Source organism: Triplophysa rosa, linkage group LG11 (assembly GCF_024868665.1).
Source record: "Triplophysa rosa linkage group LG11, Trosa_1v2, whole genome shotgun sequence".
Classification (NCBI taxonomy): Eukaryota; Metazoa; Chordata; class Actinopteri; order Cypriniformes; family Nemacheilidae; genus Triplophysa; species Triplophysa rosa.
Window position 1 is genome coordinate 9,663,413 of NC_079900.1, and position 115,699 is coordinate 9,779,111.

General features: G+C 40.4%; 1 protein-coding gene across 1 annotated transcript; it reads right to left on the bottom strand.

Moving 5' to 3' along the window:
* Window positions 1–204: 204 nt before the first annotated feature.
* Window positions 205–68,932, bottom strand: xylt1 (xylosyltransferase I). The gene is made up of 11 exons (XM_057346401.1): window positions 68,617–68,932; window positions 35,553–36,069; window positions 26,463–26,635; window positions 23,476–23,678; window positions 17,440–17,520; window positions 17,106–17,322; window positions 16,432–16,608; window positions 12,887–13,152; window positions 9,175–9,370; window positions 6,430–6,763; window positions 205–3,961 (listed from the first exon to the last, which is right to left on the bottom strand). The coding sequence occupies exons 1-11, from the start codon at window positions 68,881–68,883 to the stop codon at window positions 3,639–3,641; spliced, it is 2,754 nt and encodes a 917-aa protein (XP_057202384.1). The 5' UTR covers window positions 68,884–68,932; the 3' UTR covers window positions 205–3,638.
* Window positions 68,933–115,699: the final 46,767 nt, after the last annotated feature.

Below are 115,699 nucleotides of genomic sequence, written 5' to 3' on the forward strand. Positions count from 1 at the left end.
CACACACACACAACCATCCCTCCGGCACCACCAGCATTCCCTCCGAGCGTTGTATCAGGATTCAGGAAGTCTGCAACGGCACTGCCCACATAAACTGCTTTATCTACTGTCTGCTGATTTGTTCTCAGAGGTGGCTACCTTACCCACAGTTTGTGTGGTCTGATATTCAAGCACCTTTTCTGATGAAGAGAAATGAGATGACAAAGGAGTTCTTGTTTTATTCAAAAGTTCGGTATGAAGAAAAACAGAACCAAAACAACATTGATACACAAGGCATTTACAACAGCAGTTTTTTGGTTTGGTGGAGAAATCAAAGACAGAGATGACACGTTAGATGTTTACATACAGAAGGTTGGAAATCCTTTAGACAGGACAACACCTAAGGCACAGAGCCCCCCTTCAACTGGAGAGCTCAAGGGGTTTAAATAAATTGTGCAACAGTTGCTCAACAAAACATTCCAGCACAGAGAATGGCGATCTGGCACAAGATTCTCTGAAAGGCAAAAATGTTCATTAAGAGCTAAAACCACACACTCATCCCATCCCATCCCAGCACAGCCCTTTACAGACCCTCCGCATTTTCACATGAGAATGTCTACAGTGCCACTCAACACCACACCAAGACTTCACTCACTTCGACACCCTTTTAAACGTAAGATTATTTACAATACTTTGAGACATTGTCATTCCTACCAAAATAATGATTGTACATAAGAGATGTTTGACCGATGATATCATAAATATCTTTTCAATGTGAATGGTTGAACAGACACTTGACATTGTGAAAGGAGGAGGTATGTTCCTTTAATCTTGAGGTCAGATCCGCCCACTGCTGTGATTTTCTTAAAGGTGAAGTGTGTAACAAAAACGTCTTTGGGACGTCGACCTAAGAATGGCTTACTTATATCTGTCTCTGCATATTAAACTGAGAAAGGAGAAAATTATCGAGAAAACTACACACTTCACCTTTAAGTGTTGAATATTTCTCAAGGTATCATAAATTTCATTTATCCAAAGGCTAAATCTTACTTAAGCCGAAATCTCAAGACATAATAACTATATATAATTTCTCTCTTTTTTTAAGAATATCAAATCATTTGCACTTTCACACATGTACAGTACAGATGTAACACCACGTAGACAAGCATTAGACGCGCTTTTAAAAACTGTACTAACAACGCATTCCCATTTTACACTAGCCGGGAATGTATGGATGAAAAAAGCGCGTTATTGAAAATCTAAAGTCACAGTCTCCTTCGGATCACACGACCACATTTCACTCTCTGAAGACCAGATAACAATCTGAATGCATACAAAGTAATGACAAGGCCAGGCTTACAGTCCCCGAGGAGATCTGTCCCTTAAATGATAGAGTGCAACAAGCCACACTAGTTTCAATGTAAAAAAACATAAAAGGTCTGCAAAACGGAGAAATGTTAGTCCAATGCAAACTCCAGAGTCCAGCAAGCGTGCAATCTTCTCCGCTAAAAATACATCTGAACGACTAGCGTATCATTATTTTGGATGCGAGTTATCCGGACAGCCCAGTTTGGAAAATGTGACATCTAAATGGCATACGTGCAATGGAGAGCAGTTGAGGTCTCTTCCAGGCAACTTTTGGAAGCAATTCCGGTGACATTGTGTGGATGCTACCAACCGGTCCGGCTGATGACCTTTATGCGCTCGTTAAAAGATTTAAGCAACACATGGCAAAAGTACCAAACATTGGCTCATATAAAAAAGACCAGAATGAAATATTACAAGCAGCATGACCAAAAAGTTTTTGAGGTGATTTAAGATCATTCAACCAGTTAGTTTCCCAGTGAGCTCAGCGTTTTTGACATGGACAAGTGGATCTCAGGTGGTGGCGCGGAATGGGTGTTTTTACAGACGCCTGTACTAGTACCGCATCTCGTGTCTGTAGTTATATGGTTGGGATAATTGCCTTTGTAAATAAAGGCAGCTTGTTTACAAAAGGTATTGAACGAGCTGCAAAAAACAGCATATAGACATTAGTCATTGACTAAAAAAATATCTATTTCATTTATATAAACGCATGAATAAATAGCCATCTTACACCCCTCAGCTACCCAATACCTCTGTTTAAGCAAAAAACAACAAAAAAACGATACAATAAAAAAGTGGAGGAATTACTTTTTCCTCGGTGTGCCAGCACAGCTGGCACCTTCTACTTTAAGTTTGGGCAGCCTGAAGGGAACAGCACAGAGACAGAAGTCAGAGCTCCAGCACAGCTCACATGGGACAACGTCAGCAGTCTGCCACTTCACTCAGAGCACATGCTTCTCTAGACTCACTCTCTTACTTTAACAACTATGACAATGTGGCCCAGAACGCTACTTCTTAAAAGCTCAAAATTCATTCAAAACAAGTGTTTTTCAACCAATAACTTATTAAAAAGAAAAAAAATCGGACTTTTGCCTAGTTGACAGAATTCAGTCTATTGAGACTTGAGTCTGGAACGAGAAGTATTTCTCTTAAAACTACAGATTTCTGCAATGTTGCGTCGGTGACAGTTATATACAGTGGACCAAAAACATTTGGACACTTTTGTACAATAAGGTCACATTTAAAAATGCCATTTAAAGGATTGAAAACAAATTAATAAATCAAATGATGCTAGACCCTCAAAACAACCTAAAATATATGTTGCACAGTTGAACAGAGGAAAAGTTCACCCAAAAAGGAAAATTCTGTCTTCATTTACTCACCCTCGAGTTGTTCCAAATCTGTATACATTTCTTTGTTCTGTTGAACACAAAAGAAGATATTTTGAAGAATGTAGGAAAGCAAACTTTGGACTACCATTGTCATTTTTCCTACTATGGTAGTCAACGGTGAGGTTTGGTTACAAGCATTCGTCCAAATTTCTTTCTCTGTGTTCATCAGAACAAAGACATTTATACAAATTTGAAACAACTCAAGGGTGAGTAAATGAAGACAGAATTTTCATTTTTGGGTGAACTTTTCCTTTAAGATCTTTTTTGGTTGATGTATGAATTCATAGAGTCCTAGCAGAGTAAACACAGGTGTACCTTTTTATATTTATAGTTCATAATTTTACTACCAGAAACTGCTCAAATACTGTGTTTTCTGCCTTCTTTAAAATAAATGCCACTTGTTTTGATATTTTGTTGAAACAAATGCATGTTTTAGTGTGTCTTTAGTGCCCAAATTATATTTGGGGGCCATTTTGCAACCAGACATAAGGATTTTAATAAAGTATAAGTTGAAAAACACTGATCCTATAAATAAAAGTGTGTTTAAATATCAGGCTATACAAACATGTCTTTTGGTCTTACAACCAGTGTTCAAGTCCATTCTGTGCTTAATATTCTATTCCAGCATCCAGTCAACAAAGATTCAATCACAGTAATCAAAATAAATAAAGTAGAAAGATGACTGACAGCACTCACATCACTAGAGCACTCAAGAGTTTAAGATAACCAGCTGGCGCACATTTGAAATCTTTATAATAATCTTCCCAGCGTCCGCTTTCATGTGTATTTTGCATTTGAGAGCATAACAAGGCGGCATTCTGCTCCTGTTCACATCAGCGACACTGGAAAATAAATAAAAGATGACCTATAAAAGGGCAGTCCTCAGAGCAGCGAACGCTGCTACCTGATTCGCCCGTTGGCTCTGGGTGGGCCCAACTGAGATTTTGGGTCCGGGCTGAGAGAGCTCCATGCCATTTCCCTGCATGTCTGCATGACTGGACAGCCACTGAGGCCAATTGCACACACGTCCACAGCCGACCACACCTCGCCCACCAGGCTGTCCACCCAGCGCTCCAACTCAGGCCCCGTAAGACCAGCGTTGAGCTCCGCTGCCTCTACCTGGCCCAGATGGACCGGGATGTTCAGGATAGGGTTGAGGCCGTGGAAACTCTGCTCCATGTAGCTGTTCTTGGTGGGCCCGTTGTGCATTCTCAAAGCATCCTCTGTGAAACAAAAGAAAAAGAAGGTTGTTTTTCATAAAGATGCAAAAGGGTTTACTGCAAGCAAAGCAAAGTTTTATTATTACTGTATTCACAGATATACCGAAGCTTTTAGACAAAAATAGAAAACAGTGCCACTAATTTCATTTATTGATAAAAAAGATGACTCAAGCTCTATTTCGGACAGCTGAAGGTTTATATTGTATCTTAACATTTATAGCTTAATATAAAAGTCTCCAGAGAGTAGTTTAGAGAAAATAAAAAATATACAATCAGTTTCACAAAACTATCAAATCAGCATGAAAGTTTTATACTTTTTTGAATATTTAGGGATTATACTTTGCTTATACTACTCTTTGTTATCAAACATTTGACTGAGAATTAGATAGAAAGCAAATGGAAATCTCCTTGAAAGTACAGTACAGATGAGACTGCAGCTGTGCTCAGATCTGCTCTGACACCAAATTCTGCAATCAAAAGTCAATTTTAAGATGACCTCACACATTTCTTTCATCAAATTCTTTTAAGATCAAATGTTCTTGTCCATCCACTTAAAACTTGTGTGGGTCTGTTGGAGCTGTATTTAAAAAAAGATTATGCGATTATTAGCTTTTTTTAACCTCAAACATTATATACAGTAAGTTATAAAAGTTTCAATCAAAGTTTGCGTTTACATAATATCTGTCTGTGTACTGTGCATATTAATTTTGTATTTATAAATGCATACAAACACATACATGTATATATTCAAGAAAAATAGAAAATATAATTTAAATGTTTATATCTGCTAAATGACTAAAATGTAAATATATATATATATTAAATTATATATGTATATATGTAAATATATGTATGCAACAAATATATACATGAATGCGTACGTGTATGTGTTTATAAATACAAAATAAAAATGCACAGTACACAGACAGATATTATGTAAACGCTAACTGGATGCGATTAATCGTGATTTGTAGTTTAACAGCCCAAGTAAATGTTCATTTTCAAAAAAATGAATAGCATCTTTTTCATAAATGTGATTAAACAGAGGTAAACTCCAAATACCCATACAGGCTATCTGTTTCTGGTAACTAGGGTAGAGTAAACTAATGTCAATTATTTTTCATACATTTTAATGTATTTATTGTGACCACTGGCTAAGTAAAAAACCATGAACACCATTCAAGGTTTCAAAAGGTTTGATACTCCTATTGTACGTATATCAACAATGACATTACTGAGACACCTGAGACAAAGTTGAAATACAACTGGGAACTACAAAGTCTGTCCTCATTTATGAAAGAGCAACCTGTAAAAAACAATGTTCCTCTTGTTATATATGATCACACACACCACTCTACTGGCCGTGATGAAGGACGTGTTGGCCCTGGAGGTAAGCTGTGAATTCCTCAAGCTTCTCATACTTCCCTTCTATCAGCTTTTTCTGAGACCTCTCCTCCAGTCCCGATATTTCCATATCACGCTGTGGGCAGCCCGCCAAAAACGCGTGGACAGGCGAGCGCCATGCTTACAGTGAGTCGCCCGACCTGGGCCAAATAAACACACTCCATAAACTTTTATTAGCTCTGGGTGCAGAGGCACGGCGAGCAGAGGACTCGGAGCCTGCTGTAGACATTAATCATACCGTAGTCCGGTAAATCACTTGTTTTTATCACCGCCCACAAACACATGCACCGAGACGCAATCACAACCTCTCCCTCATTAGGAACGTTTTAGGATGTAGAGGACGGATGCACCACGCTTGAAGTAAAACGTTCAGTAATAGGCCAGAGATAGCAATCGCTGCCTCGTCTGTCTCGCACGATATTCATTGTGAGTTTATAGCAATGAAAGGTGACCTGGCCTGGTGTATTACTCATTTGTGACTGTGAGCTGGGACTATATATAGGCCCGGGCGCAGGACTCAACGTGAAGGGAGAAAGTGCCTTTGAAAGCAGGGAGGTGGGGGGGTGGGTGACCTGAAAGGTTGAAGCAGTTTAATACACAATGCAGCACCGTGTCAGACGATGCTCTGCAAACAGAGCATCCAAACACAAGAGCATTAGTCACTGTATCTGGAGGAAGAAGAGTTTCTCGCTCTGTTTTAGATGTATGAGCTGGCGAGAATTCCTGAAACAAAGCATGAGGAGCGTTGAACTGTATTTTCTCAAGTGATATACCGAGCTAAGACGGGCTTGTTCGGACGGCATGCATTTTCCTTTTTTTTGCCGCGGGACATGTCTGGAGAAGACCGCGCTCTTGGTCGTGGAAGCGATTTATATTTGTGATGTGAATTTAAAGTGCGCGTTGAACATGTTGAATGGGGAGTTGTTCGCCGTGTGTGGGTGAGGTTATTGTTTTGAGGCATAAATCTTGTTAAGTCAAATATTCAGTTAAAGCAAAATTGTTACAGATAAACATGTTGTAAATCAAAACCTGTTCTGTTTGTCCATATGCAAAGGTGTGACTCTGACCTTGGCGTATTGGCAGGTGTTTGTGGTGAGTAAGGGGGGTGATCAGGAAGCGTGTTTCTGCCACAGGGCTCCAGTGGTGAAGCACGCGTACGGTCCACATGCCCGGCCGCAGGGGCAGATTCAGTGGAGGCCTGTAGTGAGTGTACTCGGCGCTGGAGTCGATCAGGATGTCGTAGGTAGCAGCGATGACATTGGTGGGGTCAATCCACACCACGGTCACAGTGACATTTGACCCTTTACCCCACTTTTGCATTCCCACGGGCTCGTCCATGGGACCCATCAGATTCCCAAAGTTTCGGAATATCCTTTCTTTGGCATCCCAGTCTGTTCCGATCTGGACAGAGAAAAGAGAGAATGAAGAAGGATTTAGAGAGGCGTGAGATGTAAGAGTAAAACGTCTTCACTCTTAGTGAAGAACGTGGTAAATAAACCAGCTTTCCTGTGGCTCATTGGTTAGAGCATGGTGGATCCCAGGGGATTGAAAAAAGTCAGAAATAAAATGTATAGAACAATGCAATGTAAGTCGCTTTGGATAAAGGCGTCTGCCAAATGCATAAATGTAAATAAACAACATTGGTCCCCATTGACTTCCATTGTATAGACACAAAACAACTGAGACATTTCTTAAAATATCTTCTATTGTATTCCACAGAATAAAGAGTCATATACAGGTTTTGAATGACATGAGAGTGAATAAATAATGACATAATGTTTATTTCTGGGTAAACTATTCCTTTAAGGCTGGTGCACACTGCATGATTTTTGCATTATATTTGTTTCCTGATGGTACAATATGACTTTGGGTAAAGGCCCATACAAACTATATGACTTCAAATGTCTTTTATGTCAGACTCTGTGATATACATCTTAAGACTTCGGTCACGGTTGACAGCGCTGACTTGCCGATCAATCCCATGACGTTCTGTCATCCTCATTGACATGCAAAGCTGATATGGGACCACACAAAACAAAGCCCTTGCACCAATATTGGCAATGCACTGTTTGGGAAATGTTTGTCGTCTGCTATGTCTAACTAGTTATGATAGTATCACCGTAATATGAAGACAATGCTTCATAACAAAACTTTGTGTTGTATTTCACATAGACAAGATAGTATAAACATGTTTAACATGTTAAAACATGTCTGTCACACATAAACACAAATATCATCAGATTCGTCAGTCTGACTAGTTTTTATTAAGCAGGCATTGTAGGAACACTTATAATTCAGTAATCAGACTTCCAGATAATGTCCCATGCATGCCACACGCTATTAAAAGGCTGTTCATTTTGGCATACACACAAATAAATCTTTCACAATTCCCAAAATTTGTCCGAGACCTAAAACCATGGCCAAAACCACCTAGAGGCACAAATAAGGAAATCCAGCCGAATGAATTGCACAACAACCCATGGAAAAAATAAACACGTGGAACCAGTCGGGACTGTCAGTACCAGCTGAGGTGAGCGTAATTGCATCAAGTGATGAGCGGCGCTTGGTGTAATGTTTCAAACTCCAACAGTGAGGTCATCTGACTTGTTTTATGTCTTGGAGCGGCAGATGCCAGCACCCTGTGGCCACTCTCAGAAACTGAGCCCAGAACATGTGACCAATAACAGGAGTCTCTTTACGGCTGACCTATCCCATATCCCTGCCCGGCTGTGCAACTCAGTAAAACACAGCAAATCAATTTGATCGTTCTGTTGGGAAGATGCCTGAGACCCAGCTGGGGGTTGGTTAAAGCACTTTATAGTCCTGCTGTCTGCCTACAGGTGTCCCCCAAGGACGAATGCTTGGTGCTCCAAATCTTTTGAGAAATTATGTACAGACAGGGTCCAAAATGAACTTTCTGTCACATTTGCGGTAGAAACATAACTTTTTCTTTATGACAACTGGATTACTGGATTAAAATGGCCTAGTTAAATACAGCCCAGGTGACTATTTGAATGAATATTTCGCATCACTTGTCAGAAGAAAAAACTTCCAAAGGCATCCAAAAAAACTTCTGAAGGCCCTTTTTGTTCTATGGTGTCCGATTTGAACCATGCACCTCACTTACACTGGCAAAGACTAATGTTCGTAAGGTTAACAAGGTACAGTTCTTAAAAATACACAGAAAACTGACGTTACTGTTAACCAAACAGTCATTCCTATATATCCTGATCAAAGTCATTTAACCATGTCTAACTTGTGTCTAAAACCGAACACGTACCCTTGGTTCTCAACAGATAAACTGAGGGCAGTTCAGCGTGAAGTCATTATTTTATTCCCCATACTCGTGGCAGACAAATCACTGATTACGCCAAAGGGCAAGATGACAGGTATGGCGCTGCCTGACAGCTAAATCAATGAAGAACGTCTGAATTATTGGTTGTTTAACGGAGTATGTCAAGCACAATGTGCAGCAGTGTAGGATTGCCAATAATATTCTGAAGTCAATTTTCTTAGCATTGCATACATTCTCAAGGTATTGCGGGGACGTATATACTGACTGATATACTGTATATACTGATATAAGACATTTTAACTGCAGTGGGACAGCACAAAACAAGCAGCGTCTTCAAGATTTTTAGCCATGTAGCCTTAGTCATAAATAAAAATAAAATATGAAATCTGTAAAAAGAAATTGATAGAAGGGAGAAATCTGTTACATGGATTTAATCATAAAATGTGGTTAAAGTCACCAGCCTTCTGAAAGTCGACAGAATCGTGTGACAATCATACACATTTTGATGTCATCCTACCTCTGCAAACTGTAGTCGGTTAAAGGTATTGGGTGGATTTGTGAACTTGAAGAACTGTTTAGGCATGACCCACGTCTCCAGGGTTTCCAGTTTGCTGGTTGCCAGGTTGGTGGCATGATGCCTGACCAAGTATCCCTGGAACTCATCAGACAAGAAGTAGAGGTGGACAGACACAGGATGGCCCATAGCGAAATACCTACAGAGAGAAATAATTCTGACATCAGTCTAAATTTAAAACTTCCAATATTGACAAAATACCAAAAAAATAGGTGTTTACCAAATCAGTAAACACAAAATAGTTCGATTTCAGACAGGACATTAAAAACATAAAAATGTATACATTCAGAAATACTTAATTATTAAAAATAATTACAAAACATAATTTGTAATTATGTAAAATGTAAAACGTAATTTATAAAAGTAAATTAATAACAAGACTTCAATAGTTTCCAGTATTTCTCAACGAAGTAAACATTGTGCTTTGAAAGCAATTTTTATGTCAGTAAAAAATACGATGTAAAGGAGCTGTGAGTGGTTTCGTTTACTCTTGTCAAAACTGTTAGATGGTAAATTAATGAAATAATAAAGAACAGCAGGTATATTAGACATTTACAGACCAAATGCACAGATCGGATATGTTGATGCATATTTGTTTTTTGTCCCATCTGTTTACATTCATTGAAAATAAAATGACTGCAAACACAATAAAACCCTGCCAAGACTGTCTTTTTGACCAGCTAAATAAAGTATGTACTCTCTCTTTCTAATTCTTCAGAAAAACTGTTACTGTTGTGTTTTTAATATCGATTGTTGGTACTTCTCAACTCTATTCACAATCCTAACATTTGAGAGAATTCTTTGGAGTTTGTAAACACCAGAAGCCCTTGCACAACAACTCTTCAAACTTTCTCTGAACAACAAAGCCATCCTTTGGTATTCTGAGTTTTAGATTTTCTCTAGACGTGGGGTTGTGTGTAGGTGAGAGAAGCGTCGGGCTGTGAGACGCGGAGACAGACACACAGAAGGGCTAGCAGCGGGAGCTGATGGAGACGCGAGCGGCCGTGCGGAGCGGATGGCTGCTCTCGCTGTGATCCCCACGCAGAGCTCGCTCGCCCGCTCTCATCAGTATTCCAGGACAGACTGAAGGTGCTTCATTCTAGCACTACTTGCCTGACAAGCAGAACAGCAAATATTTACACCATGCGGCCACATCCCCCCCGCCCCCGTCGCTGCGGGAGGTGGGCGGCACGCGGGGACTAACAGAGCAGCTATTCAGCGGCCTTACTTCAGCCTCTCACTGCTGATGTCACAGGGGCTGCGAGAAACAGAACGCTGCCTCACTCACTCACACACCCCAACCCCCACATTCGAGCAACAACCGCCTCCTTGTGCCTCCTAAAGCGTTCCTCCCGCAGGGTCCTAGTACTGTGGCTCACTTGTCTGGAGGCACCAGTGCTCTCGTTCTACAGAGATGGCAGTGACCATTATTGCACTGATAAACATAAACAGTAGCCAGACTGGCAAACTCATCCTCTCTCGTCCCTCTCTCTCCTCTCTATCTCACAACTGACAGATGTTTGGGCAGCTGAGGAGCCTCAAATCTGCAGCGAGAGATCAAACACAGTCTTTTATTGGCTTTTCATTCAGATACTGTATGCTCATCTCAAATGAGCGTAAACTACTTAAGCTCTCTGAATATCCAGAATGCCAATACGCATACTGTTACAAACAAAACATAATTATGTAGGCTTGGTAAAGTTGTTGTACAAACTTGGATTAGTGTAAAAAACCTGTCAAACTACTCATACAGCTTTATAGCTTAGTCCACCAAACTTGGCACAAACCTTCAGACTCATCTAGTTGTATCTACTCAGACTGATCTAACTAAGAGTTTTTCTTGTACTGTAGCTGAAAATGTTAAGTATCCATCAATCTGTTTATCTTTCTGTCCATCTAAAAGTCTAGGAATCTATCATCTATGCATCTATGCCTCTATCCATCTATGCATCTATCCATTTAAGTTTAGGTATTCGTCTATGCATCTATGTATCTAACCACCTATGCGTCTATGCATCTATCATTTATGCATCTACCCATTTTTGCATTTATGTATCTGTCCATCTACCCATCAATGCGTCTATGCACCTACATATCTATGCATCAATGTATCTATGCATCTATTTATCCATCTATGCATCTACGCTTCAAAGCGTCTATTAGTAGTGAAACGGATCGTGGTTGATCCTTGATCCGTATGGATCGTGCTACATGCTTCAGGATGCATGTGACTGGCGGATTAACTGTAAATTTATTAATCATAGAGTAAATGACACACTTACTGTCTCTCCAGTATCTTGACAAGTACAATATAAAGGTGCATTCTTGAGTATATCTTAGCTTAAACCGCTGTGTACGGCTAGCTGTAAAGTTAAAGTAATGTTTTGTTTAGTCAAAACGCAAATGACGCGATCCAATGCGCCATAAGCGATCCACAAAAAAACTGAAGTGCGTGCTACTTTATGAATTTTGACACGCTGCCCACTCATAAATCAGTAATGCATTTGAGAAGACAAGAGAAAGTCTGCCGAGATAGCCCATGATCTCCACCTCACAACACCTGTCACATTTAAAATCTGATCTCTAGATATCCATTTGTCAGCTGTTTGCTCTGATTGCACATTTATATTTGCTACAGGCCTACATATTGTCATTTTTTAATATTGCATGCATACTGTATGACATAGCCTGGAAGATAAATAATAACTGTTTAGAAACAAGATTCTCTGTTAAATTAATCTGTTGATATCTTCCGGTTATTTTCACAACTTCATTTTTATCAAATTCTCTAAACTGCTCATATTATAATAATTAAACTATGATGAGCATTTACATTAGCTGATCCGAAAATGATCCGACCTGTGACCTAAAATCTGTAAAATGATCCAAACCGTGAGTTTTGTGATCCGTTGCTCCCCTAGCGTCTTATGTATTCATCTATGCATATTTCGATCTGTGCACCTATCCATCTATGTACCTACCCATCTTAGCAGATCTATGTATCTATCCGTCCATGCATCTACCCATCTTCGCATCTCTGTATCTATCCGTCCATGCATCTACCCGTCTTCGCATCTATGTATCCATGTATGCATTTACCCATCTATGTCTATGTATCTATGCAACTACTCCATCTAAGCGTCTATGTATCCATCTATGTATCTATCCATCTACCCATCTTAGCATCTTCCCGTCTATGTATCCATCTATGCATCTATATATCCATGTATCTACTCATCTAAGCGTCATACTCATATATACCCATCTATCCATCTACATATCTATCCATTTATGCATCCACCCATATATCCAGTTCTGGGAAATTGGATCAGAAATAATGATGACTCATCCTGCACTACATAGTCTTTCTACAACAAAATGCCACCTAGAATGACTCAGCACCACCTGCAATGATTAACACCACCTGCAATCAACTAGCAAACTCTGACGTAGCTAAAGCCTACTGACTATATGAATAAATTCATAAGCCCTTCAATATATCTCTTCCAAATGTCCTTTTTCAATCAAGAATGTCCAAACTGAAAAATAGCCTGTTCTTGTCAAGTTGTTTACTGGGATGTCATGTATTTATTTACTTAAAATTCTCCTCAAGCTCCCACAAACCCTCCAGAACTGAAGATACTATGGAACTGACCTGCAGCTGGTGTCACTGGGGTCTCCTTGTAATGAGCTGGCAGTTCGTGTCAGGCCCAATCGGGCGAAGGCGTGGTAGAGCGTGAGCTGCTTATCTGACAGGCTGTGAATACCATCAGGTTCTTCAAAAACATTTTCCCAGTAGGCTTTGAAACCCGGCGTGCCCTGGGGCATACTCCCAAACAGGAAGATATCCAGCTGGTTCACGATCTCTTGATTCACGCTGGCTTCAAACTTCCTCGCAAAGAACGTAGGCCTGGTGGTTTGCTGATGGAGACAAAGAAATAAAGACTGTGAATGTGCAGACAAAGAGACACTGATAGACAGACAGCCTGCTGAGACTGTGAAAAACAGGAAGAGAATGAGAGAGAGTGACGGGAGAGGAATGAGAAAATTGAAAAGCGTAGCACACCATTGCGTACGATGTGCTAGAAACTAAGCAAAAAAGTGAAGAGAAATTCTCGAGAGATAATTGACAGTAAAAATAAATATCAAAGTGGCGCTATCTCTTGCAGAATGTGTGGCTTGGCTTTTTATTCACTTCAGGCATCACATATCCGCCTCGCCTCCCCGCAGACTAACACAAGTAATACAAAACAGTTAAGACGCAGGATAACATCTGGGAGAAGAGAAAGCATCAAAAAAGCCTCATACTTGAAATAGTGTTGCGATGACAGCTGACGCCAAAAAGACATCTTTCGTGAGAAGATGGAAAAATCAAAACACCGGAACCTTCAAAGGAAGAGCTTCCAAAAACGAAAATCCACCATTTAGTCACCTTCATGTTGTTTTAAACCTGCACAACTTTCTTTCCAGGAATGCGAAAGGAGAAATTTGAAAGATTTGGTCCTTTGTTTCCATCTGGGACTGAGGCTCTCAAGCTTCAAAAATAACACAAAACACCATTAAAGTATAATAAATGATGTCCATTTGACTCGTGCAGTATATTTCAGTCATACGATAAGCTTGGTGTGAAGAACAGACTCAAATTTAAGTCATTATTCACTGATAGTCTTCAGCTCAGTGAACTGCTGCGACCGAATCATCGAGTCTGGGAGGATAAAGTGCAAAACTACTTTTAAAGACCCACTGCAATGCCTTGGAACGTGCAGCATTATTTGATGTGTTGATGTAATTTCAACTGAAGAGAGACTGCAGAGAGCGCGAGACATATCGAGTGGCCCCGCCCCCTTTTAAAACAACAAATAGCGCTTCGTTTATGGCACAGTCAGCCTGGCAAAGCTGCATTTAACAGCGTCATAGCCACAGTGGTGTAAAAGTCTATTGCAAAGATTAGGAAGATCAGTGATACCAGTGATGTGTCATTTGAAGCTTGTTATTTACGTTGATGAGTGACACTGACGTTTGTCTTCTCCTTTACTCATCAAGGCTGCGATGTCCGATCTCTTCCATATAGCCTTAACATTCAATATTCTGTGTAGACTTGAAACGGGTCAGATACGTTTGTTTACTCAGCGGATTTGCGCGTATGATCGGCGCATATGATCAACTCTGTGCTATCATGTGTCTGAACCGGAAGACACTCACGTGCAACCGCTCGTGTGACACTAACGCGAAATTAATACTTCAATGTTAATGTTTACACTTTCGGGATCATCCCCTATCTCCCATCTAGCGCACTATGCGTCATTAACTATGTAGGACATAATACATTTGCGAACAAGTGGCTTATATGAGGCGCCACTTCAGCAGCTCTCATAGTGAAGGGGGCGGGACTCTTCGGATTCTAAAGCAGATTTGATTGGACGAGAACTTTGACGAGAGGCTGAAGTGTAGCGTGATGTCATGGAATTTCCAGATTTGTTTGAGCGCACGTGCCAGACTGTCAGTTTTGAACGGTTATATCTTCTAAATGGGAATTTAGTCAGGAGCATATCAGTTTATTGATGTCCTTAAGGCTAACTTATTTTTAATAAAAGGAAAAAAACTTTCATTTGGATGTCAGTGGGGCTTTAAGATGCTTTTTTAACCTGAAAGCCATAGTCCCAATTCATTATAATTGCAACATTCTTCAAAATGTCTCCCTCCACACGAGAAACAAAATCGTAGGTTGGAACATGAAGAGTGGTGACCGAATGTTAGTTTTTTAGTAAACTCTTTAACCCAAATTCTCGCATTTTTTAACAAAAGTTGTAAAAGGCAAAAAAGCGTGAGAAAGACTAAAGAGATTTGGAAAAGCATGTCTAGAAAAGCTCTTTCAGGATCGCTGGGGCTCTGGCGGGTGAGGGGTGAGAAAAACTTGAATAAAATCTAAACTGTCATGAAACATTTCAAGCCTCCCTTCCTCTCCCATTGTACCGTTTCTTCAGAGCTGTCTGTGAGAAAGGAGCTATTGTCACCGGACAATTACTCAAAACTCACATCAATTGGTGTGCCTTCAGTGTGCTAAACACTTGCGGGCGCTTCCCACAGTACAGGGCTGAAATAGTTAACCGCTGTCTCTGTGAATGAACTGCATTATACAGAGTTGCGGCTGTAAACATTTAGCGATGCTCTAAATGTGGCAATAATTTCAAATTGCCGGGTTTTTTTTACCTAGTGCTTAGGTCTGTTTAGAACAGGAAGTGATATTTAAAAAATAAAAATTTGGACTGAGCCAAAATATCTTTTTTCGTACCATATCAGAATGTAGAAACGTCATTTAGGATGCACCACGGTCTCCTCAGCCATGAAACAGCGACGCATAAGTTGACTGATGTGGCACGTGGAGATGATGTCATGGTTTGGCACACGGGTGCACAGTAGGGAGTTTATGAGGAAACAACCTACCGAACAGACCGCTGCATCATTTATGCGAAACCCTACCACAAGCAACACGACGAAGGGAAAAAGTTGGGAGAGTGAAAACCAGAAAAGGCAAAAAAAAATGCGTTTCCTTGCAGCGGAATGGAAAAAATAAGGCACGGCCAGCTATGTGAAGGGGAGGAAAATCATTGGGCTGGGAATGACATGTTCAAAACTCATTTCATCCGAGCCTGTAGCTCCGTTTACAGTAGAGCGTGAGTCACCGGGGTCGGGCATGACTGCGCTAGGATTGACTTTATACTGCGGGCTAATGAGAGACTTCCAGACCAGAGGTGGAGCAACGGGAATGAAATTGGCTGCTGCGGTCAAGCTCCGTGCCCTTATTCTACTGTACTAGACACACAGCTTGGATCTTTTTGATGAGACCGCCTTGAAATTGATCCCTCATCGTTCTTTTTTTGCCGGGCCGAGTTAATCACAGATCCCCGTGTAAGCACGAGTGAGCGGGGCTTTTCTTTAGTTAAGTCTCATTGGATTTCTAATCACGATTGAAATCGCTACTGACTGGAGACTTTGTCTCACACAATTAGGTGTTTGTTTAAGGTAAATTAAAAGCCTATTGTGCTTAAACAGACTGAACAGGAAGTGACACGGGCCTCAGTCAGGCTTGAGGGTCAGCACTGTTTGTGAAACAGCTTTCGAGGAGCTTAACTAATGATTGGGTCCATTGAACTGTTCCTGTTACCGCTCATACTGATACAGGCTTCTGGAGATGCTCACCTGGAAACGAGGAAGATCAGAGGGCTTGAAGTCATTGGGGGAGCAGCCGCACCAGTCCACGATGTGCTTGTATTGACACTTGCAGCCCAGCTTTCTATTCCAGTTCGTGATTCGCAGGTTGTTGTCCACCATGCTCTCGCAATGCGGACTGTTCTCCAGAACCGTGTGGAAAAATGACTGCAGAGATAGAGAGAAAAGGAGAGGAAGATGATGAATAGAGGGGGAAGGGAAGAGGTGAAGAGAAATAAATGACTAAGAGGCTGAAACGGAATAATGACATCTGATAAAATGAAGATGGATGTCTAACAGAATGGCCCTGTCAGGAGGTCTGCTGTGTTAAATGTCTACATCAGTACAAAAAAGAGCCAATTGCCTTGTCGGGCCACAATATCCAATATCTCAGCTGTGAATAACTAGATCCAGACGGGAGGAAGAATCCAATTTCACCCCACTACAGCGGGGGAGAAAATCCCCTTCATTAAAACACAATACACAATGCAAATGAGCAAATGAAGCTATGCAAATTCATAAAGCTTTTCTGAAATCTATATCTACAAGATTTATCATAAGCTATTTGTGAGAAATAAAAATCCAATCCAGTGAACAGTGGAAGTAAATAAAAGATTTAAAAAAAGCACAACAGAAATAAATTGTTTTCAAGAAAACTGTCTCACCTCCGCAGGTAAGAGCGTGTACGCATAGAAACGCTTCATGTTGGTCACCAAATCATCTTGAGAGTTGATGACGTACTCCACGAACGTTCGGTTGAGCAGAAACCAATCAGATCCCCCATCCACGGAAATGCCTTCTGGAATTTTCCTGTCTCCAAGCCGCCACATATGGGTGTCACACTCGAAGAAAAGCCGATCCAAACCCTGTTTTCTGATGAATCTGTTGGCAACATTCGACAATGCAAATTACAAAGTTATTTTTATCACCATTCAAGTTACCTTCTGTTTGACTGTCACTCGCTTCCATCTAGCAGCAAAAACGCACGTCACCACTCACCGAGCGTTGTCTCTCCCGTGAGACTTGATGAAATTCATATCTCTGTATTTGGACAGGAAGGCCACCAGCTGATCATTGGTCCTGAGGAGAGATTGATAGAGCGTTAGAAGGCAGAAAACTGGCGAAAGACTAACAGAGAGTTAGTTTGCTAATGAGTCACAGCGTAAATGACTGCAGAGCACAGGGGATTCTGGGAGAGTCCAAGCACACACAGAGAGCCAGATTCACCCCCTAATGCCAGCTGCCCTCTTTCACCACCTGTCTCAATGCATTACCTAAACGTCTGTAGTCAATTTTCCTGGTTAAGAATTGCAAAGGTCATGGGTTTGAATCCTACGGTTTGGCTAACTCATGGTTCCACTGAATAAAAAATGACTGGATTAAAAAAGATCCATTTTTTTAGACCACTTCTGAAAAAATACATCTTGAAGATCATTAAAAGGCTGAAAATAGCAAGACAGCCCCTCAAAGAAAAGTAAATAAATGCTACCAACTTCCAAATGACATTCAATATGTTGAACGTGTCTGCATGTGATTTTTAACATATTAAACGCTCTGTCATCCCATTATTTCATTCCCATCTTTCTTGATGTCACCATCAGCCGCACATGTCAATCACACATCCACATTCATATGTATTTTACCTACAGCTCAAATTGTCATAAGACTACATGCTACTGCTGTGTGAATATGATCAACACCCATGAATTAGAACTCAATCCTAGAGTGTTGTCCCGTACCTTGATTTTCTGCCAAAAATCAGAATGGGAAACCCTGCGTGGCATTTGAAATGAAACCCTGCTCGAGCACACATACAGCTGCCAGTCACTCCCTGCGCCGGGTAAACTCAGACCTCGGGCTATTAGCAGTGGTGTATTCTGTAACTGAGACACCAGCGAGATTTGAAATCTGACTGGTGCAGCGCTGTCGGAATTGTGCAATAATAATGAGCATCAGTCAGAGTGAGAGAGAGAGAGAGAGCGGACGGAAAAAGAGAGTGGGTATATTCGGAGCAGCATTCCATCAAACTACTTGTACCACTTTAGTATGCATAGTTTGCAAGATATGCACATTTATTGTAGGAATGAAATACCCTAAATGACCTGCTACATTTGACGATATGTACAATACACTACCACAATGCATTGCATTGAGGGTATACTGTATCCCATGAAGCATTTCATCCAGCTTAATCCTCAAGGTCAACAGTGACAACCCAACTAGAAGATACTTTGTAATGATTTCTAATTTTTTTAATTAGGCTGGCAAAATTGTTATACAATTTTTACACAAATTTACATAATAATTTCATAAGACTGAGGTCATGTGACAATGCAGCATAAAATAAACAGTTTGTTATTGCATACAGTTCCACATACAAATTCAGTGTGTAGTACATATGAACAATCTCAAACAGTCATCATTATTGAGATCACAGACTGCAGTGCTGCTCCATTCCAGTAGGGGACACCACAGAGCACACTCATTATTTTTCTCCTTTTCTCTCTTCACGAAAAGGCCATAAAACAGCTGCACTGACTTGAAAACAGCACCAGAGAAAAAGAGCAAGATGGCACGGCTAAACGAATGAAAAAGCCTGCCGCTCCCGACAAAGCCGCTGTGTAACAGAGCCCCCCTGCCCCTGGCATCCAGGCTCCCCATAGAGGAGCTAGCTTTTTGTCCAGCCCTTTTCAAACTCATCCATGCAGAAGGATGGACATCAGGAGGGAATTAGAGGGGAAAATAAGCACCACATTCAGCCATCCACCAGCCACAGGTACCACAGATTCCTCCGCATCACAGTCACGACATGCGAACAATGCTTTTAAGCGCAGGGTCTTTAGGAAGGCCAAGAACTGTGACTCCCCCCATGTGACCTCTAACATGTGCTGTCATAGACAATTAAGCGATAATGAAAGCAGTAGTGAACCTTCGGTGTACAGACTGCTGCTCTACAACGGAAGTCAATCATGTGTGAGGATTCATCTCTGCCTCTCTCGCTCTGACTTCCTGTCTCACACTTTTTTTCTGACATACGCCATTGGTGGGAAGTGAAACATTCACTGTCAGGATGACAATGCATCTCATCTGTCTGGTCAAACTGAGATGATGTCTAATGGGCCTCAATTTGGCTCTGCCCTTTTCAACTGTCAGAAATGACACAAATGATGTTGTGCGCAAATAAATTAGAACGGCTAAAGTACCCTATCAAACAAGTTTGTTTATTTTACATTGTACTGTATATCATTTTGCGGTATTAACATAAAAGTATCAAAACAAAACATCATCAAGTAGCTTCCTCCCTTTAGTGAGACACCTAAGCATGTTTGTCAACGTTCAGGGGGCGATTGTGTTTATAATGTTATGAAGAAAACTTAAGCGAGAACGAGTAGAGAGAATCTCTGTTCCCTGTCACAATATCAGATTTTCACTACATGATTATAAAGGGCCAGAATAATTCATGGTCACAATATTAATCTCAATAGAGTACCGCAGAGATAACGTATTATTGTATGCAAAACCCGGCGAGTTAGCATTTTAGCACTTCCAGTTCCATCGCCCCAAAGTCAGTTTTTGGTTAAATACCTAAAATAAGGTCTGTGGTAAACAAAACCTCTAAATATTTTCACGTTTTACTCTATTACATAAAACACACCAGTTATAATCCGCTCGTGATTTTTAAAGCTTTATCGTGTCTTAAAACGGCGGTTGCTAACAAGTTGCTAAAAGCGACTACATCGGCAGGGACATTAAATGTCATAACGCATAAAAATCTCACAAATAATGCAACATGGACAAACCGTGGACGGAGATTCATTCACAGAGTGATTATACCAGGGAACATGTTTTTAATAAAGTTTGAAAGAGTTGTCGGAGGCTTGGTGGGAGTGATGTTGACATCGAGCTACCGTAGTGTAGTCTGTTTATAGCCTCATGTTAGCTTTTTACTTCTGGCGATTGTATTAAGGCTTCAAAAATAGCAAATATTGTGTTAATTTGTAAAGATTGCTTTCATTAACCTTTGTTAATCACAGAGCATATTTTTTGCGATCTTTCAAAAGTCTGTGTAAAAAATGCATAGGCTTTCAGTCGATGGAACCAGTGCGGCGCTAACTTCTGGGTTGGCCTACAAAAATACATAATCTATACATACTGAAATCAAATAATAATTTTACTTTGTCCTTTGGCTAATGAATCACATTTTAAATATGAGCGTGGGGAGGTGGCAATAGAGTTTGTACCCATTTTGGCTCATTTGGCTATATTTAATTTATATAGGTTTTGCATTGAATTCAGTACATTTGGATTAAACTCGTAGTAAACCTGTTTTGTACTGTGATTTATTACTTTAATCTATTATCAGCCCTAACATTGCATTTTCTGTTTTACAGCTTTAACAAAGTTAAATCCAAGTACCTCCTGGGAACCCAATGAGGTACATGTAACCCTGGTTGGAAAACACTCAATTTAGAGAAAAACAAGCTTAGGGCAACATAATATTAAAATTCACATCCTTACCTACTTTCTCAACAGATTTTCACCATTTATAAATCTGTGAGATCACAACACGCTTCCACTCTGCCGACCCAACAGATAGTGGACTGAGAAATAACTGTACATCACACCAACCAGAAAAGCCACATCAGACTCTTTAATAGACCTATTTGTTGTTTTAGAGAAATGGTGTTTCTGAACAGCATAATATAAATGATAGCAACTACATAACTGCACCATCCCACACACACACATAAACACCCTGACAGGCTACTTACAGCTCGCACCTGAACCCAACCGAACGCTAGAGATGAAAAGAATCATTTAATTTTTCTTTGATGTTCTGCTTTAAAAGGGCTTTAGCATACAGCTAACTCCCCTCTCCGGTCTGGAGGTGTGGTGTGCGACGGGGTGATATAGAGGCAGGATTAACCTTGAACGGCAGCGTGGGACAGGCCAGAATTCATCACACGCTCGTATCGATCGCTAACACCCTGATTTCTGAGGGCTGCAGAAAATGACATGGCCGTAATATTGATTGTAGCCGAGGGGAGGGGGAGAGGGTGAGCAGGGTTGCTCAATCTCTCATCCTGTGCTCAATATGCATCGAAGAGTTATGTGCATTAAAGACATTTATCATGATAATTTACATCTTCAGACGCAGTTCGGCTTAGGGATAGTATAACTACGCTGGAGTTTCATGTATTGAAATAATATCCTAAGCCCTTTTGAAGCAGCTTACCTGATTTTATCTGTATTTTCAAATTTTTTTACTGTTTTTGCAACTTGTTATTGACTTCAATTATTTATTTTTTGCTAGAATAATATTCTAAATATTTATACTAGTGCTGTCAATCGATTAAAAAAATGTATCCGATTAATCACGATTACACATAACATTAATATTTTTAAATAAACTTTTTCATTTCAATAATTTCACATTTAATCTCCAAATTAATGTAGAAACAACAGATTTCTTTAACAGCATCATTTTATAAATCATACATAAAATGTTAAAACTCTTTTATATTAGTACTGCAACTGATGTCTCCATCAAATTGATTATTTTTTCTTTATTTTAACATTAATTATAGCCGTTCAACATTAAAGTACAGTATAATTGAGAGCTATCATGTCTAACATGTAGGAAATATACAGAAATTGAATTAAGTTCTCAAACACTTTACACAAATTATAAATTAAATACAGAATTAAAGCTACAAAACACATTGATGTCCTCTTTTCTTTTGTTTTTGATTAACATTAATGACAGGAGTCACAGCAGCAGGTTTAAGAATGCGGCCCCTTTAAGAGCTGACGCTCAACGCAGATCTGACGCCTTTCTCATTTTCACAACTCTTTGCATTCATTTAAGATTTTATTTAACACGTTGAAGTCTGTGCATACGAAAATGCTAGACAAAACGGGCTTTCTGGTATAATTTTGTATATTTTTGTTCATTCAAGCACGAAAGAGAACTTAATACTGATGCGCTGTCTGACATAGATTCACTGACGCAGACTTTAGCCCGTGACTGTATACACCAGATGGGACCGCTGTCGCGTTGCGTTGTGCCGTGTCCCACAGCAAGAAACTGTCAAACACGTCCAAAGCAACCGTTTCAAATCACGCTTAAATGGTTTAAAGGCCTTTACATGAATAAGAGCGTGATTATATAATGTAAAGCTAGACGAATGACAAAATAAATGGATGCTGCGTTAATTGCGTTAAATAGTTAAACGTGTAATCTGAAAAAAATTAATCGCATGCGTTAATGCGTTAACGTTGATAGCCCTAATTTATACTCTTTAATACATTTGAATACATTTGATGTATTTCTATCTACATACACCGCCATGTTGTTTCTACAGTAGCCCTAAATGGAAAAACTGCTCTACAGAGCGCGTTTCATAAATACGTCATCTCCTTCAGCAAAGATGCAAAACCGTGACATCTTAGTCCTGTGTCAGCCACCCTAGTGCTTCGTAAGGGAGGGGGAAGAGTGAGTCGTTGGTTGCAATTTGCAACCTCACCACTAGATGCCACTAAACTTCATACACTGTACCTGCAAAACGAATCAATTACGTAATTTTTTTAACTCTTAAATTGCCTTAAATATAAACAACAAGCCTCCATCTAACTTCAGAGCCTCACCACATTCAATATCTCCACGTCCTTGTTTTGCTTCGTCAATATTAAACCGAATTAATTCTGTATAAACAAGAATGCAATCTTCACAAGACGCTTAAACGTAATCCCTTAACAGCTGATGAACCATCAAGCTTGTCGACACCCAATCAAACAGCCAATGGTGATCTCAATTACCCATAATCCCCTGCTAAACTAAATTGTGACATTGTTTGGAACTAATCTCCCAGCACCCCACAGCTAGATCCTAGTCAGGTGTTAACTCAATTGTTCTTTCTGCCGACCAATAAACCTGAATCGTTCCTTAGAGAAAGCAGACAAACCGAGCAACACAAACGACATCAGCAGTATAATCAATCATGAGCAGAGCAATGGGACACATTGATCATTTACCTGATTGGGTAATCGGCAGCGCTGAGGTTGATGAAAAAATCCCACGGCCAATCCCGCATGGCCAACAGGTCCTTCATGCCCTGCAGGTACATGGTGAGAAGGCTGGCCCCGCCCCATATCGTAGACATGCGCCATGATGTGACCCGGACGTTGGGGTACTGGTCGGCCAGAGCCACCATCTGCCTGTGCAGGTAGTTGGATCGCTATGGGGTGAAAATGACAGGATCTGGTTCATTTTAGGGATGTGCGCTACGACTAATTTGACAGTCGTTTAAACGAAAGTTTTGTAACCGTGTAGTTGACTAGTCTAAAACTAAGAATGGCCCAGAAGGCTGTACAAAAACTTTGTGTAGGACCTATATGTAATATGTTTAGACTAAAGAATGTAGGCTACTAATCAAACTGTTCATATCCAATATTTAATGTAGCTAAAACAGGCATACGTGTTCCACTTTCCTTCCGTTATGATCATTAATATTTCTGCATTTGCTGATGCGCCAACCCTGACTGGATCGTTTAGCGGTTGCAAGAAGTGACGCGATGAGTGTTTGTTTCGGCTGGTCTGTGCCTAGGCTTAAAATATGTAGCCTATACGACCTTATGAAATCCATTTAATTTTCTCCTTCAAGTCTGTTTTTTCTGAAAGTTCAATTAAATTTAAGTAATCAAATTAAATAAAATTTTAGTAAAAGTGTGTATTACACTGAAATCATGAAACTTAAAATAATTAACAACAATTAATTAAAAGCTTAAAAACGAATGTTTCATTATTTGTTTATTAAAATGATGCTGAATGAAAAAAAACACAGCTTTTTAAATTACGTCGCAATTTAAGTACAAGTTATAATTAGGGCATATAGCCTATCGACAAACAAGATAGCCTACATTATATCATGTTTATTATTTATTAAGCATAGCAATGTGTGTAAACAAAAAAGCGAATAGAAAGCAATAGACAAAAAGTACAGAACAAGCTACAGAACGCATTTGATCTCGCGCAGAGCGAATGAAAAAGCCGCTGATAAAGCAGACTGCCCATATTAGCTCATTTATAGAACATACAGTACATAGGCTAAACACTCGAGACCGCATGTGATTATGATGTTAATATTATTCTACATGTTCGTGTTGGGGAAATGCAAGCATTATGCTCGGATGAAAGTCGGCTCAATGTTTGTGAACAATAACTCTTTCTGAGGAATCTGCGCATACTCTGCAAGGACACACAGACAACAGTGCTAAGTGATCATGTTTATTCAAGCGCTTTATTTGTGATGAACATTATAATCAAAGACATTTCAAAGTTCTGTGAATCTAGAAGCTGAGACATTCTCATCTCAGTTTTATTGAGTGTGCTCAAGATGCAGTCACCGCATTTACAGCTCATTCTGCCATCAAATAACGTCAAACCATCTTTCATGCATTTTAAATATTAAAATATTGATATTTATTATTAAGTAATTGTTCATAACTGTATGTAGCTTTAGATCATTATCTACTTTTTCATTTTATGCCTGCATTCCGCGCTTCTGTCCGCGTTTTCTGAGTCGCGGCAATAAGAACCCAATACAGTATGGTTACGCATGGCTCCAGTGAAATTATTATTATGCCACTTTGATAATACATAGTTTGCGTAAAACCTACCCATTTTCCTTCTTCAAAACACCCCCACAACTCGTCTTTCATGTGGTCATTTCTGAGCGTGCTGCAATTGGCACAAAGGAAACGCATTCTAGATTTGACCTAAAATTTACACTGATACACTTTTAAAGACTATTAATAATTATTTTTTCAAACATATTGTTTTAGAATGTTATTTAAAATGTATTTAAACAAAACATTAAAATGAAAGTCATTTAAATTATAACATTTTGTGTAATTTTTTCGTAAAATCGACTGTTGTTTTCAGTGTCGACTAGTAGGAGCTGTCGATTAGTCTCGCACATCCCTAGTTAATTTGGTTAACTACTTTATCCAGGATCATTCAGTCAAACAAGATCAGCATTATTATGAGAGAAATAAAGTTTGACCATCGACTAAGGGGTACCTTGGTGGGGAACAGATAGAATTCAGTGGATGAAGACTTTTCAAACAGACAAGGTAACATGTAACATGTTTATGTAACGTGTAAGCACTTTGCTATGCATACTTCAGTCATGCATACTTGACCCAAAACCAAAGTCTCTCATGTTGTTAAACGATACTAGAGTTAAATTTTTTGGGTCAACTAGCCCTCTAATTTTTCTTGTGTTCTCGGTGTTACTCCACCCCACCTTTAACTCGTCTCTTTTCCTCTGGTCTTTACTTAATGGAGTCATAAAGCTTGTCTCTATGATGATGGACTGATTGAAAAGCGTCTCTTTATCCTGCTCTTTTGAAATTACAAGACAGCATACTCACCCCACTCATTCCTGCCATAAATTCAAGTGCCTCATTAAGTGTATTTTTGAATGTGTGTAATTAGGGTGGGGGGTGCAACGTTGTGTGTGTGTGTGTGTTTGTGTGTGAACAAACAGCCTTTCATGTTCACACTCTATCTCTTGCCAAACTGTGAGAATAAACGGTGTGAAAGACGCTGAAGTATAGCTCTGTAATAATCCTCCATTGGGCTTTTGAAACAGCTTATTGAATGAGTGTAGGGGTTTGGAGCCCACTATTTTCCCAGCATCCTCCTCTCTTTCCCTCTCCTCTCCACTCTTTCCTTTCCCATCCCCCCACAATTCCTTTTCAGCTGCCTGTGTACACTTTCTGTACATTTCCACATGTTTACATGTGAATTTATGGATGTCACATGAGAAATGCTGGATGGCTGAGAATAAAATATGAGAATTATATGCTCACTTAAGATGCTGTAAATTGTTTTTCACTTGTGCCTACAAACTATAATGGAAACACATTAAATAAATTCTTGAATGCTGCTTTGTTGAATGTAAATAATGTTATAGAAGGAAAGAAAGAAGAATAGTGTGTGTGTGTTGAAGACGTACCTGGTCCACATGGATGTAATAGAAATGGGATGTGTGATATATGGCCTTGAATAGCCGCTGCACTTGGCGAGAGGCCCGTCCATGCACCACTAATATGAAGGCTATCCGCACTGGTACTGCTGGAACTGTTTCCATAGAGTCTTCCTCCCACTGCACATTCATATTTACTTTGCCTGCGCACACACACATATCAGACACATTAGCCAAAATGGACTTGCCTAAATTAGCCACGTCTAGACATAAAACATATTTAGGCTATGGGGTCAGTTACACTCTCTCTAAGTACCTCACTAGACACTGACCCCTTCTCTTCTGAATCTCAGAAGGGTGCATTATAACTGCTTCCGTTTCAGAACATTGAAGAAGGCATGTCATGTAACCTTTTCAATATAGTTTTCCGTTTAATTTGGCAGAATTTAATTGCACACAAAACCTTCAAAGGCAACAACAGATGATACAAGATTTCATTTTGCCCTCCTAAATGTTTGAACGTATGGTCTGTTGCGTACTATTATTTGCATTAAGCATTTTTGTCTACTGTCCGTGACCCCATTAGAACAGACCGGCAACCCATTACTGGGTCACAACCCACCAGTTAAAGGTTAGTTGAGCCAAAAATAAAAATAAATCATCATTATTTATTCACCATCAGGTCGTTCAAATCGTGTATGACTTTCTGTCTGCTGTGGAAGGCCTAAGAAGATATTTTGCTATATTTTAGCTTTCCCGTAGCTCAGTGGTAAGAGCATGCCGTTATCAACGCCAAGGTCGTGGGTTCGATCCCAGGGGATTGCACATACTTAGAAACAAATGTATAGGATAATGCAATGTAAGTCGCTTTGGATAAAAGCGTCTGTCAAATGCATAAATGTAAATGGTTGTGTCTATTCAATAGAAGTCAATGGAGGCCAATGTTGTTTGGTAACAATCATTCTTCAAAATGTCTTCTTTTGTGTTCTGTAGTAGAAAAAAAGGCATAAGTTTGTAAATAATAAAATGCATTTTGGGTGAGCTATCCCTTTAAAAATTACAGGGCAAACAAACACACCGACAGTATCTTCATTGGTCTCAAATGAAACAGACAAACATTTGCAACACTTGAACTGCGCCGAGGGTATCTCTCTTCATCTGCGACACCGCAATGATCCACCACATGATCACCTTCTGGTCTATAAGTGTTTCACTGATACCATCGCAACAATGCCTGATATAAGACACGTCCCAGTTTTCCTTCAGACATACATTCAGTGCTCACAAATAGCTCGGAGGAGACCACAAGGGCTGAGCCACGGTCATTTGTGGCTTTCTAAAAATGCCCACAGAATAAATACGTGGTGGACTGCCTGCCTCTCTCTCTCTCCATGTCATAGTATAGCCTGCCACTTCTAAAGAAGGGCAAGCTGAATTACTCATTACAGGCTAGCAGGTTAATTTTAAAAGCTTGTATGAAATTACACTGAAGGCACTATGTTTTGGCTCAAGGCCATGCCGACTGAAGCCATGGGCCACGGAGGGGGTAATGACTATACTGTAATCTGAGAACCAGGTCTGTCGTTACGGTCCTAAACGGCACTGGTCTCCCAGACCTTTTCATAGAGCCTGGACAAGGACAGCTCCTGGCCCTCAGCTGACTCTGGTTGGGTGGAGGCAGGGCAAGGTCCTTTAATAAATGCAATTACAGCACGGTAGCCCTCATGTGTCCTCTGTGTTTACCAGGGGGATTAACCATTTCATCCTTGTGATTTCTTGGGTTCTTGATAAAATACTGGCTCTGGTATATTTATACACCACATACTCCTTCATGCCTAGGCCTACTCAGAATCTGCCCACAGAGAGCCACAAAAATCTCTGGAGGTTCTTCAGAATTCAAACAGATGTTTATTAAAGGGATAGTTCACCCAAAAATCATTTACTTACTTCATTCTTCTGCAGAACACAATTTATTTTTTAAGAACTTTGGTAACCAAAAAATATATATATTGGAGCCCACTGACTTTCATTATTATCTTGACTTTCATTACATCGCTCAATATGGTGTCTGGAGGAATAGAAAGCCGGCCTTTAAATCTAAACAACCAATCACAGGGCTAGAATGCACATTAGCTAAACCAGCCTGCAATACATTTTTAAGCTTAAAAGTGGGGATGCACCGATGTATCTGCCATCGATATTAATTGGCCAATTTTGGATTAATTTAACACCATCGGCATATCGGCAATGAAATGGCCGATACCGGTGGTTTATTAGTTAACTGCATGGAGGCAATCAGTTGCATGTCTGAATAATCCAACGTTTTTCTCTGAGCAAATTAATTAAATGGCAACAGCACAGACTTTATTTAAATTTATTAAAGAAATGTTCAATGTTAAGTAAAATATGAGTTAATGTTGTTAATAAAAGAAATATTGGATAGCAAAAATCACGTTTGAAGATTGTCTTATTGTATTTTTATCATAACTTGTCCCTTCTCTTAAAATGTTAAATGGATCCAATTCATTTTCAGTTAAATTAATTTAATGCAGAAAAAGCTAGCTAGTATTGTAAAGTACTATACAATTGACCAATATCGGTATCGGAATCGGACGATAGTTGTTTGTTAAAATCGGTATCAGCCAAAAAATCCTATCGGTGCATCCTTACTTAAATGGGTAAATAAAAATTTATAAAAATAAAAATTATTTCATTCTTTCATTACCCTCATGTCTATGCGGAACACAAAAGAAGATATTTTGGAGAACATTTGTAACCAAAAAACACTGACGTCTTTTGTGTTCCACAGAAGAAAGTGTCACATACAGTTCCCTTTCTGTCGGTCTCTCGACAGATGGGGTTCGTCCCTGAGAACCAATCGCTTCTGACTTCTTAGAAAAGGCCAATGAAATTGGCGAATGAAATTTGCATGCCGGACTCCGCCCCCAGATATCCGGGTATAAAAGGGAGACAGCGTGCCTCATTCATTCACCTTTTGTTCTTCGGAGCCTTCGCTCATGATCAACAGACTTCGCTACAAATAGCAACTACAAGACTGCCGGTTCTACGACGTGGTGCAGCGGACTGTCCCTTCCTGCGGCGACTTCCCCTGGGCATCTCTTGGTGGTTCCAGAAGTGTTAGAGTTTTTCCTATAAAAGAGCAAATTTCCCACTGTTCTCGTGGGTGCAACACACTCATCGAGGAGGGGGACGGACACGATGTCTGCTTCCAGTACACTGGGGCAGATGTTGTGGATACGTCCTGCCCGCACTGCGGGCGGTTGACGATTCAGACGTTGTGTCACGGGTGGCTGTGTTCCCACGGGACTCAGCCACCACCTCGTCTGCTTCCCGTTCTGTGACGGCAGGACTACGGCCCTGCCACCCACTACGGCGAGCAGCGAGGGTGATATGAGGATTACTGTGAGCGTTAATCCGTCAGCCACTGGCTCGCGGACCGTTCGCACCTCGTCTCGCTCGTCTGACCGTTCCCCATGAGATGGTCCCACCGTCTTGTTCCTCAACCACGTATCGGAAACGGTACGTGATCATGAGATGTCTGTTGCAGCATCGGAGGGTGACTTACTGGCATCAGACGCCGATGATTCCTTGAAGCTCCCTCCCTCAGGGTGGTCGAGCTCAGGAAGAAGCGGACGTCGAAATGTCAGCCATGCTTTCCCGGGCCGCCGGCATTGGGTTGCGGTGCACCGCACTGCCTCTCCCAACGCTCGCGGCTGGACACACGGTACCTCGGGATTGAGAGCGGCTCCAAGCCGCACTCGCCCCCAGTGCCGTGTTCCCCCGGAAGTGCATGAGGAACTTAGTATGACCTGGAACGCCCCCCTTCGGCGCGTACACGTCAACTAGTTCCATCGCCCTTTCTTCCCTCGATGGTGGAGCAGCTAGAGGATACGTCGCTGTCCCCCAGGGGCTCGACCTAGACTCCTGTCCAAAGCACGTAGGCTTTTCGGCATCTGAGGTGTCTAGAGCTTACTCTGCTGCAGGCCAAGCTGTCCCCTCTCTCCACGCTATGGCCATCCTGCAGGTCTATCAGGCCAATGCGCTGAGAGAGCTCCACGAGGGCAAGACCGACCCAGCGCTTATGCAGGAACTCCGCGCCGTCACCGACCTCGCTCTACGGGCGACCAAGGTGACCGCGCGGGCCCTGGGTCGGGCGATGTCCACACTTGTGGTCCAGGAGAGACACCTCTGGCTGGCTGCACAGATGAGTAACGCTGAGAAAGTCCGCTTTCTTGACGCACCCATCTCGCAAGGGGGGGCTGTTTGGTGATACGGTCGAGCCGCAGTTCTCGACAGTACAGGAGCAGACAGAGGATATCAAGTATATCCTCCCCAGCTGCGACTCGACCGGCCTCCGGCCGCCGAGATTCCATGCACCGTCTGCTTCCCAGCAGCCCTGGTCCTCTTCGAGACATCGAAGAGAAGACCACCACCCCGTCAGTAGCCACGGCGGAAGCCAAAGCGGCCCTCATGGGAAGACCCCAGGGAGATCGAGAATACCTTCGGGCCCGACCCCAGCCATTCCATCGCTGGTTGGTCGATCCGGGACGGTTCCTGCCCCGTCCCAACAGCCCACTTCTAAGAGTTTTCTCTCTCTCTGGGCGTTTATCACAGCCACTCTCTACACGACAGTGTTCGGCAACTCGACGTTGCGTCACGGCGAGACCCAACGTCGAGGATAATCAGCAGCCTAAGCACTGTCAATCGACGGTGCGTTGTGCCACATCATCGTCTGGGTATTATCACAGCCGCTCTCACCTTCTACACGACGGTGTTCGGCAACTCGACGTTGCGGCAAGACCCAATGTCGAGGATAATCATCAGCCTAAGCACTCTCATTCGATGGTGCATTGTGCTACATCATCGCCAGGCAGGTAAAACTGCAGAGCTGATCTCCTCTCCGGGGCCCCCCCACGGCGAGGGATCCACACTGCCAGCCATCGAACCACCCCCGGGAGGTCGATGAAGCAGAACGTACCCCTAGCCTCCCTGTCTCGGTCCCTGGGAGCCTGACAAGAGCTTCCCAAACGTCACAGTGACTACGGGACACGGTCCATCTCGGCTACGCGATCCAACTCCCCAGACGCCCGCCCAAGTTTCGAGGCATCCTCTCAACCTCAGTCAGAGGCAAGGATGCTCCCGTGCTTCGGGCCGAGGTCGCCACCCCTCTGGAGAGGAAGCGATCGTGCTCGTCCCTCTAGCCGAGATGTTCAACGGGTTTTACAGCCCGTACTTCATCGTCCCCAAAAAAGCGGGGGTCGCTAGATCTGCGTACCCTGAACAGGCACCTACTCAAGCTGCCGTTCAGGATGCTCACGCAGAAGCACATCCTGGCATCTATCAGATGTCAAGATGGATTCATGGCAATCGACCTGAAGGACGCTTACTCTCATGTCTTGATTCTCCCTCGTCATCGCCCGTTCCTACGGTTCGCTTTCGAGGGTCAGGCATATTAGTACAGAGTCCTCCCTTTCGGTCTGTCCCTGTCCCCACGAGTCTTCACGAAGATCGTGGAAGCCGCCCTCACTCCCCTCAGGGAGAGAGGTGTGCGGGTACTAAACTATCTCGACGACTGGCTCATTTGACACACTCGCGAGTTCTGTTATGTACACACAGGGACCTAGTGCTTCGGCATCTAGATCGATTGGGACCACAGGTCAACCGAGAAAAGAGCAAGCTCTCCCCTGTGCAGAGCATCTTCTTTTTTGGTATGGAACTCAACTCTGTCTCCTTTACAGTGCGACTGACTACAGAAAGCGCTCAGTCAGTGTTGAACTGCCTGGAATATTTCAAGCAGTCAGCGGTCCCCCTGAAATTCAGAGGCTCCTGGGCACATGGCATCCTCGGCGGTGGTGATACCCCTCGGGTTGATGCACATGAGTCTTCAATGACCTTTCTACGGATGGGGGTCCCTCTCGGGCAGGTCATGAGGCGTGTCGTGGTGGCCTTAAGGTACCTGTGAGGCCGAAGGCAGGGGCCTTCCCACCTTTCAAGTAAAGCTCTGGGACCCCCTACCTACCCACTGGTAGGTTACAATTTCATGGTAGCGCTCACGGCTGACACGCCCAGACCAGTCACCGTCGCTTCGCTAGAGATTGTGACAGGGCACAGTGTTGTGACCGACAGAAAGGGAACGTCTTGGTTACGGATGTAACGTCAGTTCCCTGATGGAGGGAACGAGACGTTGTGTCTAGGGCTGTCACGATTATTAAATAATCATCTCATCGCAATTGTTTGACCTCATCGCGATGGTTTCAGATCATCGCAATTATTGCACATCTCTATAGAAGACACTAGGGGGAGCTGTAGTGCATCTGCATATGTTATTGTATATATTGTAACTAAAGCATGGTAATACTTGTAAAATGTACCACCACAACACAATCACTAAAGCATATACCATCAAAATAACCTGCAGTACAATTTAATATTATTTCAGTGTGAAAACCGGCCTACCAAAATCTCATTAACATAGAATTAAACTTTTATTGTAGTCTTGCAAGTGAGGAAAAAAACAGACTAGAAGCTTTGCTATGACTGATAGTATTTTAATGGTGGCTTCAATTCACTCCTGATCAATTTACTTAATTTACAAGTATTTGGCGGTTGTATTATTGACAGGTAAAAGCCTAAACCTTAAGTACGATGTCCCAATTTTTTTATATGTATTTCCAAGAAAAAGAACACAGTCTTTATATTCAGAACAATATAGGTCGTTTCAAAGCTGAATAAAAAATGTATGAGAATTAAAAGTCAAAGCTCTAAAACAGACAATTAATCGTCATAATCGCAATGATTTATTAGACAATTAATCGTCAGCCAAATTTCATAATTGTGACAGCCCTAGTTGTGTCCTTCTTGCCACAACACGTGCTGCCCACTGCAGCAGTCGTGAGAGGTCTCAGGCTCCTCAGAACTAAGGTGAATGAATGAGGAACGCCGTCTCCCTTTTATACCCGGATATCCGGATGCAAATTTCATTCGCCAATTTCTTTGGCCTTTTCTAAGAAGTCGGAAGCGATTGGTTCTCAGTGACGAACCCCATCTGTCGGCTCGACACAACGTCTCGTTCCCTCCATCAGGGAACTGAGGTTACATCCATAACCAAGACGTTTTTAAATGACATGACAGTGAATAAATGACAGAATTCTTATTTTTGGGTGAACTATCCCTTTAACTTGCTCGACTAAAAACCCTTCATCCCAGTCCAACTGAATTCCAAATTTGCAATGTTATTGATTCAAAACATCTAAATGTTATCGAAAGGTAATGCTGACAACATCCTGTCTTTTTCCCAATTCAATTAAATTTGAGCTGTACTTGCCTGTTATCTTTCTCACCCAAAAAACAGCTGGCCATGGTGTTGCCAAACGAAATTACATGCCACACAGGGACTTTGTCTTTGTCTGTACTCTCAGCTCTGTTTAACACATTTTACCAAATTTAAAAACATTCCACACATTCCCTCCCACAATCAACTGAGGAAGGTGTGAAAAAACATCCCAGCACAGATTCCATATGGGTCTACTTATGACTGACAGCCCGCGCCACGTTTGTAACAAATTTTTCCAACAATGTTCACCAAAAACCTGCCGTTTACTTCAAATGTATGTTGCCACTGGCCGCCATGCTAATTGGCATCAATGTTGCAAACCGCTCACATGTTTGCCATCAAAGACGCCGTCTGTTACCATACCATGCAATTACAGCTTATAAATACATACAAACAGCATCCATGTGGCAGAGCTGCTCTACTGTACACGCTGGAAATAGAAGCGTCCCGCTCCACTAACACTCTCCGCATATCCCAGACTCATGTCTCTTTGGTGATGTCCCTGTCATATCTGTCAAAACCCATTCTGGTTTCCGGAAGCTTCTCCGGGCGGAGACTCTGCGCCCTGAGCAGATCTGTCACCGTTCTATTTGAGCGCCTCCAAAGGCCTGATTTGTGTGCAGGCGACTGAGCGCTGCATAATTGCGTGAATATGTTTTCTCTAGTCAGCTATGGGAGATTGAAAGGGAAAAAAGACACCGTACAGCAATTACATCCATCTAACCTCGTGCAGAAATCCAGAATCTCATTTCCAGCCTGTCTGCAATTGTAATTACAAGTGCTGTTAATGTCTGTTGTCAGACTCTTAATATGCTACTTCCATAAACTTATAAAGACAGGATGGCAATTAATTCAGGAAAACCATCATTATTTTCACCATTATTTATCTTTAATTCCAATAAATCTCCACTAACGTTCCCCGTAAAGTCAGCGCAGGTTAGGGACTACAGTATAATCGGCTGTGAGGCTGTTTCTGTACTAAAGTCAGATTTATCATTAATCTGTTTGGATTTTTTTATTTAGAAGAAGAAAGTCACTAAACGCTGTGACACATTGAATCATAGTGCTCATTTCTGATGCGAGTTCAATGCATTTCCTATCACAATCCTACCTATCCCCATAATTTCCAATCTAATTTCTATCAATATTAAAAAAGAGATTTTTTTAAATATGACACCGGTTTAATCTTCCTGGCTGAGCTGCCAACATGTGACCTGCATCAAAAACATGTCTGTTTTGGTTTGACTGCTTTAAATTCATGTATGCTAAAATTAAATGTAATTTTTCAATGACCGAACTACTGACAGACCTAATTTTCATAAATTTATATACTGAAGGCTCAATTGAACCTTGAATTGTGGTCAAATCTATAGAATTATAATTATGAAAAATATAATTCTAATTATTCATAAATTAAAAATTATAAATACAATTTTAGTTTCATTTTTTACATTTTGTTCAAAATATCATATTAATTTCGTAGTATTGTGTAGCGTTATATCAAATCGTGTATAGTTACACTCCAATCAAAAGAGGTGGCAAACTGGCCAAATATAAAACAATAAAAAAGAAATATCACCAGCTTATGTCATGTAATATACTGTATAACATTTAGAGTGACATGACACAACATTATTCATACAATGACACATTTTATACCACCTACTCCTACCACAATCAGATTTATTCTAATAGAAACGGCCCTCTTGAGGTTTCATGACATTGAGTTGACATCAAGCGTGCAGTGTAAAAAGAGTCTCACTCACCCTCTAAGGGGCAATAACGGGTGACCTTCTCAGGCATGAGTTGCCGTTCTTTGTGGCGGCAATAAACCTCAGCTATCTGCTGCCGGCACTCCTTGGTCTTGGCACGGGAAAGGGCGGAGATTGCCTCCTTGCCGCTGATCTCGCATTTGGGAGGCTGGTCGTACTTGATGTCCACGGTGGGCGCGGCTGATCTCTTAGCCTGCTGCAGGTTGTGCCGGTGCTGCTGGGATTGTTCTGGCTGGAGGGTGGGATTGGCTCTTCGATGAAGATCTGTCCGTGTCTGATTGTAGCTCCCCTTGTTATGTGCATACTGAATGACCTCATTGGAGTGTTTTCTTTGCTGGACATGGGCTTTCTCAAGCAGGCCTTGTTTGTGCTTGCTGGGCACGTGTCTCTGCGTCTGGGAACGCGCCCCAAAGTTGCTGTTGTCTATATTTTCAAAGTCTTTAGGAACGGAATTCTCGTTGTTGCTGTCCACGCGGACTTTCTCCTTGGGCCGGTGAGAGTAATAGCCATCCTAGAAGATGAAGACAAAACATTAGACGCTGCTGCTGAAACAATATCACACCTGTTCAGATAACAAAATGTGTAAACAGTAAAACACAATTTTTATTGTAGTCAAAAGTATCTTTCTTTGGAGTATACCACACCAAGCCTTGTCTGCTAGTCTTTATTTTGTAAATACAAATTTGTATTACTTTTTGCATTTATCACATGTCAATTCTGATAAAATACACTCTTGACAACAGCGTGCAATAGGTCGTGGCCGTGAGCCCTGATCTAATGTGGGCACACCAACAGACCTGCTATTTTCCCCATCTCATTCTGTCCCCCAATTACAGTACCAGTCTTGAAAGGACACGAAACAGCAGAGGAAAGAGAGAGAGCGAGACAGCAGAAACAGACACAAACAAACAAAAAAAAATCACAGCGAGGAAGTAAGAAGAGGCACTGAAGCAATTCTCATTTCCTCACCATTACGGTGCAATTTGTCTACAGCGCATTTATTGTAACTCGAGTGTATTATTTGCGAGGGAAAACTTGTGAGAGGGAAGACAAATCCCTCTCACATCACCGGCACATTGGCCCTCTGAAGGCACCCGTTTAGAGCTGACTCCACTCCCGTCTGCTGCGCCTCCTCCAGGAGCTTTCAGGAGGAAATTACAGGGCCCCAGATTAATAGCCTAGGCGACCACAGGAGGTAAGTTAGGATGCCGGGGAGAAGACTATCGATCGCTTGCAAAAATCTGTCATTTCCCAAGGTGCTCTGGTAGTCCTGCTCTGCACCGCTGAGCACCCCGGCAGACACAGACCTTCTCTCCCCCATCTCGAGGGGGGGAGGCTCCCTCGCTCTTGCAACATCCATCACTGGAAGGGTGGGAGTCACTCGCTCGTTTATCAAGCACACTTTTATCTGCCGCTTTTTCCGCCCATCAGATGGGGAAGAACATCAGGGGCCACACACACAATGCATACAGTCAAGGAATACTAAAAAAGGGTACTATACCATTGAGACTGTTATTTTACAATTTATTACCAATTACATTCACGTTTGATTTTACTGTGCATTGCTTTTTTTATACTAAGCTCGTGTATTTCTGTTATAATTTTACATTGCAGTGTGTATTGCTGTTCATGAAGTCTAAATTTATTTAAAGCCCCCCCTTGGGGTGAAAATGTTTTTAATGTTGTTTTATATGTTTATATGTGCTTTTAACACAAACCATGTGCAAATTTATCATTTTAAACCAATGCTGAGTATTTTCTCCATAACACCGCGTCCTAACCAAACACGATGCTGCGACACGCGATAAAAGCTATCTTTCCATGTTAACCAGAGGCTTTGTCCTAACCAGCCGCGACAGCGCTGCGCGACGAGCAACGGTTTCTATTTCTGCGACATCGTGGCTGACAGCTCCACCCACACAACGGTCTCATTCGATGTAAGTTCTGCACCTTATGAATATTAATCGCCAAACATGGTTGAGGACAGGCTATATACATTTGATTACATACTAGGGCTGTCACGATTATGAAATTTGATTGACGATTAATTGTCTAATAAATCATTGCGATTATGGCGATTAATTGTCTATTTTAGGGCTTTGGCGATTATGATGATTAATTGTCTGTTTTTGAGCTTTGACATTTAATTCTCATGCATTTTTGATTCAGCGATTGAAACAACCATATTGTTCTCTATACAAGACTATGTTTTTTTCTTGGAAATACATCGGAAAAAATTGGGTCATCATATATTTAAGGTTTAGGCTTTTACCTGTCAATAATACAACCACCAAATACTTGTAAATTGATCAGGTGTGAATTGAAGCCACCATTAAAATACTATCAGTCATAGAAAAGCTTCTAGTCTGTTTTTTTCTCACTTGCAAGACTACAATAAAATTTAACTTGTGTGTTAGTGAAATTTTGGTAGACTGGTTTTCAAACTGAGATTTGCTTAAATAATATCAAATTGTACTGCAGGTAATATGTTTTAGTTTTTTTTTTAAGTGATTGTGTTGTGGTGGTACATTTTACAAGTATTACCATGCTTAAGTAACAATATATACACTAAAATATGCAATATGCAGATGCACTACAGCTCCCCCTAGTGTCTTCTATAGAGATGTGCAATAATCGCGATGATCTGAAACCATCGCGATGAGGTCAAACAATCGCGATGAGACGATTATTTAATAATCGTGACAGCCCTATTACATACATATGTTTAGATTCTAAAATCATACCATAGCGTCCAGTGAGGCATCACTGAAGTCATGAGAACAGGACGCATCTCTCTTTGTGCACTCTTCAGCTGCAGCGTGCGAGGCTGCGTGGACAGGGAAAAACTGTTCTGATTGGATGTGTTTTGTGATTGATTGTTGCGTCCCGCCCCCTTTTTGCGTTCGGTATGGACAAACAAATTGCTTATCGCAGGAATTTCATCGCATCGATGCAGTGTAAAACTGCAGTTTACCAAAGACAGTTTAAAAAATGTGGTTTGAAACTGCCCCAGTTAATTACGTCATAAACCAGTAACCAATCATGTCATCAACTCATTTGATCCCCTGTGGATCAGCAGTTTGAAGCATAAATATGCAAAGATGGCACATAGATGTGGGCTGAAACGATTGCTGCACTGCTGTGTCAGCTCTCAGTTTCACTTTCAGTTTTCATTTTCAGCAGCGACGAACTGCCAAGTGCGATAGAATGGAGGCGGGGCTAATTTGCCTATTCATGTATCTGCATATCTGAGGTATAGAGTTACATTCAAGCTATTTTAAGACAGGAAAAATAATTTTCACAAGAAAAAACATTGAATATGTAATTTTGATGGTCAAAGATTAGTTTTAAGGGACAAAATTATCGACCACAGGGGGACTTTAAATAATTCAAGTATTTAATTTCTTAGAAAATATTTTTTAAGCAAATAAAAGGTTGCCTAAATGAATGGCTGCCTAACTAATTGCATTTAACATATTTAAATATAATGTTTTTATTATTTAATGTAATAATATCATTTAGCTGGTTATGGTTCAACTGACCCTTATCAGATGTGTTTCTTCATTTATAAGAGCTGCTAATAAAAACAGCCAGAAAGAGCACAACAGACGGAGCAGAACAGTGTGACCTGCCTATCTCTACCAAAGCAGATGAATCTTTAGTCATTTTCAAGAAATTGCACTTATTTCGGGTCCTTATTCTATTCTATTGGATTCTATTTGATTTATTAAAAAGCTATGGTACTGTGTTAAACAAACTGGGACCAGTTAAACAGCACTTAAAGGTCCAATGTGTATTTTTTGGAGGATCTATTGACAGAAATGCAATGTAATATACAATTACTATGTCTTCAAAGGTATATAAATAAAGACTTACATAATGAAGCGTTATGTTTTTAGAATGAGCTATTTCTATCTACATACACCGTGAGTCCCCTTACATGGAATTCGCCATGTTGTTTCTACAGTAGCTCTATACAGACAAACTGCTCTACAGAGCACGTGTCGTAAAAACGTTCTCTCCTTCGGCAAAGAAGCGGAAACCAGATGACATTTTAGGTAGCCACCGTAGTGCTTCGAAAGGAAGAGCAGTGGAGTGAGCTGTTGGTTGCAATTCCCAACTGCACTGCTAGATGCCGCTAAATTTCATAAGTGGTCCTTTAAACAATTTAGCTCTTTTTGTTGATTGGATGCTTTTATTGTTTTCCTTGTTTGTAAGTCGCTTTTGATAAAAGTGTCTGCTAAATGATTAAATGTAAAAACAGAATTTACAGGGGTCTAGAAAATCGGACCTAAAATGTGGTGCAATGGCCAAAAACATCTGTCTGGATTTGCGTGGTTGCAGAGGTCATGCTGGATGAATTTATAAACAAATTCTCCACCTCTGCATAAAAAACTGACAGAATCACCAACAAATATATGACTAAATTCCTTGTCCATCCCCATAAACCATGTTCTAGATATCACGTGTTCATCTTTCAGTCAGACAGGCAGAGATGTAAGAGAAGACTCAAAGAAAGAGCAGTGAGGAACAGTACAACACTGGAATGCAGCTTTGCTAGTTCTCCCGAAGCGTCGCATCAGAGACTGTTTGACAACTATAGTTATATGTAACCATACACCTTAATGGTTCAAATGAATAAGCGTTTGGGTGGGGAGTGCCCACATGAAACATAAAACCAAATAACACTCCCTTAATCTGGCCTAATTTTTTCTTTGTCTGCACAGTCTAGAATACATTGACTACTACATAGAAATAATAAAATGTACAAAAAAGGTCTGGATCCAAGCCGACATGTATCATGCAGTGGTAGAAACAGGAGCTCAGGACATGAGTGTGTCTGAACCAAATAACACAAGGAGGGAATGGAGTACTGTTAGTCAACTATTAGGGAAGTCATAAATACTTCAGCTCTGGATGTGTCATGGCTGCAGACATCAGGGAATATTACTTGACTGGGTCTGGAGGAGCATAAGGTTTATACAGGAAGAACAGTGTGGATCAGATGAGAAATGGATGTGTGGGCTGGTGCACGTATGAATATAGATGTAGAAAATGCTTGTGTGTTCAGTGGGTAATGTAGCGGAAACTGTAGTGACTCACGACGACGGGACAGAAACACAAACATCTGACCAAACATAACGATTCAATTTTTCGGATTAATAAATTAATAATAATAATTTAAAAAAGATAATTAAACAAACCTTAATAAGTGTGACAGTTGTTTTGTTTGATTGCTTCGTTCAGAAAAATAAATATGAAACAAATTATTTAATATTGAAAAGCTCAGTGCTTCAGAAATTTTAAGCATAAAGAAAACAATTAAATAAAATATAAAAACCTAATATAAATGAATACAATAAAAGATAAATAAATAACAACAATTAAAAAAAAATTACATTAAATGTTTTTAGATCATTTTTTAAATTGTAAAATGAGCCTGTCTAATCATTAGGCAGAAAGATAAGCACTAAACATCACTATCAGTGAATGTTTATACTATTTCTTTTTGTTTCTCCTAGCACAAGGTCGGCAAAGTTTGCATCACCCTGTGCTCCAGGGTTGCAGGGGTCACCTTTCTAAAGGCTGCCCTCTGCCTGACCTCTCCCCCTGGGTGGCTGAGCAGGGTCACTGCTGGATGACTCATGTAAATCTCCTACGGGATGGGGTGGGAGTGATGGTCACATACAGACTATACAGAAGATGAGCTTGTAAGCTGATTATGCTATGCAGGATGGGCACTGAAACCCAACTGTGACCTTTCCTACCACAGAGAGGAGCGCCATCAATCACTGGGACTGTCTACAGGCTACTCAATCAAACTGAACCGACACCAGTGATCCACATCCGAAACACGTTCACACAGACTGTGTATGCGTGTCTGAATCTTAATAAAAGCACAGTGTTGGCCGCTGAGTAAAGATCTAACTCTCAGAGAACCAAAGTACTAGACCTTTTGCTTAAAGCTGCAATTCGTAACTTTTGCCTCTCTATGGCCATCTCTGTTCGAAACATAAAATTGCAGGTTAGTTTAGGTACTTGTGTTACACGTGTTAGAGTCAAAATAACATTTCCCATGAAATCCGACCTGACAGCTCAAGTTGTAAGTAATCATAATAACCTTACCATTGTAAATCTGGCTAAAGCAATGGGCTAATGTCAACACTGATTGTTTATGTACTTGGTCAATAACCAGGGTTTTTCCTGCATAGAGAAATTGGAGGCGGCCGCCTCCGTCAAATGTCGTGCCGTCTCAGGCTCTCGCCAAAAATTATGTTGTGAGTCTTCACAAGAAATGCTGCGTGCAGTTAACACTGTCATTTGTAACTGCAGTTGCGACATTACGCCACAGTGGAGGCGCTGTTTCGTTATCAGCACACTGAGGCGATAAAAAGAGTTGCAGAACAAGAGCCAGCTTGCGTTTCACGGCTGTTTGTTTTGCATCCAAGTACGTTAAATTTCTTGAAATTTCTTAAATTAACATGACGTACATCATTGTAATGTCTTTAGCTGTGCAGTTGGATCGTTGAATCAGCGTATACTGTACACAGCGAGTTTGCCAGTATGAACGCACATTGCGTTCAGAACGACTCGCACATGACTCATTTGAACCGATTCATTTAAACTATTGAACTTTTCAGTCACTAGCGAATATAAGAGATCATTGAATCATTTAAAGTGAACCACAGAGAATGCAAGATGTGAATGAGCTTTGATCATTTTGAAAGACTGGTTAATTCAGTTGGCTATTGTGGGCTGAAAAGTTAGTTGAAAATGATAAAAATGCTGTATTTGATTAAAAAAACATTTCTGTTTGGTTGAATTAAAGTAATGTTTTATATAACTTAATAATTGTCATTTTTATCTAATTTTATTAGAACTTTTAATATGTCAAACTCAAAGTCACTTTGGTTAAGCCACTTAAAGGTACGGTAGGCCTACGTGTGTGTGTACAAGATCAGGATGGCACCACCTCCGCCTCATTTTGAGCCAGGAAAAACCCTGATAACTGTTTTGTTTTGTTTAATTTAACTAATAAAAGCATTAACAATAGACTTCATAGAATTAAAGTTATACATTTTTCCCCATAGTAACCCTTTCCGCCAACATAAACATACACAAAAACATTACCACAATAATATGGTAATAATAATAACGATTAAAAAATAAATAAAAATACAAAATGATAAATAAACTTGAAATAATGCATCCATTATTATTATTTAAATGAACAATATTATTGGAGGAAAAAAAATGGATTGCAGCTTTAATTGTGGCATACACATTGTATACACCTACTATTAAAAATACATATATAATCTTAAAAAAACCTTTAGTTTATCAGGTCTGGAGAATTGATGAATATTATGAGGGAAAACTGCATTACTTTTAAAGATTTTTAAAAGATATTCAAAGTAGTTTAATAGTACACTATTCTAAACACCCCCAAGATGTGTGGATCCTATATCACAGGGCTTCTGTACACTTGGCCTAAAACCTTTTAGCCATGGTATGTCCCAGGATTTTCTCCTTACTCCTAGGGGGATTTTTTCAATATGCTATTGTCACCTTGTGATCTCCTGCTGTAGGTGGAGGCCATGCTGAACTGCACTGAATTAAAATTGATCTGGATATTAGACAGATTGAGTGAAAATTGCCTCTGGGCTTTGATCACCTCTGAAACGGAACAGCTGCTCTTCACAATAAGTCAAATACTAAAGACAGACAGACAAAGAACAGAAAAAAAAGCTGCCTTTTCAAACAGCACAACCACAAAAGAAGTCATTCACTGTTATCAAACAAGACCCGCAGCCCTACACACATGCATGCAACCTGACATACAAAAACAAAAGCTGGCAGTGTTGTGCTCACATATCTAACAGATCGACTATATCTTATCGCTTTTTCAGTAAAGTGTGATCCAGCCTAATGAAGGGGATGGTCCTGTAGCCGTTCTCCTTTACATTTACATTTATGCATTTGGCAGACGCTTTTATCCAAAGCGACTTACATTGCATTGTACTATACATTTGTACTATACTATACAAATTCTCCTTGCGGCTCTGAGTGGGCTGCTGGGAAAATTGTGAAAAGTGCTTCCACGGGAGATGACAAATAAGCCCAGCTCTTCCCCCCGAGGCAGGGAAGAACAGGTACGCAGGAGAAACTCAGCAGACCATCAGAGCTACAACACCTTCTACACGGGCAGCGTGAGTCAATAGAGCTGCGGATGCACTGGAAAAAGAATGATACATTAGAGAAGATGGTTTATCTGAGGATGAAAGAGAGAAAACACAAGAGAATGGGAAAGATAAAGGAGGTGGAAAGAAATGAGAAATAATGTACTACTTTGGTTGAGTTAGGACAGTCAACTTGTGGATAAACCAAAAGACAACTGATAAGAATGGCATCATCTAACCCTACACCAGATTTGTTACAGATAAACTGCTTTAAAATGAAGAACCGAACCCACCATCAGTCCCTTACAAAGATATTAGTAGTACTGCAACTGATGTCTCCATTAAATTGATAATTTTTTTATTTATTTTAACCTTAATTATAGCCATTCAACAGTATAATTGAGAGCGATCATGTCTAACAGGTAGGAAATATACAGAAACTGAATGAAGTTCTCAAACACTTTAAAGCCTTTAATGCTAAATTATAAATTACATACAGAATTAAAGCTACAAAACACATTGATGTCCTCTTTTCTTTTAAATGACAGGAGTTTAAGAATGCGGCCCCTTTAAGAGCTGACGCTCAACGCAGATCTGACGCCTCTCTCATTTTCACAACTCTTTGCATTCGCAAGATTTTATTTAACACGTTGAAGTCTGTGCATACGAAAATGCTAGACAAAACGGGTTTTCTGGTATAATTTTGTGTATTTTTGTTCATTCAAGCACGAAAGAGAGCTTAATACGGGTGAGCTGTCTGACAGAGATTCACTGACGCAGACTTTAGCCCGTGACTGTATACACCAGACGGGACCGCTGTTGCGTTGCGCCGCGTCCCACAGCTAGAAGCTGTCTATCTACACCGAACGCGTCAAAGCAACTGTTTCAAATCGCGCTTAAATGGTTTAAAGGCCTTTACATAAGAGCGTGATTATATAATATAACGATAGACAAAGGATGACAAAACAAACGGATGCTGCGTTAATTGCGTTAAATATTTTTAACGTGTTAATCTGAAAAAATGTATCGCATGTGTTAACTCATTGACAGCCCTAATTTTTATAGTTATACAAAAAAGAAATAGTAGTTTAGGTAAAATTACAATGGTAGTCAAAAGGGACACAGAACAGTTTGTTTTCCAACAATCTTCAACAATGTTCAACACAACAAAGAAATTTCCAACGAATGGTATGCAATGGTGGCCAAGAATTGTTTGGTGACAAGCATTCTTCCAAATATCTTTCTCTGTATTCACCTGAAAAAAGAAATTTATACAGATTTGCAACAAGTTTTTTGGGTGAACTGTTCCTTTAAGGGTTACGGCAGCATGTGAAGGCTAATCAAAGCATTGCATCTTTAATACAGTAAAACTCCCTCTGCAGTTCCTGGTGTTTCTCAACAGGCACTAATTAGAAGTCAATTCAGGTATTTTGCACTAAACATAACCAAAAAGTCTCAGTTAAATCCATCCAAACATCTGACACACTTTCATGTTTCTGATGGATGGGGAACGTAACCAGCTTGAGCGCTTTGATAGTAGTAGCTACGAAGTACGAACACGAACTTCAAACTGTCATGGCTCTGCTTCCTTAGTCATGTTTTTCTTGGTCCTGTAGCAGAGCCATGACAAAGTCTTTGGTTATGTGTGGAGAGAAACATATTATTGTCCATTTGACAGTAATATACGTTCTCTCCAGTGTCTTGTCATTGGCCCCATTCCTCTTGTTTCCTCGTTATCTTTCCCTAAGTGTTTGATTACCCACACCTGCCCCGTGTCGTTATCCCTCGTTTGTCTTCCCTTTAAATACCCTCTTGTTTCTTTGTCTTGTGCTCGTGGATTGTATCGTGTGGATTATGTTTGTGCTCTCACCCATGTTCCTGGTCCTTGCCCTGTTCGTGTTTCGTGAGTTTTGTGTTTTATGATTTAAGACGTTTGGTCGTGTCCTTTAGTTTGGTTTAGTGTTCTTGTTTTCATTTTGCCCCCCTCGTGGGAAGTCTTTTATTTCAAGTTTGTTTCTTAGTTTAGTTCCTGTTTTATACCCCCTCGTGGGTTTTGTTTTGTGTGTTTTTGTAATAAATATTTTCTGTTAACCCCTTCACTGCCTGCCTGCGCTTGGGTTCTTCTCTTCGCCACGCCATTCGTGACAGAATCCACGAGCCAGAACTGAACCCAGCAGGCAGCATGTCCACCCAACGATCCCGCCAGACTCACCTCCTCTGCAGCCACCGTCAGGGAGATGACAATATCATGAACTATGTCGACCGCTTCCTAAAGGCTGCAGAGGAGGCAGTTTATACAGAGCAGGTGGTTTTTGGGGAGGCGGAACTCCGGTCCTGTTCAACGGTGGCCTCAGGGACCCTCTGTCGCGGGCGGAGATGAGGATGCTGAGACCACTGGACTTCGAGTGCACGGTGAGATATGCCATGAACCGCCCGGAGTCCAGGGTCTCAGCCCAACCCAATCCATCTCCCCTACCCGCGATCCCAGGATTCGCGTCATGGAGATCGGGGTCATCGGCATGGCCGCACCGTCCGCCTCTCCCCGGCAGCTCCTTCCTCCGCCCATCAGCATCCGTGGCCGGCGCAGACGAAGGGAGTCGTGGGACTCCCCTCCGACTCCTTCCGGTACGGAGCTAACCGGGCTCCCCATCGCTTCTCAGCAACCGGCCACACGTTCTGTGGGCCGGTCGAAGAAGAAGAAGCCGAGGAGGGGGGCACCACCCAGGCCGGTGGTCCAGCCGGCTCCAGTCCGGTGCAGCCGGCGTCCAGTCCGGTGCAGCCGGCGTCCAGTCCGGTGCAGCCGGCGTCAGTCCGGTGCAGCCGGCGATCCAGTCCGGTGCAGTCCAGTCTTGTGTCCAGTCCTGTGTCCAGTCTGTGTCCAGTCTTGTGTCAGTCTTGTGTCCAGTCTTGTCAGTCTGTGTCCAGCCGGGTCCAGTCCGTGTCCAGTCCTGTGTCCGTCCTGTGTCCAGTCCGGTCCAGCCGGGATCCAGTCCGGCTTCCAGCCGGCGTCAAGCCTGTCCAGCCGGCCTTCCAGCCGGCGTCAAGCCTGTCCAGCCGGCCTTCCAGCCGGCGTCAAGCCTGTCCAGCCGGCCTTCCAGCCGGCGTCAAGCCCTGTCCAGCCGGCCTTCCAGCCGGCGTCAAGCCCTGTCCAGCCGGCCTTCCAGCCGGCGTCAAGCCCTGTCCAGCCGGCCTTCCAGCCGGCGTCAAGCCCTGTCCAGCCGGCCTTCCAGCCGGCGTCAAGCCCTGTCCAGCCGGCCTTCCAGCCGGCGTCAAGCCCTGTCCAGCCGGCCTTCCAGCCGGCGTCAAGCCCTGTCCAGCCGGCCTTCCAGCCGGCGTCAAGCCCTGTCCAGCCGGCCTTCCAGCCGGCGTCAAGCCCTGTCCAGCCGGCCTTCCAGCCGGCGTCAAGCCCTGTCCAGCCGGCCTTCCAGCCGGCGTCAAGCCCTGTCCAGCCGGCTTCCAGCCGGCGTCAAGCCCTTCCAGCCGGTCCCTGGGAGACCCCCAGGGCAAAGACTGTTCCCCCCGGACTTTCCTAAGTCCCCCAGGACTCGCGCCCTCGAGCGCAGCCGGGGACTGGGACTTTCCCCCAACCCTTTTGGACTGCCTCCTATGGCTCTTGTTTTGGCCCCACCCCCCCTCCCATGTTTGTTATTTTTATGTCCCACCCAAGTCCTGTAGTCTTGTTGTCTGTCTCCCTTGTCATGTTCTATTTTTTTGTCTTTGTTGTCTGTCTGTCCGTTGTCTTGTCTGTCCGTCTACCCCTTGGTGAGCACCTGGAGGTGCTCATTAAAGGGGGGGCTTCTGTCATGGCTCTGCTTCCTTAGTCATGTTTTTCTTGGTCCTGTAGCAGAGCCATGACAAAGTCTTTGGTTATGTGTGGAGAGAAACATATTATTGTCCATTTGACAGTAATATACGTTCTCTCCAGTGTCTTGTCATTGGCCCCATTCCTCTTGTTTCCTCGTTATCTTTCCCTAAGTGTTTGATTACCCACACCTGCCCCGTGTCGTTATCCCTCGTTTGTCTTCCCTTTAAATACCCTCTTGTTTCTTTGTCTTGTGCTCGTGGATTGTACTGTGTGGATTATGTTTGTGCTCTCACCCATGTTCCTGGTCCTTGCCCTGTTCGTGTTTCGTGAGTTTTGTGTTTTATGATTTAAGACGTTTGGTCGTGTCCTTTAGTTTGGTTTAGTGTTCTTGTTTTCATTTTGCCCCCCTCGTGGGAAGTCTTTTATTTCAAGTTTGTTTCTTAGTTTAGTTCCTGTTTTATACCCCCTCGTGGGTTTTGTTTTGTGTGTTTTTGTAATAAATATTTTCTGTTAACCCCTTCACTGCCTGCCTGCGCTTGGGTTCTTCTCTCTCTTGCACGCCAGTCGTGACACAAACAACGTCTTTTCTGCATGACAACTTCAATGTTTCTGACGAACCCCTATTTGAAAGCATGCATAGTTTAAAACGTCTAGACAGATGGAGGCAATCATCAATCTTTGATCACTGACTGCCACAACACAATCGACCATTTGTAGATTTGTAGATTCGCAGATGGAGCACAAACCTAGCATAATACTAGATAAAGCAAAGTTGTCCTAGAACACCACACTGACCTACTTCCCACCATGCTTGTTATATTAACTCATCTAATTGACTAAATTAATTTATGTTTGGATGAACGATCCCTTTAATTGTATGTAAAAGCTTTACATCCACGTTTAACTGTGGTATGTTCTCACAGTCTTCACCATTAACAGACAATTCTAGCTAACCCGAGGGCACGAGCTTTAATTGTTGGGGCATTAACAGCAAGTGCCTCAAGCGTAAAGATTCACATCTAGTTTGCGATTTGCTGCTTTTCACAGCCGGTGGACTAAGCTCACAATCATCAACTCTGGATTCTCTGTGAGAGCTTCTCATAAGCCCCTGCTAAAGGCGCTTTGTGCTGTTTTTCCTATTGAACGGCCCTTGGCTCTCCGAGCACCTGTTGGCACAGGGCCTGATTGGCATCCTCCTCCTCCCTGTGACGCAACGGGCCCGCATCTCTCTCGGGTGCGAATGAGCAGACATTAAGCCTGGCTTATCCTGCTGCTTTAAGGTTTAAGACCTCGGCTTTTGTATCAAGTGGTCAACACTAATCCATTATAGTAGGGCTTTCTGGCAAAACACTCTATAGAGTTGGGGAGATTTGTGAGGTACTAACTAGTGAGAGTTGGCTTGTTTAAGAAGGTTACCTGTTACCAGCCCAGCATATAATCAATTTCTCATGTTTCGTTTGACTGTATGTGTCTACGGCTGTTCTTGTTGTTCTTCAGTGAAAACTGTTACGTCAAAATAAACAAACAACCACCTTTCTCTGGCATCTTTAATGAGGTAAAGCCTTGCAGGCAGAGTGTCTAAAGAGGCATACAAATGAGGCCGAGCAGCAATTAGAGATCCACAATGGGCTGCAGCCACACTCAGCTAAAGATTTTTTTTAATGAATGCTCAAGGTGCTTCTTGTGAAACAGATTGTTTGACATGCTGCGGGTCCATCGGCCCCCTCGCATACGAAGTGGTCTGGGACAAGGGCCCCACTGCCTTTACATAACCGCCCCTTTCATTCAGGAAACGTAGGAGAACTGCCACTTTGTGTGGGCAAGCGAACCGCCCGGTGTAAAAAGCATATCTGTGTAGGACGTCTTGTTTGAGCATCCGCTCGTTCATTTTGCTTGTGTAAGCATGCAGAAATCTAGCACGGTCTGAAATACCTTTCCGCAAACTGAGACTCGAACAACCCCACCCTGGCTGGGTTCCTTCAGTTCTCTCAGCCGCACGATCCACCAGCGGCGCTGGGTCTCGGGTTTATTTTGGGCTAATCTCTTCTTTAATTGCTAATAGCAAGGCATATGCATGGAACAAGCCCGATTTGGACATAATGACAGCAGGAAGGTCCAGGAATAAGAAGGCCCGGCGGTTTTCCAAGCCTGTTATTTGGGAGTAGCAGAGGAGGCATCAACCAAGATAGAACATACAGTAAGCTAAAACCTGAAGGCTGTCTGTGGTCCATGTGGAGGACTGAGAACATCAAAAAGACTCTGTGAAGCAGGATGAATCAAGCCACCGACTGGACTGGCAGAGCCCGTCTGGGGTCAGTCTCCCCGCCATGCTTTTACATCACATCACACCATGCTAATGCTATTGCTCCTAAACCGTACAGACGTGGAGCTCTGCTCTATCAATTTATATACATGTACGTCTCACCGTACCCCTAAACCGAACCCTCACACAAACCTTTCTGCACTTTTACATTTTCAAATAAACATCAAGTTTAATTTATAAGCTGTTTTTGGTTAAAAAAACTAAATTTGGTTAATTTATAACCAAAAAAATGTCCCCACAAGGTCAGTATGAATAGTAATAGGTAACCCAAGAAGCACTGGACCATTTATTGGCATACCATTCCATCTTTGCTATCTCTATTTCAAAGACTCTGGTCAACGGCACAACTCAGCAGGTCTCCATTTGATTTTTGGTAATGCATTAGCACGAGAACCCGCACTGAAAGAGCACTTTTCTGAATACAGCGTTCACACTGCATTCATTTACACAGTTAGTTAATGAATAAAATATATGCCAGTCGATAATCGCAGAGCAGCATTTTTCTTTTAATAGTTACTGATATGTTTAGAGAAAAACAGCATGTGGGAAACTACCTTGTGAATTCGAATTACTCAACAATAGCCATTTGATTACATAAATGCTTGTTTCCATATGATCAGTACCAACACACAATTTCCTAATTATCACTATATTAAGATGAACTTAAAAAAGAAAAGCCAACGGCAAACAAAAGCCACATTATAATTAAGTTTACGCAAAAAAGATCCCCATTTTTCTTCTCTGCAAAACGTCCCTAAATCTGAAAACATTTAAAAGACAATATAGACTAGATGTGTGAGGTGGGAAGCAGTTTAGACTCACACTGGCAGCACATGCACTACATCATTTATGGTCGATGTGTGTTGCAGAGTGTTTGTCGATAGAAGAAATCAATGTTGTGAACAGTGACGCAACAGTCATGTTCAAAATGAAATAAGGCAACTCAAATCTATGCCAATAGTCGAAACGTTTCGCTTCTGTTTATGACTCAGTACATTTGTTGTCCTCTCTGCTCCACTGCAGCTGCGATGCAAAACAAGCTGTTGGAATATTAATGCACCGCTTCTCCAAACAGACCACATAACACCTCCTCATCCAGTGCTGTTAGTCTCAAACAGAAACTCTCACGTTTTCTAAATAACTGCATTCTTTGTTGCTGGGTATGTAAGTCTTTTGTATTCACAAAGAGCAAACTTTTAGAGAAAATGCTCAGAGATCTATCTAGCGTGGCACAATTCCGTTATGCCCATGTCCAATTCTACAACATGCTGTTTTAATGCGACGTTCTGATTGGAATCCAAATAACAATATTATCCAAACCTAATATCTCACTTTTGCATTTAATCCAAGCCTGGATTTGCATTTGCTTCATCTCTTTGTGGTCTCAACAGTTTAATTCTCAGCATTCCCTCATGAGTGAATCTAACTAGTCAGGTCAACCAACGTCATATTCTTAGCTATATAGACTACCCGTCAAAAGTGTATAATCACTTGACTGAAATGTTGCTCAAGATCTTAACCATTTTATCCTAAGGTGTACGCCTAAATGTTAAACATAAATTTTGTAGACAGAAATACGCTTTAGGAATATTTGGCAACTACTTCAAATACTGTTTACGTCAACAAGCTGGTTGACAAAATGTCCAGAGATCATTTTTGCAAATTCTGAGCAAAAGATGCTAATATAACACAGCTTGTAATTTATTAGGGATTTTTTTGTCACAACATTATTCCTATCATAAATATAGATATAAGTAGATACAAGTAGTCCACCATTTTGGAACAGTCCACTGACGTCACTCACAGGTTGCCAAAGTGCCACAATCCTGCAGAGTTCCTGGCTGTAAAAACCATGTTCAGTTCCTGAAAAAATGGCATAACTTTTCGTCTTGTTGTATTGTGTTAGTTTAGCAAATCTAATGCCGGCTTTCTGTTGAGTATTCATGTATAGTCTTGCCCGGGTTGCCAGAACTGCGTAGCAAAATACAATGGCCAATTAAAATTTGCCTAATAAAATCTGTAAAATAAAAGTCTCTAGTTTATTAAAGTTAACAGAATTTAACTTCAATAAATGAAACAATCTAAGATTGACAGTTGAATGCCAAAATTCCTTCAGCTCTAACCCACAGAAAAAAAACTCACAGCAACGGTTAAAAGTAGTCCAATTCCAACATTACTTAGTTCTTCAACTACCATTCTCATACACTCTGATTTTATTTTTTCCCGAACTGTTTACACTGAACGCTTCAGTTTGACTGTACAAAAAGGAGGCAGAATAATGAGAGTCTGAGAAAAAATGCTGAGACGCAGGGAACTTGCTATCTTCAAGCCCATAATTTGAAACAATGATGAGACATGAAGTGGAGAACCCCACATCAAAGACTCAATGTGCCCATGCGCCTATTAAAACTTGAAAAGGCTCTCATAAAAGGAAGGAGAGGCCTCACAAAATTTGGAAGAAGAGATTAGAGCAACTCTTAACATGACAGTATGAGGGACTGCCAGGCCATGGAAAAAAGCCACATTTACTTGGCGTTTTTGGAGAGGGAGAGAGAGCTGTGAATACAGAGGTGACGAATGACTGTGAAGAATTCAAGCAGAAAATGGATTCTTAGATTGAGGCTAAGCCTAACCCTTCAGACCTCATATCAGGCCGTTCCTGAGCTCCTCTGACAGCACGTCCACATGCCAGAAACACGGCAGCGTCATATCAGGAATTTCAGGACCACAGTCTCAAACTTTTAGGTGGTCCACACTACCAAAAAGACTCAAATCATGTCTAACATAAACGTAATGTTAATGTCTAGTAGTGTGGTTGTTGTGAGTGTTACGTTTAGTGTAGTTATAAAAGAGAAGACCGAAAAGAACCTGAAAAAAACACCATGGAAGTCTATAACATGCATAATTAAAAATACTTCATTTTAAAACAAAGTTTTGTGTATGTATGTATGTAAGGGGGAAGAGTGGTCAGGTCACATCTATGTGCCCATAAAATGCCCTAATAAATATATTTAATTAAAGGAATAGTTCACCTTCAAAATGACTAATAAGTCCTCAATACGATACAAACAAACATGTTTGTGTGATGTTTCAATCCTCGATTTTACAGCACCTGAAGATGTGATTCAAGGTTGTGGTCTCTACGGCTAATGTTATCCCTTGTACACACAGATGTAGGACTTCCTTCTTTCCTGCGAGCTGTTATGAAGTATTGATTTCCTTTACAGTATGTGACTGTGGTCTGGGATGTGTGCTAGATATGCTTCCATTATACATCAATGTGGTGTTGAGGGAAAAGAAAAAAACACAACAACACCACAGTTTATGGATGAGCGTGGAGCACGGTGAATACAGACGCAATCCCTCAATAAACTTTTTGGCACGCATGAGGGATTTCCACCATGGACCTTATTGACGTACCAATTTTTTTCAATATGGAGCATGTTGGATTTAGAGATGGGCAGTACAGAGGAGCATGCGACCTCCATCACCATAAGATCTCTTTGGCTGTTGCCTTTCCTCTCGGCCAGAATCAGCATCCCTTTAGATCCTGTGGGATCAGTTAGCTCGGCGCTATTCATCAGACAACTAAATCCATCCCATTAGAAAGAGAAAAAGAACGGGGCGAGAGATATAGAGAGAGACAGAATTAGAGTGAGAGAGAGAAAGCACACCAGGGGGAAAAGAATGATTAGGGAACTTTGAGGCAGCCACAGATTTTAATTACATTAACTACACCGAGTTGGAGGGGAAATGTTTTAATACCTCCGTAAATGCCCTGAAACGCGTCATGGGCAGTTGTGATACAGTAAGGCACCAGGCCGCTCGCCCGCTGGCGGATTGGCACGATCCTTCCACGTCGCCTCTGTGTCGAAGAGCAATAACAGCGTGCTGAGGTGGGGAGAAGAAGATTAGCGATGAGCCTCGTACTCTGCGTGTCTTTTATGAGCTGTGCTGCTTTAATGTAATGGAGGCTGTAACCAACACTTAAGCTAAATCAACCTAAATAGAAACTTAAAAGGCAATGCGACTGAAAACTAATGTCGGAGAAAAAGGATGCAAAGATATGCAAATAACAGCTTTCGGGATAATTACGGTCATTTATTTGCCCCCTTCTATTGGCTCAAGGGTGGATTACAGAAGCAAAGCTCAAATCTCAGAGGCAGAGCTCTGGCAGGCTTTCAGTCTCCATTACTCACTGGTGTGTCTCAATTGTGAGCTCAAGATCATCTGGAAGGCTCTTGGAGTCTCAAAATCATCACTGCACATGTGTATAAGAATCTGCATGCTTTTTATCGATTTACTGATTGTTTAAGGATTTCTGTGGGAAAAAACAACTAGGCCTATAGACTTTACGTTCTTGATTCACCTAAAATGTATGAAAACAGCCACAAATGTTATTATTATATTAAAAATGAATTATTAAACATACAAGAGTAAAGCGCTACATTGTTAATATGGATATCATATCTCAGATAATTTGGTCATACAGAAAATACAGAAGACTGCAATGAAGTCAGAAATTTCAATATTTGAGCATATCTGAGCACATGGGGAAATGAGATCAACTGCTAAAATTCAAAAGGAAAAACTTGAAATTACTGTGGTCTGAGAATTAGGGGAATTATGCAAAAATCTCCATTTGCTCTCTCTTAAAATGGCCCAATTGAGATATTCATGACATACGATTTGTGTTTTCTTATAGCAACCTTTAACTCTAATTACAAAAATGTGACCCTGGACAACAAAACCAGTCTTATGGGTCAATTTTTCAAAATTGAGATTTTTACATAATCTGAAAGATGAATAAATAAGCTTTCTATTGATGTATGATTTGTTAGAATAGGACAATATCTGGCTGAGATACAACCGTTTAAAACTCTGGAATCTGAGAGTGCAAAAAAAATCTAAATATTGATAAAATCGCTTTTAAAGTTGTTAATCAGGGGCACTGTGGCAGGCCATCCACTCACAAAAATAAAGTTTTTATATATTTAAGGTAGGAAATTTACAAAATATCTTCATGGAACATGATCTTTGCTTAATATCCTAATGATTTTTGACATAAAAGAAAAATCGATAATTTTGACCCACACAATGTATTTTTGTCTTTTACTAAAAATGTTCCCCTGCTACTTAAAGGTACAGTGCGGGATGTTTTGCATGATCTATTAACAGAAATTCAATATAACATACAAAACTGTGTCTTTAGATGTGTATAAAAACCTTACGTAATGAAAAGTTATGTTTTTATTACCTTAGAATAAACCATCTACATAGGGAGCGGGCCTATCTACATCGAATTTGTTATGTTGCGCAGCCATGTTTTGTACAGTAAGCTCTAATGGACAAACAGCTCTACAGAGCGCGTTTCGTACATGTTGGTCTTCGTGTGTGTTTTTAGACGCAGCTTGCGTCATCACTGAGTTGAAGACGCACAAAGTAGTAAGTCGTAGTACGGAGAGGAGGAGGAGGAGTAGTCGTCGTCTAGCTGAAGCAATTGATTGTTCTGTCTTAGAAGTTTTGATAAAATGGAGGACCATGCGTATTGTGCACAAGAGCCGACAGAGCATGAATCTCCGTCGTCAAAGAAGCGCAAACGTGATGCTGCCAGACGAATTAGAGACAAATGGCTGCAGAAATCCAGGATAAACATCGGTGTATCTATTACCAGATGGAAGGCACTGTTGAAAGACAAATGTTTTCAAGGCGACGCCGAAGTTGCCTGTTTTCTGCTAGACTGGTAAAATAATTCAACATTTTCAATGTTTCCACTTTTTCAATGTTTACCAAACAACTGTTTTGTTGAAACGGTAACGTTAGCATTTTATACAAATGGCATATAACCTCCGAATAATAATGTTTTTCCGTCCCTGCGGTACGTACTCCGGTTGTTCCTGACTTTACAAAGGGGGAGACAAACGTCTACTAACTTACACCTAACTGCCTATGTCGCTGTCAGATCAAACGCTTTGAACAGATTTGCTATTTACGATTAGGGCTGTCACGATTATGAAATTTGATTGACGATTAATTGTCTAATAAATCATTGCGATTATGGCGATTAATTGTCTGTTTTAGGGCTTTGACATTTAATTCTCATTCATTTTTGATTCAGCGATTGAAACGACCATATTGTTCTGAATACAAGACTATGTTTTTTTCTTGGAAATACATCGGAAAAAATTGGGTCATCATATATTTAAGGTTTAGGCTTTTACCTGTCAATGATACAACCGCCAAATACTTGTAAATTAAGTAAATTGATCAGGTGTGAATTGAAGCCACCATTAAAATACTATCAGTCATAGAAAAGCTTCTAGTCTGTTTTTTTCTCACTTGCAAGACTACAGTAAAATTTTACTTGTGTGTTAATGAAATTTTGGTAGACTGGTTTTCACACTGAGATTTGCTTAAATAATATTAAATTGTACTGCAGGTAATTTGTATATGTTTTAGTTTTTTTTAAGTGATTGTGTTGTGGTGGTACATTTTACAAGTATTACCATGCTTTAGTAACAATATATACACTAAAATATGCAATGTGCAGATGCACTACAGCTCCCCCTAGTGTCTTCTATAGAGATGTGCGATAATTGCTATGATCCGAAATCATCGCGATGAGGTCAAACAATCACGATGAGACGATTATTTAATAATCGTGACAGCCCTATTTACGATTAGCTAACTTTAGTTACTTCACTACTCTCAGCGTGTACTAGATAGCATGCAAGAAATATATCTAATTATAGAATTGTAACAGTAACTTTCGCAATAGAATACATGTTAAATGATTAATTACGTTAATATATTGCCTTACCTTAGTAAAGAAACATAGTTGCTTGTATCACTGCTATCCGCTGTCTCAGTAGACGACATCTATTTTTACTGTTACAGCCACCATCGTACTTCGAAAGGGAGATTCGTTGCAAAACTATAATACAACGCTAGTGGCCGCTGATTTTCAAGAACTGTGCCTTTAAGACTGGTTTTGTGATCCAGGGTCACAAATGTGTCTGTCTTGTTGAAGAGGAGGAGTGTGCTATTACTGTGCTGAGCGAATGCCAGAAACAAGAATAGAGTAAAAAAAAATTTACACAACAAAAGAGACTAGAGCGATATCAGCGGATCATATTAGGGGCTAGAGACCCTAGCAACTCCTTAGAAACACACTACAAATGATGACAGTAAAGCCAAACCTTAGCACCCCACAGCACACGGCATCATGACGCAGAATTTCTCATGAAAAAGTGTCACTCTAGTTTCTAGTACAAATCATATTTTAAATGGTAATACTGACACGTTAAGTTACCAGTTCAGAGTCACCATCAATCTGCTCTCATCTACGGAGAAAGTGAGGGCAAAGGAAAGTCAGAAAAAGTCAATTCCCTCCGTGTTCATTAGTATTCATTTCATTCGGCTATTCAACCTTTTCAGGTGGTGAATTTGGCCTTAAATGCAATCCACATTTCTCTTTTCAGTAGTTTCTAAAAGGGTAAAACAAAGTGGATAAAGTCGAACTGAGAGCTGAACTTCAGCCGCCCGGCACAGGTCTATCGTCCCCGCATGGCAGGCCCTTGACATCAAGCAATTCTTTCTCCACAGTTTAAAATGAAGAATCTCAGAGCACGTGGGAGGCTGATTCATGCGCGGATGATTCACCTGTCCCCCGAATACCTCCACGGTCACTTTACCAAGCAGTAGTCTACCAACCAGTTTCAGTAGTATGGGCAGACAAAGAGTTTAAAAAGTCACACTGGCAACACATAAAGTATTCTCAACCCCCCTGGAATTGCCGAGGATTACACCAGGGATTTGAGTAGACGCTGGATTAAGGGATCTTTTAAAAATGGAGAAAATACATATAAATTGCACAGTTTCTCCTTGAACACAAGTCTGCACTTAATCGCTGCTAGAGACCGTATCTCAGCCCGGATGCTCAGACGCTTCAATGATTGGTGTGGGGGTCTTTTTGCTTGCTTTTTTAAGACCCCCAGGTTTCTCTTTAACAGAGGAAATCAGAGCTCAGAAATCAATCGCAGGCTTTTCGTTTGCGCTCTATGCTTGCTGAAACATTTGTCATCAGAGACGTATGGGCTAGCTGTTTAGAAGATCTCGTGGGGGGGACCCTCTGCTCTGTCTGGGTGGGGGAAACTAACAGCGGGAGGCAGAGGGAGTGTATTAGCATAACCTATCTTGCGGACTAAAGGACATTCAGAAGCACGGTGGGAATTCACACCAGCGTGCAATATACTCACATTCTCTCACACATCGCTAAAAAAGAGAGCGAGAGCTTCACGTGACCGGGGCTGTGAAAGAGCCTGCGTCTTGGTCACATGTAGCCGACATGATTCACAAGCCCCAGCAGGCATTGCCTAGAATTATGCCCTTCCAGCACACTTTAATTAGGTCTCTGTTGCAGGGCGCACATTGTATAATGGTATGGGTGAAATGCCATTTGCGGGTAAAAAAAAATGTAAAGACTCGTAGACAAAGCTATGCGCGATTAGAATATTTTAAGATTCTCTTCACTGTGTAAAATTTATTGTCTACGTTCACAGACATCCACAAACATTTGTCCTTTTGAATACAGAAATGACTATCATTATATTGCAGGCATCCATGACACCAAAAAACGAGACATTGGAGGTCATGGAAACAGAAGACAAAGCCTTGTAAATTCATGGCGTGATTTAAATTCTTTGAATTTCACACAAAAGCATAAAACAACACCAGACCTGATTCCCCGATGGCTTTCGCTATCTGCGCAAGACAAAACAAACAAGCAAAAACTCGTTTGATATGCTTACAGATGGTATTTTTGTCTACTCTTGGGATTAGGGATTTGAAGCATTTGTTATTGCATCTGCTAAAATCCGTGGCTGATATTAGGCGGTGCATAATGAGGTTGTTGAGGGGTAGCGTGATTATCTGATGCTGGGTGGATTATGGCTGTTACTCGCTGGCGAAGAACACATGGATGAGCTGGTTTGGCCGTTGTTCAGCGCAGGAATGCAGAGGGCACAATATACACAGTGGAGAGAGACAGACGGACGAGAGACAGGAAGTGAGAAGCAGACAGAACGACATGGACTGGACACCATTCAATCTGTTTGGCAAAAGCACAATTCGGGTTTGTGCGTTTTCATGATGTATATTTGAATGTCATACGGTTGAATGCGTGGAAAGTGTTCAAAATGAGACAGGTAAAGACTGAGAGAGAGACAGACAGGAGGAGAGAAGATGAGATATGAAAAATGAGACAGACAGAAAGAGACATTGTGAAGGGCAGACAGATGGGGAAGGGGTGGGTTGCGTTACCTGTCTGGATGGAAGCTAAACGAGGCAGCCGGTGAATGAGTTTATTTTTCTTTGGCCATCAACTGAGTGAGCTATAACATAAGCCTCATTCATGATCCACATATGACCAGCACACTGCTGTACAGTCATACTAACACACCTTGACAGTCTCAGTCACAAACCCTGACCAGTGCTTTCCATCCCTCACACTGAGCGCATTCACATAAATTCACAACCCCTCTCTTCATGTGCAGCGCCAACCGTTCGCTGTGACGACTCTTGCTCAACCACACATTTATATAATCTTTTCCAATCACCCATTAAACACAAAAATGTTTAACAGTTACATACACGTCATTAATTTATTGCTGTTTATGTATAGCGGTTTATTTAAAGGGGTCCTATTTTGCCTATTTTCCAAATTCTTTATTATGCTTATGATGTGCTAAACAATAGGTGAACATGTTTAGATTTTAAAAAAATACTTTATATATGACATATTTCACCTAGGGATGCACCGAATGTTCGGCCACCGAAAATGTTCGGCCGAAAATAGCAAAAAACGCAAGTTGTGAAGTGGCCGAATAAATTTTACCGAACATGACTCGTGATACGATCAAGCAGCAACCAGCACAGAGAGAGAGAGACAGAGACACACGTGCGCTTTATTACTGCCGCAAACATTTTGGCAGTGTGTGTGTGCGTGTGTGTGGAGCATTTTAAAGTGTCAGAGAAAGACACAGCACGGGACTTGCCGCACGGAAGTAAATTTCCGAATGAAACCGTCTTTACCGGTCGGTAACTTTACTTCAGACGGAAGCGGGCTGTCTGACAGTAGCCCCGCCGCTCGCGACATCCTTTGACATCATACAGTGGTCACGTGCACACAGTTCCCTGTACTTAACAACTTGTCAAAGTATGTTCTGTGCATCCTGGCCACGAGTGCACCTTCTGAGAGAACAGTCAGCTTTTGTGGGCGGAGTTTGGAGGAGAGACGTGAACTGAAATGGTTGTCAGTCAGCATCAGTCAGAATTGCTTGCTTTGGATGTTTTTTTTCCTCAAATCATTTTGCAATGTAGCCTATAATAATCCAACAGTTTTAGTTTATTCGTATTTTTAGTTTATAGGCCTAATGTGGAATGACAGTTTTTAAAGAACTGTTTTGTTGTAGGGGTACAGAGTAACTTACATTACATTCTTTTAGCAGTCAGTTATAGGCCTAATTAATATAGGCTATTCATGAAGGGAGAGGGCTCAATTTTTTGTTTGAATTTACTTTGTTTTGCTCAATTTTATATTAAGTCGTATGGTATTTTATTGAAAAGCAAGACAAATTATAAAAAGCACATTTTGACTATTCAGTTTGTGCAATAGTGAAAAAAATGGCTTAATAAATAGAAGAAATGCAAAAAAACATGTTCGGTGTTCGGTATTATTCGGCCTTCGGCCAAGTGTTTCACATCTGGTGAAACCAAGAATTCGGCCAAGAATTTTCATTTCGGTGCATCCCTAATTTCACCCGTGTTGTACGTTGCTATCTCGATTCTCAGAAACAGGCTGTTGAGTTCATGGTTCTATGAACTCCCTCCTTCCGAAACGCTCTGATTGGTCAAACTGAGCCAGTCTTTTGTAATTGGTCTCCCGCTTAGAGTGTGTGTTGAGATGTCCCACCCATTACCCCATCCGTGCTCCAGGGGGCAGGTCAAAACTAAATTTAAAGAAGTGAAATTCCATCAGACCTCCCCTTTAAAGGAATAGGTCACCCAAAAATCAAACTTCAGTGAAAATCTGTAAAAAACCTCTACTATGTATGACACAAAATGTAAAGTTTTAATTTTGGGTGTGAGCTATTCCTTTAAGAGGTGCACTTGTGTATGATGTGATGTCATCACCCCACGTGAAAGTGCCGACTGCATTGATCATCATTCTAGTCAAAGACACGACCGTAAACATACAATGAAACAGTCAATAAAGACGTCAACACAATGACACCACATCACCCCGCCCACCCTCGCTAAGCTTCCACAAGCCCCGCCCCCACCCCATGTCCATACAGTGAGTGATAACAAACAGGCGTCAGCAATGACAGGACTGAGACTGAATTAAGGGCCAGTAACAGCGCACTTAGCCGTTCATGAATCGCAACTGACCACAGTTATGTTAATGGTGGCATTACGGTGCACCAATTTGCTGTTTTTCCAATATCCATGACAAGCCACCATTGTGCTGTCAAGCTTACATAACAATTAGCTCAGTTTTTATGGACATGTTTACAAAGAACCTAAAGCAAAATATTCAAGCCCAACACAAAAGACATTCAGCCGCTTGAAAGCATTTTCACGTCTGTGACTGCGCCAAGAAAACAGTCTTTATCACAGGGCCCGGTGCGAACTAAAATCATCCCGGCCACTTTCTTTCTCTTTACTAGATGAAGTCGTTGCCGAAGCAACGTGCCCGGGCCCCGTTCATTAGGAGAGCACATCATGGAATTGTTTCTGATAACCATCAGCTTAACTGAGAGAAACAAATCAATAGGTGTTGGCTCGGTTCATTACGTAAAAGTCAAAGAGAGAACCACTCTCTTCTATCTCTCCTGGTCTTCTGGAACAGAAATACAAGCAGCCTTATAAAAATTGGACTTTGCCTTGGGCCTTCAAAGCCCATACAAAAACAAGCCGGTTTAACTTTTGCAATTCGTCGTCATTAATTTTTACAAGGTCTGAGATACACTTCCCTCCCTGTTTAAGAGCTAATGGAGACAAGGAAATGCTAACAGGGCAGCTGTCCAACTGAAGTTGGGGCATATGAGCACCCTGGGGCGGTTTCTGATGATCCAGCAAAACAACGACCAGCCTAGATCAAATATTGGCGGAGAGGGAGAGAGAGAGAGAGAGAGAGAGAGAGAGGAAAAGAGAGAGCACCAGAGACAGAGAGATCGCCTGTAAGCATTCAGTGAGTCAGCACTGCACGGCGAGGAGAGGACGAAACAGCTCAACAACTCAATAACAAGAAAAGACAATGTACCCACACCTCACCGACCATTCCTGGACAACATGCTACAGTGTTTCCATGAGTGAGTGAGCTGTGTGTATGTGGTCACCTATGTGACGGTCCCCAGAGTCCTCCCTTCTGGGAGCCCACCGCTAATTCAGGGGCCGACCGGTCAGCGGATAACAAGCACATTGAGTGCACATACACGCTGAGCACGACATACAAGATTGATCACCATCGTATCAGGCTCCCCTCGCATCAGGAACGTCTCGCGGCGACAGGAGCCAGGCAATGTTTGAGCATGTGGGACCGGCTGACCTACAGAGAATCAGAACGTGAGGTAACGAGATAAACGTGCCGTTCCGATCACCTGGTGCGCAGCGGCATCTGGCTAATGAGAGCGTGTTAAAACCAGCGAAGGAAGTGCCGTTTATTGGCATGTTAACTCATGCCCCAAACATGCAAAACATATGCGGAATTACCTTAATTGCCAGCGCTAGCCCTGCAACACATCTGTCTGCTGAAATGAAGAAATGTCAGGGATGGAAACATGCAGAGACGTGCTTTTAAGATTTATCTTGTGCATTTTGGAAGTCAGTTATATAGAAAACAAGTGATGTCATTGTAAACATCTGTGGTTTTCCAAAGCCCATTTTGACTTTCTTTTGTGGAACGCTATTAGGGGTGTAACGATACTTCGTATTACAAAATTTCGCGATGCAAAAATGTTACTATGGGCATCGTAGAGAGATGGGGATATTTTACGATATGTTTAATTATATTCGTTCAGCGGTCAAGACGCTACCTACTCTGCGTCAGCGCGTCACGTGTGCTTATCTCACATATGCGGTAGAGAGAGAAGTCTCTGTGAGAAGGGGAAGCACAAGACACAATCTGTGTCTCCAATGGTTTACAAAGCGTCATATTTTCCTTCACAATCGCTGTTAAAACACAGCAAACTTGAAGCGTGACTGCAGGCGAGTCACCCCGAAACTCATTACAAAGGCAGCACAAACGTTTTTAAATGCCAATGTTAATTTATCCGCTAACGTGAGCTGCTGCATAACGTGATATGCAACATAAAGTAAGCAACAACAAAGAAACAGCGCTGTTCCGATCAGAGAAGCGATGAAGTGAGTCGTATTGTATATTAAAAGATCGAATGACATGTTAAAAAACAAGTATGTGATTTGCATGATTGAAGAAATGTAATACAGTTTATGTAATATGTCTTTTTGAAAGATTTTTCTCATTCATTACTGTCTCAAGCAAAGACAGCGCAGCTTCAAAGAGACATGAGCCAATAGCGCTTGAGTGTGAGCTCTGTCTGAGCGTTTCATTGGTTGAATGTACTGAATGAACAAGTCAATTGAGTCAAAATGAGACTGAATGAACTGCTACATGTCGTTCATGGTCCAATATTGTCTATGTTACAACAATGCATATCCAGTAGTTACTCAACTTTTCTGAAAAATAGTAATGGTAATGACCAGGTTTAATTTAATTCCAAGGTAAAGTAAATTATGTCGAAACAGTTAAATCTTTGCATGGAACATTTAATTACACCAATTAAATGAGTTAATCCAGATAGATTTTAGTAGACTAATATTTCGTCGACTAAAAAGACTAAAACTATGATAAATTGAGATGACTAAAACTAAATTGCATTTTAGTCAAAAGACTATGACTAAAACTAAATCAAAATTTACTGTCAAAATTGACACTGATCTTAATTCTAATTTCAGTTAAGTCTTAACATGTTAACAAGTTGTATGTGCAACAAAATAAGTTACTGAAATTGTTAATATTTTGAAAATAAATGTTATTTGAATTTTTAATTTTGTTCAAAATATCGAGATGTGTATCGTATCGTGAACCCAGCATCGAGATATGTACCGAATCGTGAGCTGAGTGTCGTTACACCCCTAAACGCTATAGGAGGAGTGTTCATGCTAATCGCTTCTATTCAATATAAGTGACTATGATTTTTCACTTTATGATGTTTAGTCTATACTGTAGCTTTAGCTGTCTGAGACTTTTAGAGCTTTAGCGCTCCATCTGTTGGTCCCGATCCACTTTCATTGTATGAAAGAGAGCATTTTAGGGTGCGTTTATATTTGGCATTAACAATGCGACCTGTATCTGGATGTTGTCCACATACACATTGAAAAGACAAGTGTAAACGCGCTTCTGATTGGAATGTTATCCGAGGACGCATTGTGTTTAGTCGAGGACGCATTGTGATCGGATCTCAGTGTAATGTAAACGCAATCCAGACAGTTTATCTACATTTACCGGCACAACTTCACAGAAAACCCCGCCTGCTGTCATTATTCTCTCGTCTGTCCGAAACCTGTCAGACTGCGGAGCAGATGACAAATACAGAAGAAAGTTTACTCTTGCTCACGCACTCTTGCACAGTTGTTCATTTTCCCACAAAATGATCGTGGATACTTTATTACAGTGTAGCATTATTTGCAGCCTACAGAGGATGTATGTCAAATCACACGAGATGTTTTCTTGGCCACTTCAGCTTTATCATCACATAGGCTATCTGTGACTGCCACGACTGTTTTACTCGCACACACAGCGCCAGTGGTGTTTATAAACGCATCATTTGTTTATTTTCATGTCACAGACACGAATAGCAACACTATACCAGCTTGTTTCCAACATATAGGCTACTTGTGTGCGTGCGTGTGTGTGTGTGTGTGTGTGTGTGTGTGTGTATTTATTGTATAGCATACGGCATAATATACTCTCAGTTTTCCCGCTGTCCCGAGGGCTGCTGCCGTGTCTCGTACCATCCCCGGAAGACAGCTTGAAACGGAGCTCTGAATACACACCGTATATATCATTTACACACAGAATCAAGATTGAATAGTGTTGCTTATAGCTGATGTTAGTAAACACGCTATTTAGGGCGCAGACAAAGAAATGACGCGCTGTCACTTTCATCCGAACCAACCCAAATAGACGAGAACGATGTAAGTGGTCGCTTTTGATCATAGGAACTTCGGCCTACTTATGTGATTATTTTATGTGTGTGACATGAATAAACAAATGATGTGTTTAAAAACACCGTTAGAGTCTGTGTGTATGTGCGCGCGCGCGAGTGAAACCCGCCACAGCTCAAGTACAAAAGCTTGTGTCATTTTACAAACGTCCTCTGCTTATACTTTCACATATAAGATCATTAATCGTTTTAACCGCGGTTTACTTCCCACCGCTGCCTCGAGTTCAACATGGCTGCGTATCAAATGTGTAACATGCTCATCCTCCCCGTTATACGTGTTGTGTGAAATCTCCCTGCACCGGGGCTATTTTTAAATTGCAGGCTTATTAAAATAATGGGCGGGAAACTATAGAGATCCGATCAGTTATCCAGATGTGGAAGCCACTTGTTGACAAGTGCAAACGCGCTGTGTCCTGATTGTCTGAAGATCCGATCTGCTTGTTCGGATCACCGAGATCGCACGTTAATGCCAAATATAAACGCACCCTTAGACATACTCTACCTTTGGTGTTCCACCGAAGAAAGTCATTTAGCTTTGGCAATACATTCAAGTGATATTTAATACAATACATTTTTCACATTTACTTTTGGGTGAACTATTGCTTTAATGTTTAATTCCCGTGCAACTCCAGTGTCTAACACCTGCATCTGGCTTTTTCTGTATCTTTGGAGTTTCCTAACTTACAAAAAAAAAGCATTTACATAAGTAAAATATCCTCCAAGCTCAAAAATTGTTAAGCAAATTTTGTGATTTACAGAAAAATGCCACATTTATCTGGGGCCTAATCCACTTCTCATTATTTATGCTGACATCTCCATTTCCTCATGAAATTAAACTTCCACATTTAGGTTGGAAGGAACAAACACAGCACATAACCCAAAAAAGCACAACATATTCAAATAACATGCAAATGACAAAGTTAATGCTGTGTTTAGCAAAGCATCTACATGGGCCCTAAGAGGCAAGACATAATATTTCAAAAAGGCTGAACTCTGGACAATTTGTGCCAGCAAACGTGTCATTGATATTAAAGTCAGCAGCTTCACAAAGTGCAGGACAAAAAGAAAAGAATCACACCTAAATTTATTTGGCTCTCTTTTGAGTTAACAGAGGGCAGGAGTGAAACGGCACTACAACAAAAGCTCGCTTTTACATGCAAACACTACTCTCAAAAGCCATTTTCAATAATATAATAAACAGCATCAGTATAGTGCATTAAAAACATATCACAGCTGAACTGACAAATTAGCCATATTCAACTCCAACAGAGAGTAATTTAACTTAAGAATAAAGCCAACAGACAAAAACAGACCGACATAGGGGTCTATTTACTGTCTAGTGGTCTCAAAGCTTTCTCATGCATCATCTGAAACACTCTCAGGTTTCTAGTGTCCACCTATCTCTCCGCTCGCCCACCTCGCCGACTCCACAGCGACTCAGGAGCGAGGATCGAGATAAACAGCTAAAACAATCGCACGGATGCGAGCGCCCACTTTATTCCTATGCCAATCCTGTTAGCTAGAATAAACAGGAGCGCACCGCAGCTGAAATCAAATGCGAAAGAGTCGCAGCAAGAAAGCCAGAAGAAACAGAAGAGGAGAGTGTGTGCACAAGAACACTTCATCAAACCAGCACTGACAAAAGGGTCACTGATGCTTGGGTCACTCACACCACACTCGATTATCATTATCAGCTTTGTTTGAAGACATTGAGTGGCACGGTGAGCTTCCCACAGCAGAGTTGGACCTAGGGTGATTACTCGACAGGGAGCATTTCAAAGCAGATGACACCAAAGACACGCACACTTCACACCACCAAAGCATGATGGCAGCAAGCCGTTCTGCTGACACGCTCACATTTACCGGACATTAATGCTGGTGCCAAACTGCGACAACTTGAAGGCAAAACTGAGAACCAAGTCCTGCTGAGAATTCAGAGTCCAAAGGCACCGAAGATTAGTGCTGGAGGGATCAAGCCACGCACTTTAGACTTCAGTCTTAAATTCGACCACAGAAGAATAGAGTTATCACATTAGACACAGACGGAGCAACAAGTCGGGGATATTAGCGAGAGACTAAATGAGATGGAGCATCGCTCCGGGCTTACTGTAGTTTACATTACACCTGGATTAAAAAACTAAATGAACACCTCTGCAATTAAAATGAAAGTACCAGATGGTAACCAAATGGTGATTATATTAGCCTGCAGTGAAAATCTGCTCCAGCCCTCATATTTTACATTAATAAAGATTTACATCCTCAACATGGACACAAGATGACATGTCGCTTGAACGAGGGTAAAAGATGCCTTTTAAACAAAGCTACTGATAAAGTAAAGATTTCTAATAGTTTAGACAAACCAATTAGCATTATATTAATGGAATATTACATGACCATCAATTACGTTTAAAAACTGTGAATAGCTTTGAGCATTCAGCACATCACTGACGTGATGCCTTTAAGGTGTTCCGTGTGAATTAAAAACAGAAACTGTTTAATATTTTATACATTTTGACGGTCTCCCAAAACCTATCCTCAGCTGTCTAGACAGATGGCATTCTTGACATAACAAAATCAAGCAACATAAATGATACAGTGTAACAACAATAAAACGGCTACCTAGGTAAACAGCTCACAGTCACAGGAATGGAAACATTCAATAAATTTTGCCACTTGATATATTAACATTATTTAACGTGGTTAAGAAAAGAATGCAAAAATTAGAAACTATATATTAACTAGAAATTCAATAATGCAAATTGTATTATTAAGCAGGTAAGGCAACATTTACATCTTCTGACAGCTGAAATGAAATTCGCTGACGTATTTAGGATAGATCTGTATTTAACACTAGTTTTGTTAAATTATGTTTCTACATTATCTACTCGAATAATTACATAGTTTACATCTAAATCAGGTTTACATAGATGAATATGGATATTCCTGTCATTACGGGATACGACGTTCAATAACAACAGGATTACATCACACATCCTTTCACTTTTTATAAAGGTCATGACAACGTCGCTGCCAGCACAAATCACGAGCAACATGATCAAGACATTAAAACAATCCATAAGACTCGGAGGTGTTACGCGCATCCACTATTACTACAGCAACAACTTAATGCCAGAGTTTTAGTGGGCAGCGACCAGTCAGATAAATGCTACAAAGTACCAAACAAAACGGCATCTTACGCACCGTGACACTGTCAGATCTGCTTATGCATTTAGTCAAGAAATCTGCATAAAAAAACATTCTCCCTCCGTTCGCGATCCCTGTGGGAAAAACACCCCGAAACACTGGGTCTGGGGATCAGGCATCCTTTCCGAATGGAAACGGGCCCGTTATGACGGACTCAACAGAAGGCGGACCCGCGGAATGAATGGAGCGCTGTGAGGTTGAGGTTTTTCATAAAAGCGATGGAAAATTTCAGCCTTACCGGTTGCAGTTTATGTCGAATAGACGCTTTGCCCAGCGGCGGCTGGTGATGCCTCCTCTGGAAGCCGCTCTTCGGGTACTCGCTGTAGGCTTTGTTGATGCCGATTCGGTCCCTCTTCTCTCTGGCGTTGTCTTTTCTGTCTTCACCCGTGTCCAGATTGCTGAAGTTCCACACGATAAGCGTTTGGACCAGCAGCACTGTCAAAGCGGCTATTAACGCTGACCGTGAACGGCGAGCCAACTTACGAGCGCACAGACTGCCGAACATCTTCACCCTGAAGCGGCGAGGCGCCACTGCCGTGCACCGACAGCTTTGTGGCTCCGCGTCGCGAAAGCAGCGTGGAAAAGGAGAGAGGGGGCGGCTGGCCAACGTTCCGCTGGAGGATGAGAGCAGATGAAATGAGACGACGCGCCCCCGTGTGGTGGCGCTTAGAAATTACATGGAGCGGTTTTAAAGGGATCGGAAAAACCTGGTTTGCTCAGAAATACATATTTGCGAGAATTTTTACAAATCCAAATCGTAATAATTGATGCAACAAACACACTACAAACAAGGGTAAATGCTCACGTCAGGAATCAGCAAAATGGGAATTCAATTATTTTCAATGAGTTCGCAAAGTTTAGAAATACGGTCCCTGTTATCGCCTCAGGGGTGAAGGTGAATGGCCACATCATATTTCATCCTTCCTTTATTATGGTTTAACCCATGGTTCAACCGATCAATGGCTGCTAATTTGATAGTGTTAACCCGTCAGATTTCGAAAAAGACAGATAACCCTGAGAGCCAACATGACTCCCTCTACAATAAACCCAGGTGAAGCATGCAGTTTTTTAATCAAGACTGAGTCCGTCTCTCATCCCGCATAGCGCGGCAGACATACAGTACAGGGAGACGTGGTTTCCATGGGAATGCCCCGTGTCCTTTCCTTTCCTCCAACAGTTCAAAGAGACACAATGCGACTTCGCTCGCGCACATCAGAGCGTGGTGAGCACCGCTGTTTGTTCACAGCGTTCTTGACATCATTAAAATTGAATCAACCACCCCGATGCTGCTGCTGTATAATTCACAAGTCTCGCGTCGAGATCACAATGCTTTGATGAATTGGAGAAAAGCACGAGGCACAGTCACACACTTCGTGCCCCTCACAATGGTTGCAGAACAGACAGAAAGTCCCTCAGGCAACATACGAGGAGGTGTGCAGTTACGCGGGAATTCGCATGTCGACATTCGCCATCGCTAGGCCTATTTGCACATGGGGGTCGTAAGATCTAGCAGAAGAGGGGGACGAGAGCAAAAAACAATGGGACATGTGCCCTTGGGCAGATTTTCTCCACGTATATTCATTTGTCAGGAGAATTTACAGGTTTTTCCCAAACGATTTGCTTCAGGGTTTATAAAGATCTAGAGAATTATCAATGCTTTATAGCCTACTTGCTGTACAAGCAAAGCAACCACAATTTGACCAAATTAACAATCAACTAAAATGAAATGTACATAAAAGGTAAAAACATAATTACTTCACTTTTATTAGCCTATATTAAGCATATAAAATAAATCTAAACCGTTTCACCAGATGCACTCAGCTGACCGAAGTTAACTTCCAGTCTGTTTTTGCTTATAATATAACAAGTTATTTTAAGTTTAATTTCTATTAATATTCATTTATACTAATATTTTATTGTATATTAATTGTATTAAATGAAATTAAAACTCAACAGTTATTGATTCTTTGCAGAGGTCTACCAGAGTTTAAATTTGGGCCATATAGGGGCGGTTTCCCAGACAAGGTTTAAGACTAGTCTCAGACTAACTTAAATGTGAGAGATGCATTGATCGAAAACAACTTGCACTGACATATCTTAAGATATATCACTGTGATTGTTTTGTCTCAAGATGCACACAGTAATATTTTTTTTGTAAAGTATGTTTTTTAAAACAATTTAATTATCCTAATTTAACTAAGGCCTAGTCCTGGTTTAAAATAATCCTTGTCTGGGAAACCGCCCCATAACGTTTAGCTATGTTGTTGCATCTGAAATCCATGATTAGCACTATCTTTCTCTCTAGCTACAAATAACTTTATTAATTGGCATGATTTTACATGAATTAAAAACACAAAACAAGAAATAGAAAAAATGCCAATAGTGGTAAAAATAATATCAATGTGGAATAAAATAATGAGATTAACACTGTTGCAGATATATACACAATATTTGGATTATTACCTGTTAGTACATGTCAGTTGGACCTTGTTCTCTGAGGAAACTGACATTCATGCATTCAAGTCTCTCTGGTGCATTAAAGGTACATTTTTATTATAGCCTATGTGTTTTCTTAATTTAAATCCCTGACCAGCTAGTCCAATGCTCAATGCTATCAGGAGCTGTCAGGTTTTTGCTATACACAACATAGACTAAATTTTAACATTGCCTATGCACAAATTACTATGTGTATGTGTTTGCATATTAATTTGTGGATTAACACCACTACAGGCCTAAACATTCATTCATTGCTCTCTGACTGTGTGTTCCATGTTTTTGGTGCCTTCGTGTAAAATGTTTGTTACACTCATGCCTCTGTTTACTTCTGTCTGTCCGCCCTTCCGGTGATGGTGACAAACAAGCCCTCCTCCGCATTGACAGGCTGATCAACAGGGCTGGCTGGAACGTGAAGCACATCTGCTTCAGTTTCACCAGCATTTATTGAAGCATCTCTTACATTCTTCAAGCTCAGCCCTCTTCTTCATTCCATTCTCTTTGTAAAGAGCAATCAAACTGGCCACGTTGATAGAGAAGCATTGTGAATAAATCTGCGGAATGTCTTACTGAAAAGGACATCGATAGTTACGCATGCAAAATCAATAATCACATTTTATTTTTACCTTCATCATCAGAAACGGGACAAAAGAGCAAATGATTGGAGGGCTCGGTGACACTCGAGTGGTGAGATTGAGTGTAGTCAGATAACAAAAATAAAAAAAAGTTCCTTTTTCATTTCTGTCATTCTTTCTCTCATCTCTTTCCGTTTAAATATGAGTCCTCAACTCCTCCACTATGGTTTAGCCTCGACTGACTGATGCACGATAATTCCATACATCAGATCCACCACTGAGCCACATCAGGCCGAAGCAAAAGAAATGAAGCACTATCAAGTTGAACCTCTGACCTAAGAACGCTAATTCCCAGGAGACAAACAGTGACACACTCAGCACAGCCAACCATGAAACATGGAAGTAAATCACACTCAAGTGTTCCCAGGCACGCAGTTTACTCAGACTGGCACAGAGTTATATTACTGTGTTACGCAGCGATTCAAAGACACAGATGTGAGGGGAAATTAAGAGTCTCATGGGAAAAAGGCCCATGGCAGCGTGTTTGCCAGCCAACTAAGTTCGAAGGACTGCGGCAGCTCTGCTCGGTGTCTTGTTTTCCTATTTAGAGCACCTATAGAAGATGGCGTTGTAATTCAGCCGTGGCTTTTCTCTCAGGCATCCTCTGAAGTCTTGATTTATGGCATCTTTCATTGATAGTTGAAGATTGAAGTCACGGAGCACATCCCATCACAACCCCGCAACTGACCTTGACCTCGGACACCGCAGGGCTCTCATCTGTCACCACACACATCTGTCAGTATCCCGGCTGCTTATACGCAGGATGGTTCCAAGCTCTATTTTTACCACGATTTATTGATCCGCTGAATAATTTATCATCGTTAATTTTCCCTGACAAATTGTTTCCTCTCTTTCTCACGTTTCCAGTGACATTAAACTGACTCGGCCCGAGTTCATTTTGTTTTTGTTTGTGCTGGTGCTGACATTGTGGGTTATGAGGTGGGAGAGGCTCTCAACACCTGAGATAGATCCTTTTGTATTAAATTGCACGCCTCGGTTTCGGAGGGACCGAGTTGCTGCTGTAAAGGTCAGACTCGGGTCCTTCAGAGGCGTCCGCTTGTCACTCTGCATCCGTTCTGTTTCCACAGGCACGGAGTGTCTTCTTGTGGTTTTTTGACCTTGCACAGCTGCCATCCTTGGGGCCACACCCCTCCATCTCTACAGGGGCTCACGATGAGGCCATCCATTTCCCACGATGCACCTGCAGCTCCATGGCTGTTACGTGCCCTGCCCGAAACCTTGTTAGAGCAATAAAAATAGTAGCATGAAACAGAAGGGATGGTGAATTGGAGAGGGACAAAAACCTACAGCGCTGGCCAAGATATTCTCACAGGAATGACGCAGTTCAGCAAAGCAGGTTAGACCAATTAAACAAGCGTCAGCTGCTTTCTCTGATTAGCATTCACACCTCACACTGAGAGAGAGAGAAAGAGAGATGAATTCATATGGAACATGTTTCACACGAAACTGCTTGTAACCCACAGGAAAGGAAAGTGACACATCAGATCATGTTAATATTTCACTTATTTCTCCTAAACAGCGAAGAGATTAAATAAATGGAGACTTTTCTCCAGAGAAAAGACCCCAGTAATCCCCTAGAGAGTTTAAGAAAATATCTCAACAGTATTGAAGTCACTTTAAATATGAACGTTTCTGTTCAGATTCTTCCAAAACCAAATTATTTGAGTTATTATGCCATCCGCATACATTATATCTCTATTATATGTCTCATTAATATATCATTGATTTTATTTCTGCTAAATTATCCAAGACAGCTTTAAGACAGTGATACTTGGTAACAAAAGATTTAGTCGCCATTTAGTCTCTGGGTTATGAGAGAGCAAGCTTTAAGCAAATGAAATGTTCCTCTCACTATAGCCTCAAACATGAACTTACTGAGCCAGTTATGCAAAGCAGCCAAGGAGGGCTTGTGAAATGAAGAGTGTGTATTATGTGGCATGTTATGGCTTGTTGCACAATGTTTAATCGTGGCTGGACATCCCTGCTCACATTCATCTGTGGGATTATACCATCGACAGCCAGACGATGCTTCACATACTGATAAGATGTTGTTTTTGTCGCTTTCATAGCTCTGTTGTCTTCACTGCACTCGGCCGTCTAATTCTCCCTAGGCAGAGGTCATTACCTTTCCTATCTAAACGTGAGTATTTGGGCTGCACAGATCGATGGGCTTGGTAAATGTCAGTTGAGACTGCGTGTTGGGTCCATTTCGAGACTAGTCAATTGCGGTATGTGCGGGATTGAGGGTCCGGATTTATAGGACATGCTTGACAGAGATGATTGTGGAAGGGAGATCAATGTCTCCAATGGCTCGGCTGTTTCACATGGGGAGCATCTGCAGTTCACAAGAGGAGAAAGAGATTAGGTGTTAAGCAGTTGTGTGTTTCCTTCCTGTGTTTTCTGTATGGGAGGACGACCTCATGAAACTTGTTAACAAAATTCCCTGGACATTTTCTGGATGTTTTCACCCCTAATCAAAAGAAAGAAAGAGGTCATTATATTTTGGATGACAATGACACCTGTTTCATAGAACACTAAATATAATGTTTGTGCATTCCTTTACAAAAAAAGATGTTTATTCAAGTGTGCCATTTGTAAGTTTATCACATATTTCAGAAATAAAAGGTAATACCTAAATATGAAAATACAGAGTAGAAGTGCAAAATGGTATATTAATATATTTGATATAGTATTAATATTATTAACAAAATAATATACACAAAGTAAATGTATAAGTACAAGTAAACATGCAGTATAAAACTACTAAACAAGTATACTTCAAAGTGTGCTTTCATAAACTAAAAAATGTGCTATAAGTATTGAACTAGTAAACTATCAGTGGAAGTGTGTACTAAAGGTTGACTTAAATGTCAAAGTCTGCTTTATTGTCAATTCTGCAACATGTACAGTACATACATATTGAAATTGCATTACTCTCAGACCCATGGTGCATACAAATAACACTACACAGAATAAAAAATATATATAAAAAATACAGATAAATACAGATTATACATATATGTCAAATACAACTATTACAAGCAGGGATATTAAAAAAAAAGAAAAAGAAGATAGCTAATGGCAGATAGAGTGCAAACCAGTGAAATATACAACAGTGCAGATGTAAGGTAGTGCAAAGAGCTTATTAGTCTGTTTAAAGTGACAAAGAGAGCAGGCTTTGTTAACCTGTCAGAAGAGGTAGTTGAAGAGGGACAGACCGATGCTGAATGAGGTAGTGAGCAGTCCAAGGCTGCATAAAGTGACTAGTGCGGGTCAGTGTAAAAAGTAGGCAAATTTGTCCCAAGTATAGAAATACTATACACTACTAATACATTGATATTAGCAGTGTTGGGTGTAACTAGTTACTAAGTAATTAGTTACTGTAATTTAATTACATTTCCCTTGAAAAAGTAAAGTAAGGGATTACTCAATTTTTTTCTGTAATTTAATTACAGTTACTTCTGATGTAATTAACTAAATACGTTTTAGTTAATTCTCACATTTGTAATATGATCAGTTAATAAGAGTACTTTATGTAGTTTTATATTATTTATTTGAATTAATTAAAAGAGCCGTGTCATGGAGGACTAAACCTGCAAAAATTATAAATAAATAAATGTATAAATAAATAAATATATAAACGAATAAATGTAATAATATGAAAATAAATAAAGGAATGAATGGTTTGATAAAACAAAATAATTCGTTTGAGCTATTATTGATCTTAGCTTTAACTTTTCTTTTCATTTTTTAAATTGATTTATTATTTTTTGTGTCCATTTTTTAATTATTTTTAATTATTATTATTATTTATTTTTAGATTATTTTATTTATCATTTCCTTTTATTTTTACATTTATTTATTTATACGTTTATTTATTTTTATATTTATTTATTATCGCATGTATTTATTTCCACTTTTATTTATTTATTCTTGAATTTATTCTTACTTTTCTGTGTCTTGTATGATAATTAGATGGGTTGGTCTTGCCTACTATTGGTCAATCTGTAATAAATCATCAATAAACGCACCTAATCTGAATGACACACAGTCATTTGATGCATGGTTATCGACTTCATTGGCTAAATGCTGTAACTCTCTAGCTAATTGTGCGCCCGCCATAGTTACTTAACGTTATACACGAAGCAAACGATCAGTGAGTGACGTGACGTTAGTCCAAAACAAGTCAAGAGTAATCGATCAAACGCTTCAATCTACGCTGAACCAATAGTAGGCAAGACCAACCCATCTAATTATCATACAAGACACAGAAAAGTAAGAATAAATTCAAGAATAAATAAATAAAAGTGGAAATAAATACATGCGATAATAAATAAATAAACATAAATAAATAAATGTAAAAATAAAAGGAAATGATAAATAAAATAATCTAAAAATAAATAATAATAATAATTAAAAATAATTAAAAAATGGACACAAAAAATAATAAATCAATTTAAAAAATGAAAAGAAAAGTTAAAGCTAAGATCAATAATAGCTAAAACGAATTATTTTGTTTTATCAAACCATTCATTCCTTTATTTATTTTCATATTATTATATTTATTCGTTTATATATTTATTTATTTATACATTTATTTATTTATAATTTTTGCAGGTTTAGTCCTCCATACATGTCTATCCTTGAATCACTTAACAAATCAAGGTTGATATAGGATATAGAAAGTAATTAGTAATTAAATACTTTTTGGAGAGAGTAATTTGTACAGTAATCTAATTACACTATTGAATATGTAATTAGTAACTAGTAGTTAATTACTTTTTCAGAGTAACTTACCCAACACTGGATACTTAACATAAAGTATATCATAAAAATATACATGAATTTTACTTAATTATACTCAAAGAATTTTTTTAAGATAATGAAAGAAATAATGATTGATAAATAAGTATACATTAAATGACAACGTATATAATAGCATTCGTAATTTAAATTTTAAAATATTGTGACTTTAAATCAATATCATTCCTTATTTTATCCTTTAAAGGTAAGGTTAGGCCCACAGATTAGATGAATCCCCAAAAAAACGTACCGCTACCTCATGTAGGCTATTAAATGCAGTATTAATTCAGACAACATTTGTTTTTGTAATAAAACCTTGGTGAGTTACCAAGTAGGTTAACAACACATAATTGTTCAACTCAGATAATTCTGTGCCAGGCAGACGATTGAGAGCTGAATCACAGATCTCCCGCAGTTCAAAGCGTGAGAAGACAAAGAACGCTAAATCTTTTATTTCATTTTCAGTCTAACACATCAGAGAAGAGTTTGGGGAATTGCCTGTTCCATTATGTGGTTAGGCTGAAATATGTAAATGTCTCTCTCTTTCTGAGGAGTGAAGCAAGAGAGGAAGCTCCGGGCAGTTAGAGAGCTGAGTTACAGGAAGTAACTGATGCAGCCTGTAAAATCCCTCTATGCTTAACCGTCCTTTAGTGTGACAGGTATATGCAGGATCTTCAGTTTCTCCCAACTCTCTCTCTCTGTCTCTCTCTCTCTATCCCTCTGCACTTGCATATGGGACATCCCGTGCAGTGTCAGTGGGCCCAAACCCTCTCCAAAGGCAATAAGATATACAGGTATTGTTTACATTTTCCTATTTCTAGTGACATGTGGGTTTATGTGTTTACACTCAGGGGATAAAGCAGACAATTTTTGTATTTTCTATTTTGATTTGCATATATATTTTTTATTTAAATACACCGTTGCTTTACACTACTCCACATTTAGAAACCCCAGCCACAGCCAAACATGTAAATTGGTACTGAGTCTTTTGCTTTAGATGAAGAAATATTCCAGCAGTTAGCTGGGTTAAGCACTTCCTTCTCTTTCTCTCAGTGTGATGCAGAACGGCCCTGTGGGATCTGCGCCATGGGGCCGCGGCGTGTCTGTTGCAACGCATTTTTCATTCACACTGTTTGTGCGCTTATTCGCAAAAGGCACACACTTCTCTGCACCATAGAACTGCCTAATTTGACTTTTATGCAGTTTGTGGTGAACTACATCGCACGAAGAGAGAGTCACAACAACAATCTGTCATCAGAGAAAGTCCAGCTTTGTCCAATCTGCTTCAATTCGCAAAGAGACTGATCAATGTTCGACTGTTCCTAAAATCCCTGATTCCTTAGCTGGCCGAGAAGAAGTCAAAGATAAATGCCATTTATGCATTGGGTCAGTGTGCCATATGTTATGGTTTATCAAAGAGCAGAACTGGAAGGGAAATGGTTTGTAAATGTGGTGAAAGTGACTATTATGAAAATACTTCCACAAATCAGCTTTAACTAAATATTGTTTTTCATTTATGAAGCATTTTATGAAGCTTATTTCTATGCTTCATAAAATCTCTCCTTTATCCCTCCATGAGAGCACTGCCTTCCCTTCTTTCAACATGGTTGTTCCTATTGTAAAATTTAACAATGGTAAATGGCCACAGGTAAATGCCTGCATGTGACATCAAAAGAGAGAGATTTTCAGTACTTAAATTTTGTTTCTGGCAGTTCAATAAATGGAGAAAATGAATATTTTAGTTGGGATAAGTTGGAACAATCTTGTAGGCCTAATTTATTCATCAATAAGCATTGGAATAGTTTTTATAAATACTTCACATGACAAATAAATTGCTTTGGTTTTGTGAGGATGTAGACGATTATTAAGAAATACAAAAATTTGGGGTGTTTTTAACCCATGGTAAACTTAAGTATGCACAAAAACAACTTTGGGGGTTTTAAATAACCTATGCTGGGTTGTTGCCATTTTGGGATGAAACGAGTCAGCATAGCCTAATTTAAACCAAGCTGTTGGTATTGTCCATTTTACCCAACATTGGGTTGAAATAACAACCAGCATTTTTGGATTGCAAGAAAAAAACTGCATTTTGTGTAAAAATGGATCCAGTGCAAACACAGAAATCAATACCTCAATCCCTAACAAAATGATCTCTAATGGATCCTTGGTATAACCGCGTATTTTCCATAGCTTGTTTTTTTCCATGACTCAGAAATGAATAATTTCTAGATATATTGTCCAATGCACCGAGCACGATTTTTCATTAAGCGGATGTTTTTCTGGATCAAATATTTCTACGTATCGTGTTTTTCAAACAGTCAGATGTTCCTGCCCTCAGCACAGCTTATGAACTCATTTGACTGTCACTACAACCATTAGAGCACAAGGTATCTGGCAATGATCCAGTGAGCTCAACTAAGATAAAATTCATTCCAGTCCTGATATATATTTAGGTCTACCAAGGTCCCTGTGTCCTCAGTCTAATGCCACTAGATATCCTTCAGCCCAGCTGTCTGAGCAGATTAATATTGTTATCTGTACAGATTTCCTCCAGCTAGTTCATGATTGCTCACCATTTACAGCAGAAAAGTTCAAACTGTAAGGCACCTCTTGCTATGGAAGGTTCTACAATCTAAAACGTTGTTTGGATCCGAGGTATCATGCCATTGTCCTAGTAAAACATGATGCTGTTTTCTTTGGGGAATCTGTCTCAGCGGGTGAGGACAAGTGTATCATGCAAAGATTAAGAATTTGAATACTACTCTTCCTTCCATACAATAGAGATTTCCTAAACCAGATATTTCTCACTCATTCCTACCAGCACACACATCCCATTTCTCCATCATCATGCTCAACCTGCTTAACAGATGTTAATGTTTTTGTGATGTTTCTCTGGAGGAGAGTCACAGAAAGACCGTGTGAATGAGAAAGTGAACAGAGACCCATGAACGGGTCCCCACAGACCAGCAGAGGCAGCAGCAATAATACAGAGCATCATTGTTATTGTGCTGATCAGATCATTGAATTATATAAAGCCGAAGGACTCAACAGCCCAGCAGCCGCGATCAGAACAATGGAGATGCTACAATCATCTGGAGTGCTCACAAAGCAATATGCCACTATTGTTCTGGAATTACTGTTTAATAAAGAAAGTTTTGCTGCTGTCTCCGGTGAACGTGTCCTGCTGTCTCGATGTTCATTTCCAAAGGGGCTCAGAGTACGGTTTCGCTTTAAATCCGCTAAAATGTGAGCTGACCCACTGGACGTCCAGGAAAACTGGGGACCATTTAGACTAGACACACATAATCAGACACATAATATGGTCATTGTTTGGTCATTCATGCTTCATTCTTTAACAACAGTATTGATTACACAAACGGCGAGAGAGATCCAAACCAATTCATGCTGGAAAGACTAGCTGTTATATGAGTACATCTCAAGTCATTTCGGGGAAACACAGGACTAGTCAGGTGGCAAAATTTCATTAGTTTGCGGTATAAATGACCACAGGCAGCGGCCTTTTATAGATACTGCACCAAAGAGAAGTGGAACAATGATCAACCATGGGAGCCATCAAAACGCATTCAGACGCAAAAACCTTGAATGGCTCCCATGACAGAGAAAATGCTTTGACTATTCGTGCATAGTGCCAGGGTTACAATAAACAGAGAACAATAAAATCTATTCCAAATACTGTGGCATTGACATCATTCTCTGTATTTTACAGAGTTGTAAAAAGCTGAGGTGATTCTCCTGCCCACAGAAAAACAGATTACCGGAGAAACAATGGCAATAATTATAGCCTTTAAACATGATCACAAACAGTGTGGCAAACTGAGGTCCTGACGGTCAGTCATGGTTTCATTAACATGGCTGCGTAGCAGCAGGTTTGCGATTGGCTGTCATGGCAACTGACTGCTGACAGTAGCCTACTGTACAGAGGCACACACACAAACCTCAAATTCATTTGAACAAACAGAAGGCTTTCAGCCTTTCAGATGCTTAATTGAATTGAGAATGGCCCCCTGAGATGCTGTTCAACCAATATCGCTACCTTTACCTAACACGACCCTCACAGAGAGATGCACCATATTGTGTGATGTGAAAGAACATGACAAAAATGCACCCATATGAAGAGCCATAGTAATGAAAAATATTACAATAGTTCCTCTTAGCCAACAGCGAGAAATATGTAATTGTATTAACTATTTTATATCACTGCTGTCCTTATTATGTCCATATTTTGTGATTTTGATTTTTGCCATAAATAATTATAATTAGTCACCCTTTATTGTTGTCACTGGGTTTTGCAAATATCTAACCCATAAAAATGATTAAAAAGTGCTTGTCAACTCAATTCAATCATTACTACAGTGTTTTTCAATTTCCTGAAAAACAGCTAATTTGTACATACAGTACAAGATTTCAGAAAGCAGAAGGATAGCGACGATGTCATAATACATTTTTTTCTAAATGGTTTTTCTTGTATCTTACATTTTTGCCAAGGGGAAATAACCCTACCAATCTTCTGTGTCTCCTTCATCCGAGATCAAATGATATGCTATAACTGCATCAATTTAATAGTTTTTATTAGTTTCATAGTCTTTACTTTTACTAGATATCAACAACTGTCTACTTTCTTTTTTTTCTAAAGAATTTTAGGAGAAACAAAGTTAATATTTTTACATGCACGCACAGAGAAACATTATATTCATTTTTCTCTTCCTAAAAACATAAAAACATTAGAATGAATACATTTTTTTTCTCTGCAGTATTGGAGGTCTAAAAACATTGGATCTTTGTTATTTTGACCGATTTGTCCAGTTTTCAGTTTTTGCAAAGAAATGCTATAGGCTACGTAAAATTTTTTTTAAATTGGAATTCGGGAGAAATGTTGTCAGTAGTTCACAGAATAAAACAAAAACTTCCATTTTACTTATACACATAACTTTAAATAGTAAATGCATAAAACAATAATTATATTGAAAACAATAAATTGAAAATAATTTTAAAATAATAATAAAAAAACAGTTTTTTTCCAGAGCTGTATACTGTATGGCAATATCTTAATGAAAGCTCTTGTGCTTTTTCTGTGAGTTTTGAGAGCAAAAGCGAAGCGTTCATACAGATTTAATGAGCATGGCAAGCTGTCTAGAAGGTCTTCACAGCGCTGTAGACTCTGCAGACACATTAAGACCGGAACGAATTGTGATTGTGAAGAATGACGTATTACTGCTGTGCCCGCTGCCACACCGGGGCCAAATTTAAACGGCTCCTTGGAAATTCAGTGACAGATTACCAACTAACACCTCAAGAATGTTTCATCAAACCCCTGACTATTTGTGCTTGTGTTTCATGTGCACTTGTGTGATATTAAGGCAGCTGGAGGCAGACATTTAAGAACATCAAGGGAAGCCTCCCTTGAGCTCACAAAGACGGTGGGCTACCTCGGCGAGCCCTCAAAGACTACATGTTGTCCTGCTGAGACTTGGGAATATGTTCTCAGAATATGGAAAATAAAACAGTGGTTTAAATTTTAGTTGGGAAATGAAGAAATAGACAATTTTTCAAATATTCCTCGACCCTCCTTCACCTGACCCCAGACCTGCAGGCGGCCAAGAGACACATGGTATTTATGAGACGGTGTGTTTATGTCCCAGAAATTCAAAATAACTGAGGCACCTCAGCAGGGCAGAGCATTAGAGCAGAAAAACAAACCAATGTTTACCATCCTCACACTTTTCTCCACGCCTTTGTTTTCCAGGGATCTATTTGTGCAGTCTATGGACCATTGCTTTTCCTGTCTGTCTTTACCAACTTTAAATGAGAAGCAGCGAAATGCAAAGTTTGGGGGAAAGTATTTACACACCCACATGCATGTTACCACACCACACTTTTAGCTAATCAGATACTGCTGGGCCAATATTACATTGACCTAATTAATATTCATGAGCCATGGTGATAGGGTTTGTGGTATAACCCCACCCCCACTTTGCAGATCCTACGCCCCCTGGGTTTGAAGGTTATAGACAGATCAAAGACAAAAGACAAAAATAGAATCTTCTTCAAAGTCTTATCACACTGGCCATCTTGAAGGTCAGATGGAGTTGGGGGAGCAGTCTGGATTAAACACCTCAAATGGCAATTGGTCTGCCAACTTTCAGAGCAATTGAACAGCGCTCTTGTGAAATGAACTTTCTTTCTGTCTATGACACTTTTGAGTTCTTTCTCTTTTCTTCATTTCCCATCCAGTTGTTCCCTATAATAATTACAACAAAGTTCCCACTGTGCATGTCAGATTCACATACTATTGTTTTATATGATAAAAAAAGTTCAAGAAAAATCTATAAATAAACTTCAGAACCATTTCTACTTGGGTCCTTCCTCTGCTTTAACTTTACCGACCAGAAAGATTTAGTACATGAGGGAGCCGTAATGAGAACCACTGCCTGGTGGATCAAAGTAGGAACCCTTGAGGCCTTTCTCAAAAAATCCTCCTATCAATCAACAGGGGCGATACCAATTTGGGCTTTGATGGGCAACCGGAGAGAGGAACTTTAAAAGAATCTAAAAAAGCTCAAATCAGTGACATTTACAGATGCCTGCGCTAATTCATTACATTTTTGCCCTTTATTGCATGAGAACCCTTTGATCTCTATTAATATAGTAAGTCAGGCAGAATAGCTTTCACTGCGGGATGAATGCTGAGTTTAGTGCAGCTGTTGCGTGAATTTTAGCACTCAAGAACCTCATATGAGGTTGAATCCCCATGTGCACGTGTCAGCATCCCCCCAGGCATCCGCATCCTAACAGACACGGCAGGGAGGTATAATCGGAAACACCTGGAGCTTGCTATTTTTCAACGAAAGGGGTAAGCTAAGCAAAAACTCCCCGGAGACTTACGTGGTGGCATCTACATGGCAAATCTCTCTATTCTAAACTGTTTTTGCTGTTGATATGGTTGAGGTTAGGGGTTGGTAGAGTACAGTACGGTGCTAGAAATACTAGCATTTTTGCATTTACTAATAAAATGTATTTTTTATTGCAATATACATGTATGTCATTTGGTTAAAATGGGTCTCAATTCAATCTGGATAAATTAAATTAAATTGAGTCTTACCAGGCCATTAGAGATGTGTTGATTTGAAACTACTTTAAAGTCTCACATATTTGTGTGTGATCGGTTCTAGACACTCTAATTTACACACTGGTTTACAGTCGACCTTGTCTTTCAATATGGTCTCTGAGGCCAAATTTATAGAGAATTATAAAATCATACAAACAGAGAGCGAAGGAGAAAGATCAAGAGAAAGGAAACCACGGAAGAGAATCTTCTGATGATGACTTCACAGAAAACAGCCCCGATATCCTCCTCCTTTACCACAGCTGAGAGAAGGGCATGAAAAAGATGAAAGACAAAATAAACATTGTGATCTCCATCAAAAACCTTTCTGGGACCAATAAAAGGCTATAGATGAAAAAAGGTTGAGTTTCAAACCACAACATACCTGAGGTCTAGCTACAGAAGACATACAGACTATCGTGGAAATTGCAAACTAGCAATCCAGGGCGCTTTCGATTTGCCTCTATTAAAGTGACCAAAACACTGTCTATGTAGACCAAGAAAATAATAAATCATAACAGTCCGAAGGAAAAAATTTCTCTATCCCTACTTTGAAATATATCTAGACCAGAAGCAGACTGTGTTGCTGCGCTGTCGTGAGGAATAGGCTTCTCTTTCTCTTTTTTTTTATGGCGTGCAGCACCCGGGGCATTTATAGCGTTTCATTATACTGAAGCTCAGACTGCACATCAAATAAAAAAAGCCATCCTTATTTTCTTGAGTGCTACTGTGTGTCATTAATGTAACTACTGTCTACAGATGATTTTACGACTTTACGACTTCAATTCTTTTCTGTATAATGTAACCCAAACATATGTAACATCCTCTTTATAACTGACTCAGTAAATGGAATATACTACACAGATAATGTTATTTCTATGCAATAAACACAACCGCATCAATCCCACTACATTTATTCACCACTTATTATATCCTCCTACAGGAAATAATACAAATATATCATGTACACAATTTCTGATGACCACAGCTACTGTAATTATGATCCTTTACGCAAAATAAATATATAGAATTTGAATTTGATATAACACGTTAATACATTACAATATTACAAAATATTGAATAATACATTTTCCTATATTAAAAAATATAAGCACTTGGTTTAAATATATATTACATATACATTTTCTACTATTTTCCACATATTTTTGTTTCATAAGAGATGTGTCTAAAAAACAATTATTACAGGTTTTTTCCCGCTGAAAAAAAAACAATAAAACCCTGCCCAAAACATTTATGGATTTAATGGTTATGATGGGAATTGTTTTGGTTTTAATGGAAACTGCAAAGGAGTCTACTGGTGTGTGATGGATTCTATTGGTGGGGTGTCAGATTAATCCTATTAGAATAATGCCCAAAATACACTACAAAAATAAATTTTGTAATCGTTTTTTTGGAAATAGCTCATAATAGTATTTAAATGGAAACCATTAGAATTTCTGTGGTGGTTTCTATTGGGTTTCCATTGTTTTTTATAGGGGATCTTACATGACAGAAACTCAGATATTACATTTGAATTGAGGAAAGTGTACAATGACTTTACATGAAAAGTTTACTACATTAAATGCAAACTCAAATAATAATTGGTGTTAGCAAGTGTTGTTAGCCAGCTAGCTAGTCAGAGGTACGTACTGTAGCTGCAAATTCCACATAATGATTTCTGAGTAAATCTCCGTTCTGAAGAAAACCAGATGAATGTGATCTTGAAGATGAATAATGACTTAGTTAAAGCCAAATTTACAGTGTGAAGTCTAAAACCCCTCTCGAGAACTAATTACATTGAAAAGTGTGAGTGACCAGTGCAAATGTTTTTGTGTATTCCACAGCATAAGGTAACAGGTTTGGTGAGTAAACATGTACATGAAGGTGAGTAAATAACACAATTTTACAGGTTACACTTTTAACCTCTTTACCCTTACCAAACATGAAAATCTGTGTAATTGCAGAAATCATTGGCACCACTATTGAAATTGCCTCCCCTGGCATTCTTAAATAATAGGAGACAGCATTTTAAGGGGCCAAAACACTCTACAGAGAGCAGACTGAATGAGCGAGAGAAGTGAAATATGTGCCTAATAAGAGGTGAAGGTGGCACGTTGCACACCAGCTGCCAGGCCACTGACGCGGCACAAATAACTGCAGGGGAAAGTCAAATAAACGAATAGAGTCATCGCCCAAAGCGCAGGAGAGCAGAGAGTGAGATGGGTGGAGATGCTACAGACCAGAGCTGCAGTCTGCTTCACAGCAGTGTTGGCCTGTGAGGTTAGAGGTCATATTAATGCTCTCTGACAACACATTCCCTGTGGTACGAGGCTGTTTGTACAACCAGTCATGCTAGGAATATCAGAAGAATAGGTAGGATGGGGAGAATATAGAGATATTGCAACATCACCAAAGTCCCTGAGGCAGACAAGTGCCTCAGCTTTCCTGTAGCTCAGTGGTTAGAGCATGGCGCAGTCATGGGTTTGATACCAGGGATTGCACATAATTAGAAACAAATGTATAGTATAGTGCTATGTAAGTCACTTTGGATAAGAGCGTCTGCCAAATGCAGAAATGTAATGTAAATGTACAGTAAGTGCAGTTGGTGGTGATCTCGGTAATACCACTAGGGAGTAGGGCTGTGTATTGGCAAGTGCCTCCCGATACAATACATATCACGATAGATGGGTCACGATACAATATATTGCCATGTATTTCGATACGATACACATTTGCGATATATTGCAATACTTTAAATAGAAAATGTAAAAAGTAGAGCTAGAAATACAACATGCTGTGCACCACCGGGTTTTTCTGTAAGGATAAGTGTAAAAACATCCCTTACCTCTGCAGAGTGGCCATGATGTGTGATGCATGGACCTTTAGATAAGAGGTTTGGGTTCTCAAACTGTGGATTGCGCCCCTCAAGTGGGTAGCACAGGGGAATAAGGTGGCTCACGCAAGTCACTTGGCTGTTGTGGTGCATTACAGTTAAAACACTGAACATGGGCAGTATAAAACCTCTGGTTCATCCGTGCTGTAAATGCGCTGGTGTCACATCCGTGAAAGCACAATAAATGTCATTGTTACTTTTCTTAATAAACTTTTTGTCTAATGCACTGCAGTAGCCAAGTGACTTGTGTCATGACTTGTGAAGCCTACAAACAGCATTATTTTATATAACTCATTACTCCATTACTTATTTTGAAAACCAAAGCACACCCACACATCAGCTCTGAGAGCTCCAAGCGTTCTTATATTTTTCGCCATGCTCGCTTCCACTTACTTTTGGCCGTATGTACAGTATATGACATGATTTAAAAAAAAAATTATCGATAGTAAAGGTATCACTATCGATACACTATTGAATTTTGTTTTATTGCGATAGTTACATGTATCGATATTTTTGCACAGCCCTAGTAGGGAGGTATTTTATGTGTAGCCAAGCTCATGTACATGAATGTGAAAAGACAGACATAGTGGCTGTTAGTCAAGATTACAATGTTACAATAACATGTCCAATCTCCACAATAACTTTAAAATTTCTACAGTATGAGCTCACTGACCATCTAAGTGCCAAAAACATGGCATACATGTATTTTTAGCTTACCTTTAACCTTGCCACTGGTGTATCAGCATTCACTGGTTCCATTAAGACAAAGTGGAGCCTTTTGGTGATTTACAGGTGTAGTTTAACAGCAGGAGGTTTGGGTGGAGCCTGATGTCCTTCCCATGAGGCCCCACTGAGGTAACAGGCAAATAAAAGCTGCAGGCAGAGGGTCACATAAAAATGACTCAGATGTGTGATTAAGAGGCTGGGACTTTCATGCACAGACTAACTGCTGGTACACTGCATTGATTTAGATCAGAGTTATGATACAGTGGCACTCTGAGTCAAACCATCCGGGTCATTCCTGTCATGCAGTACATTTTCATAAATTTCATACATTTTTTCTTTTCTCCAAATATCATATTCAATCCTGTTTTGCTTTGCAATCCATTTTGCCATCAATCTCATGAATTACCAAGTGATTGATGGGAAAAAAAACAAAACCAAACATAAATACTGTAAATATCAGCAATGTGGTATTTTGTGGTATGTTATCTAAAAATAAATGATCTTCGAGTTAACACCTTCCTGTACACTGTGAAAAAAATCCCATAAAAAACTGAAATGTTCTGGCAGTTGGGGTGCAAATGAAATCGGTGCAAAAACCGTGAAATAACAGTTTTTTCCTGTAAAATTATGGTTTCCCGGTTTTCTTGTAAATTTTTTGGATTCTTTCTGTAATTTTACGTTTTTTTGACCATGTTTCAAAAATACATGAAAAATTTATAGAAACGATACAGTACATTTATATTTTTTACATTATACGGATATGGAATCTGTAAAAAAAAAAATTCTGTAAAATAATGTTTTTTTTACATTGTAAGCTACAAGCAATGGTTAACTTTAACTTAATATTTAAACAGTTATTTTTCCTGTCATGAATTTTGCCATGGTCTAAAATTTATCATAAATACAGTACATATAAATAATTAAATATATTAATACATACAATATACACTCACCTAAAGGATTATTAGGAACACCATACTAATACGGTGTTTGACCCCCTTTCGCCTTCAGAACTGCCTTAATTCTACGTGGCATTGATTCAACAAGGTGCTGAAAGCATTCTTTAGAAATGTTGGCCCATATTGATAGGATAGCATCTTGCAGTTGATGGAGATTTGTGGGATGCACATCCAGGGCACGAAGCTCCCGTTCCACCACATCCCAAAGATGTTCTATCGGGTTGAGATCTGGTGACTGTGGGGGCCATTCTAGTACAGTGAACTCATTGTCATGTTCAAGAAACCAATTTGAAATGATTCGAGCTTTGTGACATGGTGCATTATCCTGCTGGAAGTAGCCATTAGAGGATGGGTACATGGTGGTCATAAAGGGATGGACATGGTCAGAAACAATGCTCAGGTAGGCCGTGGCATTTAAACGATGCCCAATTGGCACTAAGGGGCCTAAAGTGTGCCAAGAAAACATCCCCCACACCATTACACCACCACCACCAGCCTGCACAGTGGTAACAAGGCATGATGGATCCATGTTCTCATTCTGTTTACGCCAAATTCTGACTCTACCATTTGAATGTCTCAACAGAAATCGAGACTCATCAGACCAGGCAACATTTTTCCAGTCTTCAACTGTCCAATTTTGGTGAGCTCGTGCAATTTGTAGCCTCTTTTTCCTATTTGTAGTGGAGATGAGTGGTACCCGGTGGGGTCTTCTGCTGTTGTAGCCCATCTGCCTCAAGGTTGTGCGTGTTGTGGCTTCACAAATGCTTTGCTGCATACCTCGGTTGTAACGAGTGGTTATTTCAGTCAAAGTTGCTCTTCTATCAGCTTGAATCAGTCGGCCCATTCTCCTCTGACCTCTAGCATCAACAAGGCATTTTCGCCCACAGGACTGCCGCATACTGGATGTTTTTCCCTTTTCACACCATTCTTTGTAAACCCTAGAAATGGTTGTGCGTGAAAATCCCAGTAACTGAGCAGATTGTGAAATACTCAGACCGGCCCGTCTGGCACCAACAACCATGCCACGCTCAAAATTGCTTAAATCACCTTTCTTTCCCATTCTGACATTCAGTTTGGAGTTCAGGAGATTGTCTTGACCAGGACCACACCCCTAAATGCATTGAAGCAACTGCCATGTGATTGGTTGATTAGATAATTGCATTAATGAGAAATTGAACAGGTGTTCCTAATAATCCTTTAGGTGAGTGTATAAATACAAAATGCATAAATACTGTAGTTTCAATGACTAAAATAAAACATAATTTTTCAAACATAACAGTATGCAAAAAGCTTCTATACACTCTAACAGCAATAATGCACCTTCATCCCTAATAGTTCTCATAAACCACATACTGAACACCTGCACTCAACACACCAAAAAACTCCAGACAGACTCCAATAAAGTCTGAGTCAGATGGATGATCTTAAAACTCCTGCTGACATTCCAGGTCAGAATATGGAGAGATATGAGATAAAAACATTTTGTGAATGTGTGGGCATTCATTTGTGTCTTAGCGTGCAGACTCAGAGAGCTCCCCCGTCACAGATTTTTCTTCTGGCGCCGCTCCACTATTCTGTGTACTGCCATCAGTGCTCTGACTCAGCCCCGACATGAGGCGGCAGAGAAAAAACAAACTTCAGGCCATCTGCAGCTCCATCAGGAGTCCGTCGAGTCCCCACAGAGCCATTTACCCACTGCTGGATCTCCAGCCTGGGCTGGCACACACCGCTAATAATGCTCCTGATATCTCTGCCATGAAGGTGGGTGGGGTCAGCTGCTGCCTTAGCGGGTTTCCTATAATTACTGTGACCATTAATTGATTAAACATTTTATGAAATGAATTACAGTATATGCAGATTAATGGAGATTGTCGGCTAACAATTGCAAATAAGCTAAAGAGAGCAGACGGATGATTCAAAGACGTGTATCACTGATCTAGAGTCCATAGCAACCCATTATACTCTATCTATAAGATTTAGGTTTATGTGAGGTTGATAGTTTACATAAATAGTCAATGGCCAAATAATAACATAATAGACAAATGATGCTGTATATTCACCACATAATGAAATGAAAATTGCTAATTGCTTAAAGGCAAAGTTCGTTTTCATCATTTACTCATTCTCATGTCATTGCAAACCTGTATGACTTTCTTCTTTTGCATGCAGAGCACAAAAGAAGATATTTTGAAGATCGTTGGTAACCAAACAACACTCGACCCCATTGACTTCCATTACAGACATAAAACCACATTCCTCAAAATGTCCTCTTTTGTGTTCCACAGAAGAAAGTGTCATATACAGATTTTGGGTGAATGAATGCCGACACTGACAGAAACATTATGTTGTGGTAAATTAATCCCTTTCATTTTCTAAAAATCCTTTCAAAAACTTAAATTAGTACTCATAAAATATTAGTAATAAAAGCATGCATCACTGTGTTGCAAATAGTTAAAATCATTAGTATATGACCAGACGGCTCGAATTTGCTTTCAGTGGGTTAAGAGTAGCTATTTCCCGCTCAGCTGCAGCATTACCATGGTTACCACAGTAGTTTCATAAGAGACAGCGGGAATGATTTCAGGAACGCAGAGATGATATTTTCTAGAAAAGACAAAAGCAAATTGGAGATGGAGGCAAATTAGATTCTCAGAATGCACAAGCTATTCACATTGTAAATTGTGACTAAGTACATGTACCACAACACATGCCTTTGAAATTGTACACATCACCCACCCACACACACGCATCACCATACTGATGTATTGACCAGGTTGTTGGATGGGTCTAGGTGATGATCAACTGCAGAATCTGTGCTGACCTCCTCACCAACCCGAGCTCCATCACTCATCCCAGATGAGAAGTTACAGGAGATGACTCTGCCTCGCTCGGCCCTGTGGTCGGAGCTATGGATAAGATGAGAGGCCCTCCAGAGAGCCATACAATAATGGCAGAGAGGACAAGAGTAAAATTGTGAGTGCTGATCACTGCCCTGAGCTCCTCCGCAGGCAACGCAGCCACTTTCATCTGATTCCAGCAGAAATGAAAGCCATTTGGCGTCTCATCACCCTAGCAAAGCAATCTCATTTTCCCCGTACAAACACAGAAAGACGGAGAAATACGCAAAGAATGCAAAGATTTCAGCCAGTTGAGAGCGATCAATTTGACTCAAGTAGCTGAACAGAATGAGAGTAAGAGCTTTGGGGTGAAATTACTCACATCCTTATGCGGTTTAAAAAAACGATGTTTGTGTAATCGGTGTCAGTGGAGATCAGGGCCGGTTCTAAACATTTGGAGGCTCTAGGCAAAATTTATTTTGGAGACCCCTCACAGCACCCCCATCCCCTCCACCGTTTAGAAAAAAATAAGTATTTTATTACGCTGTAAAAATGTACCAATTTAAAAAAGTTAAATATTAAAAAATCTGTTTCAATTTGAAATTGCTCTAAATAAAATTTTAGGGCAGTCCGGCAGTTTAATATTTTTGTTATTTTTTTCCAATAATTTTACAGTCATACAACCATTACTTTTCAACTCTTTTGGATGAGTTTAGCCTATATATATTTAAAATGGGAAAAAGCACCTTTTTAATGACTTAAAATCAGTCAGCTGCAGAAAAGTGTTTATCCTCTTCATACATTCAGACAGGGGCGCAACTGCACATTTCTGAGGGGTATGCGAGATCAGTATTGGCGCCCCCCGCATCGGCCACCCCAATACACAAAACACACAACAAATAAAAAATCCGTAGACAGGTTGCATATTACCTTTGGAGTCATTCTAGTTATATTTTACATCATGTGAAGGTGACAATCAGATTTGCATCTATAACAGCAGCAAGGCTTCCTTTTACATAAACATTTTTCCAACTGCTTCACAGTATAACAGATACACAATTCTGAAAAGATAAAACAATCTGAAAACTAATGAAACAAAGGAGCAAAAGTAGTAAAAAGTACATAAAGCTTATGTTCATGTCACGACCGAGGCAGAAGAACCCAAATGCAGGCAGGCAGTGAAGGGGTTAACAGACAAGACTTTAATAAATAAAGAACAAACAAAATACCCACAAGGGGGTGACACGAAAACAAACTTGAAAATAAAAGACTTCCCACGAGGGGGACAAAACGAAAACAAGAAAAGTGAAAACTAAACTAAAGGACACGACCAAACGTCTTAAATCAAACACACGACAAGGGTAAAACACAACACTCACGGAACACGGGCACGGCTAGGAACAAGGAACACTCGACGAGGTAAACAGAACATACAAAACGTAACATAGTACATCCAAGCGACATGGTACAGGGATACATACGTAATACACGAGCACAGGACAATGAAACATGAGGGTATATAAAGGGAACACAAACGAGGGATAACGACAAGGGGCAGGTGTAATTAATCAAACACTCAGGGAAAGATTACGAGGAAACGAGATGGCGGGAACAGAGACGAGACACTGGAGAGAACGCATATTATTGTCAAAAGGACAATAATATGTTTCTCTCCACACATAACCAAAGACTTTGCCATGGCTCTGCTACAGGACCAAGAAAAACATGACTAAAGAAGCAGAGCCATGACAGAAGCCCCCCCTTTAATGAGCACCTCCAGGTGCTCACCAAGGGGTAGACGGACAGGACAAGGAAGACTAGACGAGACAAAGACAAGACCAGACAAAACATGGAGAACAGAATCAGTGGCAGACAAGACAAAATAACAATGGGACTTGGGTGGGACAACAAAAATAACAAACATGGGAGGGGGGGTGGGGCAAAAAAGGAACACAACTCAGGGGTAGTAAATGGCGAGTCGGAGCTAGACGACACCCCCACACAACCACGGCGAGGCACGCCCCACACCCAACCATCACCGAACCTACCCTAGGGAACTACCCCCCCCACACCGAAACCACATAAATAAACGACACAAACAAAAAACACGTCGACCAGCATCATGGACGGACAAAAAACAGCACCACGAACCTGGCATCAAAGAGGAGGACGCAAACGGACAGAAAGCAAAGCGAGACAAATAACAAAGCATAACAGAATGGACCGAAAGTCCCAGTCCCCGGCTGCGCTCGAGGGCGCGTAGTCCTAGGGGATTTAGGAGGAGTCCTGGGGGGACAGTCTTTGGCCCTGGGAGTCTCCCAGGGACCGGCTGGAAGGCCGGCTGGAAAGGGCTGGGTGCCGGCTGGAAGGCCGGCTGGACAGGGCTTGACGCCGGCTGGAAGGCCGGCTGGACAGGGCTTGACGCCGGCTGGAAGGCCGGCTGGACAGGGCTTGACGCCGGCTGGATGGCTGGCTGGATGGCCGGCTGGGGGACCGACTGGATGGCCGGCTGGATGGCCGGCTGGATCACCGGACTGGACGCCAGCTGGAAGGCCGGCTGGACAGGACTTGACGCCGGCTGGAACACCGGACTGGATGCCGGCTGCACCGGACTGGATGCCGGCTGGACCACCGGACTGGACGCCGGCTGGACCACCGGACTGGACGCCGGCTGGACCACCGGACTGGATGCCGGCCGGACCACCGGACTGGACACCGGCTGGACCACCGGACAAGACGCCGGCTGGACCACCGGACGGGACGCCGGCTGGACCACCGGACTGGACGCCGGCTGGATCACCGGACTGGACGCCGGACTGGACACAAGACTGGACATCGGGCTGGACACAAGACTGGACACTGGACTGGACGCTGGCCGTACCGGACTGGACGCCGGCCGCACCGGACTGGACGCCGGCTGCACTGGCATGGATGCTCCTCCGCTGCGCCTCTCCCTCCTTCTCCGCACCACCGGATCCATAGCCGACCTTGGCGAATCCGTGGGGACCGGAGGGAGTTCCGCAGCGGAGGAATCAGCCGACGTCATCCCCGGATCCCCTCCCTCCCGCTCGCTACCAGAGTGAACGGGGACCGTGGAGCTCAAGTCGGAGGGTACCGAGTCCCCCCGGGCAGCGGCAGTCAGGTCGTGGCCCTCCGGCGTGATCGACCGCGAGGTGGAAGTCCCACGTGGAACCCCACCCCCGGGATCGTCCCGGTTGGCCACGAACCTGACCATTGCCGCGAACCCTAGGGGACCCAGCAGCCTCTTCTCAGACGGGGTGAGGCGCTGAGTGAGTCAGCAGTTGAAGATCGTCTTCAACTCTGCCTCGTTGAACTCAGCCCTCTCAGCCACCGCCAAGAATGCCCCGGCGAACTCCCGATTCCCGTAGTTCCCCTGGCGGAAACCTAACAGCAAGCGGGCTTGAGCAGACCGTGAGGACGACGCCGTGCCGTCCATCTTGCTGCCCGCTGGGTTCTGAATGGGCTCGTGTATTCTGTCACGACCGAGGCAGAAGAACTCAAATGCAGGCAGGCAGTGAAGGGGTTAACAGACAAGACTTTAATAAATAAAGAACAAACAAAATACCCACGAGGGGGTGACACGAAAACAAACTTGAAAATAAAAGACTTCCCACGAGGGGGACAAAACGAAAACAAGAAAAGTTAAAACTAAACTAAAGGACACGACCAAACGTCTTAAATCAAACACACGACAAGGGTAAAACACAACACTCACGGAACACGGGCACGGCTAGGAACAAGGAACACTCGACGAGGTAAACAGAACATACAAAACGTAACATAGTACATCCAAGCGACATGGTACAGGGATACATACGTAATACACGAGCACAGGACAATGAAACATGAGGGTATATAAAGGGAACACAAACGAGGGATAACGACAAGGGGCAGGTGTTGTTAATCAAACACTCAGGGAAAGATTACGAGGAAACGAGATGGCGGGAACAGAGACGAGACACTGGAGAGAACGCATATTATTGTCAAAAGGACAATAATATGTTTCTTTCCACACATAACCAAAGACTTTGCCATGGCTCTGCTACAGGACCAAGAAAAACATGACTAAAGAAGCAGAGCCATGACAGTTCAGAGATGCATAATAAATTATGGATGAAAGTAACAATTATTTTAATAATCATATAATCGGACGATTGTCTTTTTTATTAATCGGATAACAGGCTAAAAAAAATTTATTTGATCTTTTGCTTATAATAACTAAGTAAAACCCCAAATAAGTGGGAGACTTAACAGCTTTAACAACCGTCTCAGACTCTCCCGAATGTAATTATAAAGCTCCTTCACAAACATAGATTTATTTTATAAGTGACAAAGATGTAGGCCAAGAGGTGGCAGTTAAAACGTTAGACAACGTCTCTCAGGCAACGTTAAATAACTTAAAGATTTACAGAGATTAAATGATAATCGATATTTATCAACTTGGTCAATTTACTTGTTTTTCATTTTCATGTTCTGTTCTGCGCTTTGGGAAGTTTGTTTGCTCGATCCATTTGGTCATTTGACTGTCAAAGAGTGATTGGTTGACATAATAACTTGATTAAATAAAATATATATTTATTGAACTCGTTTAAAATGCTAGACAAAAGTGGAACTAAAACTCTTTAAATAATGACTTTTTCAATATATTTTTGATTATTTATAACGTTTTATTTAAAAAAACTTTAAATAATATTTTGGCACCATGCACCGCATATACTGCATACCCCATTTTTGCACCACTGCATTCAGAGACTGGACCAATGGACTATAAGTACATTTTCTTGCTGCCTGACTTGTCTGGTGGATAAGTGTATAGGGATACAGGTGTGTTCCACTTCCACTTCAAAAGAAAGAAAGAATGACAGACTATTTAGGCCAAAGGAGGGGATAACTAAATCTTATTTCACCATTTGATTTTACTATCAGGTACAGTGGGTCTATTTAACAGTCCAGCAGCATTTAAACAAAGAAACTGAATAATGTAGGAATGAAACGCTGCTTCTTCACTGTCTGAATTAAATAAACATTTTCTTTTTGACATAACCTTGTATTTCACCGTATAGAAAACACGCAAAAAGATACAATAGAGAACTTGCTTTAGCCGTGCGCTGTATGAGAATGGTGTCTGTGCGCGCACTTTGAGTGAGAAATCGATAGAAAGTTTAATGGGCAAGCATTTTAAAACGCGTAAACATAATCATCTTTTGTGATGACAAACAACGGCAAAGACTGTAAAAGAGATATGCGGTTACATGCGTCGCGCGACTCAAGATGAATGTAAGGACAGGTGTGCGCAGCCGAGACTCAAGTAGACTGCTGCGTATTGTTTTCGAAACATTGTTGCAGGAGTTTGATGTTATGTGCATCGAAGTTGGAGACACGTTACAGTTATGGAGGCCCCACCTTCAAGCCTGAGTCCCTAGGCAACTGCCTGCTCTGCCTATAGGTAGCGCCGGCCCTGGTGGAGATACAAAACATCAGGGAATACAAAATATTCAGTCTATCAAATTTACTGAGAGTAAAACACAAGTGTTAAACGGTTTACACAAAGATAAAAATTCTGTCATTGTTTACTCAAACCTGTGTCATTTTAAACTCAAATGTATTTTATTAATCTGTGAAATATGTGATATGTAATGACAAAAGGTCATGTTGCATTGTCACAATAGAATTGACATAAGACCTAACTTACATTTCTACAGTATATTAAAGGAGCAATGTGGAGATTTTAGCGGCATCTAGTGGTGAGGTTGCAAATTGCAACCAACGGATCACTCAAACCCCTCCCCCTCCCAAAGCTCTACGGCAGCTGACACAGAACTAAGATGTCGTAACGTTTTCACTTCTTTGCCGAAGCAGATAACATATTTACGAAACGCGCTCTGTAGAGCAGTTTGTCCGTTTAGGGCTACTGTAGAAACAACATGGCGAATTCCATGCAAGGGGACCCACCGTGTATGTAGATAGAAATAACTCATTCTAAGATAATAAAAACATAACGCTTCATTATGTAAGGTCTTTATACACATCTGAAGACGTAGTTATGTTTATTATATTGCATTTTTGTCAATAGATCCTCCTAAATATTACACCCAGCGCCTTTAATATATTTCAAGTGGCTATTTTTTCTTTTGTGAATTTTCTGGAATGACATAATGCTGAGTAAACCATGACAAAAGATACATTTTTGAGTAAACATTCTCTAAAATAAACTTTTAAAGTCACACTGAAATCCTATTCTTCACCTCTGGAAGAATGTACTTGAACCATATACAGCTGAAGACTCATACAGGCCGTCATCCGTTTGCACTTCACTGATCACACCTGTCTACCTGTCAGGAGGCGAGACACATCCAGTGATGATTCGAGCACGGGGAGGGAACTCAACACACCTGGCAGATAAGAGCGCTTTCCACCGAGAAGCCTAATCCACCATCATGGAGAGCGATGTGAACGCTGGTGTGGAGTCGAATTGACGGATGGAAAGACTCCTCGCCACGAAAGCCGTCCGTATCCGAGGTGATTGCGCGGGATGAAAGCGTAAAAGCGGCAGCGCCTCACTTCATCACCTGAGCACACATCTCTCACAGAGCACACCAGCCCGGGTGAGCTGACAGCCCAGATCCCTAATGCTGCGGGCTTTAAAAGCAGGGATTCATTCAGAAACTGGCATCGGAGAGACGATCAATGCTTTATCGAAGATAATGCTTTGCTGATGCCTACAATCTACAGTACATCATAATTAAGTTTCACGTGAAACTGTACATTTTTTGGAGTTACTATTTGTGGGTGAAACGGTTGTGTTAGCATAGCCCTGAGCGCTATAAAGAACCCGGGAATGAATTAAGACGCTTATCAGCGTTTCAATCCCTTCTGCGGTGTAATTCGGTTTGATTAAAGCAGATGGATTTTATTACCTCATCAGTAACTTAAATTGATTTACAATTTCATTTAATCAGCGGTTGTTTTAAATATCTGATTAAAAGCGATTTACCAAGAGCTCGTGGTTACAGCCTGAAGTAAGGAATAGCAAGGCAAAAACTGTGAAATAAAAACTGAGAACACCATCACAAAATCAATCCGAGATGCTTCCATTATCTATGAGTTTAATCTACAAATTGGTTTTAACACATTTTTGTCTATTCACCAAACAAAGCAAATGTCGCTCAACTGGCAGAGCATTGCATCTGCAGTGCAAACGTTGTGGGTTCACGATTGTATTTTATTTTGTTAGTTAACTGTATTTGTTTGAGTTATTATTACTTAATCAAAACACCTCAACAGCAGTTTGATTGATATCAATTGGAAGCAAAGATAATATATATTAACAAGATGCGCCACAGCCATTACAATGAATGGGGAGGAATGCATCGCTCAATATGGCGACTCTAGCGAAGAAACTCCCGCCTACCAGTTAAAAGATCCAATCATCAATCGATAAAGACTGACGATTCTCTGGGGCAGGGCTCTCGTGAGGCGCTTGTCAGCCTGTGCGCATGTGCAGTAGCTGAAGTGACTTCTAAAAAGGTGAGTTTTAGTGCAATTTAAGCTTGGCAAACCAAAATTATGGTACAGTCGATATCAGGTTTAATCATTGATCGGAAATATGCTATTTAATTGTGATTTTTGGTAGCGATTTTTAGACACATCTGCCGTCCACCATTTAAGGAGACAGGACTGTTGTTTTGCTATGACGTAAATAGCTGCCCAGATGTGTTGCAAACATGGCCGTCGGGTGGCACGACATCCATAAATGAACTCTTCATATACTGATAAAAAATGTAGATATTGAATGCACTATAATTTGCTTTGGGTAAAACGCACAAACATAAAATGAATTATATTAAAATAATTTTAATAATAAAAGAAATAATGTAATGAAATGTGAACACATAACAGGAATGCACAATCATTTCAAAATCCACTGAAAATCCAAAAGTCTTAGCACCATGTGCGGTTCATCTATTATCTGACAATATTGCTAAAATCCTCAAATTCAGAACCACAGAATTTAAAGCCAGTTCCCACAGAAGCGCAATGCCTTTTGACGTTACAGTGGGGTGTAAATTTATCTCGCTCATAGTAGCAATGCTGTGGAACATGGTGCCTTTTGCCTCCACCAGCTTCTATTCAACATCTCCCACCCCACAGAGAGGAACAGTGTGGGCTCAAGAGCATCTCAATGAGATTGGAATTGAGTGAAAAAAAACTCAGAAATTACTTTTTATTTTATCTGTGATTTTATATGTATGAATTAGCTCTATTGAGCGAGGCCTTTCACACAGGGGAACTTTACGAAGCGTTCGGGTTTTTGTGAGATTACAAAAAGCACAGTTCCTAAAGCGTGTAACTCCTGAGGGACACAAATGACTTCAGGCTATCAGTGTAATGAATTTAGGGACTAAGGCACTTCCTTGATGCATTAAAAGTCATCTTGGATAAGGATAGCCGGCTACTGTATACGTTTTAGGTTTTCTCGCTTATAAGCCGTGCAATACCAGAATGCCAATTCTACTCATTTTAGCATTCACACCTGAAGGTTCAAAATTATAAATTCAAGTCAGACCATGTCGGAGGCCGTTGAGGTTACAGGCTGTATGTGAAGCCTCACATTTGAAAGGACACACACACCCACACACACCCACACGCACACGCACACACACGCACACACACACACACTCACACTCCCTGACCTTGCAAAGTAAACAGGAGGAGGTCAGCCAGGGATTGGATTGCCTTAGGCAGCAGTCAAACTCTCATGTTGACAACTTGGTATCATCTAACCGAGTTTGACTTCTGTCTTTCGCGTGGCATATCACTAATGGGTACCGCCTCCCATCTGGGGGAGGACATCAGCGTCCTGATGTCCTCCACCTAGCCTGCTACCAGACACATGTATGAGCTAATTAATAGATCAACTCTCACCTCATCTATCATGCATTAGGGGATGGAAGGAGAATGAATTTTTGAAGAGTGTTTTCAGCCCCGGTTTTAGAAGACCCTTACAAAGAAGGACTGTGGGGATGTGTTGGGTTCTGTTAGTGTGATGTTATCTGGTAGATGGGAACCAACAGAACAACATTACATTCTACTGGAACAAAATCCTAAACACGGTACATAAAGGAATTTTGAAATGGTTTTAATGGTCTGATAAACTTCCAGACTAAAATGTTCTTACAGTTTGCTAATAAAATACAGCAATACGTATTACATGAAAAATGCGTAACAGGCACAATGAGTATAATAGTCAGATTACAAACAGATTCTCTATTCTAATTTTAAATTTAAATAAGTTGTTTCATAAATGTACATCTTAGTGAAAAAATTGCAAGAATGCATGCAGCGCTCTATGCTAGATATTTAAAAAAATTCTGTATTGATATGAATGTAATGTAAAGCTGCTTTACAACAATGCAAAATTATGAAAAGTGCTATGGATTCAAATTTGAGTAGTAAAAATCTGATCGTCACTCCTGATTTCGTTGTGTACAGAGCTATGCAATGACAATAAAGGAAAACATTTACTCAGTTCAGTATTTACCATGGCAATAAAATGAATGCATCATCATACATCTTATAGTTTACAGTAAATATTCTCTCTGTTGCAGCAATGCTATTTTAATATGCCAGGGGAGAACTGGTTCTCCCGGTTGAGTCTGGCCTCTCCCAAGGTTTTACACCTCTTTTACACATATACATATATAGTGGAGTTTTGGTTCCTTGCCACCGTTGCCACTGGCTTACTCACTGGGAGACTGCTGACTTTGTTGCAGATTTTGTTTTACTTTAACTTCAAAAAATACATTCTTTCTGCACATTTTGGTATTATCGCAAATTGTTCTGGTATATTGTAATTTAAAGGTGCAGTGAACTAGGACCACAATTTTAACCCGAGCTTTTGTTATATAAGAGGGAATCGTATTCAAGCAAACATCCTGTAAGTGTCAGACCTGAAAACGCCCTTGTTACTGAAATAACAATTGTTATTGACATGAGGCTCAGCGAACGGCAGGTCCTGGAATGCACCCATCTATAGGTTGAACACTGCCTCCACAGAAGAATATCAACGACTACTTCTCGAGCCCCGCCCACTGGTTCGCGCATGACAGTACTGAACACAAGCTGCACGGAACCAGATAGAGCGAGTGCAAGCATCATGCCGTTAAAGATCGCAAAATATTGTGCAGTGCCTGGTTGTGGAAGAACACAGTCACTGCATAACCTTCCTTCGGATTCCGACAGTAGGAATGCGTGGTTGAAGTTCATTTTTAAAGACGTTCCAGCTCACGTGGGGAAAACATTGAGCGCTTGTTCGCTTCATTTCAACGCGGATTCCTTGAACAAGTCTTTGCGGAGAGACTAAAATTAAAAAGCAGTGCTGTGCCGTCAATATTGAATCCGATAGGAATGGCGCAGCAATCTTATGTGAGTAAAACATATTTGTACTGTGCGTCACTATTGCTTTGTTAGAGATCGCGTGATATGCCCTAGTATTACCTGGGGACCTCTATTCATTTGTAATAATTGTAATCGGCATCTCTGTGATTTGGCGGGCTCATATACTTTTTCAAGGTTTTATCCACCGTTTGCGAATAATGGAGGCTGTTTTGAAGTGTTTTGATATTATTTCTGGTGCTAGGTCATATCCATATCTGCCAACACTGTCGTTTTGGCCGTTTATCATGAAAACTATAACATTTGAGACCCGCGATCGCGGTGATCTTCTGTCCGGTTCGCGGGTCTTAAATGCTGACATGTACGGTCATATATCACTAAACACCATACAACTATAGGCTATACAAACTATACGCAAAGCCTTGCCATCATATTCTGACAATAATTCCGTAAATTTGAGTAAAATCACGTTACGTAGCGTTACGTGTCTAACCAAATTCACAGAAGGCTCCAACTAAGTCAACTACGCAAGCTGCTATCCAATCATAGCAGTGGGCGTTTACTTCCAAGTCTTCTATGCGGCCCGCCCTTAAAAAATGAGCGTTTCTCCAGCCGGCCTCAAAACCAGGGTCGAAAATAGCCTATTACTTATTGATTGTGATGTTTTCGAATGTAAAAACCACGCAAACGTCATAAGTAGACATCAGACAATAGTATAAAACAATAAAAACGGCCAGTTCACTGCACCTTTAAGGTTCCCAGGCCTTTTAGCAATATTTAAAATAATTATATACCTAAATTAAATATACTTTAATTGAATATTTTGCAATTTCTGACAATCCAACATAGCATTTATTTCAGTTAAATTTCATCAGTGTACACTGCATAGAGTAAAACTTGCAATAATATCTTAATACCATATACTTAAATATGTCTCCTAGTATTATCATTTTGCAACATCTCCCATGTTTGCATTAGCAAATTGAATTGAACTTTATAATACTCCAAGGTTCTCCCAAAAAAACACAATGGTACAAAAACCAGGATGGCACATGGTTCTAACCGGCACTCTTTCATCGTGAAGCCACACAGGGATTTGTTGATGTTTTGTTAACAGTGCACATCAAACTTACAGCCAACGGTAATGTAGCAACACAAGCAGAATAAGAGAGCAGCGATTTATCATCTTATCATCCCGTGGTGTCCTTTACTGCTTTTAAGGGGGATCTATTGATTGGCAGCGGGAAAACATTTGGCTAGTCCTCTGTAGTCTTTTTCCATGGAGGCCAAAGTGCTAGAACAACAGCAGTGGTGGCTGATATTCATGGAGTCTGTTTTAATTGACATCTTACAAACGCAACCTGACAGCTTTCGCACATGAGAACAGAAGACAGCGGGTGTCCTCTCACCAGTCGCTTCCTCCTAGCCTCGTCTGGCTGGTTTGATGCTGACTGAACGCGGGTGTGTATGTGTGTGCGCGCCTACGTCGCACCCGAATCTGCTCTTTTAAAAACCTCAGTGTTGTTTTGATCTCAGTGTGTGTGAAATGTTAGCATAGATGGATATGGGAGTTGTTTCTTTCGCCACATTGTAACGTGCTAACATCTCTTCCGTGTAAAATGCATCTGAATGAGTTTTTGTACTAACTGAACGTGACAAGCAAATTCTGGCCACGTCAAAACCTCAGGAACACTTTAGAATATGGTTGTATTTGTTAACATAGTAAATGCATTAGCTAACACAGCAGCATAGTTTAATCATCTTTGTTGTCTGCTTGTAAACAAACATTTCCTGGCCACCATTGACTACCATAGTAGGAAAAATAGCTTTATAGATGTCTTTGTTCCGTTGAACACAAAAGAAGATATTTTGAAGAATGTATAGGAATGCAAACCTTTCTGGGGTAATTTTGATTCCCATTGTCATTTTTCCTACTATGGTCCCGCCCTACATTATTAACATAAAAATCTTGCAAACAGAATTCAGCATCATTGTTTCGCATATAGTGCAGACAGACTAAACTGTTTGTTGCTGGAAGCCGGTCGGTGTGTGTTTGTGTGTGTGCGTTCATTATCGACAGTGTCAGGCACATTCACCGGCTTTATCTCGATACTGCTGGGGCAGCAGAGCTTATGCGGCGGGAACAGGCATAGCAGAAGCTCACAGTCTGATCTCTCCCGTCTGATGCTGCCAGGAGAAACACAGCCACCACATATCGCAACGCGCCTCCCTCATAATGCCCTTATCAGCTGGCATGACGGCCCGTGGGGAAAAGGTTCGAGCCAATGTTGGTTTAATTAGCGGGCCATTGGAGCCCTCAGGATACAGAAATGTGAGGGTGTATAATGTGGCACCAAACACAAGGTTGCAGGGGAAACTTTATAACTGTGACCCAAGTCACAGTTGTGGGTGTATAAAAGATCTTAATGCAAACCTCTATTTTGACTTTTCTATTTTCGAATTTGTTCCCCCCTGTTTAACCCTTTCTGTCTCACCATCATACTACACATGGTCTCTCGCCCACACTTTTCTTGACTTAAACCTTGTTGGTGAACCTTCATCACTAAATACGTTTTAGAAATGTTAGACCAGCACCAAAACGCTGTCATCATTTACTCACCCTGTTGTCATTTTAAACCTGTGTGATTTTCTTTCATATGCAAAACACAAAAGAAGATATTTTGAAAAATGTTGGTAACCAAAAACTGTTGGTCCCCATTGACTTCTATTGTATGGGAACAAAACCAAGGCAATCAATGGGGAACAACGGTTTTCTGTTACCAAGCTTTTTCAAAATATCTTCTTTTGCGTTCTGCAGAAGAAATTCATTCATACATGTTTGAAATGACAAGATGGCGTGTAAATCATGACAGAATTTTCATTTTGAAGGTGAACTATTCCTTTACGTACTCTCATCCCCCATATTTTCTTGTTCACACATCTTCCACGAACATAATTAATTCCCAGCATGCGTATTTACCTCTCCTGAACTTCCTCAGCCTGTTAGTGATGCAGCCCAACATATAACGTAACCAGAAGAACATAATAGCCAATAATGCTCGCTGTACAGTTGTCACTACGAGAGCCTGTGGGCGTGTATACACATGTACACAGAAGGCGGTTGATCAGTGCTCTGTGTGGATATCTTAGTGTGTGTTTGGGTGAGCTTGAGTAGGTGTGTGTAAAATAACTCACCCACGCTTGGAATTCTGCTTTGGGTATCAATCTGTTACAGCTTTGCTGATCTAAAGACACAACAAGTGAGGCCTTCATCATCATCTGTCTATTACTGAAGAAAAACTGTGTTGGAGAAAAGAACAGGTTTAAGACGAAAGAGCAGCTGTAAAGGTGTTGACTCTTCAGGGACCTCAAGAGTAAAGATTTTGCTCTTCTTGAACATCTTCCCCACCTTGCGCATGCTGAAGGTCTGTCTGGAATATAGAGGGATGCTGCTAAGAAAGCACAGGTATTAAAGGGATAGTTCACACAAAAACAAAACTTCTTTAATCGTTTCCTCACCGTCTTCCCTGTTGAAAAAAACAGCATATGCCTGGTTAGGAATGTTTTGATGCTGGTTTGACCAGCTTAAACCAGCACATGACCAGCTAAGACCAGCACAAACCAGCATCAAAACATACCAAACCAGCATATGCTAGTTTTTTCAACAGGGTTGTCATGTCAAACCTGTATGTATTGTTACTTCTGCAGAACACAAAATATATTTTGAAAAATGTTGGGAACCAAACAACATCGACTCCCATTGACTTCCATTGTGCAAACGCAAAACCACTGACACATTTCACAAATGATCTTCTTTTGTGTTCTGCATAAGAAAGAAAATCATACCAGTTTGGAGTAAGTGACGAAAGAATTTAACTGTGAACTAAAAGTAGACTTGCAAAGATATAAAAAGGTCACATAATTGAATGCCATACATCGTGTGTGTTGTTGTGAATATGTATCAGACAAATTTACAATAAAGGACTTCAAAAGTGTATCGAGATAAAACCGCCGAAGAGCTTTTCAGTTCCATGTTCACTTTATTTCACTCAACGCATTGCTGATATGAATGGCATCATTACGAATGCCAGACTAACAGCTGCCGAGAGGCTACTGCATATATAATAAATCACACAGAGCACCACACCATACTCTCCTCAGAATGATCATTCACATGTTAACCCACAAGTGGCTCAATGACGCTATAAAGTTGCACGCGACCTTCACGCATCATGCAAACAGCTCGGCGTTATCTTTTCCACCTTAAATTCACAACTACATTTAGAGCAGAATTTCATCACTGAGCTTTTGCACAAAACAGCAACTTCTTGAGTGAAGGAAGAGCGGAGGAACATGGCAGCCAGGGTCAACCATAATTACAGCGAGTGCAAGTTTTATGCGGCTAGTATTAATAAGTGCTTGCTTGCTCATATCCAGTCTCACCCCGAGCAAGACATTTTTAATTGATGCAGTGAGACCGTGTCGACACCGCGCGAGGATGTGTGAAATACAAGACTCTTTATTTTGGGAGAAATCCATATCTCAGCATCGATATCTTGCAGAAAAAAATCATTGTAGCTACACGAGCGTCAGCGGACGGTTGAGAACCAAGCACACGGCCCCACTTGCAAACCTCAAGTCTGTACTTGATGACAACAGTACTCGTGTAAACAATAACACACGTCAAAATTACCAGTGCTTCAATGATGTCACTATGACACCTCGCTCTATGTTCATTCTGACTCGCAATAAATACCATCAATACCACACATCAACTGCGTCTTGTGTGAGCGCTACTGTCTCTCTCATGCATGTTACGACGACAGGGGGTCACGGGGGACAACATGAATCCAAGAACTCATTTGTTTCCCGAGCACCGGGTTCTCCATTTCAGGCCTTTGGGGAATGTCAGAGGCACCTTGACGCATCAGTGGAACAGATGTCCCTGCACGCGAGCAGCTGAGGACACAAAAGCATCTAACGCATATGACAAGTAGCAGAATATACTCCTGAGGGGAGTCTGCCATAAAAACAAGTTAAACACGTGTACATCTCTGTCAAAGCACCTATTCAACTTTCAACGGTTCATAAGAGATTAAAGCAGCTGCTCTGGCCACATCTAATGAATTTTTGGACATTTATAAAGGCATACATTTTTGATGTCTGCCTGCCATAACCCTATAGCCCCCCAAAAGCTCAGTGCCTGATGCATGAACTTAAACTGAACACTACTTGTAGTTGTAGGTATAGATATTGCTCCCATTAAAGGACGGTTCACCCAAAATACAAATTCTGTCATTTGTTCAAAACTTGTTTATGACTCTTTTTTGTGTGAAACAAAGGAGATATTTTGAGAACTGTCTCACTGGTTTTGCATCGATACAATGGAAGTCAATGGGGGCCAGTGTTGTTTGGTTACCAACACTCTTCAAAATATCTTCTTTTGGGTTCTGCAGCAGAAAGAAAGTCATACAGGTTATGAATGAGAGAAGGTAAATGATGTGATAATTTATAATATATAAAAAATTATTTTGTGTGAACTATCCCTTTATTTCTCTACTTTGAAAACGCTCAATGTAACATATATAGTAAATATGTGTAATAAACATATATACTGTATGATAAAGGTATGAATAACATTATATTAACCAATTGTATTATGTAAATAATCCATTCAGACCATTGAATTAAAAGCACTTTGTGATGGCACAAAGAATCAAATTCTTTTGAATGTGTTCCCAAAAAGGACCATGATGTGTTGTTTATTTGTGGCCAAGTAAAATAGCAACATAATCAGTTCTTTTTTGGCTGTCGAGTCGGTGGAAACGCAGGCCAGGTCTGAAAGACATTTGCAGATCCCGCGCCTACAGCACTATTTCTGTGAAAGGGTATAGTACTGGCTTTCTATCTATGACATCACAGTAGGTTACAGCAGGCCACGGTGCAGTATACGCTGCCGTCTTTCCAGATGATAAATCCACTTGTCCAACAGAAAGCATTTCTACTATACCCCAGGAGGAGAAGCACATCCATTAAGAAATCAGAGGCAAACCAGCCCATAAACATTCATCCATCATAAATGAGGGGAGCCCGCAGCCTGAAGTGTCTGCGAGCTGGTAGGGAGCTGGAGAGTGTCCCAGCACTGACTCAATCACTGCCAGAAAACCTAGTCATTAGTGACCTCTGGGTGTCTGACCGGATGATCCGGTAACAGACCAATCACTTACTTACGCAGAGGACCAATGGGACGATCTGACTCAGAACTAGCGCCAAGTCAGAATGCAAATAGACGAAAACACTGTGGGGATAAATGACCGTTCACTCAAAAAATAGATTTTTCCTGCCTGCTCAATTTACTTAATTAAAATGAGCTAATGCAACACAATTCTTGAATTTCTGTCACATCTTAATTTAATTTAGTCAAATGCAATCAGTTTCAAATGGTAAAACATAAGGCTACTTAATCTTTCGGCGTGAATCATCTCTCCAGTGTTGCTTAAAACAAGGCAGGGGACTTCTAATTCCCAGCATGCTTTGCAGCACACTTAATGGGGAGAGTGAATGCTAAAATTAAGTTCTACTTCACGTATTATGGGTATGCTGTTACAAAACAATCTTTTTTCTTCTAGCCAACACTATATATTTTTTTCTCTGATTTAGTTTTTTGTGTGTAATTGCTAGAGTGCACGAAATTTAGTGGAGTTAATCTGACACGTATGATTTTATTGCCTTCTTTGTTCTGTTGTCTCTATTATACAAGGTATTTTAGCACAGTTTACAGTTAAGTTCAATATTGCCTTTTATAAGTGCACTTACAATTGTTTTAAAAATGTATTAAAAGACACTAAAACCTGGCAATGATACGAAGAGAAACTTCTCTACTTGGAACCGAATACTTCAGCTTCAATTTGTGAAAGTGTGTAGGAGGCTATGCTAATTTTGCATGTAACAGTTTAAAGATAAAACGCTTCACTAAATTTGGAAAAGCATCCACAATCAAGCCACCCAGCAATCACAGTGCATAAAAAAACGTATTCCTCCTCTGCCTACACCAAGCTTATACGGTCTAAATGAAGTTATTTACATCCACACGGTAAAGACAAGCCTCCACAGTGCAGTCTGAATTAGACATTATTCATAGAAATCACCACCACCTTCATTATAACCGTGCGAGCCGTGTCATTTCGAAGAAGCTGATTGAAGGCTGTTGCCTCGGTTATGCACAGATCCATTCCAACACTGCTCAACTTAAAAAAGTGAGTATATCAGGAGTGCTTGAAAAAAAGTGTGATGAGAAAATAAATCCACAGTGGAAAATTTAAATGAGAAATATTACACAATACGAAATCAAATAGTGTGTAAAGCACTCATGGAAGTAAAACCAACATCAGCAGATAAAGTTTCAAAGCACCCATTATTGGGGTGCGCTTTCAAAAAGGCCTTAAAGGTTTTTCATGGTCTAAAATATAAAAATTTACCAAACATTTGGACCAAACATTAAAGAAAAAGCAGTCAATAACAGCCCAGCATATGGGAGCTTTAACACTGTTTAAATGTCAGACCTTAAGCTGGTTGATAAAATGCCAAGAGTACTTTTTCAATTTCTAGACAAAGATTGAAGCAAAAAGTTTAAAATTTTTGTAATTGACAAAAATCATGTTTTTTGTGTTCGTTCCATTTAATATCAATCAAACTGCAGTTGGGTTGTTTTGATTAAGTAATAGTAACTCAAAAAATATAGCTAACTAAAACAACTAAACACAATAAAAACACAATAACACAACAGAAAAACATAATAAAAAACAGAGTCATCTATCTCTCTTCAAATAGTTTTGATTTGTTTTTTTAGTTACAGCATAGTTACATTTGTGTCATTTAAATAATTTGCTTTTATTCTAAAATAAAAAATAACATCAATAAACAATGTGTAAGTGACCTTAAACTTGATTGGCTTATTACTCTATCAATCACAGATATACTTTTGCAGTCAGTATGATAATTTCGTGTTCATTTCAGATCTGCAATTTGGCCAAAATAGGTCAATCAGGTAGAAATGGATTGGGTAATTACAAAGTTATGGTGAAATCAAGGCTTTCAGCCAAGTTAAAATGATATGAAATGATGATCTGTGAATGAACGTGCTTGCATTGTCAGAGAATATGATGACTAATGGACTAAGAAAAAAGCGATTATTAATAATAATAGCCAAACAAAAGCCAGTAGTTACAAATGAAAGCTATTCCTGATTTTCCAAGGAATGCAAAAACTGTGATGAGATGTTTCTTTCTTGCGTAGAACACAAAAGAAGATATTTTGAAGAAAGTTGGTAACGGAGCAGCACAGGCCCCCATTCACTTCTCTTGTATGGACACAAAATGCAAGTCAATGGGGGCCAGTTAACAACAGTTTTTAAAATATCTTCTTCTGTGTTCTGCTGAAGAAAGTCATACAGGTTTGAAATGACAAGAGGGTTGAGTAAATAATGACAGAATTTTGTTTTTTTGGGTGAACTATCACTTAAAATGATATTCCATATGGCTTGAATCAAAAATAATGATTAAAAAACTAAATGCAGGCAGGAGATTTTGGCTTTAGCTTCTCGTTTCAAAAATCCACAGATCAGTGCATGTGCTTCATGTTGCGTGTGTGACTTTCACATAGCCAAAAAAAAAGTAAAAGCCAGGTTTATAATCTTTCCATCATTTCTGTACCAGTCAGAGCCAAAAGCATTCAGAACCACGCGGCTCTCGTCTCGTTCGCTCCCGACTATCGATAAAAGGCCTCAAGACTCAACAATCCCCTGAGCTCTAGTGACCTGTCGGTATCCATCAGCCCCTCCACCTGCTGCGCTGCTGCAGAAACAAAGACCTTTGTGGGAGGCTGTCGCTCTTCAAAGAGTCTGCAATCAGGAAAAACACAGCATTTTCAACCTCGTTCCACCGGTTGATGCCATTATGGTAATTGCATGCTAGAATCATTTTTGGGTCATGTTATTTGTGTTGTTGGTGGGAACCTGCTGCACCGAAGATACACATGGCACTAAAACGGGTGAGAATCGGGAGTGGATTCATGGCACAGCATCACAAAGTGCTCTGTAGCGGCCTGGCAGAGAACAAAAAGTATAATTAGAGAAGTCAGTGAGCAGGATGGAATTGTTTCTGTGCAGGGCTGTCAGTGCCAGACTGGAAAAGAGAACATTAACATGCAGTCATCTGCAAGACTAGTGGCACAACCCAACTGTCATGGCATGAGTGATGGGTGAGGAATTCAATGGTGATATCATGTAGGGGTCTCATGCTCCTCTGTTTTTAAGCAGCTTGGACTTGGAGAGATTAGAGAAATATTTTCAGCAACTTTTGTTGTTTATAAATGTAAGCCATGATAGTCCAGTATAGTTCTTAGGGCAGTTTTATAAAATCTTGCGGATTTGAACGCAATGCTAATGCGATCGATTCTGCATTGATGCATCGAAACAAATAAATAATTAAATTTAAAATGCAACTAAATATCATATGATATGACAATTGTTACTGTTAATAAAATATTAATATTATTATTGCTTCAGACATAAAACATACATATATATGTATATGAAGAGTTTGGTTCCAAAATGAGATAACTCCATTTAAAAAAAAATTCGGTGACACTTTACGGTAAGGGTAAAGTTCATGATTATTATTAGTCATGAACTATGTTTTTGTTATATTGTTTTATGTGCAAGGCTAGTTGAAGCAGGCTACACTAATCACTTTTCTTATGGTCGGTGAATATTGGCTAAACTGCAATGACAGAGAATGACATGTTTGAAATAAATGAATAAAATGTCACGACAGGATTTTAAATAACACACTTTTAGTCAATGATTGGGAGACTTGGATACTTTATTGAATATACAGTATCATGATCATACGTAATAAATCATAATTCATGATGATGTACCCATCTTAGTTAATGTTTTAATTAAGACGTTAGTCTTTCATGAAGTCATGAATGGAAGACTTTGAACTCAGGTTATTTCCAGATAATTCATGAGGTATTAATGCGTCAAGTAATGTTTAGTCCATGCATGAATGTATGCCTGAATTCATGATCATTCATGTACCCTTACCGTAAAGTGTTACCAAAAATTCAAAAATCATGTTTTTTTATTGTGCATTCCAATTAATATTAATCAAACTGCAGTTGGTTTGTTTTGATTTAAGCCATACATCTTTGAGACTTTAAGAGCTTGATTTACTCACATCTTTAAAGAGCCACTGGACGTGGTTTGTGTGCAGGGCTTTGACAAGAAAGACGAGAGAGAGACGCAATAGTAAAAGTGTGAGGGAGACAGACCTACTTGTGAAAATTTAGGATTCTTTTTTCTTGATATCAAATCGAATCCTTGACATGACAATCATAATTGAATTTAACCGTGAAATTCACAATCACAAACCTAGTTTTTTTATAAACCAAGCAAAATTGCAACTGAAAATTACAGATAAAAAGTGTTTCAAAGTAATTATGCATTCAATCTAATTACTATTAAATACTCAGGATGTCTTTGCTTTTGGTTTATCCTCAGACTAAACAGAGATAGTACATCTACTGTATGTGTTATTGAAAAGCTATACACAGTCATACATGTCTAAGAAAAGCAAGCATTCAAATACATCTAATTTAAAACTGTTTGTTACAGATTTAATAGTCCTCCTGTTTCCATGACAGCTGGAGAAATGTTCTCACCTTACAGGCTAAATGTAAAAGGATGGGGGAGAAGAAACGCAGTTCAATCTTGTAAAAACAAATTCGCTTTTAAACGTACGAGGTTAAGATGTCTGAGAATAGACACGAATAGCCGCTTTTTAATTTACCAATTTAATCCTAGATCAATTATCATCTCCAGAACTCTACGCTACAGAAAAAGCCTGGCATAATAACTGGCTGCGCAGCTTTGAAGCACTTTCTCTGTGTTCCTCTAGATTTAGCTGCCTGTGTTCTTCCCAGGCATACACTACTGCAAGAAAAATGATGTCTGCAAAAATATAACAGTTTATCACCTGCCCAGGATGAAAGCATCGCTGCATGCCTGTCACTGCTCGGAGGAAAGTGAAAACAGAGAGGTAATCATTGGATGTGACAAAAAGGTCTGTGCTTCAGTCAAGGACTAGAAAGATGAAATTCATAACTCAACTCAACTTTTATACTGGCAACAACTAATGGCATCAAAAGACCAAAAGAAAGCAATATCGCTGGTGTGGAAAATACCAAATATATACCTAATTGATAACTCATTCTGTTGAAAACCTGTATGACTTTCTTTCTTCTGCAGAACAAAAAAGAAGATATTTTGAAGAGCGTTGGTAACCAAACAACATTGGCCCCCATTGACTTCCATTGTGAACACAAAACCACAGAGACATTTCTCAAAATATCTTCTTTTGTGTTCCACAAGAAAGAGTCATAGACAGGTTTTGTACAAACGTGCTTGGTCTTCAAGTTGATGGTTTCTACTTTGTACCATGGCCGTGCTAAACTAATCTTTTGAAACTAAAATACCATTTGAAAGACAAACAGATCAAAAATGCCTTGTACGATATTGTGGATGATAGTTTTATCAAACATTCTGTGACTTACAGACATACACCTACAACATAAACAAGAAATTAAAATGAATAGTGTATATATTAATAGTTTATTATTGCTTTAAAAATAAAAAGCATGCAGGAAGTGTAGAAATATGTGGGAGAGATTTTTTCCCACCCCTAATGTCAAATTTATTTTACACCCCCCTCCAGTCTTTAATGCTAGCAGCTTTCTTCTGACCTGAGACTGCTTTGGATTTCTAGCTTTCTTTAATCACATCTGGACCATGAAGAATCTTCAAAAGAAAATAAATTCACCAAAGAGGGACCTCACTACTTGAAGTAAAATGAATGTGGGCAGGAATGCCTTTAACATTTTATATGTAGATCTGCAATGGGGGAATCATAACATAATTTCAGAGGCCGTGGAAACCTACAGCGTCCAACTGTGTTAACTTGTGTCTCCATACATCAGTTTCAAGAGATCTGGAAGAAACGTGAACTGCATTCAAAAACTCACAAGAGCCGTCCGCCGCTGAAAGATTAGACAGTGAATCGTAGGTAGTAATCATATTATAATGAGATGAATGGTTACAATTTCTTTTCAATCAATTTAATTTCAGTACTAGTTAGATCCAGTTGAAGGGGTGTGTTTCTGCCCTGTGTAATTTAATTTATCCATATGAATTACTGCTAATTCAGTTTGAGGCAGGTTATGTAAAGGTCTTGTGGAGTAAAATAAAACCAAAGGTAAAACCCAAATGGGCGAGTTACCAAATAAACTAATGGGAGTGTGCTCTTTAATTGGTCGTTTTTTCTGGACCTAACTGTCATACAGTACCCTCAAAGTTATAGCAGGTGAGCAGGCAAAACTTTAAAAACTTAGTTGTTGTATATCTGAAAATAAGTGTTGAATAAGTTTAGTCTTTTCTTCACTGTCTTATGATATCATTGTTGTACAACCCCCAAAAAACACACACACACACAGTGCTGTTTTATATAACGAATGTGTATTCGTGCATGCAGTCCAAGACATTTCAAGGCCCCTCAGGTTAATGTCTTAATTCATAATGCACCTCACCTTTATGAGGGCTCGCCATGGAGAGGCACGACGGGAGAACCGTTTCATCCAATTATATCTTCACCTTCGCTCATACACTTTGCCGCTGACAACTAAAGTCTGATGGGCTAACAAGATCAGATCAGGTTCAGACCGCAAGGTTACTGCAGAAACATCGAACGCGGTTAATTAACTGAAGATACTGAATGTAAGTCAGACAAGGTGCAGGCAAACAAAACTGAGGATCGTTCTATGTAACACTTTACAATAAGGTGCTATTTGATAACAATAAGTAAATTCATTAGCTAACAATGAACAATACTAATACAGCATTTAATAATATTAATTCATGTTCATTTCAGCATTTACTATTATTAAAATCAAATAATGTCACTGTTAACATTAGTTAATGCACCTTGACCTAACATGAATAACTGTATTGACATGAACTAACATTAACAAGGATTAATAAATGCTGAATAACTAAATTGTTTTCAAATGTTAACTAATAGGACCTCAATGTAAAGTGTTACCACAGTCTATTTGTTTACATATTGTTTACTGCACATTTCAAAATTGAATATGCCTTTGTGCTTGAATGCTAACAGTTATTATGTGTTAGCTAATGCATTTTCTAATGTTAACTAATAGCACCTTATTGTAAACTGAGATGGGCAGTATTTTAATTACATGTAGCCTATTTAAAATACGTATTTAATTACTTTTGAGTATTTTGTAATTTGTATTTTCCTTAACAAAAAAAGTCAAATGTAATTTGTAATTAAATACTTTGAGAGACTGTATTATGTATTTTAAAATACTTTAAAATATATTTGACATATTTGAAAAGTATTTTTCTTGCGTACAATAACTTTAATCACCAGGCAGGGGTGACACTGCTCTTCCGAAAGTGGTGGTGCAAATTTTGAAACCTAAATATGTAATAAAATTTGAGCTATCACTAATAGTTTGAACAAAACAGCTTGTGGCACAGCAAATGCAAGCAGAACACAAATAAAAAATATATTAAAATGTATTTTATTAAACAGTAAAGAACCCTCAGGATTTTGGATTGGGAAACACTGTTCTAGACTATGGTGATCTTTCATTCCATTAAAGGATAGTTCACCCAATAATGAAAATTCTGTCATCATTTACTCACCCTCAGATTGTTACAAACCTGTATGTATAGATTTCTTTGTTCTGCTGAACACAGGAAAATATTTGGAAGAATGTCTCAACCGAGTCAGACAGGTCTGTTATTACAGTAGGTACGTTTGATTTATTCAGAGGCTGCGCACGCAGACCGATCGGTGTATGACATTAACGTGTCGCGAGAGTGTTCCAAAAGCAACTTTTTCCAATCACTCTCGCGGCAGGCCTACTTTGATTTAAGTAAAGAAAGTAAAGAAACTGCTTTTGTGCTCAAAGAGCTTTGAGGTAAAGTATCTAGTAATATACTATCAGATGTCATTCACTGAAAGTCATAGGACAAAAGATTAGCGCAAATAGCTAGAATTTATCTGCTAGCTAAAGAGTGACTTGTGTTGTCTATTGATGCCAGATTGCAGTTCTATCCGTGGGCAGGTGGTTCAAGTAACAAATAATAACATTCTGATTAATTGCGGGTGGGTCGCGGCAAAGATATTAATATTAAAAAGATGCGCCACTGCCATTAAAATGAATGGGGGAGGAATGCAACGCTCAATATTGCCGCTCTAGCGAAGGAAGTCCTGTCCTCTAGTGATACGAGCCAAATGTCAATCAGTATTGACTGACTCTCGTGAGCCG

Bases quoted from the DNA above. Each gene is read 5' to 3' on its own strand.
- xylt1 (XM_057346401.1), bottom strand. From the start codon at position 68,883: ATGTTCGGCAGTCTGTGCGCTCGTAAGTTGGCTCGCCGTTCACGGTCA. The intron at 36,070-68,616 runs GTAAGGCTGAAA...TTCATCTTCTAG, and splicing joins TTCGACATAAACTGCAACCG to GATGGCTATTACTCTCACCG. The intron at 17,323-17,439 runs GTGAGTGGTGAC...TGTTGCCAACAG, and splicing joins CACGGGAGAGACAACGCTCG to ATTCATCAGAAAACAGGGTT.